The following is a 142,778-nucleotide window of genomic DNA, read 5'->3' on the forward strand; positions in this document are numbered from 1 at the left end:
TTCTTGTGTGTGTGTGTGTGTGTGTGTGTGTGTGTTAATTCTGTGTCCAAATGGAGCCTTTCTCTCCTGGAGTTTGTCCCACAGGCTGTGAGCCAGGTGTCACTTGTGGGCAGGTGGCTCTCACTACAACTTTGCTGGCTTCACTCTGTGGTCCACCTCCCAGCAGCCTGCCAGCCCCAACCCCCATGTCTCTAGACCCTAAATGGCATTGAGCCTCCAAACAGCCTCTTTGATCTTCCCTTTTAGCCTTGAGTAGATCTTTCCTCTGGGGCTCATCTGTAGTTTGTCACAGACATGCATCTTTACCTCCACGTGGTCAGGACTTAGACTGGATTGTCAGTGCCTGGGTGCACGTGTATATAGGAATGACCTCCCAAGTCCACCTGTTCCATAGGATTGTGTGCAGTAGGTGGCCCCTGGCCTGATTACCTGCCTTTGCAGAATGTTCTTCCACAATACTGACAGGTCTGCTGGCCCGCTCTGTAATGTATTCAGAGCCGGGGGTTTTGAGTCACTTGTCCACGTGGACAGAGCCCCCCTTAAGCCGAGCTGACAGCTCCCAGCCTGCGGGAAGCTGGAAACAGAAGAGGAGGCTGAGAGGACCCTCTGTGCCAGGCTCCCCCGTCTTGCGGCGCCTCTATTCCTGGCCTGAGTGTGGAGCCGCGCGGGTTTGGGGTGCTCTGTTTTCGTGCCTGTGGTGCCCTGTGGCCCGCACTCCCCCTCAGCCGGGCTCTGGGATGGGGGTCTATCCGACAGGTCGGGATCGCCCTGAAGCCCTTCCTGCCCCAGCTGCAGACCACCTTCACCAAAGCCCTGCAGGACTCTAACCGCGGTGTGCGCCTGAAGGCCGCCGACGCGCTGGGAAAGCTTATTTCTATCCACATCAAGGTGGATCCTCTCTTCACGGAACTGCTGAATGGCATCCGGGTCATGGAGGACCCGGGCGTCAGGTGAGGCGCCGCGCGGGGAGAGCCGTGGCCGTGGGGCGGCCCGGCCCTGCCTGTGCGGTGGGAGCGCGGGTGGAGGAGAGTCGGGTTTGAGTTGGGTGCGTTGGTTTTGCAGGGACACCATGCTGCAGGCCCTGAGGTTTGTGATTCAGGGAGCGGGGGCCAAAGTGGACGTGGTCATCCGGAAAAACATCGTCTCGCTCCTGCTGAGCATGCTGGGACACGATGAGGTACCACCACAGGTGGACGCGGGGTGCGCAGGCTGGGCTGGTTTCCCTTCCCTTGGGCTGGCGTCTCTGCCTCGAGAAGCAGGACGTGGTCAGGAGTGATCGTCATGCCCGACAGTCGTGTCACTCTGGTTTGCCACACCTCTGATCGTGAGGGAGACGGGCACCTAGTGTTGATACGGATGGCGTGTTGTATAGATAAGGGAAGCTAAGGTTTCCAAAGTCCCAGGCCTCACGTTCATTTGTTCTCTAGTCTTAAACAAGTCGCTTCCCCCGCTCTGCCCCTCATTTCCCCAGTTGTAAAATGAAGTTTCATTTTTTGGTTCGGGAAACATTTGCTGATGTGCAGAGCCACGCCCAGAGGTGAATGAAGTGTGGGCACAGCCCCCAGGAAACAGTGTCTGGTGTCTGTCCGGGAGGGGTTGCTCAGCACTGTTTGTGAGGGGCAGACTGACCTGGGGCCGTGCCCTAGCATGTGGTAGAGAGAGAACCGGGACTGAGCTCGTGACTCCCGGTTCTCTGTCCCAAGGCCCTTCCTGGCCCTGTCTGCAAGCATCTGTGAAGTACCAGTTGGCTGCCTTGCAGTCTGGTGAGCCCCGAAGTGGTTGAGTCTTTGAGAAGGATTTTCTCTTTCCCCTTTGACAGACGGCCCTCTGCCATGTTGCCAGATTGCCACTGTAGGGCTGATCCCTGGAGAGAGGCCTCGGGGTTCACATGTGGCCACACCTTGTTTGCCCATGCCCGGGGCCAGTTATCCCCTGCAGCTGAGGCCCCGGCCTTTTGTGGGGTACACATGGGAGCCTTTGCCTTCTCTTGGTCACGGTCTGTCAGAGCTTTTATAGGGCTACTCACAGTGCAAGCAAAAGTTAGTATGTAAACCAATTTGCATTTCACCACAATGGAGCTTAAAATAGACCCCTTTGAGAGAGTGGGTGTTGTGTCAGAGAGAACCAGCTTTAGCCTCGCGTGACACCTGGGAGCTCAGAGGCCCAGACTGCCGGCCAGCCACCCTCCTCCCACTCAGAACTTCCTCTGGATCGGAGGTGGCAATCCAGGGTGCTGGCCTGGCTCATGCCTCCCCACAGGCCCTTGAGGCCCTGGTTGGTTGGTTGGTTGGTTGTTTTGTTTGGGAGAGGCACGCCAAGTTGGCACTTCGAATACTGTAGCACGTAACCCAAGATCCTCCACACAGCATCCCGTAGTGAGCCAGCAGGGAGAGTGGCCAGGAAGCGCTTATGTACGGGACTTTGGTTTTGACACAGAACCCTCAGCCTTTCCCTATTGCCTTGGGCCGGTTAGAGCTTCAGTTTGACTTCCTAGGACAGACCCACACAACGTTGGTGCAGCAGGGAGCCTCTCTGGACAGAGGTGGACACACGAGAGGATTGGGAGTGGGGTGGGGTGAGGTGGGGTGGAGTTCCCAGTGGTCCTCCAGCCGCCTTCCCTGAGGACTGTGGGCAGAGCTCGCACCCCTCCCTGCCTCACAGGGCTGTTGATAGTAATTGAGATAATAAACGTGAAGCTTTCAGGCTTGTAAGAAGAAAGGTGCTATGTAAATACAATTATTGTTGCTGTTATGATGATGATCACCATATGCACACACGCTGTAGTTTTCTATAATTAAGTTAAGTGCTGGGTGTGTAATTTTTAACTCGGCGTCGAGTGGCAGCCGCAGTGAGTGGCAGCCCTGCTCTGGCGGCGGGAGTGCGCACGCCTGGAGGGAGGACTGGACTTGGTTCTGCCTCCCTCCCGCCCTGGTGCCCGCGGAGCCCATGTGGGCTGGTGCCCTGGTTCACCACCTTCTCTGCCCCATCAGGACAACACGCGCATCTCCTCGGCCGGGTGCCTGGGGGAGCTGTGCGCCTTTTTGACGGAAGAGGAGCTCAGCACCGTTCTTCAGCAGTACTTGCTGGGTAGGCCTCTTGTGTGCACTTTTCGGGGCCTCTCTGTCTCCCCTGCCCCTCAGAGGGTCTTCTGGCAGCTGGACCACCCCCTCCTTGGAAGTGTCAAAACAAAATGGAGTTTCCGGGAGTCTTGCAGCCCGGAGTGTCTCTGCTCTGAGGACGCAGCCATGGTCGGGAGCGGCCTGTGAGGGATGGCCACTTGGTGGCCAGTTGGGGCAGGGAGGTCCGTGTGCAGTGAGGGCTGGGGTTCCCATCAGGCTCTGAGCTGACACACGAGCCTCAGGTGGGGGAGGTGGGCTTCGCGGGTGGTAGACGGTACAGGTCGACCCCGCTGTGTCCTTCCACCCAGCGGACGTGTCTGGCATTGACTGGATGGTTCGGCACGGGCGGAGCCTGGCTCTCTCCGTGGCTGTGAGCGTGGCTCCCGGCAGACTCTGCGTAGGCAAGTACGGCAGCGACGTCCAGGACATGATCCTCAGCAATGCCATGGCGGACAGGGTAAGGCTTTGGGGCGGCCAGACCAGGTGGTCAGAGGCTCGAATTTGACTCTTGCCAGTAATTTCCTGTACCCTGGGACCAGTGCTTGGTCTCCCTGGGCGCCAGTTTCATCATCTAAACAGTGAGGACTTTGGGTTGGAGCATCCAGAGGTCCCTTCTAGGCCAGAAAGTCTGTGATTCTGTTCCTGGGAACTAGTGTTTCAGGCTTTGTTCACCTGCTCCACAGCCAGGCAGAACCTCTCCATGAGAGCCGTCAAAGGGTCTTGGAGGTGATGTAGTCAGGGGTGGGGTGGGGACTGGTGATGGAGAGCTAGGGTCCCCAGAAATGCCTGGGGAAGGGACGGTGCCTGGCCCTGCTGCCCCGAGGAGGGAGCCAGAGGCACCCCGTCTAGCTCTTTGCTCACTTTCCAGATCCCCATCGCTGTGAGCGGGGTCCGGGGCATGGGCTTCCTGATGAAGCACCACATCGAGACTGGAGGAGGACAGTTGCCAGCCAAGCTCTCCAGCCTGTTCATTAAGGTGAGCGGGGCAGCCTGGCTTGTGAGAAGGACCCATGACTAGAAGATCCCAGAAGTGTGTCCGTGTGTTACAGGCACTCCGAGGCTGGCATGCAGGGCAGGGGGTCTCTGAGCTTGTAGGGCTGGGATGCAGAGTGGTCTCTGGAAGACTGCCCAGCTTTTTTTCTTTTTTGCCCAACTTTTTGTCAGAGTCTCCCATAGATCCATGACCCAAAATCAAGTTAAGAACCTCTATTTTAGGTATTGTTTCTAGGCACCCTAAGTTTGTAAACTTTGGGACAGACCTGGGTTCAAATTTATCTTCGCTTTCCTGCCTCCCTTTAGCAGGCATGACAGTAGTTAGCAGGCATGACTGTTGTGGTCGCTGCAGGACCCACTTGGGAAAGCTGGGGAGCCTGGCAGAGGGTCTTCCAGCATCTGTGTGATAAAACACGCTGCTCAAATGTTGGCGTGCACACAAAACCAGAATCTGCATTTTAAGAAATGCGGCCGAGCCCTGCCCCCTGCCTTTGTAACCAGCTCCTGGGCAGTGTCAGTGGCCCTGGGGCACTGAGGGTCTCACTCACTCTGAGCAGTGAGGTTCCCACGGCTGCTGTCTGCACCCTGCAGACACCCAGAGAGGAGGGTGTACAGGGCCCTGACTGGACTGAGCCTGTATCACCCCACATGCAGCCGTCGTCAGTGTTTATTACTGACCGGGCTAAGACCCTAAAGGTACAGAGGTGATCGGGGCAGACAAGATCTCTGGAGGTGGAGGTACACAAAGGGCCTGTGGGAGGGCCCTCATCTAGATGGGGCTGTCGGGGAGATGCATGAAGGCTGACATCTGAGCTGAGGCCTAAAGGATGAGAGGGGACTGACCAGGTGAGGATCTGGGGCAAGCACGTCCCAGGCAGTGGGACCCGCCAGAGCAGGGGCGCAAGGCAGGAAGCAGCGTGGGGCATTTGAGGAAGTTGGAAGCCCATGTGGGCTGAGTGTGCCGAGCCAAGGAGAGGGTGGTGTGAGATGACGTGGAGGAGGTAGGGTCCGAACACACCCGGCCGCCTTCCCACAGTGGGGATGCCGCGGAGGGAGCAGGGGGTCAGGTCCCACGATGAGGGCAGCGTCAGGGCAGAGCCTGGGCTGCAGTGGGGAGCAGGCTGGATGTGCCTGATGGAAAGCCTGCACTCCTCTTCACAGTGTCTGCAGAACCCATCCAGTGACATCAGGTTGGTGGCTGAGAAGATGATCTGGTGGGCAAACAAGGACCCGCTGCCTGCCCTGGACCCCCAGGCCATCAAGCCCATCCTGAAGGCCCTCCTGGACAACACCAAGGATAAAAACACCGTCGTCAGGGCCTATAGCGACCAGGCGATTGTCAACCTCCTCAAGATGAGGCAGGGAGAGGAAGTGTTTCAGGTGGGAGCCTGGGACTGGCGGGCCTCCCCACGGCTTCTGGGCGCTTGTCTTGTGGGCCTTCTGCATGACAGTGTTTAAGGCTCGTACTCTGCCACCCAATAGGCATGAGTGTTGATGGGCAGATGGTCGGTCATCTGGTGACTGGTCTGGTGCCTAAAAACACATCCTTCTATTCCTGAGGTGTTCAGGTTCCTTTCAGCAGCAGGGCTCCTCCTTCAAGTAGAATCTCAGGTGGCTCTCAAACCTGTAACAGACCCCCCAGGGCTGCCTGTTGAGGCCCAGAGTCCTCTCTCTCAGCCCCCTGCCTGCTGAGCCACCTTTAAAGCGCTGAATGCTCCAGGCCCCACTCCGTCGTCACATCAGGCCATGAGACCTGCATGTCTTGGCTGTCCCTGGATCCACCCGATTGCCTTACTTTGCCCGGGTTCCCCTCAGTGGTTCTAGTTCTGGGTTCGCATTCAGTGTTGTCTTTGACTGGAGAAATTGGAAGCCATATTTTCTGATTTTGTCTCCTCGTTTCCCTCCTCCCCCCAGTCGCTCTGCAAGATCCTGGATGTGGCCAGCTTGGAAGTGCTGAATGAATGCAACCGGAGGTCCCTGAAGAAGCTGGCCGGCCAGGCCGACTCCACGGAGCAGGTGGACGACACCATTCTGACCTGACAGACCCAGGCCCGTCCGCTGGGCTCTGCATCAGCATTTCAGCTCCACCTCTTTGTTCACTGTTTTCATTTTTGAAAATACATTTGTTCTGATGGGGAGCTTAGGAGATGGCGTCCCCAGAAAGTATTTTAATATATCAACAGACCACAGCCAAAGCCTTAAACCTACACACAACTGAAAATTGCCTCCTCCATCTCTCACCCTTTTCTTTGGAGAAGAGAAGAAGAAGCACATGCGTGAGCCTTGCCCAGTGGTCACCAGGAGCTGCTTCTCCACTCGGTGTGGCTGGGTCCAGAACGCGAGGTTCAGACGTCTGCCTCCCGGTCTCTTGTGCCAGAGCTCTGGGTCCAGGGCCAGTGCTTCCAACCTCTGCCTAGATCCCGAGGGGGCACAGAACCGTGGAGGCCTGCCCGTGCAGTGTCTTGGCGTGGCTTTTCCGCATTGTGCAGCCCACCTGGATCTGACCCATCAGGTGAAAGGGACAAAACTCGTACAGCCCTAGTAGTTTGCAAGTTGGGGGAGGGGAGTAGGTTTAAACGCGGGTAGTTTGAAGGAGGGATATTGAATAAAGGCTTTGATTTGATCTTGATAAGCAGAGTTTTAAAAATCTCCAAACATCCACTAAACATGAAGCTTCGTGCATCAGGAGCAAGGCAAGGCCTCATGCAGCTGTCCCTGTGAGCACAGGCAACTCTCTGATTTCTGGGCGTCTCTCCTGCTCTCGGAAGTCCGGTAGATTGCTGCAGCCATGTCTGTTCTGAGACTGGATCTCAAGAGGGCTGCAGTCAGGCCTGAGATCTCACTGGTGTGGCGATTCCAGGGGTCATATCAGCCGCCTCCCTATTCTGTCCTGACGCAGAAAGGTAGGCAGCTTCTGAGAGTCGAGTTTTACAGAGAAAGTCTTCCCTTCTGTGGAATAAGAACAAACCACATTCCTGTAATCAGAATTGCGAGAGGAAACCAAAGTCGCAGTGAAGCATCTGCCTCCTTTATGAATGACTTCCTTCCTCCTGGTTCTTAGAAGGCTCGTGATCCAGGCATCCTGTCTGACGGAGCCCGCCCCTCCGGGCCCCAGTGACGCGAGTGTTCCTGGGCTGTTTTCCCTGGTCACAATATGGAACAAAACTTGTACCAAAATTTCTGGTATGAGCTGTAAAAGGAAGAAAAAAATGAAACATGGTGGGAGCGAGCTCACATTATAAAAGGCCTGAAGTACTATACCAAAAACCAACCAAAAGCAAGGCTTTGCTTATTAATGCAGCAGAGCTAGAAAGTAGCCTTGTGACTCAGCGCTTCTGATGAATAAGGCAGGGTGACCTCTGAGGTGCTTGCTGTCTGTGCCTCAGCCTTGTGTGTCACAGGACTTCCTCCGCTGCTCACTGCAACTGCAGAGTCCCAGGGATGCAAGGGACCTCGAGAGGGCAGCTGAGCCGCTCCCACAACCAAAGCAGCCAATGGTTACAGCTTTTTGTAGCCATGGTAACTGTCCTCTGCTCCTGGGATTCAGATGATTGCTGGCAGGCTCCCAGCTGCCTGGGGCATATGTCCAGCAAGGCAGTTGCAGCTGCAGTCACCTCTGCTGGTCGGCCCTGGGGAAGCAGGTGAAGTTCTCATGGGAGGGGTTGTGGGCTGGGAAGCCTCTTTTAAGCTCCCGAGGTAAGTGTTCAGTGCTTCCTCCAGGATCTTAGAGCAGACACTTGAGTCCACCTCTGATGTGCCATCCTCAATCTGAAATCGGTAGGAGAGCCTGATGTACTTATAGCTGGAGGACTCTCAGTAAACAAGGTCCAAAACTGCTTGGTGGCTCGGACAGTGAAGAATCTGCTCGTGATGCGGGAGACCTGGGTTCAGTCCCTGGGTCGGGAAGATCCCCTGGAGAAGAGCATGGCTACCTACTCCAATATTCTTGCCTGGAGAATCCCACGGACAGAGGAGCCTGGCGGGCTACCGTCCATGGGGTTGCAAAGAGTCAGACATGGCTGAGCAACTAACACTTTGACATTTTCAAAGGAGAAACACCAGGTTCCCATTCAGAGACTGGAGGACAATGAGATCTCTCTATTCAAAATGGGTGGACGGAAGAAGGTTGATGTACAGACTGAGATGACTCAGAGTCCTGGAGTGCACTGACTCGCATCCCCTGAGTCTGGAAGTGGGCTGTGAAGGGCTGTCACAGCTATGCCAGTGGAGCAGGTGAAGGGGACCCCGCCAGCCCATAATCACTGCAGTCCTGAAAACAGCTGCCCAGGCTGAACACTCGGGAGGAGAAGGAGCTTGGCAACAGAGAATGAAGCCATCTGCCCTGATGGTTGGTAGGGCTGTTTACCCTCAGAGGAGTCACCCAGCCTTTCTGGGCCAGTTTTCTCGTCTGCAAAATGAGGAATTTGAAATGGAAGCTCCCCATATGTCTTAAAGTTATCCTTTAGGGGTGAACAGTAATTATAACAGGTGACATTTGGCTTTTTTTTTTGTCCCCCACTTAATACACTCACCTTATGGAGTAGGTTCTGTAGTTACGACTGTTTTCCTGAGGAGGAAGTTGAGGCACGGGATAGTCATAAGTGGCGGTCTGTCCCCAGAGCCACTCGTGTCCTTAGCCTGTCTTCCTCCTGTGGGCTGGCTACCTGGGCACAAGTACCTGTCACTCTATAGACTGGTTCCTTCAGGCCTCTCATGTCCTGCAGCGCACGAGGTGGAGTGCCAAGGCGGCTCCAGGTGACTGGCCAGGGGCCTTAGCCACCCGAGGCCTTCCCCCACGGCTCTGTAGGCTGATCCATACTTCACCCTGCGTATAGGACACTTCCTGTTAGAAAAGACATTTCTCTGAGACTTTATGAGAGGGGAGCACCATCTTTCTCTGCCAGGTGTTAGAAGGGCGGTGACAAGATGGTGTGCCTTTAGCTAATCTGGAGAAAACTAAACTGAGCATTCTCAACCCTTTAACTCTGGGAGCTTCTGGAATCTTGGTGTTGAGACTGTTTTAAAACGTGGGGGAGTGTGACATGGTTCACATCCCTTGTCGTTCCCTTCATCCCACTGCTGAGATGCTGGAGGGCTTGGGAGGGGGCAGGGGACCTGCAGAGTCAACGCTATTTTATTGGCAGGGATTTGGGGACATGATTTTACTGAGAGCGGATGTCAAAACAAGACAGGTGGTTGGGGATGTTTTTCTTCTAACTAGGGTTCTGTGTGGACTGGTCTTTTAACTGCTCCAAGCCTTTCTAAATAAGAGCAATAGGTGAAACAGGAACCAGCCTAACTTAAAGATCTAGGTTCTGAAATATTTTTAAGGAAACGCAGCCGTTTCTTTAAAATTCTCATACAGAGCACCCTGGTGGAGCCGCATGGACTTGGAAGTCAGGTTTAAACCTTAACTTGACTACTTCATGTTAAGCCAGAGCATGTCCCCTAACCTCTCTGAGAACGTGTCCTCATCTGGACAGTGACAGTCCAGCCCCCCACTCTCTCTGGAGTGGGTGAGGTAACGCCCTCAGTACGTGGCCGGACCCGCGGGAGGTACCGCATATGTGGATGGTGTGAGTAGAGTGAGGTGTGTGGACAAAAAGAGACCGGGCACCTAGTGCTCTGCTAGTGCTCTGATCTGGGGGGTAACGGTGGACCCAGAATTTGCACGTTAATTTTTTGAGCCCAAGTTTTGAAAAGCCATCAACCTAGAGTCAGATCTTTCCGGCGGATTGATTACTGTGTTTGAATGTAGTCTCTTAAACACTGAAAGAGAGGCACATAAGCACATGGACGAGTCTTCACTCTGCCTGGGCTGGACAGCAGTCCTGTCATTGCTGAAGCAGGAGAGGCTGGGAGCCAGCCCCTGTTTTATGAGGAGAAGTGCTGGACTGAATGAGTTACAAGCTGGAATCAAGACAGGAGGGAGAAACAACCACCTCGGATGTGCGGATGATACCACTGTAACGGCAGAAAGCAAAGAGGAACCAAAGAGCTGCTTGATGAGGGTGAAGGAAGAGAGGGAAAGAGCCAGCTTAAAGCTCAATATTAAAAAATCTAAGATCATGGCATCTGGCCCCATTACTTGATGGCAAATAGAAGGGGAGAAGGTGGAAGTAGTAACAAATTTACTCTCCTTGGGCTCTAAAATCACTGCAGATGGTGACTGCAGCCATGAAGTCAAGGAACAAGTGCTTTTTGGCAGGAAAGTTATGACCTAGACAGTGTGTTGAAAAGCAGAGACTACTCTGCCAACAAAGGTCCATATAGTCAGGGCTGTGGTCTTCCCAGTGGTCACGTATGGTTGTGAGAGCTGGACCATAAATAAGGCAGAGCACCAAAGAATTGATGAACTGTGGTGGTGGAGAAGACTCCTGAAAATCCCTTGGACAGCAAGGAGATCAAACCAGTCAATCTTAAGGGAAATCAACTCTGAATACTCATTGGAAGGACTGATGCTGAAGCTAAAGCTCCAGTATTTTGGTCATCTGATGTGCACAGACAACTCAGTGGAAAACTCCCTGATGCTGGGAAAGATAAAGGGCAGAAGAGGTGTCAGAGAATGAGAAGGTTGGATGGCATCACCGATGCAACGAACATGAACTTGAGCAAACTTCGGGAGATGGTGAGGAACAGGGAGGCTTGGTGTGCTGCAGTCCACGGAGATGCAAAGAGACACGACTGGATGACTGAACAACAACAAAACTGAAGTAGGGAAGGAAGGGAGTGTCACTAAGGTCATGTGGCCAGTTGGCTGCAGAACTGGAAAAGCAAACCCACATTTCTTGATACTGTGGTCACCAAGCCCCAGAGCCATACTATAAAAATACTTTTGGAAGGCGAATTTAACAAATGAGTCAAGTTCTTGGCGTGTGGTTCTGTGGAGTGACTGGGTTTCACTTTTTAGAAGAGGTGGAGCCCAGTTTCACTGGGCGGTTCTGATCTGCTAGGAGGGTTCCCTGCAGGCTGCCCCGGTGGAAGGAAGATGTTGATACTAACAAATCTTAGGAAACTGGAAAAACTAGTCCAAAGATTATCAGCTCAGTGGGATTTCTGGGTGAGATTCCTGAGTGTGTCTGCATGGAAACACCAGTTCACTTTGATGCTTCTCTGAGAGCTGGTTGAGATGGCAGCTGGGTCACAAACTACCATTTAGACTCATCAAGAAATGAAGTGGGACGCTTGGGGTACTGCAGTATTTAACAGAGTGTTTCTCAGATATTTCAGCCCCAAGACTCCTTTACACTGTGAAAAATGATGGTGGACCCCAAAGAACTCTTGCTTATATGTAACTTGCCTACTGATACTTAACCATCTTAGCAAAAACTGGTCAACTTTAGAAGCTCCACTAATTCACCTAAAATCTATTCACCTAATCTATTACACATTAACATAGATAACCATATAACATGTTAAGTTTGAGGAGAGCAGCACTGCTTTGCATTTTTGCATGCCTCTGCATTTCTGGATTCTCACGTCTGCTTCTGCATTCAGTCAACTGTGATGTCCCAGGTTGTGCAGGCCCTGGGAGACTGCACCATGCACTCTTAAGGAATGAGTGGTAAAGGCAAATGACATCTCAGTTTTGTGAAAATGTTTCAGCTTCACAAATCCTTTGAGTCTCACAGGGAGCCTTGGTGTCTCTAGACTGCAGTTAGAAAATTCTGATCGAATCTTGAAGATGGGAGAAAAATCCTACTGATAATGGGAGGGGGCCTGACCCTGAGTTACAGTGAGAGACCCCAAATTTGGCCCACACCTCACAGAAAGCAAACTTGAGAAAGTTCATTCAGGTTATTTCTGAGGCTCCTAACTCTGTAAATTCTAGGTGTGGCTTCACTTTAACTGAATGGAAACCAGGTGCCCACCATGTCCAGGTCCAAGTGGGTATCAGGATGGTCCCTGCAATCTAGGGACTTCCATGTCCACTTGATGGGGAAGAGGGTGGCCAAAGGGCAGGGCCAAGTGTTGATAGGATTCTGCCTGCAGCGTGCAGGTGGGGAGTAAGGGGCCGGTTGCCAGCCCCATCAGAGGAGAGACCATGGTTCCATTTATTCCCTCCCTGCTGGACCAGCGTGTTGGTTGGTGCTGCCCTCTTCTTATCTGCACCCACTTCCTGTTACCTGATTGCAGCAACTGCTTCCTCCCTCAACACAGAATTCAGCAAGTTCAGACTCCACTGCTGACCAGCCTGAACTGTGGATTTCCCAGGTCCCTCCCCAGCTTCCGCTGCACTAGCCCACATCTGTCCTCCCACCTTGGGCACCGCTGGCTCTGAACCCAGGCCTCGGGCTCGGAGGTCCTTCCCCTTTCCCCTCAGCCTCCACCACCACATTCGACTCTCCTCTTTGCCAGTTGAGCTTTTTAAAAGGCTCTTAACCCACCTTCCTCTCATCCTTACTACTGTATCCTCACTGTTCACTGGCTGCCAATCCTCTACCTACGCTATCCTGGAAAATACTTTATTCACCCCACTGTTTTCAGCAGCCCCTTCATTTCTCTTCATTCACAACCAGACTTACTGAATGAACAGTATATAACCACTGCCTTCAGGACATCACTGTCTGTCCTGTAAACCTCTGTATACTCTGTCCCCCTTACTCTCCTTGGTTTTTCCTTTTAACACATATTTGCATTTTCTATCAGAATGTGAGCTCCATGGAAGCAGGGACTTGAAAGCTTTATTTCCTGCCACCTCCCCAGCTCCTGCATCAGTGCCTGGCAGCTGTGAGCCCTCAAATGTTCACTGCCTCATCTTCCCCAGTTGTACCATAAATTCCTGAGGATGGAGTTTTGTTTCGCTCCTGTTATGTCCTCAGTGCTGGCACCCAGTAGGTGCACACTACCTACCTTACTAGTAAAGGGATCCAGTTGTCAGGTAAATTGTTTTCTAAAAATTTGATAGATACTGATTGCATACCGTCTTCTGCACCTGGTCCTTGCTGTTTCTTCACGCCTGGGCTTTGGCAGTAGCCTTCGTTAAAACTCTGCAGCTGAAAATCCCTCCTGCGTGCTTGCACCAGATAACTCCCCCCCACCCCAAACATTCTGATGCTGCTCCTCTGCTCAGGAACTTTCAATGCCTCTCCACTGTAGTCGCTGTAAGGTCTGAACAGGTGGTGTTGCAAAGCTCATCATCCCTAAGCTGGCTCTTCAGAACAGTGGAACAAAGTTTCCCGTTGGCAGCACATACTGCTCCTTACCTCCGAGGGGCACAAAGGTTTATGTTGTTCTAAATATAGACTTTATCTACCATAACATAGCTTCAGTCACTGCATTGTAATTTAGATCATGTACAACAATGTTTCTAGAGGAAAATGTGCTCAGATTTTCACTTTGGGGAGCCAGGCACACACCCTGTCTCATGGGGAATTCTCCCTCAAGGCTAACACAGATCATCCTCAGGGCTGTGACAGCAGCTATTAAAACACACTTGCCATTCCCAGCTCTCGCAATTCCAATTCCACCATGAAACCTCTATGATGAAATCTTTCCCCCCCAATTCTAACCAAAAGTGATAGCTCTCCTCTGAAGTCTAGTCTGCTAATCTGACAGCTATTTCATCTTGTCTTGTATTTTTTTATTCTTCACAAGTGTGTCTTATCTCTGATGAGACTGAAAGCTCCTGGATGGGAAAAACTCTATCGTAGAGTCTGGCACAGATTAACACCCATTGCTTCCAAGAAGGCACAGGGAGGCAAATCAGAGGAGTCTGGGCTTCATAATGGCTGATTCTGCTCCACTTCTTCAAAGTATCCTACAGCCGTGCTCTCAAGAGGCCTCCCTGGGCATGTGCACTCAGGTCTGCAACAGCAAATGGCCCAAAGCAGGGATGAGTCAGTGCAAAATGACCTCAGGTTTACTGTGTATCACATGCCTGTAGGAGCCGGGTGATTTGCAAACATCTTTTTCATCCTCACAACTATTCTGAGGAAACTGGGGGCTCTGAGACAGTGTGATGTGATTTTTCCAGACTCTCAAAAGCTTTAAGGGATGGTGCCGGGATTTCAAAGCTAGCAAGTGAACCAAAGCCTGTCTGATTCCAGAGCAGGTTGAGAAGGTGACCCAGAGCAGCCTTCTGCCTCACTAGGCAGGCAGGGTGGAGTGTGCCTGCCTTGGGGAAAACTCTGAGGCTTCTTTCTTCTCTTGTATTTCCTAAAACTGCTGGATCAAAGGGGATCCCACTAACCTTTCCCACAGCAAGAAGGACTATTTTGTTTCAATGATCATTATGAAGAGCTCCCCTCCCAGCTAGTACCTTCAGATCCTAAGCCCATGTTCTTTGGTCATCACCAGGCCAATTCTCAGCTCCTGGAAAAACAACTTAAAGCTTGAGTCAGACACCCCATGTGCTACTCAAGGATCTTCTCTGCAACACTGTTTATAATAAGAGATTACAAATGTGAATGCCTATCAACAGCAGAGTGGTCAAATTATAGTACACCAATGATAGAGTGCTCCGTGGTTGTGAAATGACAGAAGGTCTAAGTATGCTGTTAAGAGAGAAAAGGCAGTTTACATACACGTGTGTTCCACAGGCAAAGACAATTCATTGAAAGACATTTATTCATTCAACAAGTATTTGTTAACCATTTTAAGGTATCAAGAAACTTAGTAACCTGTGAGGGGTGGGTCTGAGGGGAAAAATGGTAACTTGTACTTTCTGGTAAGCTTCTGTACATTAAAAAAAAAAAAAAAAAACTCCACAGGCATTACTTTGTATAAAGTCAAAATAAGTTTGGGAAAACAAGAACAAATATCTAGCAGGTACTCGACTAGAAAGGGACAGAGCTATACAGAACTCATCAATAACTTACATTTTCCCCCTGCAATTCTACAAACGAGGATGGCAGTAGGCGCAACCTATTTTTAGTGCAGGTAGGAATTTACTCTAAACCCGGAAAACACACACACACACACACACACACACACACAAAAACCCTAGGGCTGATGATAACCTGAATACCGCTTAACGTCGGCGGCCCAGGTCTTCCTACTGCGCAATCTGCAGAAGTTTTATCTGTAGGTGGGGTGCAACTTGAAGCTGAGGGCGCTGCTGCTATCGATCTCAAGGGTGCATCTTACACACCGGGCCATTCATCTCGCAGGCTCAGCCTCAAGTTGCAAAGGGATCCAGAATCTGGAACCTCTCGGCCCGCTTTACCAACGGGGCATCTCAGGCTCCAAGAGGTCGCGGGGCTGGGCTGTGACTCTGCCCCAGCGCTGCCGTCAAAGGCCACACTGCTCACACGGTCCGATAAAACTCCCGCAGCCTTCAGCCGCCCTCGGCGTCCAGTCCACCGGCCCCGGGACACGGTGGGGGGGCCGGAGCCAGCACCTCGGAGGCGGCGTCCAGGGAGATGGGGGCGGAGTGTCCCGAGTCCCCAGTCCCGAGAAGCCGGGAGCTCGGCGTAAGCCCCGCCCCGCCCGGTCACGGCGTGCCAGTCGGTCCCTCTCCGCAGCGCTTGAGGGTCTTGAAGATGAAGCAGCAGCAGCAAGTTCACCCCTGGACACGGCCGGTCTCGCCCGGTACTCCGGGATTCTTGCAGCTAGGGCCTGGCCGCAGCTGCGCTCTCGGAGCCCCCAGCGGACGGCGGACGGGCGGCAGCGGCGGCGGTCGCCGAAGAGCAACGGGCAAGACCAGCTCGCGCCTGCGGGACCACGACAGGGCGCAGGCGCCGTGCGCGAGCGCGGAGAGGGCGCGGCCGGCCGCCACTGAGGCTGCGCGGAGGCGGGGCCAGGCGCTGCGCCTGCGCAGTGGCGGGGCGGGGCGGGAAGGAGCAAGGCGGCGGCAGCGGCGACTGCTGCCGAGGAGGAGGAGGACGAGGAGGAGGGGGAGCGGAGGGAGGTGTTTCTGTCAGTTCCGGCTGTTTGTTCGGGAAGTGGATCCGCCGCTGCCGGAGCAGCCCGGAGGGAACCGCGGATCCCGAGGCCAGCACCGACCCCACCCTCCCGCCTGCCTGCGCGCGCGCGCGCGCGCCTCCCCCGCCCGCCATGGCCCGGGACTACGACCACCTCTTCAAGCTGCTCATCATCGGCGACAGCGGTGAGGGCCGCGGCGGCCGGAGGCGGCGTGGGCCCTGCCGGGCGCGGCCCGCAGGGGCCTCGGGGAGGGCAGGCGGCCGGGCGGGCCGGGAGGTGCCGGCCCGCGCCGGGCGGCCGGGCGGGGCGGCCGGGCCGCCCCAGGGGCGCGCGGAGGGGTTCCGGGGCGCGCCGAGGTGAGGCCGGGGCGCGGGGCCGCGGAGCGGAGGGCCAGGCGCGCGGGGCTTGGATCCGGGCTCCCGGTCCGCTCGCCGCGCCGGCCCCTCTGCCCCACGTGTGACCTTGGTCCAGTCGCGCGATTCTCTGGAGTTGGAGGGAGCCGGGTTCGAGTCTCGGGACTACCAGCTTCCTCACCCTGACCTTGGGCGAGTTGTTTCGCCTTTCCGAACCTCGGTTCTTTCATCTGAGACGTGGGGACTTGCCTCGCTGGGTGGTGCGGGAGTCTTGGGTGAGATGAAGCTGCAAAAGTGCTTCGCACTGAACCTGGCGGAAAGGGAGCTCCTGGTGTGTGGTTGTCAGTAGCGTTTGTAAGCCTGGGTTTCTTCTGGGGAAAGTGGTGGGGCGGGGGCGGTAATCGCAGAACCTGCCTCATGGGATTCCTGTGAAGTTTAAATGAAGTAAGACAGGTAAAGCACTTCGCGCCGGGTCTGGCACATTCCTGCTGAATTATTCTCTCTGTGGGGTTCCCTGTCTTCATCTGTAAAATGGAGCAGTAGTGGGATCCGCCTCGCTGGGCTGATGGAGTGTTCAAGGAGGTAATGCACGCGCAGTGTGCAGAACCGGGCACATAGTGAGCGCTCCCTGTGTGTTTGCTGTTGCACACTGGTCTGCTGGACAGAGCTGGAGGTGGGTCAGCCAATATTTCAAAAAAGTGTGCCCTCCTGGAGGGCTCCTAGGTCCCTCTCCAGTGCCTGGCACCCAGTCGGTGCCTAATATGTATGTACTGAATGAATAGATATCCAACATCTTCAGAAAAGATAGGCTTGTTTCTGAGAAAGGGTGGAGGGTTGTAGAGGTGTTTGGAGTGTGGCAGGTAAGCAGGTTTATGGGGTGACCAAGAGGTCAGGGAGACAGGCCCTAGGAGGTTTATAGGAGTGTAGCTGAGGTGCTGGGGTTTTACGATGGGGAAGGAGGCTTGGGAACGTGCCATATTTACAGACCAGACCTGAGTTCAGTGCTGACAACGGTATCATGTGACTGGAGGCAGAGGCCAGGTCAGTGGTGGAGCCCATGGATTGTTAGGGGAAGCGGGGACCAAATCGAGGGGTTGTTAGGCCCTGAAGTGGGAGCCCTGGCAGAAGCAGGCAAGTGGGTGGGTCGCAGTCTCACCGTGGAGATGGATTGCAGCGTGGCTGGTGATTCGGATCAGGTGAAGGATGGCTGAGGTTTCTGTGGTTGCCCATGGAAGGGAGAAAAGTTAAGGGCTGATGAGGGAGATGAAGAGTAGCTGTGGCTGGCGGAGCATGGATTCGTCCTGGTGTGAATGAGAGAAACCCAGACCAGCTGTGTAGCCTCGAGACCAGCACGGTCTCGGGCGTTTCCCAGGGTTCTGGGACGCTTATGTCTTTCGGGCTTCGTTCTCAGCCCTCACCTCAGTTCTGGAGGGGCTGGCACCAGGATGATTTTGTGTCCTTTTGGAGTTAAGGTCAGCTTACCACGCTTAAGGTCCCTATCCCTTTGCAAGAGGCCTGGGGCCTGCGTGTAGCCACACGAAAATGGAAGGCATAAGTTTAGCTAGAAGATGCACCTTCTCCCCAGTTCTTCTCCCCAGTGAAACCCAGGCCATGGTTTTGGCCTTCTTTTTCACAATACATTCTGGCTGGTGTATTGATTTTTCACTCTGAAGTTAGTTGTGGGAGAAGACTCACTGGGTCAAGATTTATGGATCTGACTCCCTGGTTAGTCTGAGCATGTAGACCATGTTGAGTAGAGGAGACAGGCTTTGCAGTTTAACGTTCCCTGACTGTGGGCTGACACTCAAAGCCCAGTGGTTACGAGGCTGGGAGACGGTAGCCGTGGAAGTTCACACTAAGCTTTGGCAGCTGAGCAAGGTCGACTGGCGTCTCGCCTTCCCCTGAATCTGGCTTCTTATGTGATGCTTCCTTAGGGTTTTCAAATGATTTCATAGACACTCTCTCATTTGGTTCTTAGCCGTTGCCTGTGTGGTTTGTCAGATATGGAAACTAAGGCTCAGAGTAGCTGACTAGTCTACTTGCCCCAAGTTACAGCTCCTCAGAGGTAAAGCCAGGAGTTTTGGGTTTTTTTTCCAACAAAGAGCAAAATAGTTTAATAATAAACTTGTTTGTAGTTTAGTTGCTAAGTTGTGTCTGACTCTGAGACCCCATGGACTGTAGCCCACCAGGCTCCTCTGTCCATGGGGTTCTCCAGGCAAGAACACTGGAGTGGGTTGCCATGCCCTCCTCCGGGGCAAAGCCAGGAGTTAATGCACATGATGCGTTGTGAGCAGCTGGTGTCGGGCCTGGCAAACAGTAGGCCCTCGTGAATGTTAGTCTCTTTCTGTAGAAATCTAGAGCTCTTCTTCCCACTCTGCCTCATTGTACTCGCTTCTGGAATACATCCCCTCAGCTTTTGCATCTCTCTTCTGTGCCTAAGGTTGTACATGGTCTCACAGGGGCTTCTGACATTGGCTCTGTAACAGCATTTCGTCCGGTCCAGGGGGCCGACCAAACTCACTCTTAGAACCTGCAGTCTGTGTTGGAGATCAAGTTAAACCTCTGACTCCACAGCTGGGTGACCTGCGGCTCAGAGAGGGGAGTGACTTGTCTGAGGTTGTACAGTGAGTTAGTTACTGAGCCAGGATTAAAGCTGAGCACACTTTACTCAAAGATCTCGGGGTCTTCAACAGTCGAGAACTGAAGCAAGGAGGGGTGGAGGAGCTGGAGGACGCTGGAGGAGTACAGCCAAGGTGGGGCCTGTGGTGGAGGCTTTTGAGGACAGAGCATCTGTGCCAGGCGAGGGGCAGAAGCGGGAAGGGCTGGGGTTTGGTGGAGATGGAGAGTGGTGGGTCCATTTTTTACAGAATGAGTCTGTGTCTCCTCGCTTCCAGAAGGCATCAGGGGCTGGGCTTATACTCCCTGCGGGGTCGAGGGTGATGGGCCGGGGTGGCCGCGGGGAGGCTGTTGACTTCGGCTGAGGTGAAGCCTGATCGGCACCCTGCACTTTCCCGCTTCAGTGGGTGCTGCATGTGTTCCCAAGGCTGCCTCTTCAGGGACATTTAGGAAACGCATTTCTCAGGGTGGGTTTCCCTTCCTTTCAGAGGGACCAGCCAGGCCAGAGGTGGGTGTCGGCCTGAAGCAGCAGTTGACGGGGCTGACTGAAGTGGTTTTGAGCAGCTCTGCAGATGAGCTTGGAGTGAATGAAGCCCCACCCTTCCTCCTCCCCCCTGCAGGCCAGGCTGGGGGGCGGGACGCTGCTGCTTTCCTGCTTCATGCAAAGAGCATACCCCTATCCCTTAGGCTTCTGCTGCCCCCCCACCAAAGTTTGAACGACCGCACTTGGGCTTCTCTTCCTGCTGCAGCCGTAGTGTCAGGTGGCATGGCCGTCTGTGATAGGCCTTGGTTTAGTCACAAGTTCCCTCAACAGTGTTCTGTTGGCTCCCGGTAAATGCTGGGCCCGGCTTCCAGTCCCAGGGCCTAGCACGGCGAATGAGGCGGGATCCCCTTCTTGGAGGAACTCGTGGCCCAGACACAAGGTTTTTGCTGAGTAAGCGGACCAGGAGGCTCCGGGAGGAAGCAGGGAGCCGGTGGCCCGTGGGGTGGTGGGGTGGTGGCGAGGGACCGGCCCGGGACCTACCCGCCCCCCCTGGCCGGCAGGAAGCCTCGCGGGGGCAGCGATGAGGAAGTGGGCCCGGGGCTGCGGCACCTGTCTGCTCAGAGCAGCGCGCTGGCCTGCCTCCGGGACGGTCCCGAGCATGGTTCGCTCCGTGAGACCGACCGGTTCTTCTGGGCATCACTGGGTGACTCACCCACTGGGAGAGGTCCCCAGAGGAGATGGTCAGAGAGGATGCCTGGGTCAGCTGGGGAAGGGGCAGAGGCCGCGCCTTCTGCAGGTTTGGGGAACACACATGTACTCAAAATTTGCTCTGAGCTGGATGTGTGGGGGCGGCGTCTGAGACCCCAGGTGAGGAACTTTCGTGTCCAGCTCTTAGCAGTGCTGCTAAAACTAACAGAAATGAGACAGAGCAGCCACTTTGGGTCTCTCTATTTATTTAAGATATTATTTACTTGGCTGTGCCGGGTCTTAGTTGGGGCATGTGGGATCCCCGACTAGGGATCGAACCTGGGGCCCCTGTATTAGAATTGCGGAGTCTTAGCCCCTGGGCCATCAGAGAAATCCCAGGTCTTTTTATTATTCTGTTTCCTGAAGCAGATGCAGGAAGACTCCCAGAGCAGCATGTATTGTCGGGACTCAGATCCAGCACCCTCCCCCAGCCGTGCCAAGGTCCTGAGACCAGCGTGTAGCATCTTGGAGCCTCAGGAGCTTCTCTTGAGAGATGCAGGGGGCTCGGGGATGTCCGCGCTGGCCGCACGGAGTGCTGTGTGTGCTCGGGCTTCCTTCTGCGCTTGGCTGACCCCGCGAGGGCGGGGGGCGGGACAGGAGGGCACAGGACAGGTGTACCTGGGGGCTCATGCTGCCGGGTGTGGGTGTTGATGGGATTTCAGCAATCCTTACGAGGATTCTGCTCGTCCTTGGAGCAAGAGAGGCTGTGGTAAGGGAAACAGTCTGAGCATGGTGAGCTGTCGGACTGAGGAGTGTTAGGCGGACGCCCCCTCCCCGCCAGTGGCATCGGCCGGCGGGGAGAGTGGCCAGCAGTGGCTTCGAGTTGTCTGGGCCTCCCTTTCTTCGCCTACAAACCAGCCCTGATGTCTCCAGGGTGCTTTGCAGCCGTGCAGCCCCTTGTCTCACCAAGCTGAAGCGCCGCATGTGATGTGTTTTCTCCTTCGGTGTTCTGGACACACCTGGGGGCCAGGAGCACTGGGTCGGCCTTCCTCAGCCTCATTCCTGTGGTCGGGTCTCCTCGAGGAGTTGCTGGACCCGGGCGTGGGCCCCTTTCTCGTCTCGGGCTTGGGGGCAGCTTGGGGCTCACCCTGATGTGGAGGGCAAGGCAGAGATGGAAAGGGAGAGGTGTTCCGGTGAGGGGCTGGCTGGGGCGGGAGGTGGGGTTGGGCTTGGGGCGGGGACCCGGGCCGCCTCTCACCCCCTGCTCTCTCCCCTGCAGGTGTGGGCAAGAGCAGCTTGCTGTTGCGTTTCGCAGACAACACTTTCTCAGGTGAGTGTGCCCCTGGGGTGCTGCTGGGCATTTCGGTTTTAAATCCTTCCCCCTAGCGCTGGTACACCCTGGCCTCTGCCTCCCCAGACAGAAGGGGGGAGTGACGAGTAGGTTAGAAGTCTCTGTAGTCAGTCTCCGTCTTGCTTCTTAAAAAAAAAAGCAGTTGCAGGCCCATCATTTTTCTACTCAGGGTCTTTTTTTGAGCCCCAACATTGTAAAAAGAAAGAAAAAAAACCTGCCACTTAGGACATACCCATATAAAGAGTCAAACAGGAAGACTCAACAGAGGGAAAAGGGAAAGGTGCTGCCGGTCCCCCGCCCTGCCGTGGGGGCCCACGCTGGCGCTCCGGGTCTCCTCCTCTCCCCCGCTGTGGTGGGCGGCCACTGGCCTCTCCCCCAGCACGTTGGGGATCGTCCTTGCACGTCGACACGCAGCCCTGTGGTTCTTTCGAGTGGCTCTGCAGCTTCCTGGGCTGTGCAGGGGTGCACGTGGTTCATCAACAGTGTTCTTGACGCGCACTTGCATGCTTTCTGGAAGCCTCTCTCAAATGGTGCCGCATTTCTTGGGACACTGCGTTTATGCCTGTATAAGCGGAGTTACGAGGTCAGGGGGTATGTGCTTTTCAGGCTTTCACAGGTCCTGCCAGTTGGCCTTTCACACCTGTGCGAAGCTGAAGGGCTCAGAAGAGCCCCTCGTCAATGCTGATCGCCACCGGGTCTCGGTGGTCTCCATTCTTGCTCAGCTGATGGGCGGAAAGTGCTGCCTGTTTGATCTTGCTTCCCTGATCCCAGTGGGCCACGTTTTCATTGGTGGAGCTCATCGGTTCAGTGTAGAGGCTTCGGGTTGGCCTGGCCTCTCTGACCGAGGACTGAAGGAATGCCCTGCGATGCCAGGGAGGGAAATGGTTACGTGGCAGGCACCTCTCTCTCGGGGGAGAGGTGGGTTTCTCCTGAGAGCGGTGGTGTGACGTTGGAAAGAGTTGTCTTCTTCGCGTCACTGTGAGCGTGATTGAATCTCAGCTCGTCTTTAAAAGAGGAGCTGATGACCATCCCTGCCCTGCAGAGTTATTGCGAGGATGGCCCGGGACCAAGTAATCTTTCAGTAAACACCGCTGGTTTGTCCTTGCTGTTCAGGAACAGTGGCCAGTGGGCACTTGCCATTGTGCTGGGAAACCTCCCCCTCCGCCCTGTCAGCTCAGAGCTCCCGGAGGGCTCTCGGCTGTGGCCCCTCTCCTCCTCTCCATTCCTACTACCAGCTCAGACCGTGGTTGGTTCTCACCTGAGGCATCCCAGCAGCTCCTGCCCACCCCATGCCAGGCTGCTGAATTCGTCTTGTCTCCGTCAGAGTCTCTTCTGTTTAAAAGCCTCAGCGGTCCTCTCTTAAGTGAGCCAAGCTCATAGCAAGGTCTTTCCGCTTTAGGACCACAGACACTTTGGGCCCTGTAGTTCTTTGTTGTGGAGGCTGTTCTGTGCACAGAGGGGTGCCGAACCCCCCCATCCTTCACCCCCCACCCAGCTATGACATGAAAATGTCTCCAGACATCACCAGGCATCCTGGGGGGTGTTGGGGGGGCCTCAACCAACCCCTGCTGAAAACCGCTGCTCTTCATCCTATGTCCTCAGCTCCCCCCACGCCCATCCAGCTTTCTTTCTCCTGCTGTTTCTCACTCTCCTTTGTGTCTTCACCAGCTCGCTTGCTCGCTCAGCGGTCAGCTGTGTTTCGAGGGCCCACAGCACTGGGTGCTGGGCTGCTCTCCTCGGCAGAGCCTGGTCCCCGCAGAGCCAGAGGCTGCCTTGGTCTCTGGTTCTGCCTCCGCCCTTTCCTCTGGCGAGGATGTCCTTCCCCAGCCTGGCCACAGCCTTGGAAATTGTACCTGTTCTTTTAGGCCAGGCCCAAATGTGACTTCTGCCCCAGAACCTTCCTTGAGCTCCACCCGACTTTGAGCTTTGGCCTTTCCCGGCCACTCTCCACTCTTGATGGAGTCGGTGTGTGTGTGTCTTGTCTGGGTCACCCCGTCAGCTCCAAAGGGAGTGAGCATGTGGGCTCCTCCTAGCAGCGGTCCTCAGCGTTTTTGGGCACCAGGGACCAGTCTTATGGAAGACGGTTTTTCCACAGACTGGGTGGGGTAGGGGTTAGGGTTTCAAGATGATTCAAGCACATTACCTATATTGTGCACTTTCGTCCTATTTTTATGACATCGACTCCACCTCAGATCATCAGGCATTAGATCCCAGAGGCTGGGGACCCCTGCTTCCTAGTATTCGGGCCTTTGAAAGCCTGGATGAGACTGTTCTGTTGCCAGAAATTCTCTCCAGCACTATCTTTCACACAGATGCCCCCGGAGAGCTATTTACCATGCTGCTCATGCTTGGGTTAAATCCTTCAATGCCTCCCTGTCACACACAAGAGAAAGTCCAAGCTCTTGAAAACGGCACAAAAGCTGAGAGCTGGTCTGGAACCTCCCACCCCAACCTGCTTCCCTACATGTGCTCAACCTCACATCACCCCCCTACACACACACACACACACACACACACACACACACACATCCATTGCTATTTCTACACACACACACACACACACACCCATTGCTATTTCTGCTGCCTCTTCTGCCTGGAGCAGTTTTTCAAATTGCAGGTTGTAACTTGTTTGTGTGTGTGTTTTTAAAATTGGAGTATAGTTGATTTACATTTCTGTGTTAGTTTCAGGTGTCCAGCAAAGTGAATCAGTCATACGTATACTTACATCCACTCTTCTTTAGACTCTTTTCCCATCTAGGCCGTTACAGAGTACTGAGTAGAATTCCCTGTGCTATATAGTAGGTCCTTATTAGTTATCTATTTTGTATATAACAGTGTGTATAGGACTTGTTTATGGTTTAGAAAGTTAACTTTGTGGGTCATTTAAAATGTTTGGGATGGAGTAGAAAAGAGAAACCCAGAGTGTCTCGTGGTCTCCCACGGCTCCTGGGCCACTCTGGTGGAGTATGTCCCTCCGCAGTCATGGCCCCCTCTCTTATTTCCTTGGTGGCTTCATTGCTCTTGATATCGTTGTCTTTATCACTTTGTTTCATTGTATCCTGCTCTCACCTTGGCGCTCAGACTCTTTTTGTACAGGGCTGTGTGCTCCAGGCTCTTGGAGTGAGCTGGGCGGAGTGGAGCCTGGAGTCACCTGGGCTGTTGAGGACGCAGTCTGACCAGGGCAGCCCTGGGCCGAGCTGATGTCCCTGTGTATGCAGGCAGTTACATCACCACGATCGGAGTGGATTTCAAGATTCGGACTGTGGAGATCAACGGGGAGAAGGTGAAGCTGCAGATCTGGGACACGGCCGGGCAGGAGCGCTTCCGCACCATCACCTCCACGTGAGTCAGGCCGCCCAGCCCGCTGTGAGCCCCTGCCCGCCTCCGCTCAGACCCCCCGACCCCCCGCCCCCTCTCAGACCCCCCACTTGCCCCAGCTCAGAACCCCGCCCACTGCTCAGACTCCCCCCGCCTCAGGCCCCCCTCCCCGCCCCCTCTCAGGCCCCCACCCCTTCTCAGATCCCCCACCCCCTGCTCAGACCCCCCTTCCCCCTCTCAGACCCACCCACCCTCTCTCAGACCCCCCAGCTCCTGCTCTGACTCCCCCCAGACCCCTCCCCACCCCTGCTCAGACCCCCCTGCCCCCTCTCAGACCCTCCTGCCCCCTCCTCAGCACCCCACCCCCGCTCAGATCCCTGGCCCCCTCTCAGACCCCCCTACCCCCGCTTTGACCCCCCCACCCCCTCTCAGACCCCCCACCCACCCTATCTCAGACCCCCTGCCCCCTCTCAGACCCTCCTGCCCCCTCCTCAGCACCCCACCCCCGCTCAGATCCCTGGCCCCCTCTCAGACCCCCCACCCGCCCTAGCTCAGACCCCCTGCCCCCTCTCAGACCCCCTGACCCCCCGCCCCCTCTCAGACCCCCCACTTGCCCCAGCTCAGAACCCCGCCCACCGCTCAGACTCCCCCCGCCTCAGGCCCCCCACCCCTTCTCAGATCCCCCACCCCCTGCTCAGACCCCCCTTCTCCCTCTCAGACCCACCCACCCCCTCTCAGACCCCCCAGCTCCCGCTCTGACTCCCCCCAGACCCCTCCCCACCCCTGCTCAGACCCCCCTGCCCCCTCTCAGACCCTCCTGCCCCCTCCTCAGCACCCCACCCCCGCTCAGATCCCTGGCCCCCTCTCAGACCCCCTACCCCCGCTTTGACCCCCCCACCCCCTCTCAGACCCCCCACCCGCCCTAGCTCAGACCCCCTGCCCCCTCTCAGACCCTCCTGCCCCCCCCACCCCCCGCTCAGAACCCCGCCCCCGCTCAGACCCCCCACCTTGTCTCAGACCCCTGGACCCCCCGACGTTGGGAAATGGCTCTGGGCGCCCCCGAGGCTGTGGGGAGGTGCGCTCCTGGCCGAATGCGGCTCTTCCCCTTGAAGACCCAAGAAGCAGACGGGGTGCATGGGGTCCCGCCTGTGGCGGGCAGTGGCCTCTCACTTTCCTCTGGGGCTGGCAGGGCAGTGTGCGTCAGTCAGCAGAGCCTCTGGTTCCTTTGTCTTTATTTTTATTTTTTAAAGATTTATGTATGTATTTAGTAATTTTGGCTGCGCTGGGTCTTGGTTGCGGTGTGCGGGCTTCCCCTTCTGTGGAGCACTGGCTCAGTGCTTGTGGCTTCGTGGCCCGTGGGATCTTTGTTCTCCAACCAGGGATTGAACCAGTGTCCCCTAGATTGGAAGGCAGAGCCTTAACCACTGGACAACGAGGGAAGTCCCTCCTTTGTCTTTAAAATGGGGTCACGGTGGCGGTGCTGGCCTCGCCAGGCGGTCAGACACTCGGGCAGCAGGGGTACTCTTGTTCAGTGTCAGCTCGCCTGCTGGAGGTGCCAGCTGCATTACCACCCTGATGTGGAGGGGGTGTCTCTCTGTCAGGGGTCTGGAAGGAGCACTGGTAGGTGGGAGGCTGTTGGGTGGCCCCCTCCTCTGCTTCCCAAAGCTGTTGACTGGGGACCCAGTGCACCCTGGAGTCGTCCCTGGTGGGTCAGATGGTAAAGAATCCGCTTGCAATGCAGGAGACCTGGGTTTGTGCGGTCCCTGGGTCGGGAAGATCCGCTGGAGGAGGAAATGGCAACCCACTCCTGTATTCTTGCCTGGGAAATCCCAGGGACAGAGGAGCCTGGTGGGTTACAGTCCATGGGGTCGCAAAGAGTCAGACAGGACTGAGCGACTGGCAGACCCGGCTCACCCTGAGGGCCGCCCTCCTTTGCTGCCGCAGCACCTTTGTGTTCTCCACTGTAAACGGGAGGAAACCTGGCTGAACCAGCAGACTGCAGGGGCCTGTGGAGTGGCTCTTGGTTCCTGGGCTGTTAATAGAACAGGCTCCAGGAAAGAACAGGACTTTGAAGGCAGGAGGTTCAGAATTTCCATTTCTGCTCCCTGTGTGAGCTTGGGCGAGTTGCCTAAAGTCTCTGTTCTTCAGTTTCCCAGGGGGCTTGTCTTTGGGGTTTGCATTAATGCCAGGTCCCGTGTGCTTGGGCTTCATGTGGAAAATTCCGTCAAGCTCCCTGCGGGTGGTGTTCTCGTCACCCCGGTTTTACAGACAGGGGAGCTGCTGAGGGGTGTGTGCAGAGTAGGAGCCGGGGCCTGGCCTGGAGTGGCTGCTGCTTCCCCTGGCCTGTACTCGGCCTCCCCCAGTGGGTCCCGTGGTGGGGGCTCTCGGGGAGGCGCCACCAGGTTCCCTCTCCTCCCTGCAGGGTGGAGGCGGGTGGCCCCCAGGCTGGTCGCCCATCCAGGGCTGCCGAGCATCCCAGGGGTGCGAAGTGTGAGGGGTGAAGAGCCCCCAGGGTGGTGGCTGGAAGTGCAGGGGAACCCAGGGGTGCCAGCTGGGGGTGACAGATCGGTGGGTGGGCGGCCCTTTTGAAGGGGGGTTGGGGGCCGGCGCCTGAGCCGCCCTGGAGCAGGAGGGGGTCTGGTCACTGGGCTGGCCCTGAATGAGCACACGCGCCGTGGTCCATGCCTCCCTGAGAGCCCAGGGGTCCCCAGTCCTGGGGGCTACGCAGGGCAGGTCTCTGCAGCCACCTCCTGATGAGCTGCCCGAGCCCCCTTGTGTCAGCAGCTGCCAGCGAGGCCCGAGCTGAGGGGGCAGCTGGAGTCGAGGCTCCCTGGGGTAGGTTGGACGCCTGAGCTTCTAGGCCTGAATAAGACCAGGACCTCGTCGGTGTCGCGAGGTGTGGCCACTCACCAGGGTCCTCCTCTAGGCCGGGACTGTCACCAAGGACTGTGGCTGCTTCATCTTGTTTAATCCTGGTAAAGAGTCCTGTGGTTCTCTCCAATGTACGGACAAGAAAACTGAGGCCCGCAGAGGCTAGAGGGCCCTGGCTTGGTCAGTTAGGCAGGAGTTGAATTGAGGTCTGCCCGATGCCAAGGCTCTTGCCTGTAACTCAGCCGTCCCCAGCCTTTTTGGCACCAGCAACCAATTTCATGGAAGACGGTTCTTCCTCAGTCTGGGGGTGAGGGGGATGGCCTGGAGATGCTTCAAACGTGTGACATATACTTTTTTAAACTTATTTATTTGGCCGTGTCGGGTCTTCACTGCGACTTTCGAACTCTCAATTGTGGCATGTGAGCTCTAGTTCCCCGACCAGGGATCGAACTCGGGCCTCCTGCATTGGGAGCACAGTCTTAGCCACTGGACCAGCAGGGACGTGCCGCACATGACATTTACTGTGCACTTTATTTCTAATCTAATGCCGCCTCTGATCTGACAGGAGGTGCTGGTCCGCGACCTGGAGGTCAGGGACCCCTGTTTTAACAGGTCCATGGCCCTGCCCTCTGCTGGCCTCACACCCCAGGGACTAGGGCTGAGCCAGCAGCAGATGCTGTGGTGACTCCTGTGGGTTAAAACCAGCCAAGGACGCTGGGCCTGTGGCCACAAGAGATGCTCCAGGCCGGGCAGCGGGCTGGGGTCAGCTGCCTCCAGGGTGGCAGGAAGGGGGTGAACTGCCTCCTTCATCCTTTGGGGGAGACTGGAGTTCCTTGGCCTCCTGAGGGCAAGCTGAGTTTGTCCCAGGAGGCTGGAGGAGGGGTGCGCTGCACTCAGAGGGGCTTGGGGGGTGTTGCTGAGGGAAGGAGCTGGGAAGAGGTCAGGGGTGGGGCAGTCTGGGGGCAATAGCTCGGCCTTTTCTGATTCAGGGCTCTAAAAGAGAAACTAAAGCTGCATCCTGTGCGCCCGCTGAAAACGAATGCCCTGTTGTCCCCTCACTGATTCTTGCCTGGTGGCAGCTGGGGTTCGCTGACCCCGAGTGGTGGGGGCGCGGGTCTGGCGGTGGTGGGAGAGGCCGAGGCAGGGGAGGCCCGGCCCGGGCCGTGGCTTCTGGCAGCTCCTTCACCCAGCCTCATGTCCTCATGGGGACGTGGTGGCCTCCTGTCTGTGGTATCGGGTGAGTGGAGAGCATCGCGGTCGTGTTGGCACAGAGCCAAGCTGTGGCACGTGGACGTGGTGCCTGGTGGTGGAGGAGTGGGAGCCCCGGCGCCCGAGCTCTGAGTCCCAGACTGATCCTCCCTCCACCGTTTCTCGGCATCTTTGGTCGTCTTCAACAAAGGCGGGTTGGGAGCACAGTCCACTGTTCTCATGTCTGTTGCTAGTAGGGGACAGTTGTCTCCCCCGCTCCCCGTTCCCCGGCTTGCTCTCCTGCACCTGCTCGGGTGGGCATCCCCCAGGTGGACCCAGGTGATGATCTGGGGGAAGGGGGGCAGGGTGTGGATGGCTTGATTGTTTGGGCTGCTCAGGGCAGGGCTGTGTCCCCAGGAAGGCAGAGCTGTGGGTGGACGAAGCCCCAGGGGATGTCACCCGGGGTCTCAGGGTGGAGAGCGGGCGGTCTCGCCGCCCTCACTGCCCTTGGTTTTCTTCCACCTGCGTTTGGGACCTGGAGTGCCGCTAAAGGACTGTTAATGGTGAGGATAAAGAGCCGGCCCTTGTGAAAACATGTATATAGCCACCCCCAGAGTTACGTCCTAGTACCCCCGTTTTACAGTTGAGGGAACCAAGGCGCCATGAGGCGCGTACAGTAACCTTCCCAGGTCCACACTGCCTTTCAGAGAGGGCGCGCGGTTGCCTTTGTCGTGTGATGGGGCTGTGAGGAGTCTGCCAGAGTGCTGCTGGGCGGGTGGCCTGGCCGGCTCCGTCCTCGCGGGGCCTGTGTTGCTTCAGGACCGCCACCAGGGAGGGCCCGCTGTCCTGCGGGCCCAGGAGGTGGAGGCGCTTCGGGCTGGCTCGAGGAGGCCGCTGTCCACCCGTGAGCCCGTCTCTTGCGGGCAGTGGGTCTTCCCCTCCTCCTCAGAAGCTCCTGTGAGTGTCTCCGCGCGCCGGGTGAGGTGACGTGTCAGCCGCTGGGTCAGAGCTGGCTCTCTGGAGGAGCATGAGGCCCGCGCTCCCCGTCTGTCCCCCTGAACTTTTGAGGCAGCCCCTCCTGCCTGAAGCCCTTCCCGCTGACCTCGGACCCAGCCTGGACGCGCCTGGAGTGGCAGGAGGGCAGGTGCCCACCCGTCCCCCGGGGTGTGAACAGACCTTGGCAGGGCTCACAAGTGCTGCCTGTCCTTGAAATGGCATTTTACTAAGACAGATTTGAGGACAGAAAAACTTTCTTGGATGTTAAAGAGGACAGTGGTAATATGCTGTCAAATGCAAACCTTGCCTGAGTATTTTCTTTTTGTGTTTATTTACCTGGCTATGCCAGGTCTTGGTTGCAGCGCATGAGACTTTTAGTTGTAGCAGTCAGGGTCGTAGTGGCGGCCCATGGGATCTAGTTCTCTGACCAGGGATCGAACCCTCATCCCCTGCACTGGGAGCTCGGGGTCTCAGGCGCTGAACCATCAGGGAAGGCCCTTGCCTGAACTTGAAAAAGGAAACAAGAACTTAAATTTCATGCCCTCCGCAGCCTCTGAACAAATCTGGCTGACCCCGCAGGGCCAGGCGCTCCCTACGCACCGGGCCCGGGGAGCAGGGTGAGTGGCGGTGCTGACCGGGTCCCTTCGTCCAGCCGAGGCCTCCGGGCCTGGGGGAACGCACCGGCCTCTCGCCCTCCCCACCCACTTGTCCGGGGGTGCCAGCCAGCGGGTCCTGCGAAGGGGCTGCCCTTGTTTACGCCGCAGCTCTGACGCCGACCCTGGTCCCACAGGTATTATCGGGGGACCCACGGGGTCATCGTGGTCTACGACGTCACCAGCGCCGAATCCTTCGTTAACGTGAAGCGGTGGCTTCATGAAATCAACCAGAATTGTGACGACGTGTGCCGGATCCTAGGTGAGGCGGGCCGGCCTGTGGGCGGGGCCGGCCTGTGAGCGGGGCGGGGCGCGGTGGGGCGGGGCGCGGTGGGCGGGGCCGGGCCGGGCTGACTGTCCTGCCTTCCAGTGGGGAATAAGAACGACGACCCCGAGCGCAAGGTGGTGGAGACGGAAGACGCCTACAAGTTCGCTGGGCAGATGGGGATCCAGTTGTTTGAGACCAGCGCCAAGGAGAATGTCAATGTGGAAGAGGTGAGGCCCGCGCCGGAAGGACTAGGAGTGCAGGCACAGCCCCCTGCTTCACCCTGGCCGGCCCGGGGTGCCCGGGTAGCCGACAGCATCGTCGTAGCAGCCACTGATCGAGTGCCTGTTGTGCGCGCCGGGCTCTGCGCCCGGGTGTCCCCCTGCCGGGGCCACCTCGCACCTCAGCAGTCCTGAGGGAGAGGCTGCCTCAGACGTGGGCCTGCCCCCACAGCCAGGCACAGATCCGCTCGGTCCTCCGCCTCCCCATCCCTCCCGCCCCCTACTGTCCCCTCTCCCCGCTCGCTGGCTTTCTTTCCCTGGGCCTTGGCCTGCAGAGCAGCTTGCTTTCCTGTGGTCTCCAGAGCTTGGGTGGGTGTCCAGGCCGGCACCGAGCACACCCTAGGCTGGCTAAGCGCCATGTGTGCTGGGGCTGCTGGAAGTGCTCGGGAGCCTTTGGGAGGTTCCTGCCCATGGGGTTGGAGCCCAGAGGTCCAGGGGGCCATTGCCCCCTGTATCCTGGACACAGGCCGCCCAGCAGTGGGGACCCCGGGCCTCTGCGTCCGCCTGGGGTCACACCGTGGGCTTTTTCCCCAGGGGCCTGCGGCAGGGCCCTGAGCCCTTTCCAGGCTCCCCAGTTCTCGTGTAGGTTGGGTTGGGGTGAGCCCTGCCCCCCAAGTTGTACTTGATCCCTTCCCCAGGAGTGGAGGGAGCTGGGGGTGGTCTTGGTGGTCTGGAGAAGGTTCTCGGCGGGACGTTCAGTGAGGTAGCGTGGCGTGGGCAGACTCTGGCTGCTTCTGGTTCGTCACCAGTGCAGGCGCACCTTTATCTGTGTCCTCCGAGGTGTCAGCCGAAGGAAAGGAGCTGCTTATCCTTTCACAGAAAGGCTGGAAAATCCCTGAGGCTGACTTCCCCGAGACACAGCTCAGAGGACTTTGATGCTGTTCCTTTCTGACCTCTGTCATTCACCACCTCCTTCTAGATGGGGCTTGAAGACAGATGTGCAGAAACCGCCCCCAGTGGACTGGGAGGCTGGGCCCGGGGAGGTGGGAGGGGCCGCGCTGACCAGCAGGGAGAGGCACGGCTGTAACAGGGCCTCCTCCCCGGTCTGAGGCCACCCTGCCTCCTTCACCCTCACAGATGTTCAACTGTATCACAGAGCTGGTTCTCCGGGCAAAGAAGGACAACCTAGCAAAACAGCAGCAGCAACAACAGAATGACGTGGTGAAGCTCACGAAGAACAGTAAACGGAAGAAACGCTGCTGCTAATGCCCCCAGCCCACTGCAGAGACTGCGCTGCGGCCGCGCCCCCCGCCCCGGGCCGGGGGCTCCTCTCCTGGGGGACAGTCTCAGTTCTGTGCCGTTATTTAAAGAATTCTCTCCACATTTTTGTACCGGGAGGCGCCGTCGGGACTTCTTCCCCTCCCCCCGAGTGCCAAGAAGCTGTGGGACGGCCTGCCCTTCCCTTCTGGTGCCCCTGCCCCCCGGCTGAGCGCTGGGGCCGGCGAGGACGCTGCCAGCCGAGCGGACTGATTAACTGGAGTCTGTACATAGTGTATATCGCTTTAACCAGCGCGCCACCCTCGTCCCGCTCCGGCTTTTGCCTCCTTTGTGCCAGCCTGCTGCGACACCCTCTCCCCTCCCCACCCCACCCCACCCCACCCCACCCCGACTTACCGCCAGCAGCTTCTGGAGAGGACAGGATCACGTTCTAGAACACGTACCTTTTGCCAACCTGGGCTGGTGCCGTGGGCTCCATGGGACTCATTCTCTCTCGCAGGTGCCGGCATCTCCCCGGCGTGGAGGGCTCGCCTGTGTGCGGAGCCCGCACCAGCCCACCCCCGCCCCTCCCCATCCCGCCCTGGCGCCGCTCCAGCAGCTGGGGGATCCCAGCCTTGAGGTGGGCCCCAGGGTCCCCGTCAGAGGCCTGGCCCTTCGCTTCCAGAGGAGGGATCACTCCTGCCCTTGCCCCACAGATTTCTTGTCCTGCCTTCCAGATGCCTCAGCTACAACCCAGGGGAGCCATGGCTTCTGACTTATTATATGTACCAACCTGTTTGGGCTCCAGCAGGAAGGTAGGGGTGTGTTTGTGCACCGATGGGCTTGCTGGTTGGGGGCTGCTAAGGAGCGTCGTTTTAACAGATAAAAGTGAAGCCAAATCAAATGAATTAAGTTCCTCATACTTTTTTTCTCTTCTTGAGGTTTGGTTGGCACAGCAGCAAAAGTTGCAGCCTCCCCACTCTGGGTCCAGTGTTTTTAGAAAAAACGAATGGCTTCCTGTCGCCGCGGAGCTGGGCTCCTGGCCGAGCAGCTCTGCCTTCCTGGCCATTTGTTGGTGGGAAAGGAGGGGCCTCCCTTGGAGTCCCGGGTCTCCGGTGAGCACCCGGCACTCCTCAGTGTGGGGCAGCGGGTGTCGGGCCACTGGGCCCTGGGGATGGTGCCTCTGAGCTGGATGCAGGCAGCCTTGGGTCCCTGACGGGACTGTTTTAGTACAAAGGCAGCATGAGAATTTCTTGGTGGATGGGAAGGATTGGCCACCTGGGCTGGGCACCAGCCGTGACTTGCCCTGGTGCCCTGGAGGAACGATCAGGGTCTTCTGCACTTGATTAGGGTCACCCCCCTCCCCCTCGAGACACTTCATTCACCTTTCCCCTAAAAGATCATGTAACCTGGGAATAATTTATTTCAGCACCATGATGTGTTTTACTAGATTTCCTTTCCTAGGCGATTTCCAGGTCAAGCCCTGATTGGACAATCACATCACAGATTCACTGCAGATTTCCCATGTCACCGTTGATGGGTTTTTAATCAAAAACTGGGGGTTTCTTCTGACCTGTCTCTCCACTTCCCCCCCGAATGCCGAAAGCCCACAGTTCTGGGTGACAGGCCCTCACTCTGGAGCCACGGGATGAGGTGGCGGTGCTCTGGGCCTGGGGAGATGGGGCTGGGGGTTGGCAGTAGGCAGCCCTGTCCGGTTGCGTGTGTGGGGCCACAGTGTGGTCTCCATCTTCAGGACTGTCCCAGCCAGCCAGGGTCCCCAGAGGATGTGGAGACTCAGGGCTCGGCCCTGAGCATTCAGGTGACACCGGTGCGGCAGAGCTCCCAGATTTAGGCAATAAGAGGAGGGGGGGGTCCTGCAAGTTTCCAGCACAGGTGAGAAGCCTCCGTGGCTTCCGGCTGCTGGACACCCAGACCCAGGTAGGGGGAGATTCGGTGATGGCAGCGTGCCCGTCCCGTGGAGTGTCTCACGCATGAATGGGGGGTGGGGGGGGGGACTCAGGGCTGGACCGCATCCTGGTGGACATGATGTGAACTTCCTGTCAAATAGCAACACTTTTAAATGGTTCGCTAGGATTATTTCTGTATTGAAAGTTTCTAATTATGCTTTTTAAAAAAAAAAATACTAAAAATAAATGTTCAAGCTGCCAAATTTTCTTGCAGGGTCTGTTTGCTCTCCTCCAGCTGTGCCCCGGGTGGGCCGGGCTGCTCCCCACCCGTTGCGTCCAGCCCTTGTCTGTTCTGAGTCCTGCACAGGTGTCCGTCGAGGCCCAGGGACACTGAGAAGCCAGGGTGGCTCCGTCTGCGAAAGGTGGGTCCAGGTTGAGCTCCCCGCTCTGACTGCAGCACATAAGATGCCAGGGGCAGCGCTGTGTTTCTTCTGGAAGGATGTGCCTGCAGGGGCTTCTTTCTACCTCGGGGTTTCTGTTGGGCCTGCCTGGGGCTTGGTCAGCAGTGCTGGCGGGGCCTGGCTGCCTGGAGCCAGGCAGCTGTAGTGCTGGCCGGGAGCCCGGGGCCGGGGTGGACGCGGCACCTTGGGTCACGGCTCACAAAACAGTTGTCACTGATGCCTGCCTTCACCCTCTGGGTGGGGGCGGGGTGTGCGCCTCTTCCTGGCTGCATCCACTGACTTGGTACCAACGTATGAGGTGCGTGGGGGACTCTGCCTTTGCATACCCAGCCAGTGGATGGAAATTGTACACTGCGTTCTGCCCAGACGCCGCCCCAGGTACCCAGTGACTGAGGCGGGAAGCTCTGTAGAAATTCATTTTATTCTTAAGACTATTTTCAAAAGAAGCAGTGGTGCGCTGTTTTTCTAAAAATATGCTTTTATAGATTCATATATGTATATTATAAAATCCATACATGTATTTACATGGTTGCTACATACAAAATTACAGCACTGTGTGTACAGCACTGTGTCTGTACATATCTGTAGGTACATTCTTTCCACTCATCCCTGCAGTGCTTTCCCTGTGAGGGAGGGAGATGATCCTTGTAAAGCAGCTTGAGGGCGGCCTCAGCCCAGTGCCTCTGAGTCCGAGTCAGGGCCTCAGCAGAGAAGGTGAAGCAGTTGCTGAGGACGAGCAGGAGTGGGAGGTCGCTGGGGTGACCTTCCGTGGGCCTGGTGGGCAGTTTCTGGAGGCGTCCACCCTGTGGAGCCGACGCTGCCTGGCGGTGTGGCTGAGCGCAGACCCCTTTGGAGCCGTCCTGTGGCCTGGACGTGCTCAGCCGAGCCGAGAACTTGGGTATGCGGGGGGCAGGGGGGCCGAAGCGCCCTCCGAGCCCGGCGCCGGGAAGGGGAGAGGGCTGAGCCTGCAGAGGGCCCTGCCGAGGAGGAAGGCCTGCACCAGAGCACGTGGGGGGGCAGGCCCTGCTTCCTCTGAGGCTGGGGGCGGCCTCAGCCATGGCTGGGCCCGCTGTGGCCCGAAGAGCCGGCTGTCAGGCCCACAGGCCGGGGCTCCAGGCCCGGAGGTGCATGCACGCAGGCTGAGGGGCCGCCTCCCGGGCTGGGGCTGTGGGAGGACAGGGTTCAGGCGTGGGCCTGGTGCCCAGCAGGATGAGGCCCCCGCGGCTTGGGCCCGCAGTGGGCAGCCGGGGCCTCAGGGACGCGCAGAAAGGGCCTCTACTTCTCTCCCCGCTCCAGAGCAGGAGGGCAGCAGTGCCTGGAGCCAGGCACGGTAGCCACTCTGGAAGCAGCCTGAGCCCCGCTCCACGGCGGTGGACCCCAGGGCAGGCCCGGCAGTGGGGACACGGCTCGGGCTGCCCTGGTGAGAGCTGCCTTCAGAGGCAGCGGGGCCTCCTGAGGACGCAGCCCCCGTGCGAGTGGGCAGTGCGGCCACTGAGCCCGGCCCAGCGCGGGGGACTGGCGGGCTCACGTGGTGCCCTGGGCCCCGGCCCACGCCCCTGTTTGAGTCGGCGTCAGTGTGCCCGTCCTCGCTGGCCTGACTCCTCCCGGTTTAAATCTTCCTGAAGAACGAGAAGAGCCGTTTGCCTTCGGCGGTGCTGGGCTCGTCCCCACGCCCCAGGCCCGGGGCCCGGGAGAGGGCGGCAGCAGGCCGGCTCCGTTCCTTCAGGTGCGTGTCCATCAGCTGCCGGTCAATGACCCTGTGCATGTCATCCTGCGGGGCAGACGGGGGGGGGGGGTGAGGACTGAGCTGGCGCAGGACGGGCTGGGGAGGTGGCGGATCGGGGCAGCACGAGAGGAGAGGATGGAGGGTGACGTGAGTGAGCGGCTGCAGCCACGGCTGCCCTGACCCATGCCCAAGAAGCACCAAGAGGGACGCAGCAGCCCGCCCTCCTGGTCTCCCGGGGCTTGGCTGGCTGCGCAGTGTTATTCCCGGGCCAACCAGGACGAGGTGTGTCCCTGTGGCCCCGGGAGTGGCCGCCGCCGGTGCCTGGCTGTCGCCCCCTGGCCTGCGGACAGCCCCCTCGACCCTGCTTCCTGTGTGTCTCGGGCTGAGTGCTCCCCTCGCACCTGGTCCCCCTCCCGCAGCCCCAGGGTGGCCTCGGCCTGCCAGCCCTCCAGCCTCACAGCCTGGCCTCGGGGCTTTACTCGCCCCTCTGCCCCCTTCAGGCTCCTACCAGCCCGAGCTGCCAGCACCCATGCGCCCCTGGCAGGCCCGCATGCAAGGTCAAGGCCCTCTGGTGTGTCCTCGCTGACCACCATCCACGCTCAGCCCCCCAGATGGGGCCCCTGTTTGGTGGAGGCTGGGGCGTCACCATGTTTGAGGCTTGTCCTGCTCCAGCTCAGGCGCTTCCTCAGTGAGGCCGCACCTCTCCTAAGGCTGCAGGGGAGATGCTCCCTCCACCCCGACTTCGCCTCACAGAACCAGCTCTTACCCCATGGTGGCTGCTGGACAGAGCGGCTCCATGCTCCTTGCTGGACTGAGTCTGTGCAGGACAGAGGCGTCCTGCTGCTAACAGACCATGAAAAGTCCTGGTTTAGAAACAAGCAGCCCTTTCTAGTAACATCAGCTGGAAACGCAAGCATCAAAGCCAGGGGTTGGGCTCTGGGATGTCCTGGTGAAAAGATGGAGCCGCGGGCTAAACGCTGGAGCGAGTCAGCTGCCGTGTCCACGTGCACAGACGCCGAGGCCTGCGCAGGGCGGGCACTCCCTCGGTGAGCACAGGAAGTGGGCTGGCTGGGCCGCTGGCTGACCAGCGTGTCCATCACCTCCCACACGCTCACCTAAGCTCGCACAGCCACTCAGGTGTCTTTGCAAGTTTCCATGTGAAACTTGGGGACTTTCCCGAGCGTGTCACCAGGTGGTGGCGGGTGGACCCCTCGCTCACATCCTGCTCTCCTGCCTTCCTCCCCCCCCCTCCCTTCTTCACATACAACTTCCTACCTACACCCCCTCCTCGTGAAGTGACACAGTCCTCACTTTGAAGGTCCGTGTCAAATCGTCAACCCAGTGCTCCGTTCTTGGGACGTGCGCTATAAGATCTACATTAAATGCAACTTTAGGAACGTCACAGGGTCCTTCAGAGAGAAACCCTTTCAGAGCTGCCAGTGTTTTTTCTGGTACATTGCAAACTGCATTTTTTTATACTGTAAGATTCAGCAAAGTAATTCCATGAGATCTATCACGTCAAAAGTTCATACACACACAAGCTGCTTGTAACTCCATGCTGGGTCACGTCCATAAACAGCCCATTTGTGAGGAGGTGGAACCAAGAAACCAGCGTCGGCCAGGTCAGCCTGTCAGGACCCGGCCACGTGCTGCCGCGCTCGCGCTCACAGACGTGACGGTGGAGGGAGGGGGAGGCCGGGGCGCGATGGCATGGCACGCTGGATGAGATGACGCTGGCACCGACACACACGACATGGTGACCACGAGGGAGGCAGCGGGGCGGGACCATGATGGCAGGAAGGGAGAGGTGAGGGGACGAGGGCTCGAGCTCACCTCAAAGGCAGGAGGGGTGTACAACTAAAGCTGTTGATACGGGAACTGAGAAAGGCCACTAGATCAGAAACCAAAGGAGCCAGATAGTAAAAAGCCCTGAGGAAGCAAACTGTAGCCGAGAGAAAAGAGAAGAACAGGCGCGGTGAGCCAGGACACGGCCGGCTGGGAGGCGGGGAGCAGCTCTTGGGGTTGGGGACCCCGGCGCTCCTGCAGCCAGCTGGGCAGGGCCCTGGAGGAACAGTCACTTCTAAGCTGCCTCCTCGAGGGGCTTGTCTGGGAAAGCTGCAGGGGCCTTTTCATCTGTCCAGTTAGGATTTCTTGGGGAGAAACACGGATGGTTACACCCATATCCTGAAATTGTACTTCCCTAATCTCATTAACAAAAAGCAAGTCATGGCTCTGGCCCAGTGGGGAGTGCATTGGGCCTGGGACAGGGCAGGCTGACTGGACTCTGACACCCGTGGTGCTAGAGATGCACACACTGACTCCCTTTCCCCAGACCTGTGCCAGGACAGTGCTCTGCAAGAAGGGAGCTGGTCTCTGAGAAAGGGAAGAGCAGCGGCTGCTGACAACCCAAGGGTGCCTGAATGACATGCATCCAGTAATGAATTTCCAGTCAGTCATACAGGGCTTCCTGGGCCCTCCGCATTAACAGCAGTATCTTTAGAGCTAATTTCAACAAAGCCAAGGCAAGCAGCTGAAGGAGGCCGCTGTTCAAACCTGGAGGTTGGCACAGCCGGGCTCCTCACTTTCGAGAGCGGCTTCCTCCAGGCACTCAGGGTCTGGGGCCTGGAGCCCCAACTCTGAAGACGGATCACTGCTCACCTGCACACACGGGACCCTCCAGTAACAAACCCATCCTTACAATCAGCCTGGGTTCACAGACTCCTTTACCTGCCAAGCCTCAAGCTGCTGCGAGAGGTTCAGTTTCTGCTGAATGGCATCCAGCAGCTGGCTGTTGAGAGACATCATGTCCATCTTGCACTTGGCGAGTTCCAGCTCCACAGCATTCTTCCTGGAAACACACAAGCCAGGTGAGTGCCGACACCCTGTACCAGCGCATCAGATCCTCTCCCCGGGGCACCTGGCGTCCACGGATGAGGAAACAGTCTCTGACTCCAAACTCACAACAAACTAACTGTAATTACAGTGTTACTTCTAGAGGCCTGGAAAGTTGTGCAACATGCTTTCATACACATTTTCTCAACTTTCATAAACAAGCTATAGGTGAAAGGATTATCTGACATCGCCATCTTGAAGTGGTTGAGAGAGAAGGATACTTAAATCAGGACTGGAACCCACTCCTGGAACTGGACTGCGCACTGGAACTCAAAGACCTCTCACAGCACTAAGGGGCTGCTGCCTTCATCTTTCCCCCAAAAGACCAGTCCCCATGGAAGTTGGACTTAACCTACTGGTGCCCCCCTTCCACTAGCAACCCCCTCTTTTGAGGGTGTGTGCAGTGGCAGCACACGGTGCTGCACAGCTCAGCTGATCACTGCAGCCAATAGTGAGGGTACCCATGGCAAATCATGATGAACAGTCACCTCCCAGTAACAACCACAGTGTTGAATATTTACTGACAGTGGGGAAACACTCGTGATTTATGCTGAGTGTAAAAAAGAACCAAGAGATGAGGTCACATATGATACTAGCTTTGTACAAGAAAACCCGCCTGTGTATATTTAAAGGTCACACCCAAAAATGTCTACTTGGTTCTCTTGGGATGATGACCATTGATGAGTAATTGCTCCCACACTTCTGCATTTTGTATTTTCACATTTTGATGTGTTTTACATACTATGTTCACCTTCCCCAGTCTTCCTAAACCATGGTGGTTCAATGCAAAAGGTAACTTTGCAGGGACGCCAGGTAATAGGAATAAAGTGGCGGAGCCTTAGCTGGGCAGCTTCTGTAAGGTGGCAGTGGTTGTCCAGCTGCCAAATGAGTATTTAGCCCTTCGGGGACTGATAACTTCCACATTACAAGGGCAAAACTAAGACAGCTATCATCACCCAGGGCCGTAGACCAATGTGCATGGCCTTGTGAGGACCCACCCTCAGAGGCTGCCCAACCCCCGTCAAAGCCGAGCTCGACCAGAAGGCAGGGCAGTTGGGGTGAACCGTTCGGGCCACCGCGCAACCAGCACTTCCTCTGTCGCCTCAAGTCCACCGAGCAGTTGGTCACCTCCCTCGAAACCCCAGGGCTCCAGAACGGCGCCCCGCCTACCCTCCCCCGGATGCTCCAGGCCTACCGCAGCGGGCCCGCCTACCCGCACTGCGGCTGCCGAGGACAGGAGCCGAGCCTGGCCAATGAGCGCCGGTGTCTCAAGTGCCGCAAGCTGCTCCCGTCACGGCCGCTGCTATTGGCTGGTGGCGAGCGGCGGAACTCCTTGCCTGGCGCCGGTTGCCACGGACGCCCGGCTGGCCCACCCCGCGCTCCTGGAACGTCAGCGCAAACCCCTGGCGCCTCGCGGCAGGGAAAACTCCTGAGCTTACGGGCGTCTCCCGGCAGGTGGCGCCACGAACAGCCTGAAGACCCCGGAATGTGCTGACTAATGCCGCTGCCGGAGGGGCACAGGTCCAGGGGCAGTTGCAGCCCGCCGGGCACAGAGAGTAACCCTTTCCTTCCAGAAAGCCCTTGAGCTGGGCCCACCTTGAGGGCCTAGGTGTCACTCACAGCCTGGGATGGCACCCTCGGAACGTTTACTCACTAGGGCATCTTGGAGCTTATCATTCATGAGAAAGCCCAAAACAAGGAAAACAAAGCTGCAGAAGCCCCTGATCAATACATTAGTAAGTTTTAAAAATGAATATTTCAAAGGGTTAGGCGAATTCCTTGTTTAAATGAAACCACTAGTAACTCAGCCCTCTGCTTGTGTAAACGCAGATGCCAGCCCGGGATTTCTTTTCACTGAGGACCTCTCACCTAAAAGGAGATAAAATTGTTAATTTTTCTGATCACCTTAAGGTTTTTGCTGTCCAGTGAAGAGAGGGAAATTATTCTTCTTGGGGGAGAGTCTCACCCTTATTGCATATTAGAATCATGGGGTGGGAGCTGCCCCAAACCCAGAGGTTCAGACTGAAGAACTGTTCTGGAGAGGGCCCTGGGGTTGGGGTGGGGAGGATTCTAAAACACAGCCAAGATCAGAGATGATGTATATAAAACTCTTACGGCCCTACACAAATGTATGGTTGCCCCACACTTCAATGATTCCTTAGGTCTTGTCTGAATTCTGTATACCCAGAATTTCACTTGTGAGGGACAGAAAAAGAACCCTCCTGGAGTGATGTAACACTCCGAGGGCAGGGCCAGGAAGGACAGGGCCTCACTCCCAAATCCTCCCTACTCAGGAAGGAGAACTCACAAATCTGTTCCGTCAGACCCCAGGAGGCTGACTTGCCTCCATGGGCAGCAGGCGAGGGCATGCATTTCAAGGTTTCATGGAGACTTGGTAATTTCCTGTCACCCAGGTGTTTGGGCTAGGTGCACTCATTTTAAGGGAGGGGACTGGACAACTTCTTTCTTCTGCTCTCCTACACCCTGGTACTTTCTCTGGCTGTATCCCCCACCTCCTGTGCAGATGACGGAGGGTGGTCAGAGCCTGATGGCCAGCTCTCTTCTGTTTCTCTAGCTGACAAACCAGACTCTACTTCTAACTTACTGGGCTTCCACAATTAGCACCCTAATTTTACCATTTTATTCCCTAATTGTTTGACACAATTTCACCCTTTGTTATTCAAAACAGTATGGTCTCACTCTAAAATACCACACTGCTATTCAACAACACTGGAGAAGGCAATGGCACCCCACTCCAGTACTGTTGCCTGGAAAATCCCATGGATGGAGGAGCCTGATAGGCTGCAGTCCATGGGGTCGCTAAGAGTCGGACACGACTGAGCGACTTCACTTTCACTTTTCACTTTCATGCATTGAAGAAGGAAATGGCAACCCACTCCAGTGTTCTTGCCCGGAGAATCCCAGCGACGGGGGAGCCTGATGGGCTGTCGTCTATGGAGTCGCACAGAGTCGGACACGACTGAAGCGACTTAGCAGTAGCAGCATTCAACAACACAAGAGACGACTCTACACATGGACATCACCAGATGGTCAATACCGAAATCAGACTGATTATGTTCTTTGCAGTCAAAGATGGAGAAACTCTATATAGTCAGCAAAAACAAGACCAGGGGCTGACTGTGGCTCAGATCATGAACTCCTTATTGCAAAATTCATACTTAAATTGAAAAAAGTAGGGAAAACCACTGGGCCATTAAGGTATGACCTAAATCAAGTCCCTTAGAGTGGAAGTGACAAACAGGTTCCATGGATTAGATCTGACAGAGTGGCTGAAGAACTATGGATGAAGGTTCATAACACTGTACAGGAGGCGGTGATCAAAATCATCCCCAAGAAGAAGAAATGCAAAAAGGCAAAATGGTTGTCTGAGGAGGCCTTACAAATAGCTGAGAAAAGAAGAGAAGTTAAAGGCAAAGGAGAAAAGGAAAGATAAACCCATCCAAATGCAGACTTCCAAAGAATAGCAAGGAGAGAGAAAGAAAGCCTTCCTCAGTGAACAATGCAAAGAAATAGAGGAAAATAATAGAGTGGGAAAGACTAGAGACCTCTTCAAGAATATTAGAGACACCAAGGGAACATTTCATGCAAAGATGGGCACAATAGACAGAAATGGTATGGACTTGACAGAAGCAGAAGATATTAATAACAGGGGGGAAGAATACACAGAAGAACTATGCAAAAAACATCTTAACGACACAGATAATCATGATGGTGTGATTACTCACTTAAAGCCAGATATCTTGGAGTGTGAAGTCAAGTGGGCCTTCGGAAGCATCACTACGAACAAAACTAGTGGAGGTGATAGAATTCCAGTTGAGCTATTTCAAATCCTAAAAGATGATGCTGTGAAAGTGCTGCACTCAATATGCCAGCAAATCTGGAAAACTCAGCAGGGGCCACAGGACTGGAAAATGTCAGTTCTCATTCCAATCCCAAAGAAAGGCAATGCCAAAGAATGCTCAAACTACTGCACAACTGCACTCATCCCTCATGCCAGCGAAGTAATGCTCAAAATTCTCCAAGCCATGCTTCAACAGTACATGAACCGTAAACTTCCAGATATTCAAGCTGGATTTAGAAAAGGCAGAGGAATCAGAGATAAAATTGCCAACATCTGTTGGATCACAGAGAAAGCAAGAGAGTTCCAGAAAGACATCTACTTCTGCTTCACTGACTACACTAAAGCCTTTGACTGTATGGATAGCAGCAACCTGTGGAAAATTCTGAAAGAGATGGGAATACCAGACCACCTGACCTGCCTCCTGTGAAACCTGTATACAGGTCAGGAAGCAACAGTTAGAACCCGACATGGAACAATGGACTGGTGCCAAATTTGGAAAGGAGTACATCAAGGCTGTATATTGTCACCCTGCTTATTTAACTTATATGCAAAGTATATCATGTGAAATGCCAGGCTGGATGAAGCACAAGCTGGAATCAAGATTGCTGGGAGAAATATCAATAAACTCAGATATGCAGATGACACCACCCTTATGGCAGAAAGTGAAGAGGAACTAAAGAGCCTCTTGATGAAGGTGAAAGAGAAGAGTGAAAACGCTGGCTTAAAACTCAACATTCAAAAACCAAAGATCATGTCATCTGGTCCCATCATTTCATGGCAAACAGTTGGGGAAACAATGGAAACAGTGACAGACTTAATTTTCTTGGGCTCCAAAATCACTGCAGATGGTGACTGAAATCATGAAATTAAAAGATGCTTGCTCCTTGGAAGAAAAGCTATGACAAACCTAGACAACGTATTAAAAAGCAGAGACATTCCTTTGCTGACAAAGGTCTGTATAGTCAAAGCTATGGTTTTTCCAGTAGTCATGTATGGATGTGAGAGTTGGACCATAAAGAAAGCTGAGCACTGAAAGATTGATGCTTTTGAACTGTGGTGTTGGAGAAGACTTTTGAGAGTCCCTTGGACTGCAAGGAGATCAAACCAGTCAATCCTAAAGGAAATCAATCCTGAATATTTATTGGAAGGACTGATGCTGAAGCTCCAATGCTTTGGCCATCTGATGAGAAGAGCCGCCTCACTGGAAAAGACTCTGATGCTGGGAAAGACTGAGGGCAGGAGAAGGGGACGACAGAGAATGAGATGGTTGGATGGCATCACTGACTCGATGGACATGAGTTTGAGCAAGCTCCGGGAGTTGGTGATGGACAGGGAAGCCTGGCGTGCTGCAGTCCATGGGTTGCAAAGAGTCAGACACAACTGAGCAACTGAACAACAATTCAAGTATTCAGTAACTACATCCATTGGAGAAGACTCTTGAGAGTCCTTTGGACTGCAAGGAGATCCAACCAGTCCATCCTAAAGGAAATCAGTCCTGAATATTCATTGGAAGGATTGATGCTGAAGCTGAAACTCTAATACTTTGGCCACCTGAGGGGAAGAACTGACTCACTAGAAAAGACCCTGATGCTGGGAAAGATTGAAGGCAGGAGGAGAAGGGGACGACAGAGGATGAGATGGCTGGATGGCATCACCGACTCAATGGACATGAGTTTGGGTGAACTCTGGGAGTTGGTAATAGACAGGGAGGCCTGGTGTGCTGCAGTCCATGGGGTTGCAAAGATTCGGAACGACTGAGTGACTGAACTGAACTACAACCACCAGGAATGGCAAAGATAGTGAAGGTTTGTGATTCTCACTGAGGATAATTCCAAAATGAACTGGAAATTGAAAGACAACCTGCTAGGAGATTCTGACCAGACAGAAAAGGGGACCCAAACGTAAAACCAAAATGGAAATGATGCAAATGACTGAAGAGAACAGAAGGGAGGGGACAATGGTATATGAAAATGAAAAGGGAAGGTCTGGGGAATTTTAAAGTCAGAAATTAAAATGTCATATTACTTCTTAAAAAGGCAAATAGTATCTATTTACAAATTCTTTTAAATAAGCTCCTTTTAGCTTTCTGCCAAGCAGCCCTGAGGTAAGGGGAAAGGAGCCTGAGACTGAGGTGAAGGCCAGTGATCAGCACTGGCTGTGATCCTGGGGAAACACCCTCATCTGTAAAATTGGGATTAAAAAGCTCTACTTCTTACTGTGGCTAGGAGGATTAAAGGATGCTTTGTAAGCAGTAAAGTGATGCACAAATGTTGTTATTAATGTGTTATAAAGCCTGCAAAGCAGACACATTTTTAGTACCCTTTATCTCCTTATACTCAATGAACAGAACAGAGTGAATGTGTGACAAAAATAATTTTCAGGAGGATGGAAAATAAATATGGTCTTTGCCTTTGTACTGCCACATATTTTGAATGTACAAGAACGCATTTATGCATTTCTTCTCTGCCAGAGAAAGCCCCAAACATTATTTAAAAATGACCCAGTTTACTAGAAATTAACAAAGATAAAGAAAAATGTTCAGTGACACTCTGGGGATGCAGTCAAACTCAGAATGTAGGAAAACTATGAATTAAAAGAGCCAGTCGTGCCCGACTCTTTGCGACCCCATGGAGTGCAGCCCACCAGGTTCTTCTGTCCATGAGGTTTTCCAGGCAAGGATACTGGAGTGGGTTGCCATTTCCTTCTCTAGAGAATCTTCCAGACCCAGGGATCGAGCCTGGGTCTCCTGCACTGCAGGCAGATTCTTTACCAACTTAGCTACAAGGCAAGCCTCAATTAAAAGGGCAGGTTTCTTCAATAAATGCAAATCGAAAAAAAAAGAGAGGGGGAAGTTACAACCTTTAGGGACATAACAACTAAACAGTGTGTTGGACTTTGGCGTCTGATTCTTACCGAGCATCAAAAGACATTTATGGGACAACTGGGGAAAACTGAACACTGGATACTAGATGATATTAAGAAACTGAAGTTTTTTTCCCGTGTGATATTTCTGGCGTGTGTTTTACAATAAAGAGTCTTTTTCTGGTAGAGATTTCTGTGAAAATGTTTATGGATGAGATGACATGTCTCGTGATCTACCTTAACATGGCCCAGAAGGGGAGGGGAGGAGATGGATGGCTACAGGTGAAACAGCACCGGCCACGTCGTGCATCAGTGTTGAAACTGAGAGGTAGGTAGGTCGGAATCGTCTTGTTTTCTGCTTTTGTGTGTGTGCTTGAAAATGTCTGTGGTGAATAGCAAAACAACAACAACAACAGAAAAAAAGAGTGTGTGTGTGTATACAGAAAATGAGATTGGCCCACTCTAGTATTCTTGCCTAGAGCGTTCCATGGACAGAGGAGCCTGGTGGGCTACAGTCCGTGGGGTTGAAAAGAGTCGAACATGTCTGAAGCAACTGAGCACGCGTAATGAAATTGGAATGCTAAGATATAAGTGAAAACAAATAACTAAAAAAAACTCATGTAGAGAGCATCATCTCACTGATTTTTTTAAAGTCCACAAAAACTGTATTGCATATACACCTGCATACACATATGTAAAAAATCTACAAAAAATGCATACCTGACTTTTAACAGTAGTGTCTGTCTGGGAAGAAGAACGGGATGGGGAGTGAGAAATTCCCGAATAGCAGGGAAACTCTTTGAGTTTTGTATTCTTCTGTATGATTTAACACCTAAGACTGAGCACATTCTCGTGTTATTAATACCTGAAGTTAAAGTTAAACAAGTCGTGCCCACTCACTTTGCGATGGCCTCATCCCGGTCCCTGATGGCCTTCTGAAGCTGCTCCTTTGGTTCCTTGTCCTCAGATGGCACTCTGAGTCGGTCTCTCTCCTCCTTCAGGGCAGTCATCTCCACGCTCAGCAGTGTCACCTAATGGGAGATGAAGGGGATGAACACAGCACACCACTGCTGCCAGCCTGGGGTGTCTCCCTCCCGAGGGAGGAGAGAACAGGCCCAGGTGGGCTCAGGGCCTGTGTGCGGGGCAGGCTGGTGACTTCCCGCTGCCCCCTGCTCCAGGAGGGAGGGGACCACACGCGAGGCTGGAGCTCGGTGGACGGGGGCGCTCAGCCCCGAGCTGCACCGGGGGCCTGGTCCCCTCGTGCACACCACGGCGCCTCCTTCACCTGCAGGCACTCTTTGGGAGCTGGTGAGTGAAGGCCACATGCGCACCAGGGCCCTGGAACACATTTTGGGGGATACGGACTCGAGTTTTGTTTCCAGTCATCTTCCACTCGACATGGAACACCGCCCTGTGCCCCACACAGGCCCTGGCTGGCCCCAGAGCCTGGGACCTGGTTTCCATTTCTGCGACAGCACTAGACACAGCCTGGCTTTCCCGTCTTCTTCATTCAGCTCCCCAGGTCAAAGCCACAGGGAATTTAGGCTAAAAAACGTCACATTTCACTTCAAGCCTCTTACCTTCTCTATGGTCCATGCCTCTGTGAATGGCACCAGAGCCCACTCACGGGGAGTCAACCTTTGGTGGTGAGGCGCCCCTCCTGGTGGCTCCCTCGGCGACCAGAGATTACCCCACCCTCTCGCACACCTTGTGCTCCGCCGTGGCGAGAAGCGTTTCCTATCCATCTGTGTGTCTCAGAGCCTGACCAGAAACAATGCTTAATCCCCGAGTGCCTGTGCACTGGACGGTTGTCATTTTGGGGCTTGTCAAGCACCCAGAATTCCTTCCTATCTGGGGCACTCCTAGTTGCATTAGCCTCAGCAGGAGACAGGGCATGCCCACCCACTAAGGAAGCCAAAGGAAGAGACCTCCTTTCCTAGGTACCTGGGCCCCTACCTGGGGCTACAGCTCTTGGGGGTACAGCAAAGCCACTGGCCAGTGGGAGATTACTGCATGGATAGCAGATGGCTTGTTACCCCACTGCCCATGGCTCCTTCCTGTTTTGGAGCTCAGTTCTCCAGCCTGCTTATTGATTCTGTGAGTTTTCAGATTTAATTCCAGTATATTATTTTTCTGCTCAAGTTAAGCTGAGTGAGTTTCAGTTGTCTGCAACCAGAAACCCTGCCTGGTAGAGCTTTCAATAAATATTTGTTGAATGAATGGAAGGTGGGGAACCCTCCTTCTCACAGTCGATAGGATCAGACGACTCAGGACGCCTGACCCTGCCCTCTTATTAACTATTACACATACTTTGACATTTTTCCAAGGAAGGATCCATCCATCTGGGTCTGTCCCTCCCACAAGGGGAAAGACATCACCTTTCTGCTCTTCAAGGCCCAGATCTGATCACCTTGACAGTGAAGCTGAGCAAAGGCCCCAGGACTAAGGCTGAAGATCAAGCTTCTCCTGAGATAGCTTGGGCTCTATAAGCCTAGACAACAGAGGTGCCAGCTCCGGGGGTAGCAGCCACTCAGGAGCAAATCAGAGGACACACACCAGTGAAGGATACAGGACAACCTGTCACTGAGTGCAGTGGCCTCTGCACTCTCAGGTGCACAGGAGGGAGTGTCAGGGCCTGGTGCTCTGTGCTTCCATGGTGGGGACGTGCCGGTGATGAGCCTCGGGGTACTGGGCACCCATAGAGGCCAGGGCATGCAGGTGCAGTGAGCTCTGAGGCAGACAAGGCATCAGGTGAGAAGCCCAGCCTCACCCTATTCTTAGCAGGTTCTGCAGCCTGGTAGGCCAGAACCCAAGACCCAGAAAGCACCTGGCAGAGAAAGACAGCCCTCCTCAGACCAAATGAGCCCTGACGTGGCCTCGAGCCAGCCAGGTGTTCTGCCAGCTGAGTCAGCGACAGATAAAACTACGTGCTAGGCAGGAAATGCCAACATGTCATAGTCTCCAGATAAAACTCCACAAGAACTTTTTGCTGTAGCCTGGAAAACCTGACCAAGGCAGAGACTGCCAGCTTAGGAGTGACAAAGGATTTACCTGCTCTGAGTTGCACGTGAATTTGATAAAAAGCAGGAATGAAAGGAACTATTCTCCGCCATCAAGCTGTTGTGAGGATCAAATGAAATAAATAACATCAAGGGCCCAGCTCAGAGCGTAAGCGCCACCCCTTCTCTCCCCCACACGGAGGACCTCCCAGCTAACAGCTGGCTTATCTGCTGACTTAGGTTACAGCCACCCCTAAATCCACTCTTCCCCATTAAGGTGGTTGTCCTTGAAATTGAACAGCATCAAAGGAAACATCCTGAGGTCATACATCCAGGGCTGACCATCATTTGAGTGTCTGCTCTAGGTAAGGCACTGCATGCACTAGACGCTTTAGGAGAAGACAGAGAGGTGTGTCCGACCTGGAGCCTACCCTCGTAGGCGGTCCACTAAGGCTGGACTGGGAAGGTGAGAAGGGAGTGAGGGTAACCATGACAAAGCGGGGCCAGGGACTCCCTGAGCAAGGGAGGCAGGAGAGTTCCGAGGAGGAAGTGACACCTGATCAGGAACTTGAAGGACGGTGAGGGCTGCATGTGCAGGGGAGAGAGAAAGACCGGGAGAAAAGCCCCAGCTGTGGGAATGCAAGGGCAGCCCATGCCACGCCCATCTGGAGCCTACGTTCAACTCTGCTAAAGCAGAGGCGGTTAGAGGGAAACAATAGGAGCAGAGGCTAGATGGCGGGATGCAGCTAGACCGTGGGCCCATTGGGGTTTGATGATGGCAAGTCAATCTAGAATGTTGCAAGGGGTGTCCCACCTTCAAGTCATGTTTCAGGAAGATAGCTCCAGACCACATGAAGGGTGAGTGGCTGGGGAAGTGATGACCAAAGGCAAGGTGTGAAAGAATGAAGGTCTGAAGGGGACAGTGGCTGGGAAGACGGAGGAGACAGAACATGCTGAGATTTCAGAGGAGGGGTCACCCAGATCTCATCAGTGAGAGCCTCCACTGCTTCCAGCTCACGCTCCCCTGAGTGTTCACATCCCTGGAGTAACTGGCGTGTGCTTCAGTCAAGCATAAAGGAGCCAAATGATGGGGTGGGACTGTTTCTCTTACTGTGCCTCCCAGGACCCGGTGTACTGGCCTGGGAGAACTACTTGTCACGTTGCCGGCAGGTCCTCCTGCCTCCGGGCAGCAGCTCCAGACCCCATGGCCAGCCCTCCCTGGAGAGCTGCAAGGATGGGGCAGAGGGGGCCGGGCGGGGCACACGGAGCTCTCCACAGCCAGCACGAGGGCAGGGGCAAGTCTGCAGGTCTGGCTATGGGGCTTTGCCTCAAACAGGTGATGATCAATTAAACCTGGGCTCTCTTTTATTTTGGAATTTGGGTAGGCTTCTGAGGGGTGGGTAACTGTGGGCACTTGACCGTCGAGGTCCCACACACCTTTTACCTCCGGCCTTGTTTCCAGGAGAGAACACTCAGGCAGGAAAACAGCGGGAGTGGAGGTGGGACCATCCGTTGGTGAGGCTGGACCTCAGTCCCACGTCACCTGTCTGAGCCGGGCTCCCCAAAGTGTACAAAGCTGGTCTGACTCCCTTCATCTTACATCCATCTGAGCCTCTCAGGGTCTCGGGGCACAGGCATGTGCAGGCAGGAGGCACCTCTGCCTGCCCTGACAGCTGCCATTTCCACGGCCCTGGTGACTCCCCCTGCATTACCCACTGCCCTGGGAGTTGGTGTTCCTCCTAAGGGACGCTCCTGGATGACACAACTTGGCTGAGAGGTCTGTGGCCCTGACTGAGCCTGTAGGGAGCGATGAGCCTGGCAGAGGCCCAACTCTATATCCTATGTGGGACTGAACATAACCATGTGCTTGATGGGTTTTGTTTTTTTGAAAGGGAATCCATAGGAATTGATCTAAATCAGTTATCAGTTGAACTTTTAAGGAAAATTCTCTGGTAGAGATGGCTTCCTAAACATTAACAGTTCCATAGTAGATTCTCAGCAACCTCTACCTTATGTTTCTGGGTCAAATAATGCCCTCTTGTGCTTCTAGAAGCAACAAAGCAGCTTTTATTAATCCAAATAACTTTAAGGCCCACTTTCTTTTGCATTCTGTTCTTCCTGTTTGGAACCTGCCGCCAACCCCTCTGGCCAAACGACCACCAGAGGGTCTTAGGTTTTAGGCACAAGAGTGTCTCTAGCTGCCCAAACCTACTCCCCAGGGCTTGGTCAGGAATAAGATACAGCTTTCAGTAGCATCCTTCTGCCCTTCTTATCTGGTCACTCACAAAAAGAAGAGAGCAGTAATGGCTTGTCTCCCAGTCTCTTCCAAGAGAATAATACCGGGAAGTCTAACAGGTACAACCCCAAAAGGCAGAAGTTTATTTCTATAAGCTCCTTTACATTTAAGAAATCCTGAATGAAGTGAAAGCCCGGCTTAAATTCCATCTTTCAGGAAAGTCTTCCTGTAGCAGGAAGGGAGGACTAGCTTTGGACAAGGACCGAAGGGAGCAGGGTTTAAAGGGGCACCTGTCTGGTGTCCCCCGCAAATGGGACAGAACCTCCATACAGGACTCCAGTCACAAGGAAGAGCTTTTATTTATCTCCTAGGTAGATTTTAGAAGCTCCTTTTTGGGTGGGGATGCTCCTAAGCCCTTTAAAACTTTTCAGATCAGAATACAGATGTCTTTCTCCAGTGTTCTCAAGAGATGAAGTCATGATCAAACAGGAAGGGAACAGCGAGAGTAGAAGTGCCTCAAAAGCTGAAACACAGGGTGGCAGAGGTGACAGCACTCACAAAAGAGAGCTCAGGCCCTCAAGGATCACCTGTCCCCTGGTTTGCAAACTTCCCTGCTCAGAAGCTGCTGGACAAACATCCAAATGTGTCTTGGGAGCTGTGGCACTCGAACTATCAGAATCCACCCGGTTATTCAGGCTCTGTAGAGGGCCGGGAGTCCTGGAGGAAATGGAGGGCCAGCTATTCTTAGTTGTGGCGGGATGTTTTTAGTTGTGGCATAAGGGATCTAGTTCCCTGACCAGGGAGCAAACCCAGGCCCCTTGCACTAGAGCACAGAGTCTTAGCCACTGGACCACCAGGGAAGTCCCTCGGCTGTTCTCATTCCTCACGATCGCACTGTGGTCTAAATCGGAGGACTGACTTCTCTTGAAGACACCCAGCTCACCTCAGCTTCAGGTCACTACCCCGAGGGTCCGACCGTCAGAGGAGAGCCCTTCTCAGAGAGACATGGAGAGGGGGGCTCACGGGGGTCCCAGGGGGCAGGAGCCCCTGCACACCCTGCACTGGGCTGAGGACAGGGGTGCTCACCTGACTGTGGAGCCGCTGCAGCTCTTCCAGGCTTTGCCTCAGTTTACCCCTCTCTCCCTCCATGAGTTCCCTCAGGGCTCTTGAATCCTCACTGGTCTGCCTTATCTGTTCTTCTAAGGAGTCATCGTCAATTCTCCGGGAGCTCTGACAGCAGAAGAGTCAGCCGGCCAAGCAGAGAGGCGGTGAGAGTGGAGGGGAGTGGGGAGATGGTTAGTGGGAGAGATGAAGAGGGGAGGGGAGCAGGGAGATGGTTCGGTTTGGGGAAGAGCAAGGTAGGGGGGGTGGGAGAAGAAAAGAGAAGCAGAAGAAGGAGGAAACAGACGGTTAGAGAAGAGAGGCTGTCTTGCTCAATTTCAATGTGCAGACAATAACTAGAAGTTTATTTTGTTTCAGGCTTTGGAGAAGGGAAACTGCATGGCCCCAAGAGCACACCTCCCTCTGCCAGCTCGCTTTCCCACGCTGACCCGGCCTCCGCACTGCAGTGAGTCCCACGAACCACCTCGGCAGGACAGCCACCCTCTCACCTAACTTCACCTAAAACGGAGAGAGAGACGCAACCATCCTGCAGGAGGAGGAACCTGAAGAGAAACAGCAGCCCTCGAGCTGTGGGTGTAAATGGAGGCGGAGTCTGACAGGAATCTGACACGAAGCGGGAAGAAAGGCCTGTCTGCTTGGGAAGCCCGAGGGAATGTTCCTCTCCGGCACCAGAGGAGCCACGTCTGGAATTCTAAAAGGCCTGGCTGTTGATTGTCTCAACTTTCCGAGCTCACCCCTATCCTTTGAGCAGAAGCTTCAGATCTTTTAAGTTTGCCTGTTCACGGTTACCTCCACCACCAGGACCAGTGGCAACATAAGAACAACTTGCAGTTTTTATCAGGATCCAACTTTCTACGTTCAAAGCCTCTCAGCAAAGGGCTCACACTCGAGGCCCCAAGGCCTCGTCCGCACCGAGCCTGCAGGGAGGGACTCTAGGGGCCCCTGGCCCCACATCGGACCCTGTGCCTGCTCTCCCGTGGGGAGTGAACTCCAACAAGGGCTCAGAAGGCATTCTTGCAGACTTTATTAGGTTCCAGGTTCCAGGGCTAACCTCACTTTCTGGACTTGGTTTCAGCCTCCAGGCCCTGCAGAGCCCGGAGCTCTCAGCGGGGCCTCTTACCGTGGGCTCCATGCCGTCCACGATGCTCTGGATCAGTCTCTTGAGCTCATTCAGGGCAGTGCGCAAGCTGCCCGCTGGCACGTCCTTGGCCGACGACGTCTCTGAAGACTCGTCCATCGAGGAGTCCGTGGAGACGGCCGAGTCAGCACTGTCGTTTCCCCGCAGGTGGGAGCAGAGATAGCGCACCTGGCAGTAGGCTTCCCAGAGCTGCAGTCTCAGCTGCCCCACAAAGAATTATTCCTGGTTAGGGACTCTGGAGAAGATGGCCAGCAGCCGTCTTTTTCTAGTATACGAATCCAAGAATCTAGTTCTAGGAAGTTTTTTTTTAAATTACTTGTCCCAAGAAACATATACTTATTCTGGGCCCCATACAATTGTGTGTGCATAGTTGCTCAGTTGTGTCTGACTCTTTGCGACCTTATGGATTGTAGCCCGCCAGGCTCTGTCCATGGAATTCTCCAGGCAAGAACACTGGAGTGGGTAGCCATTTCCTTCTCCCGCACAACTGCACAGACTCCCAGTTCTTATATACTCTGCCCTCAAGTCCCTCCCATTTGCACATAAAGCACTTCTTGATATAGTCAGTTACTTTTGGAGGAAGTCCCCCTATAATTAGAGGAATGAGTGATTACGGGTAATATGAAAAGAAGCCAATTAGATGGATCACTAATGTTCCAGAACCCTGTCAATACCAGAGTTCTAAGGCTGATTAGTCAACAAGTATTTCCTAAGAGGCTACTGCAGGACATCTCCACCTAGCAGGCCGAGGGGCTCGCACACATGCAGACCACGGCACCCAGGTGTGGGCTGAGCGGGAGGGCCGGGGGGGCGCCAGCACCTGCTCTCTCTCCTGCTCCAGCTCCTCGGCCTCCATGCTCTGCTCTATCTCGGACAGGAGGGACGTGCTGGTGGCGGCGGAGCTCTGCAGGCTCCTCTCCTCGGTCAGCTCCTCCACCTTCACCTGCAGTTGCCGGTAGGAGAGCCGCACCTCCTGCAGCTCCAGCTGGCTCTGGTGCAGCTTTCGGGGAGACAGCAAAGAGGGGTGAGGGGGCCGAGCCCCAGCAGACAAACCCACCCCGAATCTGACCACGCTTCCAGAACCCGCCACCAATTTACAGGCAAATACGGAGCAGGGAGGAGCAAGCTAGATGGTGTTCAGGGGATGCAGTCGGTAAAATCCAGATTTGGGAAACTCTATAGGACTAGCAGCCCAGTTTCTTCAACAGATAAATTTCAAAAAAGAAAAAGATAAAAGGGGAACCTACAGATTAAAAGAGACTTAAGAAACATATCGCCCGACTGCCATATGACTCAAAAGAAAAATGTGAAAAATAATTATGATATTATTAAGACAACTAAAAACTTGAATGCTGACTAGATATCTGATGATATTAAGGAAATGTGGCTAAATTTTCTAGGTGTACTAGTCCTGTGTTTATGTTTTTTAAAGTTCTTATCTGTAAAGTATTCTTTACTTACAGATGAAATTACAAAAATTCTGGGATTTACTTCAAAATAATATGAGAGGGGAGCAAGTGGATGTCATGAAGATAGGGTGGGGCTGGCCAGGGATGGATGGTGTGTAGATCTGGACAGTGGGGTACGGGGGGTGTCACTGTACTATTCTGAGTTTGTCTGAAATTCTCCAGAATAAAAAGTTGGACACACAAACCTACAGGCATACAAAATAAGGCACCATTAGACTCTCACCGGAATGGCTAAGATAAATAATAATAACAGAATAATAATATCAGGTTTTGATGAGGATGTAAGATAACTAGGATTCTCACTGCTGGTGGGAATGGAAGATGAACCACCCCTCCGGGAAACTGTCTGGCCGTTTCTAGTGAGTGAAACACACACGTATCCTTTGATGAAGGTGTTCCACTCTTAGGTGCAGACCCAGTAATAAATGACTGAAAACGTACATGAAAGACAAACAGGGCGTTCACAGCAGCATTATTCATAAAAGCCACACACAGGAACAGTCTGAACACTGATGAAAATGGAATGGATATGTTCACATCCTCCAATACTGCACAGCACGCCACAAAGAACGCAGGGAGCACACTGCTTCTCTACGCCCCGCGGATGGACTTTTTAGACACTGATGTTCAGCGAAAGCCAGACACAAAACAATTTATAATGTATGATTCTAAAAGGTTCCAAAACTTGAGATAAAAGTTAGAAGAGAGATTTGCTTTTGAGGAAGCAGCAGTGTGTTGACTGGGAGGGTGCAGGAGGAAGACTTGTGGGTGCGAATAATGGGTTGTCTTGACCTGGATGGTGGTTACACAGGTACCGATAAAAGCTTCGATGGGCTATACACCTAAGGTCTGTATGCTTTACTATATGTGCATTGTACTTTACTGAAAACGTGAAGGGGAAAAGGGTTGTTTGGAAAGGAGCTAGAGGCAGGATCTGAAGTAACATCTGGGCAGTAATACCAAGAGTTCCCAAACTCATGGGAGAGGCAGTCTCACCCTACTTACAGGTAAGGAAGGCCCTTGGCTGGGGACAGATTTTAGGAGCACGTGTGTGATAGATTTCCATAGCACGTGCGGCTCAGAGGAGGAGAGCGACACCAGTGTAGAGAGGGGACGGCAACACAGGCATCACGACTCACGGGCCGGGGCTCCTTCCCTGTCTTTCACTGCTTACTACCTCACCCCTCTCTGCATTCTCTGTGGCCCCTTCCCTGTGGAGTCCAAACAGGGCATTTGCCACCTGATGAAATTATTATTGCTGAATGTAAGAGGAGACTCCACTACGGCTGCTAAATGCCACACTCTTACTGGTACACTCCACCACTGCACTTACTTTCACCAAAACAAACCCGAACTGTAGAATCAATCTGTTTGCTAACTGCTATGCACATGTCCACATTCTATGGACAGGAGCAATGTTTCCTACTCCTGTACTTGAGGACTGCTCACCCCCCTGTCCCCCGACTGAAAATATATTTTGGGAGGTGGGGATGGGGAGAAGAACTTCCTGGGATTTAAATTTAGTTATTTTAATCCTTTAATAAAATAGCATCTCCGGTCACCCCTGTTCATTAAAAAGAGGGAACGCTGTACTATCTTTGCCAGACTGTCATCGAGGTAGGCCTGTGGCTCCTGCAGAGATGAAGAGCCCCAGGGGCAGCAGGCAGCAACTTGAAGCTCTGTGGTTCTCATGAATGGAGTAAGTTGCCTTGCAAGAGCCTTCAGCTATCCTTCTGGGTGCCCTGCTGGTCAGTATCAGAGAACATTTGGCTAATGGCACCAGTGGTGTGGGTGTGCCTTAACTAGGAAGGGTTTGGAGCCTGGCTGCTCATAGAATGACACAGGACTTGGCAAGCCTGCCCTGCATGGTTCCAGCGGGTCAGCAATACCTGCTGGTCCAGTGGGAACTCCTCCAGCTCTGGTTTTGAGGAAACTCAGAAAGAAGAAATTAGGTTTTTTGTGTTTTTTTTTAAGATAAGCCCAGGAAGCCTTTGGCACAATTACAAACGGCATATTAAAGTGACAAAATGCTTTGCAATTATTTTCTAGACAACTTCCATATACATCTCAGCAGGGGAAATTCAGCACTGACAAGTACAAGTTCTTAGGCACTGGACAACATTAGTTCAATTACTCAGGCACACTCAAAGGTGCTTAATTAATTGTAACAACAAGAGAACAAACACCACCCTCTCTGGTCAATAACTGATCCATAAATAAATGCAGAAAAACCAAACCAAGGAAGAGTCTATTAAATACAAGAACCTTTTCACATAAGAAATATCACCCTTTATAGAACAAAGATGAAACTAAATGTAATTTATATGTGTGACCGAGGAAGACACCAAATGCCTTGTGTTTGAAGAGTATGTGAAGTTCAAGCTTACAACACTCATGCCCTTAAAGTGGGCAGAGGTGGGGACACTCTCCCCATTTTAGGCTGAGGGAACTGAGATGGCTGATGTTAAGTGATGTGCCTAACGGCACACACCCAGAGTCACCGAGGTCTAGACTCCAGGTCATTTGCTTCCTGGGTCCCTACGGGGAGCAGTGCCTGCGCTCTCTGCTGAAGAAAGCCACCCACTCCTTGGGACGAGGCCCCTGTACACATCTGTAAGATGCTCAAAGGGTATGAAACAGAGCAGTTAAGTGGCCCTCTTGAGGGACAAATCCTTTACTGGGTATTAAGAGTTTAGCAAAATGCCTGCTTTTTAAACTTCCTGGGCCCTCAATAGTCATTTTTATCCCTCTCAGACTGAAAAAAAAAAAAAAATCAGAGCTGGATTTGATCAGTGTTTTAAAAACCTGTTTTTGACAGTAGAACCCCAATTACAGAGTGAGCCAGATCAAAGGGGGCTACTCTGCTTGTGGCAGCCTGTTGCCCCGCCCGCTCAGCCCTTCTCTCACCCTTTGTCGGAGGAAAAGGATTAAAACCAGGGGATTAGAAACATTCCGGGGCGCGAGCTCTACCGTCTCCAAGTCTGGGTCAGGACCATTCACCTACTCCCTGAGCGAGCTGGAATTTCTATTTCTGTATCAGTATAGGCCATTTCAGCAACAGAACTAATTAGCAACACCTTAAAGAGAACTCTTTATATGGCTAGAGGAGGAAAAAAAATTACAAATAGTTGGGAAAGAAGAGATTTCAGTCCATAAATGCAGCTTTTCCCAATGCAGAGTTCCCAAGGTGGGACCTCCCTGACCTGAGGCAGGCGTTGTACTCCCATTCTTAAAGAGGCCCATTCGGGAGGCAGCGCGTATGCAGGGGGTGAGGATGTGAACGAGGTGTGACTGGGGACTCTGGCTGCCGGAGAACATACAGCCCACATGCCAGCCAGGTACTGCACTGTCCACACTGGTCCTGGCTCTTCCTCACCCCCAGGTCTTCCATTCTTGATCTGAAATAAGGACTACTCATTTGTGAATTCATGTTGAACCAGAAGTGTTTTTTTTTTTTTTTAGGCAGGGCCATTTCTTCATTTTTCTGTACTTCTTTTTCCTTCTCCTCTCCATACTCTACCTCAGCAACCCTCAGGAGAACGCCTGATGGGGTAACAAATGCTGGTGAGACACTGACTTGGAGAGGCAAGTGATACACAGAAGTCATCACTGAGAACCAAGTAAAGCAGGCAGAAGGGTCCCCTTCTGGATTCTACCCAGGACTTACTACACTACTTAGGACAGAGAGTTCACCTTTCTCAGCCTCAGTTTTAGAACATCTGCAAAAACACTCTGTTCTGTGCAAAGCAGCTGACAAATGTCCATGGCTGTTATCACCATAAACCTTAAAATATGAGCAAACTCCTTTCCATTTTGAAAACTGATGAGAGGCTTTAGCCAGCATCATTTTCTGTTCAACACTTACTGAGGCTCCGCTTTACACAAAGTTCCCAGCTGAAGGTAAAAAAACACAGAAAAAATGTTAATTTGCCCTTAGAGAGGCTAATCACTCAGAGGGCTGTTTAACTGACGGTATCACGTGACCTTAGCCTAAGACGTCTCCTCATCCCACAACCCAGAGCTTTCCTCAACAGCCGACTGCTGAGCCCAGGGGGCCTTCTGTAGCCTGGTCTTTGGGCAGGGACCCACCTGGCACAGGAATATCCCTGGCTGACCACCTGCACACGAACAGCACTGCTGCAATCTCCTCTGCTCCCTGGCACACTCAGAGGACACCCCAGGGAAGCAGGGCCCGAAGCCCCTGGCCCAGTGCTCCCAGGTCAGCATGGCAAAGCTTTCTTGGTAGCAGATGCTGCACTGTTTCTGGGGAGGCTGAGTGTTTAAGGGGTTGTTTCCCGTCAAGTGTGAGCTTTGGGATTCAGCTGAGGCCTGGTGGCAGTTCCCAAATAAGGACAAATATAGCCATGAAACAATTTCTTTTAGCAAGGAAAAAAAAGAGGCTAATTAGGCTCATAGAGGGGTCGGCCTGTGCCTTTGCTAACAACTGGCAGAATCAGGATATGTCCTGCTGCGTTCAGTGGGCAGCTTCTGGGCTTCTGCTCGGGGCCGGCCTACTAAAGGCAGGGCCCTGGGGAAGCAGCAGCAGAGAGCACTGCGGGCCCAGCACACAGTCATGGGCTTCCTCTGAAGTCTCCCACAGATTCCACAACCCCCAGGAGGCAGAACAGCACTGCGGGTGCTCCAGCCATGTCAACAGCCCAGAAAGAACTCCGTGAAACTGCTCCTGGGGCCAGTGGCTCAGAACAAATTGGAAGGATGACCTGTTGGAGCAATGCACTTGTTCTTGGCAGAGAAAGACCAGCCAGTTAGCCACGCCTGAGGAGACCCATATCCGGCCTGAGGAGGGACCTCAGCGTCACCCACTGCCCGTGCATGGGCCTCCCAGCCTCTCCTCGGGGCAGCCAAATGCGCCTGGCCTGAGCCGGTCCTCCGCCCCCGCACCTGGAGGTCCTTGTCGTGGCCCTGCCTCTCCAGGATCAACACCCGGTCCTGCAGCTCCTCCACTGTCCCCTGGAGCAGGTCGTTCTCCTCCAAGGTGGCGCTGAGACGGTGCTCCAGCTCCCGCTTCCGATCCGACAGCATCTTGATCTGAAAGCAGGGAGAGAGCCACAGGGCGGTGTGGGGTTACACCCGGGCTGACGAGTAGGGCAGGAGGGACCAGCCCTGGAACACGAAGGCAGGTCTCTCTCCAGCGCTCTGCCCTGGCGCCCCCACGTCGGACAGAACAGCTGTGAACTCTCCAGCTGAGGAGAAAACCCCTCCCCTTCGTAAACCAGTCTGGGAAGGGGTGGGAGTTAAGCTTTGGGGAAGCTGGAATGTGGGGTGCCAGGCAGAGGCAAGGAAGGTTAGTGCTCTGGAAATTCCACAGATAACACAGAGAAGGGCTCCACCTTGCTGCCTACAACTTTTTTGGGGGTGGGTGCTGTGCCATGCAGCATGCGGGATCTTAGTTCCCCGACCAGGGATCAAACATATGCCCCCTGCAGTGGAAATGTGGAGTCCTAACCACCAGACCGCCAGGGAAGTCCCCTGCCTACGTCTTTACTCCAACCCAACAGCTGATGGGGTAGTGGAACCTAACCTATGGGACCCTTCTCTCTCAAGTCCTGAGCATAAGACAATGTCCAAGACAGCCCCTGGGGCCACTGCACTCTCATATTCTTATCTCTCTCCTCTGTCCTTCCCCCACTGCTGGCAGGTCTGGCGCTAGAGGTCACGGCTCAGACCCAGGGCCCCAGGTGAATGGGGGAGCCCCAGGATGCAGAAAACACAGCAGTGCCTGCATCAGCCCGTGCCCCGGGAGGGAACAGGACACTGACAAGTAAATAACTGATTTCACTCTAGGTATCTTCTGCTTCAGTGAGAAACTTGTGAATAGAAGCAATCTTCTTTTATTAAACAGGCTGATATGTTTGTACACCAAGTATCTAGCCAGCCACAAGAGAGATACAGACTTTCTTTAGGAAGGTCTGTTCTGTCTCTTCCGTTTCAGTGAGAAAACACAGAAAAAGAGGAAAGAGATGCCAAGTCTTCTGTGGCCTCAAGGTTTGCAGGGTGAGAGCCACCCAGCATGCCCCCCAGGCCAGCGATGCTTCAGCCCAGGAACCCTGCCTGGCTCAGGGTGCTACAGAACCTTTCTGAGTCCCCTCAACTGCCAGTGGCCTAGGGGGACTTCTGGAGTCCTGCAGGTCCCCCGGCTCCTCCCGTTATCAGTTCCCTGCTAGACTGATCTCTCACCCCATTTCTTGCGAGTATTCTCCTGTCGTGGTTAAGACGTGTTCCACGCTCTCTAGTCTAGCATGATGACAGTTCACTAAGGGGAGCAACCACAGATCATTTCCAGGAGAGATCTGGAAATGAATGTCCCAAGTCCTCTGAAACCTGCCTCCCCTCCACGCTTTGGCTGTTCTCACTCTCTGCACTAGAAGTCTTGCTCAGAGGGCACAACTCGTCCCTGGCCACCTCCCCCCATTGGATGGGATGCCATCCTGGGGAAATGAAGTATGAGGCCTTTGTCCAGAGGGATCAGGTATCCGGCCAAACAAAGGAATACTGTCTCTCAGGTGTGTACCTGGGGAAGGACCGACAGGAGCAGCCCTGTGAATGGCCCCCTATTCTCCACACTGAAGCAATGCTGCCCACGTGAAGGGAGCTCTTACTCTAGCTGCGTTTCACTTAAATGCTATCTGACCTTCACATTTGCCTTCCCGTGGATCACCTTTGGTTCCACTCAGTGAAGTCATGAGCTAATCTGGTTCTGATACACAACCCTACCCCTTAACAGAAAAAAAGAAAAAAACAAACTCAGAAGTTCAGAGCTACGTGAAGTGACTTATTTGAAGTAAACAATTTCATAGCTTGGCTTTTAAACGTAAAAGTGTTACTAGATGAAGCAGGGAATTGGCATTAGGTAGCCAACTTCCTCACCCGATCCTACACACCCTGAAACTTGGGACCCAATCTGGCCACAAACATTCCTGGGCATGACCCTGTGTCACGAGGCAGACAGGCAACCTGAGGGAGCTGGACCTTTGCAGAGGTGGCTGAACAGCACGTCATGCACACAGACCGTCATAGGCATGCCAAACCCACCAGCACCAACTACTTACTTCAAGGACCTGCTGCTCAATACCCGTAGGAATTCCAAGGGAAGGGAGGGAGGAAGGGAGTGAGAGCCAGGAGAAAAGAGAAGATATTGACAGACTTTAGGAAAAACATCTTTGCGTCATGTATGAAGCAGGGGAGCAGCCATCTTGGCCCCTTGGGTCTGACCATGCGGGCTGGTGGTGGCGCTGGACTGTCCCTCAAAATGCAACTCAGTCAAAGGGCTGTTGTTCAGCCACTTGGCTGAGGGGCCTCGGGAGCAGAGGAAGTGGAAGCCTCCCCAGCACAGAGGCCCCATTCGGGCTGGTGATGTGACCCTCCCCCGCTCCTGACCTCCCCACAGCCTGCTTTCTCACAGATTCTCAGGGCTACTTTTCCCCCTCTGGCTGCTCGCTCAGGGCCACAGACCCTGCCTAGTCTCTCGTATGCTTTCAATAACACTACTTTCTTCTAAACACCACACACAGTGCTTTCCATGTGTTAACTCATCAAATCCTGTCATCAACGCTATGAAGTAGATTACTTCAACCCGAGGAAGTAGATATTACTCTCGGTTTATAGGTAAGAATAATAGGCCCTATTTAGAGGGACTGAACCGGACCCAAATGGAACGGAGAAAGGGAAGATTCTCTTTCCAATCTTCCATTTAGGATGTTTTTGGAGGGATCAACATATTCCGTAAAAAGTAGGTCATTCCTAATTTCAGCACACTCAGCAGTAACTCTGAGCAACCTTACTTTTCTAGACAACAGGCTACCCAGAGAAACATGGTCAAGTGATCCCCATTCGGTTTCGCACAGACATTTCTCTCCGGAGATGTTAGATAGGGCAGGTTTTTGTTCAGAGGACTCCTTGTCTAAAAGGCCAGGTGCAGCTCCCGCAATGAGAAAAGTCCTTCCGCCCAACATGGCTGCTCGGGGAGGCTGACCTCGGCTTGAAGGCTTTCGAGCCGAATGATGTGCTGGTTGGTTGACGAGTTTTTCTCCCGAAAGTCTTCTCTGAGGGCGTGTACCTGCATGGAGAGTTGTCTCTCAACTTCTGATGCCTGTAAGCAAAAGAGACCATGGGGCTGATTCAGAGGTTGTACAAAGGAAGGCCATTCAGAATTTTGGCTGTCATTTCTCAAGCATCTCTTTGCAGCTCTATTCTACAGGAAGTACACGATGAGAAACAACCAGTTTTCTACCCCGTTCGCTTTGTTCTCTCATGCCCAAACGAGACTAACCCCTCTCCCTACCTAAAGCATGAATGACTCTGTTTAGGTCTAAGACCACTTTGCTGATCAGAGGAAACAGGCCTAGAAAATAGTAAGTTCTCAAATGTTAGTTATTATCATTATGACTCTGCACACAGCAGAAGCTCCACAAACATCTGCTAAATTGAGAGACAGTCTCAGTATTTTACATGAAAGAATAAGACCAATATACCTAAACTTTAGAAATTCCTTTATCTCACCCATCCATTTCCTTAGTGGGGGCCAGGCAAATAATCTGTCTATACCTCTTACTGCCCAAATGTGGGCACTATTTAAAATACCCTGTTATGTCTGTTAAGATTTTTGCTGTTCATTTCTCAAGGACGTTTTCTGCACTTCTCGATTCTCTGAGGAGTGCTGGCTAAGGGGCTCCTTTCCCACCCTAATCTATTTATTCTCTAACGTGGAAACCCAGCAAACACCAAGTACCATTCAGTGTGTTGGCACCTTCTCTCGAATACCCAGGAGAATGTTTTGAAAGAACATGCCCTTGGAAAGATCCGAGCCCTGTCATCCCCCTGAGGGTCCGACCAGCCCAGCCCGCAGAGGAGAGCCCTGAGCGCTGCCCTGGGGAGGACGGCCACAGGACAGGGTAACTCACTGCCTCAGTGCTTCTCGGAGGCCAAATGGGGTCAGTAAGCTTTATGGGTTCTCAGGGGAGATCACAGCATGCAGAAATGGTGAGGGAAGGCTTTCAGAGGAGGCAGGTGGTAATAATCTTGAAATGGTAGGCGAGCTGTTCTATGAGGCTCTCACAGTAATGGTCACACGTTCAATAGTTCCTTTTATCTTCAAGTGCCATGTAATCAATTGTCCATCTTTTTTTGGTTCCATAGATTCAACAAACATGCCCCCCTCCCTGACCCCAGACTACAGAGCCACAAGAATCAACCCACAGTGCTAATTTTTAAACAATTACAAGACACACAGCAAAAGAAAAATCAAACCATCTCTTTTTCCTTCTTATTCTGAGTTTAGTTTTAGACACTACCAGCTTATTTCCAAATCACTTAGAAACACAGTATTAGTCACTCCTGCCTAAAAATAACATAAGCATTATTTACCAAGTGCTTACTATGTGCCAAGAACTGTGCTAAATGCTTTATCTCAATTGTCACACCCAAAGTGGGGCCTACCACCGTCACCCAAGGCAACAAGCTCAGGGAGGGGAGGGACTTGCTCCATGTCTCAGTGAATGACAGCATCAGAATGGTCAGTGTGGGGCTATCTTACTCTGATACTAGGACTGCAACACTACCTTCTTATACAGTACCTTGAAGTAGTTTTTCCTATTTCTATCACTCACTATTGAAACCAACTTTGTGAGTCCAATTTAAGACTTTTTTCTTTCTTCTTTTTTTTTTAATACTAAGCAATTTTATTTATGATTCTTGAAATTTCTTTGAATAGAGTTTAGGGCCCATAAAGAAAATTTCCTCTTATAAATGCTGCAGTTTGGTCACCTACATCAAATTCAGTTGACTATCAGAGTTTCAAATATGCTGGAGATTACAAAGCACTGGGTAATTCAGGCAGCTGGGACCTTATTCCGAGCATCACCATCTTGACATGAATCATGAGACAACCAAGCCTAAGAGATGCACTGGGGACTACAAATACCGCCCAGTTGTTATCAGAAAGGCTCCTGTAGACCGTCTCCTCTTAAAGCAACCTTCCTAGAAATAAAATTTGTCTGTTCCCTCCAGGAATCATGACACCAGAGTCTCAGCTCTTAACCACTATGTTATAATGTCTCTTTAAAAATGTCTGACTCCTCAGATGTGCCCAAGGATATACTGTTGACAAAGGCTGACCTACAGCTCTCATTCGAATCTCCAACTGCCCGAAGAAGCAGGAATTGCTGGCCTCAGTTTGCAGACAAGGAAGTGGAGGCCGAGAGGGAGTGGCACTGCTCTCGCCCCCCTGGTTCTGTGCTCACCCACAACACCCTGGCCACCTCCAGCCAGGCGGCCAGCCACCTGTCTGTGATGGTGATGGAGGGGAACACATTGATCAGACACATAAGCACCATTTGCAAGGAGCTAATGTACCTTCCAAAATACATTATTTCCTTCTTTTTCAGAGATGGAAACTGGCACAGATATTTTAGATCTAACAGAATGAGTATTAGCTGTTTCTGCACATAAATGAAATAATGACGGCTGAAGTTTGTCCATAACTCTAATGTTCTAAATGCTTTCTAAATAAAGTATCAGAAAGATTATAAAGTCAGTTTTACCTCTATAATGAACACAGCACACTGGTGCTTGTCAGTGCTAGAACCGGGATTTATACCCAGATCTGCAGCTCCTACCCTCACATTCTCAGCCCCAACACACAGCACTCCCTTTCTACTCTCCTTTGCTTCCTCTCAAAAAAGCTTACAAAATGAAAGTGACATCAGAGCAACAACCTTGAATTTATTCTAATTTAAGACAAAGAGTGAATTATTAAAAACCATTTGTAATTTACTACAGTTGAAAACTGTTGCATTAGGACATGGATTTAAAAATAATTAAATTTATTTTTCAATTTCCTATTTTTATTTATTTATATTTTTTGGCCACACCGTGTGGGATCTTAGTTTCATGACCAGGGATCAAACCTGTGTTCCCTGCAGTGGAAGCACATAGTCTTAACCACTGGACTGCCAGGGAATCCCTATTTTTCAATTTTCAATTTCTGTAATAGAACCCCATTGAAGAATGGGTTTGTTTTCAAAGTACATTTTGTTGATTTTTTCCCCAATCTTTCTGTGTGTATGTACACGTGTATGTACAATTAAATTACTCATGATCATATTGCTTATATAGATTTTTCTTTTTTCAGTTAGCATCAAAACATCTGATATCAAAAACAAACATCAGGTATCAAAAACATTTCCATGTTATTTATTATTGTGTGTGTGTGTGTGTGTGTGTGTTAAGCTGCTTCAGTTGTGTCCAATTCCTTGGGACCCTATGGACTGTAGCCTTCCAGGCTCCTCATGTCCATGGGTTGCCATGCTCTTCTCCAGGGGATCTTCCTAACCCAGGGATTGAACCTGTGTCTATTGCATCTACTGCATTGGCAGGTGGATTCTTTACCACTAGTGCCACCTGGGAAGCCCAATTATTTATTATTACACTTCTCAGTCATCACTTTAAATGGCTGCATAATATTCCATCAAGAAGATAAATTATGATTTCCTCTAGCACTCCCTTATTGTTAGACATCTGGGATTTTCCCAAATTGTGCAATTATAATGAATACATGTCACTGTGATGGTGGTAGTAGAGCTTTCCTACTAATAGAAGTAGAATGGAAAGCCTGAGTTTTCCAGTGTAATGCAAAAACTGAAAAAAGTAGATGATTATAGTTTAGAACTACACCGATTTGAACCAAAAATGGGTTTATGATTAGCCTATGCTTAACTGGAAAATTCAATTAACCAAAAGTCTCTATTTTTTTATTTTCAAGGTCTTATTGTTCTTGATAAAAACTTTCAAATTTGTAATGGGTGCCATCAGCCTATTGAGAGCATATTATATGATAAGCCTCCTTTTTACTGTCTTGGATATTTATAGTACAAAAAGCAATGGCCATACTAGACAGTAAGTAAATGCAAAAGGGTATGGTAGTCTTTTGTTCTCACTAGGCTTCAGTGTGCCAATTCCTCCCAAAGCCTTCCAAAAATAAAACTCAGAAGCTAAGTTTGTTATGTATTTATATTTTACTTAATGTAATAGATAGTTAGATTTTTACCACTACTTTTCCAAAGGGAAGGTTTCATTTCTGGTAATATGTTGGGTTACGTTACTTGGATTGACCTTCCTACTGAAAACAGCTAAAAATACTGGATAAAATGGAAAAGACTTCTTAAAAGCCTCAAAGAGCTGACAAGATAGTGATGGAATCATAAGAATGTTTCACACAGGCACATTATTACAACCAACCAATGAAACACAACAGTAACAAATAAACCTAACTACACCACAAATGAACAGCAAAACCACAAGTAAAGTGGGTGGAAAAGAAAGTAACTTAGCTAAATGGCTTTGGAAAACAATCCTTGACTATTTACTATAAGGTTCAGGAAGAAAGAACTACACAGAGCTACTGAAGTGTAGGTTATAACTTGCTTCTCATAGATGTATGGGTTAGCAATTCTAACATTTCTGTGTTTAATAGAACTGAACAAATAAGTAAATGTATCATGGATAATGAGAACCAGGTTCTCTTGTGGAAAAAGAAGTTACAAATAAGGTAAGAGAGAAGGCTAACATGAACCCTGTGGTACTGGATTAGAATTGAAGACATCAGAACGAACTCATGGTGTTTAACATATACACACACACATATAGATATGAGTGGAGGGACTGAGAAAATGATTATATGCATCTGTTTATGAATGAGGTAAGTTTTTACACATTCATTCCCTAATTCTGTCTTCCGAGAGGGCCTAAAAGTAATGACATCTTAGTGCACACATTGGTTTCAATACACTAATCTCTAAGAAATGAACCAAACAAAGCTCCTTGGAGAAATGGCTTGTTTCAGGTCGGGGTGGGGGGCGGGTGGAATACAAGATGAGCTTAGACCATCTTAGGATGCCAGAAAGAAAGCAAGTGCTCAAAAAATGAGAGAGGTACACTGAATGGACATAGAACTCAACTTGAAGGAGCTCCCAATGGCTAAGGCTGGGACCATCTGATCAATAGAATAATGACAGTAATGGATCAAAATGCATAGAATAAATATTCATGAGTCCACAAGGATTAAGTAAATAATTGGATAAATTAGTTAATGAGGGAAAAGAGGCAGCTCTTCCTTACAGACAATTCCAACTAATAAATGTAGAAGGAATGCTGGAAACAGAAAATCACCAGCAGGCAAGCATCACAGCAGTAACTGTTGCAGGCAAGAGCTAGAGGATGGATGCTAATAACTGGTGGCAAAAATTCGACAATAGGGTATTTATACAGTCTCAAAGTATCTCCTTGTAAGGCTTACTAATCACAAAGAAGAAAAGAGTAACTTCACAGTGGAGAAGCCTGGCAAATACTACCTTAGAAGTTAATGTCATCAGTTAAAAAAAAATGTCAAACACGACGTGTCCTCAATATGAACACTGAGACGGGCACAACTGCACTTCTGTGCTACCTTGCAAAATGGCATAAGCTAATCATGACAAAACATTAGACAAACCCAAAATTGAGGGACCTTCTATAAAATAATTCATCATTACTCTTCAAAAGTACCAACTTCAGGAAAAACAAACCAAGACTGAAGAACTGTCAGAGATTGAAGGAGACAAAATAAACATGACAATTAAATACAACCTGGGAGGTTGAACTGGATCCTGGGCCAAAAAAGGACAAAGGTGGGAAAGCTGGCAAAATCCCAGCAGGTATGTGGATTAGCTAATACTGCCTCAATGTTGGTTTCAATAACTGTACTATGGTTATATAAGATGTTAGCATTAGGGGAAACTAGATGAAGAGTATATGAGAATCTCTATTTTTTTTCCTAACTTCCCTGTAAGGCTAACATTGTTTAACAACAACAAAAAGTACCTGATTGGCAGTGCCCCTAGACACTTGGCAGGAGAAAACAAGTTATCTCGGAAGGATGGTAACGTCATCCAAGATCAAATAATCTCCATAAATAATGTTCTAATAAAAATAAGCAGGTTATAGTAAAACAAAACAAAAATACACATGGAAACAAAGATTCATGAGCAAGAACCGGCATAAGCAACAACAGAAACAGATTCACAATGACTTCAGATCCTAGAATTATCAGTTACAGATTATAAGACAACTGTGACTGTGTTTAGATAAATTAAAGGCATGATTAAAAATATCTCTATGGAACAGTAAAATATAAAATACAACCAAGCAGTCTGAAAATAGCACAAGATGTCTAGCGATAAAAAACAATCCTTTTAGTTCACATAGCACCCTGGACACACACCTCTAGCAGAACACATACTACATGTTATTACAGTTATCCATTTGCATCCTTCTCCCTCACCACATTTTAAGCTTTTTAAGACGGCGGGTGATGGTGTCTAATTCATTTTTGTATTGCCAGTGGATAGCACAATGCCTGGCATATGACAAGTACTCAAAAAATGTCTGAACTAAGTATCTCTTTCATGGCTGTTAGAAACTGCCCTTAAGTAATTAAAAAAGAATCAAGTTTAAATGTATAGTAATATAGCTACCATGGGATGAAAAAAAAGTAAAAATATCCAAAGAACCAGAGTAGACACACACACCCCCAAATTAAAGTCAAAATGTTAACAAAGTTTATTCAGCTTTTAGAGTGGCTAGATTTATGCTACAAACTAGGGATACAATAGTGAGGAAGACAGAAAGTGTTAGTCGCTCAGTCTCAGTCAGTGTCTTCCTCTTTGCAACCCATGGACTGTAGCTCATCAGGCTCCTCTGTTCATGGAATTCTCCAGGCAAGAATACTGGAGTGGGTAGCTGTTCTCTTCCTCCAGGGGATCTTCCAGACTCAGGGATCGAACCTGGGTCTCCTGCACTGCAGGCAGATTCTTTACTGTCTGAGCCAGATCTGATCTCTAAAAATCTCAGAGCTGGAACCCTACTAGAAACAACAAACCAGTTACTGAACTCCTTCATTGCACACACAAGGAAACTAAGGCCCAGAAGGAATCCATAAGGATCACATAACAAGTAACTGAAAGGTAAAAAAATGAGATACCAATTTAGGGAGAATGACTTTTGAAAGGATGGAAAAACAAATCACAAGAAATAGGAACTTAAATTTTAATAGCAAGGCAGTTGACAGAGAAAGGTTAGAGAATGAGAAAACAAAACCAAACCTAATGCTGGTTAATATTCAAAGAAAAACATTTTCTTTTCCTGGTCTCTCATCTTGGATTTCAACTAGTTTGAAATATAATTTACTATTTTAACCTCTCTTCTGCTAGACTTTGAGCCCTAGTATCCACAACATTATTTAGTACATCACTGGTTCTTAAAACATATTTGCACAATGAATGGCTTATATTTTACCAGAAAATCAGTTTTCCTATCAGGTTCTATTTTTCACTTTAGAATACAGAGTATCTCTCTAGACTACGCAAACCACTACATTTTTTTGGGAGGGGGGCAAAGCAAATACAGAAACAAATATGTAACAATTCTTTCAAGTGAAAAATTCAAGATTTTAACAAAATGAAGATAAATTTCATGTTGATCAACCTTTTCTTTTTATTTTAGCTTAATGGAATCTCAGTTTTCCTGAACAACCCAAGTTCCATACCTGTTACAGGTAGACATTTGCCCGTCTAATCATGCTGGGTTATTGGGTTCTTGCAAATTTATGGTGTTACATGATAATGGTGTGGCTATAGACATCTGCTGTACTATTTTGCTAATGAATACTATCTTAGTGCAGGTATGTGATGCAGACAGATGAGACTCACTTTGTACTCAAGCTTCTGTAGAACAATGTTCACTGCAGCACTGTTTGTAAAAGACTAGAGGCAACCAAAGTGTCCACCATTAGCAGACTGTATGTATCAGTGCCATCAAATGCTATATAATCTACCTGCACTAATACGACAGGGAAGAATTCTACCAGTGAGTCACCCATGCACCGATTACTTGCCTTAATGTGGAAAGATTTCAACAATGTGACATATTTTAAAAAGCATATTTAATCCTATTTACATGAAATTATGTGTGTATGTTTATCTAAGTGCACACATGCATAGAAGAATGCCTGGAAGGCTGTTCATCAAAATACTATCAGAGATTACCTCTAGGGCATGATATTCCTAGCAATGTTTGCCTTGGAAAAGAATTTTTTGTAAAGTTGAAATATTCAACAGTAGTATGTATTATCTTTAATAATGAGGGAAAATAAAGTTATTTAAAAACAGATAAATTTATCAGATATCAACCTAGGGAGAAAGGTGAAAGGAAAAAAGTGTATTAACATCAAATAAAGATCAGAAATTTTAGTAATAACGAGGCTGGGGAGAGTGATACAACAATTATAACAAACCTCAGACAGCATAAGCTTAGAAAGACTGAAGGGGAAGAGAAGTTATTTTATTTTTTAAACTTTTAAAAGTTTGAAAATATGCACAGTTTCATGTCCCTATGAAGTATCCCAAAAATACAAGACACAATCTCCACCCTCAAGCAACTGAAGGAGAATGAGGTGAACGCTCATGAAGAAGCCAATACAAGGCACAGAACATGGCTGATGTCTTCAGGAAGGCAAAGCATACAGCTGAGTGATCTGGAGAAAACTATACAGCCACTGTACCCCCAGTTTCTTCATCTGAAAAATGGTGAGTAAAAGATCTCCCTTAGCATTCAGATGAAATAATGTTCGGGAATCGTGGACTGAAACTTTCTGCCCTGACCAGGGAGGAAAACAACCGCTTGCACAAGCTGTCTCTCACAAGTAGGTTCCAATAAGGAACAAGGAAATGACAAGCTGCCACCAACCCCAAGAATTTGGGAGGGGCCGAAAAGAGGGAGGAGATGCCGGGCCATAATATGTCCTGCCAACCTCCCGGAAACGCTCACGCTGGATCTGTCTCCACCGGGAGACTCGCATGCCGCCGGGAAAAGCCCTGAGTCAGACCATACACAGACACACCAGCAAGGTGATGGGGTAGTGACAACCCAGAAATGAACCCCTCCTCCATAAAACCCCAGACTGCGAACCAAGAGGCAGAGCAGTCCTCCTGGGCTCCCTGACCCTGCTGCTTTCCACTCAAGCGGCCCCTTCTCAATAGTGTCTTGCTTCATCAGCAAGTGTGTCTCTTTGGACAATTCATTTCCAAGTGTTAGACAAAGCCCCTCTTGGAGCCTGGAAGGCATCCCTCTCTAGTCACGGTAATGTAGTTAAAATGTTCAGTGCAGACTAAATATGTAATAAGTTATAGCTATTACTCTTATTTATGATTAAGTGAAAACTCCAAATAGAATACTGACATTTGCTCAAAGGAAAGCATGCAAATTTCAAAGTTGAAACCTCAGAGACCACCTGGTCCTAACCCCTAATTTGGTGGTTGATGAAACCAAGGCCTGGGTCAACAGAGTGAGGCCTTTGATGTGATCTGAGTGAACCAAAGTAAGGTCTTGCCTAAGACCACACATGACTACCATTTTCAGTTTCTTTCCATTTCAATACCATTTTTTTCTTCTTTTAGACAATAACAAAGAGTCACGTATTAGCTGATTTTCAAGGATGCCCAAAACTCATCCTCTAGAACGAAGAAAGTCTGATGCCACTACCAGCGTGTATTCCTCATGAGAGGGAATGCCTGCTTACATGAGACAGGTGGAAAGCTGCTCCTTGACATTTAGAAGGTGCACACCCACTAGATAGGGGCCATGTCTAATTCTGTTTGAATGAACTTTAAAATTAGAGCACAATAACAGTTTTATTGTCATCCTTTTAATCACTGTCAAAACATAATCCCTCAGTATCAAAGGCCAGCAACTCTGGCAGCACAGGCTTTTAACTGAAAAGGAGAAAAGGACAAACGTCAGTCTGCTTTTGTTCCATGTCAGATCCCTACTGCTCGTTAAGTACAAAATATTTCAGAAGTCAGGGAAAAGGATTTTACATTTTTAAATGTCCTACGAGGACCCGTACCATAAAACAAGCCTTGGATATTCCCAATATACTGCACTCACAATCAGAGCTTTTGATTCACGTAGAGCTTTTTTTTTTAATCTTTTTTTACACCAAAATGACACAATCCTCTGTGTTCACTTGATGGCCTGGCGCTTTGCACTAACTCCAACATGGATGAAACACTTGCTTTCTATGCTTTTAATTGAGGATACAGAGATGAATAAGACTCAACTCTTGTGGAAAAACTGTCTTCCAAATTCAGGCTCTGAAAAGAACAGTTTTTCTTCTCTACCAATTACAGAGTTGTGCAACCACAGGCAAAACTTTGCAACTCTTTGTGCCTCAGTTTCCTCACTTGTAAAATTAGGATAAAGTGTAGCTCTCCTAATTGGTGGTCACTTCACACCAACATAAAAACAAAATTATTGGGTTTCCCTGGTGGCTCAGCAGTGAAATGTTTAAATGTAAGAGAGGGCGGCTCTCAACAGCCTAAGAAAATGTGGCAGAGATGGATGTCGAGAAGGACAGCCCGAATTGAGGCTGAGCTGCAGAGAACCTAGGCGCTCTCCTTTACCCATGGATGTGGTGTGGTGATCACAGAGAAACCTCAAAGGTCTCAGGGGCAAAGGCGGCGAGGACATGGACCTGAAGCTAAGCTAAAAGAATTACTACCCAACTAAACTGAGGAACTGCATTATCTGCAAGAACATGTCTATACTGGAACAGGCTTCCCTGTTCCCTCAGGGTTGAAAACACCATAAGCACTGCAGATTTCCCAGAATTTGAAATGTTTACGCTTTCAAAAGATTACATGGAGGTACTTGGAAGAGAAACTGAGAACCTTTTCATAATAAACAGGAAGGCTGAGGGGGAAGACAGATACTTTGAATGACATTCTACTCAACAAATTTTAATTTAGGTCAGTGATGGGAATGGGCTGGGCTAAGTAAACACTAGGAGTCCTTCACAGAAGACCAGTGGTGTCCCAGGGACACATTCAGGATTCCTTCAGAAAATAACAGTCTTGGCTAATCCTAATAAAGAAAGAAAATTCTAGTATTTTTAATGCTTTTTATTTCTTTTGGTCATATGGCCTACCAGGGGATTCATCTAGACCTTAAGAAAGGTTGGAATGTTCCAATGTTACTGTTTGGAGCTGGAGAAGGATTAAGGAAAATCTGCTCTCCTAATTGGTGGTCACTTCCCACCAACATAAAATCAAAATTATCAGTCTTCCCTGGTGGCTCAGTGGTGAAGAATCGCCTGCCAATGCAGGAGACATGAGTTCGATCCCTGCTCTGGAAAGATCCCCATGCCCAGAGCAAGTAAGCCTGTGCGCAACTACTGTGTAGTCCACCTGCCTACAGACCGCAAGAGAAGCCATTGCAATGAGAAGCTCAAGCACCACAGCTCGAGAACAGCCCCCGCTCTCTGCAACTAAAGAAAGCCCGCACAGGAATGAAGATCCAATACAGACAAGAAATAAAATTATTTTTAAAATTATCAATCAAACTATGTCTTTTCCTTTTTTCTCTGCACATGCCTCTATGGTTCTGCTTATGGCATGCTCCCTTTTTGGAATATCTTTCCCTGAAAATTTTCACCTGATAAATTCTTAACCTTAATGACCCAGTTCAAAGGTGGCCCTTATATCACTTTCATAATCTCCTAGGTTAAAATGACTACATTATTTGCAGTCCTGTAATAATGCTCTTTTGAGTATTACATACTCTTTTTTGTTTGCTTACTACATAGTCTGTTTATTTGTTTACATGTGTGTTTTCTTTCTTACACTATGAAGGACTTAAGGACAGGAATTGTATCTCATATTCATCTTTGTTTCCCTAAAAACATACACAGCACATAGTAGGTACTCAAATGTTTACTGTATGAGATAAAATCCAAATACCTTAGGTGTGTACTTTTTGAGATGGTCAAGCTAAGGTTGGAGGAAATAGAAGTGGGATTAAGCTAAACCTCAGAAGTGTCCCTTTAGCAAATTTCCAGCAGGATCACCAGGTAATTAATGAGATAATTCCCTTTGATTTAAATAGTCCATCCTCAGGAAAGGGCACTTTTTCCCCCATAGGTCATCACCATGACTCAGGCGGATTTACTTCCACTTTGATGTAAATTACCCGTGACTGATCTGGGGATTTACTGCTTGATGCTTCTACCTATACCTTCAGTCTGCCTGTGTGTGTGGAATCTAATACTCAGAACCCACAACTTCTTCCCCTGTGCCTTCTATAAACCTCACAAAAGTCCTTTCTTTTATAAAGTTATTATTAATTGATAGGAAATAGGTTCAAATTAAGTCCTTTTCGGAGCTTGTCATTAAGTAGGCACTCCCAAGAGAACATTCGGGGGCTTCCCAGGTGGCACAGTGGTAAAGAACCTGCCTGCCAATGCAGGAGACGCAGGAGACACAAGAGACGCGGGTTCGGACACAACTAAGCACACATACACACTTGGGCTTTATATTAAAATTTATTTATTTATTCTGAAGAGAAGCTCATGTTCTGTTAGTTTGCATTGAGTGCAACAAACTAAACCTGAAGAAAAGGAAGATAATGAGCATTTACTAAGCATTTTCCATGTCCAAGCGCCGCTCCAGGTAATATACATTATTTCATTCTATCTTAACAATGCTATGGGATATGTCCTGTTAACCCATTTTACAGAATGAAGAAAGTGAAGCTAAATGAGATTAAGTTACATAGTTGGTCACTTAATTAGTAAATGACAGAGCTAGTATTCAAATGCAAGTCTGATGTGAAACTTAATAAAATGTCACTCTATAGCCACACCCACAGGAAAAGACCCCTCAGACCGATCTGGGGTTAGGTTTACCAGACCTCCTGTGGGCACTTCTATCTGAATGCTTTCAGACCATGTGTGTAATTTACCTCCAGCCCTGACCTCTTCCCTGACTTCAGGCTCCTCTAGCTAACTGCCTACTCCACATGTCCAGCCAGATCACTGATTGCATCTCAAACTCAATGGGTATGAAAACTGAACCCCCGATCCTAGGGCTTCCACCAAACATGCTTCTCTTGCGTCTCCCCTTTCTCAGCAGATGGGAACTCCATTCTTAGGAGTTTTAGCCCCACACAAAGGAATTAGCCCGCACTCCTTTTTCCCCTTCTACCCACATCCAATCCATGTACAAATCCTGTGGGCTGTACCTTTGAAGTTTACCTCAGAGGGTTGTTATGACCATGAATGAGCTGATGTTTTTTAAAGCACTGTTAGAACAGTGCTCGGCATAAGCATCATGAGTACTTATGGAGCAAAAGAAATATCCAGCATCCTACCGTTACTCTTTGTCCCCACTCCACCACCCCAGGTTTGGCCAGCATCATCGCCCACCTGGACTACTGACTATAGGAAGTCATCACCTAAGCGGTCTCCCTGCTTCCAGCCTTGTCCTCCTAGAGCCTACTCCCAAGCAGCAATCTTTTAAAAACCCAAGTCATATTATGTCACTGCTTAAAAGCATCAGAGTTTTCCATCTTACTCAGAATAAAATGTAACAAAGTCCTTATCATGGCTTATAAGACTCTACCCTCTTCACGGATCACATCCTTGTCATGGCGAAGGGGCTTGTGTAACTCCATGAAGCTACGAGTCATGCTCTGCGGGCCACCCAAGACGGACGGGTCATAGTGAAGAGTTCTGATAAAACGTAGTCTACTGGAGGAGGGAATGGCAACCCACTCAAGTATTCTTGCCACAAGAACCGTATGAACAATATGAAAAAGCAAAAAGATATGACACCGGATATGACCCCCAGGTCAGAAGGTGTCCAATATGCTACTAGGGAAGAGGGGAGGGCAATTAGTAATCGCTCCAGTAAGAATGAAGAGGCTGGGCCAAAGCAGGAACTTCTTTCTTGAGGCTCAGCTGTGGATGTGTCTGGTGGTGAAAGTAAAGGTCGATGCTATAAAAAACAATATTGTATAGGAACCTGGAATGTTAGGTCTACAAATTAAGGTAAATTGGATGTGGTCAAGGAGGAGATGGCAACAGTGAACACTGTTATCTTACAAATTAGTGAACTAAAATGGATGAAAATGGGCAAATTTAATTCCAATGACCATTAAATCTACTACTGTGGGCAAGAACCTTTTAGAAGGAATGGTGTAGTCCTCATAGTCAACAAGAGAGGATGAAATGTAGTACTTGGGTGCAATCTCAAAAACAACAGAATGATCTCAGTTCATTTCCAAGGCAAACCATTCAACATCACAGCAATCCAAGTCTATGCCCCAATCACTAATGCCAAAGAAGCTGAAGTTGAACAGTTCTATGAAGACCTCAACACCTTCTAGAACTAACAACAACAACAAAAATAAAATAAGATGCCCTTTTCACAGAGGGGACTGGTGCAAAATTAGGACATCAACAGATAACTGAAGTAACAGGCAAGTTTGGTCTTAGAGTACAAAATGAAGCAGAGCAAAGGCTAACAGAGTTTTGCTAAGAGAACACACTGGTCTCAGCAAACACCCTCTTCTGACAACACAAGACACAACTTTACACATGGATATCACCTAATGGTCAATACTGAAATCAGGTTGATTATCCTCTTTGCAGCTGAAGATGGAGAAGCTCTAGACAATCAGCAAAACAAGACCGGGAGCTGACTGTGGCTCAGATCATGAACTCCTTATTCCCAAATTCAGGCTTAAACAGAAGAAAGTAGGGGCAACCACAAGGCCATTTAGGTATGACCTAAATCAAATCCCTTACAATTATACAGTGGAAGTGAGAAATGGATTTAAGGGACTAGATCTGATAGACAGAGTGCCTGATGAACTACAGACGGAGGTTTGTGACATTGTACAGGAGACAGAGATCAAGACCATCCCCAAGAAAAAGAAATGCCAAAAAGCAAAATGGTTGTCTGAGGAGGCCTTACAAATAGCTGTGAAAAGAAGAGAAGCGAAAAGCAAAGGAGAAAAGGAAAGATATACCTATTTGAATGCAGATTTCCAAAGTATAGCAAGGAGAGATAAGAAAGCCTTCCTCAGTGATCAGTGAAAAGAAGTAGAGGAAAACAATAGAATGGAGATCTATTCAAGAAAATTAGAGATACCAAGGGAACATTTCACGCAAAGATGGGCTCGATAAAGGACAAAAATGGTATGGACCTAACAGAAGCAGAAGATATTAAGAAGAGGTGGCAAGAATACACGGAAGAACTATACAAAAAAGATCTTCACGACTCGGATAATCACGATGGTGTGATCACTCACCTACAGCCAGACATCCTGGAATGTGAAGTCAAGTGGGCCTTAGGAAGCATCACTACAAACAAAGCTAGTGGAGGTGATGGAATTCCAGTTGAACTATTTCAAATCCTGAAAGATGATGCTGTGAAAGTGCTGCACTTAATATGCCAGCAAATTTGGAAAACTCAGCAGTGGCCAAAGGACTGGAAAAGGTCAGTTTTCATTCCAATCCCTAAGAAAGGCAATGCCAAAGAATGCTCAAACTACCCCACAATCGCACTCATCTCACATGCTAGTAAAGTAATGCTCAAAATTCTCCAAGCCAGGCTTCACCAATATGTGAACCGTGAACTTCCAGATGTTCAAGCTGGTTTTAGAAGAGGCAGAGGAACCAGAGATCAAATTGCCAACATCCGCTGGATCATCGAAAAAGCAAGAGAGTTCCAGAAAAACATCTATTTATGCTTTAGTGACTATGCCAAAGCCTTTGTCTGTGTGGATCACAACAAACTGGAAAATTCTGAAAGAGATGGGAATACCAGACCACCTGACCCGCCTCTTGAGAAATCTGTATGTAGGTCAGGAAGCAACAGTTAGAATCGGACATGGAACAACAGGCTGGTTGCAAATAGGAAAAGGAGTACATCAAGGCTGTATACTGTCACCCTGCTTATTTAACTTATATGCAGAGTACATCATGAGAAACACTGGGCTGGAGGAAGCACAAGCTGGAATCAAGATTGCCGGGAGAAATATCAATAACCTCAGATATGCAGATGACACCACCCTTATGGCAGAAAGTGAAGAAAAACTAAAGAGCCTCTTGATGAAAGTGAAAGAGGAGAGTGAAGAAGTTGGCTTAAAGCTCAACATTCAGAAAACTAATATCATGGCATCCGGCCCCATCACTTCATGGGAAATAGATGGGGAAACAGTGGAAACAGTGTCAGACTTTATTTTTCTGGGCTCCAAAATCAGTGCAGATGGTGACTGCAGCCATGAAATTAAAAGACGCTTACTCCTTGGCAGGAAAGTTATGGCCAACCTAGACAGCATGTTAAAAAGCAGAGACATTACTTTGCAACAAAGGTCCGTCTAGTCAAGGCTATGGCTTTTCCAGTGGTCATGTATGGATGTGAGAATTGGACTATAAAGAAAGCTGAAGGCCAAAGAATTGATGCTTTTGACCTGTGGTGTTGGAGAAGACTCGAGAGTCCCTTGGACTGCAAGGAGATCCAACCAGTCCATCCTAAAGGTGATCAGTCCTGAGTGTTCATTGGAAGGACTGATGTTGAAGCTGAAGCTCCAATACTTTGTCCATCTGATGCGAAGAGCTGACTCATTTGAAAAGACCCTGATGCTGGGAAAGATTGAAGGTGGGAGAAGAAGGGGACGACAGAGGATGAGATGGTTGGATGGCATCACCAACTCAATGGACATGAGTTTGGGTAAACTCCGGGAGTTGGTGATGGAAAGGGAGGCCTGGCGTGCTGCAGTCCATGGGGTCGCAGAGAGTCGGACACGACTGAGCAACTGAACTGAACTAATCTGTGTGGGAGAGCCTCTGTAATAGCGCCCAGGAAAAGTGCTCTTGAGTGACCATGTAGGGTGTTTCCTATCATTTGTCATTACAAACAATGTTGCAAAGTATATCCTTGACTGGCTTGAGAAATGCACAGAAATGGAACTACCCAGCCAAGGGACGTTTACAATTTAAATACAGTTGTCGCTACAATCATCCTCCAGACAGGTTTCATCAATTTATGCCCTACCCCTTGTCCTGTCTGAGTTTCCTCACACCCTAAGAAATACAGTTAATCAGATTAATTTTTTTTTTAGCCTTTCTAATTCTCTAGGTAAAAAATAGTATTAATTTGCATTTCTCCTCTTAGGAATGAGCTTGAGTATATTTGCTTGACTATGTATAAATTCAGGTGTTCTTCCTCTGCTACAAACTAACTGTTCACATCTCTTGCTCATTTTTCTATTGGATTGGTTATTTGTTTCTTTGAAATTGATTTGTAGGGCCTTTACTTACATCAAAGCTGTCAACCTTTGCTCTATCACATGTGGTGCAAATACTGTCAGTCCTCATTTATCTCTTCACTTCATCTATACCTTGTTTTTCAACTTTATATTGTAATTTAGTTGACAGGTAACATTGTGTAAATTTAAGGTAAACAGCATGTTGCTTTGGTATTCTTATATAAAGCAAAATGACTACCACCTTAACATTAACTAACATCTCCATCCACGACTGAAGCGACTTAGCAGCAGCAGCAGCAGCCATCCATGATGCTGAGAAAGACTGAAGGCAAAAGGAGAAGGGAGCAGCAGAGGATGAGTTGGTCAGATAGCATCATCGTCTCAATGGACATGAATTTGAGCAAACTCCGGGAGATACAGTGGAGGTAACAAATAGGTTCCAGGGATTAGACCTGGTAGACAGAGTGCCTGAAGAACTATGGACAGAGGTTCATAACACTCTATAGGAGGCAGTGACCAAAACCATCTCCAAGAAAAAGAAATGCAAGAAGGCAAAATGGTTGTTTGAGGAGGCTTTACAAATAGCTGAGGAAAGAAGAGAAGTGAAAGGCAAGGGAGAAGGGGAAAGATATACCCATCTGAATGCAGAGTTAAAGAAAATAGCAAGGAGAGATAAGAAGGCCTTCCTCAATGAACAATGCAAAGAAATAGAGGAAAACAATAGAATGGGAAAGACTAGAGATCTCTTTAATAAAATTGGAGACCTTCAAGGGAACATTTCACACAAGGATGAACACACTAAAGGACAAACAGTAAGGACTGAATAGAAGCAGAAGAGAATAAGAAGAGGTGCCAAGAATACACAGATGAACTTTACAAAAATGGTCTTAATGACTCAGATAACCACGATGGTGTGGTCACTCTACCTAGAGCCAGACATCCTGGAGAATGAAGCCAAGTGGGCCTTAGGAAGCATCACTATGAACAAAGCTAGTGGAGGTGATGGAATTCCAGATGAGCTATTTAAAATCCTAAAAGATGACACTGTTAAAGTGCTGCATTCAATATGTCAGCAAATTTGGAAAACTCAGCAGTGGCTACAGGACTGGAAAAGGTAAGTTTTCATTCCAATCCCCCCAAAAGGCAATGCCAAAGAATGTTCAAACTACCAGACAATTGCACTCATTTCACACGATAGTAAGGTTATGCTCAAAATCCTTTAAGCTAGGCTTCACCAATACGTGAACCAGAACCTTCAGATGTTCAAGCTGGGTTTAGAAAAAGCAGAGGAACTAGAGATCAAATTGCCAACATCCACTGGATCACTGAAAAAGCAAGAGAGTTCCAGAAAAACATCTATTTCTGCTTTAGTGACTATGCCAAGGCCTTTGAGTGTGTGGATCACAACAAACTGTAGAAAATTCTTAAAGAGATGGGAATATCTGTCTCCTGACAAACCAATATGTGGGTCAAGAAGCAACAGTTAGAACCTAACATGAATCAACCGACTGGTTCAAAATTGGGAAAGGAGTACCTCAAGGCTGTACACCTTGCTTATTTAACTTCTATGCAGAGTACATCATGTGAAACACTGGGCTGGATGAATCACAAGCTGGAATCAAGGCTACGGGGAAAAGTATCAACAACCTTATATATGCAGATAATACCATCCTAATGATAAGAAATGAAGAGAAACTAAAGAGATTCTTGATGAGGGTTAATGAGGAGAGTGAAAAGCTAGCTTAAAACTCAACATTCAAAATACTAAGATCATGGTATCCAGTCCCATCACTTCATGGCAAATAGATGAGGAAAAAGTGAAAACAGTGACAGACTTTATTTTCTTGGGCTCCAAAATCACTGTGGACAGTGACTGCAGCCATGAAACTAAAAGACACTTGATCCTTGGAAGGAGAGCTATGCCAAACCTAGACAGTATATTAAAAAAGCAGAGACATCTCTTTGCTGATAAAGGTCCATATAGTCAAAGCTATAGATTTTCTCGTCATCATGTACAGATGTGAGAGTTGGATCATAAAGAAGGCTGAGTGCCAAAGAATTGATACTTTTGAATTGTGGTGCTGGAGAAGACTCTTGAGAGTCCCTTGGACAATAAGGAGATCAAACCAGTCAACTGTAAAGGAAATCAACCCTGAATATTCAATGGAAGGACTGATGCTGAAGCGCCAATACTTTGGCCACCTGATGCAAAGAGCAGAGTCACTGGAATAGACCCTGATGCTGGGAAAGAGTGAAGGCAAAAGGAGAAGGGGCAGCAGAGGAGATGATTAGATTGCATCACCAACTTCAATGGACACGAATCTAAGCAAACCATGCGGAGACAGTGAAGGATGGGGGAGTCTGTTGTGCTACAGTCCATGAGGTCACAAAGAGTTGGACATGATTGAGCGACTAAACACAGCAACAACATCATAAGACTCTGCAAGATTCCTTTCCCCACCTGCCCTCTGCTCTTTCATCCTTCATATTACAGGATGAGTTGTTTTCAGCAGGAAAATATTAAGAATTTTATTTTAAATCTTTCATTTGAGTAAAATTGATGGAAGATGAGTCAAGTCTATTTTACGCTTCTACCTAATTAGCTAACTAACAGTAGTCACAAACTATCAATAGTCACAAAAATATTTACAAATGAGACATAAAAGGCTTCTCCTCCCTCAGATTCATGTTATCAGTTATGCCCATTTTGCAAAAACTATTCAAATGGAATTCAAGCATAACTACATTCCCTTATGGGAAAAAATCCACAGCAAGATTTAAAAAAAAAAAAAAAAAACTCCTACTAAATGTCAAACAAGGAAACGTGGAAGAGCAGGGTTTAGGTTTTGGAGACGGCAGCTAAGTGGTCAGGTAATCTCCCATTGGACATTCCACCAGTAAATTTGGACATTTGTTGATGAAGATACTTCTCACATCTTGCCTCACTAAGATTATATATCATCTGATGGTTGCCATGGAAACAGCAGTAATGCTAACAAGGATTAGCCCCATAGGGTTTTACCACTGGGCACAGAATTATTTTCTGTGAAGTCACTGGGCAAGCAATACAGATACTACATGGGGATAAAAAAACTGGTGAAACTTAAGTAGTGAAGCCCAAACCCTTCCTCCAAATTAGAGCCAATCCATTCCCTACCCAGATAATACCTACAGCTTCATCACCTAAGCTCTGAGCCTCTTTAGATCCTACATTCTCCACAGAGTCTTTCCTAATAAACCTCAGCTCTCAACTCTCAGTTCTGTCTCTTGCTTCATATTTTTTAATGGCCTACATACCATAATTTACTTATCTAATGATAGTGTTTTGCCTGGTTCCCCAGATGCAAACTAAATCAACAGTTCCTGAGTGCCTGCCCTCCACGAGGCAAGGTACTGTCACGTGAATGATTTCCTTAAGTCCTCATAATGATACCTGTTAGGCATGTATCGTTAACCCACTATTTAGATGAGGAAACCAAATTCTGGAAAGATTAAGTGATCTCCCCAGTCAAGTTTACTTCCTCAAAACAATCATTACAGGCTCCTTAAGGAAAGGGAGGCTTGCCTCTTGCTACTTCTCCAGGATTTAGCAAGGACTTGGCTCACAACAGGCAATCAGTTGGCCAAAAATGACTTAAAGAAAATCAACAGATAGAAAAAAAGAAAATCAACAGAGAAAAAAATAAATAAAAAGGACTACCCTGGATATAAACAAGTGGGGAGGCAGACATGGCTGGGGCTTTTGTTTTTTGTCTTAAGAAATCAAACATACTGAAAGATTTCTAACAATGTCCATTTACTATTTTGAAAAAAATAAAAGATCTTATATAAAGCTATATTCTATGAACACATTGTTTGGTCTTGATCAGTTGTGAGATACAGTGCAAGACATCTGTTATTACTAATAGTGTAATGAAGTTAATATTTCATTTCTTCAAAAAAATTTCAATAGTAGCAAATTCAAAATGCTCACTCACTATATTTTCATGACTAGAAGAAAAAAGGTATTATAGCTAGAGCTTGTCCTCTGGACAAATTAAACATGTGTCTTGATGGAAAAAAGGTTAAGAGTGAAAGAGCACTGGGACAGGGATCGGCTGTCACTGGACTCCTTTCCTAACTGGATGAACATAAGCAATTCAAGTAAGCAATCCGGCCTGTGTCTCCTCAGGCCTTCCAACACATGGGACAAACTAACTCTACCCATGGCCAAACCATCCTTCAGGGACAATCAGATGTTACTTTGTGTTCTGAGTTGGCATCTGGTCTATTTTCTTGTTTCTCCAAGATGGTGAGAGAGCAAGAGGAGCTTACTACTTCTGGAAACTGCCGAGGGTGTTGGCTTCATGAAAATGGAGCCCATAAGCCTTAAAGCTGACTCAGCTGTCTCCTTCTGAGAAAAACAGAAGGTCAGAGGATGAGTCTCTTTCAAAAACTTCAGAATAAGAAAAATAGAAATTTATTATGGAAAGTTGGCTACAAAAAATGTCTGATTTTAAACAAAGTAAGTTGTTCCAAGTGAATGTCCACTTCTCAAGAAGAGTTAAGAGATCAAAAGCATATCTCACTTTCTCAACCACTAAATACAAAATAAAAACCCATTTCCTACTTCTCCAATGTGTTGGAAAATCAATTAGTTAATGTCTGCTAAAGCTTTCAGTTATAAGGTGCTATCTCATGGCTAAGCATTATTCTATTTAAACTTGTTTCTGTTTCTTTCCTGTCACCTCCCATGTCTATCTGGGATGGAATGATGGAGACGATTAACTAACTGCAGTCTAATAAGCCTGATAATTCTTCAGAGCAGGGAAGCTTAAAAACATAGAAATGAAAATTAGGAGAAAAAAAAAATAATAAAATTAGGGCCCATTCAGACAGAGGCTCATTTAAATGTCAGAATAATTATTCCAAAACAAAAAGAATCCAAATAACCTGTCACCTAAGAGCTCATAGATGGAGGAGAAGGTGCTATAAAAATCAAAATAATCATAATCACTAACACACCTAACATACGAAGGAAGAGCAAAAATTCAAAACGGCAGTAATTCCAAGTAACGTCGTAATCCAATACTATTCCAACACAGTTACTAAACATCCTCTACAGGAAAGGCAAGATGTTAGGCACTGATTAGGATGCAGCCCTACATTCAAGGAAGGACATGAAACAGGTAAATGAACAAACACATTTCACATCTGCTAAAGCAAAAACAACATAGAAGCACATATATTAAAACATTCAATTGACAGAACTTAAGCTCTGGAAAGTGAATCCTCAAATAAAGCATACTGAATCAATGTATTTATACATTTGATCATGGATAATCATGATTTCTATACAATGAGATTCAACAGTTCTAAGTTTCCTTCCAATTAGCCATAATTACTACATAAACTCACATGAATGGGGATTAGGAAGCATGACAGAAGTATACTTCTAGATGGACCTAGAGATTATCATACTAAGTGAAGAAAGTCAGAGGAAGACAAATATTATATGATATCACTTCTATGCAGAATCTAAACAATAGTTCAAATGAACTTACTTATTTATAAAACAGAAATGAAAAAAAAAACAAACAGAAATGGACTCAGAGATAGAGAACAAATTTATGGTTACCAAAGGGGAAGCAGAGAATGGGGGAGGGGGACAAAATTAGAAAGAAGAAAATGGAAAAATACATTACCAGATGAACTTGAGGGAAAAAACAAGTCTGATGCTCCCAATACAAGTAACTGATTGTATTCTTGATTCTATAGTTTGCTGCCAACTGAACAAAGTGTAGCTAGTTTACACTGTAAAATTAAACTAGAATAAAGGCTATCCTGATTACGGAGTAAATTCATAGAAGTCCTGAAATCATCTTCCATGGTTACACTTTCTGATCCATTAATTTCACTTCTAGGAATCTATCTTCAAGAATAATCAGAGAAGCCATCAAAGTTTTATGTACCTAGCAATTCCCTATGGTTATATACTATAGAAATACATGTTTCTGTCCACCAGAATGGATAACCAAGATTGTTTATAACAGCATTATTTGTTAACAGCTAAACCCCATAAACAACCATTAACCAGAAAAATAGGTATGTTATATATTCACACAGCGGAATATAATACACCAAAGCAAGTGAATTACCTAAGATACATGTATCAGCACAGATGAACTCTAAAAACAAAATGTTAAGCAAAAGAAGTTAGACACAAAATAATTCATGCTGTATGATTCCACTGGTGCAAAATCCCAAAACAGGCAAAAAAAAAAAAAAAAAAACAGTATTATTTATGGATTCACACTTAGCAAGAAAAACTCACTAGAAAGCAAAGGTAAGGAATGATCACCACAAAAGTCTGGGGAGTGGTTGCTCTGTACGGAGGGTGGGGTGTGCTTGTGCTGGGGCTTGTAAGACCTAGAACATGGGGCTCAGTTAAGCCAGGCTGACTCCTGATCACCAGCAATGATGAGATAATAAATAAAAAGTGTGCTGACCCCTGAATCCTTTCAAAGAAATTGGCATGTGAAGCCAAATTCTAGTTTGGGAGTTTCATGGATGTCCTTACATGCCAACCAGAGTCACATGTCGTGGTCTCTCTAGGGATCAACTGCCCAGGACCAGAAACTTCTGTTCCAGCCCAGCACTCCCACTCCAGGGAAGGAGACCCACCACAAGGCTGCAGCACTCAAACCGCTCTGTGTTTAGTTAACTCTAGCATCATAACTTTATGCCTTGATTGTATTTTGCATGTTCCCACAGCTGTACTCATTAAAGACAATTCCTGGTTTGTCAGGCAATATTATTCATTATGTTTAAAGTCTTCCTAATCTCATTTTTGGAGATAAAATACAATTTATGTTAGTCTAAAAGTAATATTGGTTCATTTTCCAACACTAGGTTATATGAACCAAAACCATATGACGACAGGGAACCACAGGAAACATGTGAAAATTTAGTTGGTGATATGCTATTTTCATCAAAATGCTCAGTGACCACAAAGGATGAGAAACTGTGTTCCAGTATTTGATGGTGTGGAAAGCAGAATCTTTCAAAACTCAATGCCTGCCTGTTTATAATACCCAAGACATGGAAGCAACCTAAATGTCCATCAACAGAGAAATAAAGATGTGGTACATATATACAATGGAATATTACACAGACATTAAAAAGAATGAAATAATGTCATCTGCAGCAACATGAAGGGACCTAGAGATTGTCATACTGAGTGAAGTCAGACAGAGAAGCAGAAACAATGTATGACATCCCTTACACACAGAATCTAAAAAGTCATGATACAAATGAACTTATTTACAAAACAGAAGCAGACTCACAGACTTAAGAGAACAAACTTATGGTTGCCAAGGGTAAGGATGGGGGGAAGGGATAGTTAGGGAGTTTGGGATGGACATGTACACACTGCTATATTCAAAATGGATAACCAACAAGGTCCTACTATATATATATATAGCACAAAGAACTCTGCTCAGTGTCATGAGGCAGCCTGGATGGGAGGGGAATTTGGGGGAGAATGGATACATGTATATGTATGGTTGAGTCTCTCTCGTATCCACCTGACACTTTCACAACATTGTTAATCGGCTATACTCCAATACAAATAAAAAGTTTAATAAAGAAAAGGTCAATGCCTGAAAACTCCACAGATTACATGTCTTGTCAAAAGTGAGAAACACAAGTGAATAACAGGGGATCTCACATTATCATCATAAGTACACATCTTCTAGGAAAAAATGTTTGATTTGAATCCAGCAAGCTGTAATACATAACCTCCAGTCAGTAGGATATACCAGGGAATAGAAGAATGATTTAAATGTTATTATGAGGAAGCAATCAGACACATTCAGAGGCTGAAACTTTCTACAGGACAACTGGCCCAGTTTCTTCAACATGTCAATGAAAAAGAGGGATTGCACTGGAATAAATAACACTTAAGGGACCAGACATATTACAACAAACATAATGCATGATCCTGGATTGGATCCTGATTTGCAAACCAAGAGTAAAAGAACATCTTTGGAGATTAATTGGGAAAATCTGAATATGAGCTTGAAGTTAAGATAATGAAAAGTTACTGCAGTAAAAAGGCATAGGTCAGTAATTTAAAAAGCAGGTTACAAAACAATATATGCAGTATATGATATGATTTTGTTTAAAAAAGTATAGATGAATTTACATATACCTCAGAAAAGGTTCCTAAAGATTTGCACTAAGTTGTTTCAGTGGTGATCTCTGTGGACATGTGATGTTTTTATTTTTTCATCATTCCACTTGTCTCTATTTTCTAATTTTCTTCAGGATACATGCACTGCTTTTGTAATAATTAAAAAATAAGTTAAATAAGAACTGCCAATGGCCAGGGGGATTCCCTGGTCCAGTGGTCAAGAATCTGTCTGCCAAAGCAGGGAACATGGGTTCAATCCCTGGTCCAGGAAGATTCCACACCTACTGAGCCCACATGCCCTAGAGCCCGTCCTCTGCAACAAGAGAAGCCACTACAAGAAGCCTGCACACCGCAACTAAAGAAAGTCTGCACACAGCAGCACAGTCACAGAAACAAATAAACCTGTAGAAAAAAAACTGTCAATGTACAAGAAGAGTTCCCAAGATGACAGAGGAGAAAGACCTGAGCTCACCTCCTTTTATAAGCACACTAAAATTGTAACTATTTAGAGAGAACTTATTGATGAGAAAAAGACCCAAACCTTCCAGAAAAGACCTTTCACAGCTAAAGGTAAGAAGGAACCACAAGAAAGTGAGTAGGAGGGGCAGAGTGGAAATATAGTTAAAACTCAAACCATTGAGTGGGTGACCCACAAACGGGAGAGTAACTGCAGTTTCAGAGGTTCTCCTCAAGAGTGAGGGGTCTGAGCCCCACATCAGGCTCTCCAGCCCAGGGGTCCTGCGCCAGGAAGATGAGTCCCCAGGATGTTTGACTTTGAAGGCCAGTGGGGTTTACTTTTAGGGGACACAGAGGACTGTGGGAAACAAAGGCTCCAGTCTTAAAGGGTGCACACAGAATCCCACCTGCTCCAGGAATCAAGGCAGATGCAGCAATTTGAAAGAAGCCTGAGTCAGACGCACCTGCTGAACTTGTAGAGTCCCCCAAGAAGCAGGGGGCAACTGGAGCTCACACTGGGGACACAGACACTGATGGCAGACATTTTGGGGAGCTTGTTCTACCCCGTGGACACTGTGCTGGCACGTATCATTCTGTCCATCAAAAGACTAACGGATAAAGAAGATGTGATAGATACACACATGCATGCATGCACATAGCACTACTACTCAGTCATACAAAAGAATGAAATTTCCCCATTTGCAACAACATAAATGAACCTGGAGGGTATTGTTTGCAAGTGAAGAGAGTGACAAGGGATTAATCTCCAAAACATACAAACAGCTCATGCAAATCTAAGTTTAAAAACCTAAAAACCCAATAAAAAAAATGGGCAGAAGATCCAAATTGACATTTCTCCAAAGAAGACATACAGACAGCCCAAAAACATGTGAAAAGAAACACAACATCGCTAATTATCAAACAAATGCAAATCAAAACTACAATGAGGTAGTACAACAGGTAACACCTTATACCGGTCAGAAAGGTCATCATCAGAAACTCACAGACAATAAATGCTGGAGAGGATGTATAGGAAAGGGAACCCTCCTCCACTGTTGGTGGGAATGTAAATTGGTGCAGTCACTCTGGAGAACAGTATGGAAATATAAGGAATCCAAATTGGAAAAGAAGTAAAGTTGTCACTGTTTGTAGAGGACATGATACTGTACATAGAAATTCTAAAGATGCCACCAGAGAACTACTAGAGCTAATCAACGAATTTAGTAAAGTCACAGGATACAAAATTAATACACAGAAATTTCTTGCATTGCTATACAGTAAAAACAAAAGATCAAAAAGAGAAATTAAGGAAACATTTACTACTGAAACAACAACAAAAAATAAAATACCTAGGAATAAATCTCAAGTCTCTTTTAATCTTTTTCTTTTTTTTTCTCATGCTGTTTTTTTAAACTTAATTTAATTTTATTTATTTTTTAAGTATTTATTTATTTGGCTGTGCTGGGCATGCGGGTTCTTTAATCTTTAGTTGCAGCATGTGGGATCTAGTTCCCTGACCAGGGATCAAACCCAGCCCCCTGCATTGGGAGTGCAGAGTCTTAGCCACTGGACCACCAGGGAAGTCCCTATTTTTTATTTTATTTTTAATTTTTATTGGGTATAGTTGATTTACAATGTTGTGTTCATTTCAGGTGTACAGCAAAGTTAATCAGTTTGGATTTGTTTAATCGCTTCCTTATAAAATCAATTAACTTGCTCCTCTTGGCAAACCTTCCTTAAAGGTCCAGATAGGAAATAGTTTAGGCTTTGTGGGCCTTCCTACCTCCGTCATATACTCTTTTTTGCTCCCTGGTTTATTTCTGTCTTGTTCTAACAATCCTTTAAAGATGTAATCCCTCTGTTGTAAAGCTGTGTTTTTCCCCTTGAAATAACCAAATAATCTGTGGGGTGATATTTCCAGATCTCCACCTACCTTTCACCTAATAATTTTTATCATATGTAGATGGTTTTTGCCTGAAATCGGATATTTTATTAGGAGTTGAAATGGTGAGTCTCTAATTATACCATTACTTCTCCAAATACTAGCTGGCATTCTTACATAAAAAAAGAGAATACCCTCTTTACCTAGAGTTCTTCGGGTACCTTAAAACAGTTGCTACTAGAAAAATGGTCAGTGATTTCCTTCTATCAGTATTTTAGAGTAAGGAGTTGATATTAGAGTAATTTTTAAGATGGTCAGTTGTGGATGGGGGAAGCTTCTCTTTTCTGAGGACTCATGGATTTTTACATATTCATGTGAATAAATCAACTGCAGCCATTATTCTCCCTAATGCTCCAACTGTCGCAACTTCAGCCAGTGTAGGTCCTTTCAAACTGCCTTTGGTGTCCTTTGACACAACTCCATTAGCTTGTTTGATTTAAACTGAAGTACACATATAATTATTTCATTAGATTTGCAGAGCTTTCTTGCTTCTAGCACGAAATGATTTCTCAGGCTTACCCTGTTGAGTTCCTATTGCAAACTTGGAATTTCTCTTTTTCTCCAAGGAGCCCTGGTTCCTTCTGGCAGGGAATGATATAGGAAGTAAAATCTGTGCATTAGGGGTACTCATTACTACTAGCATTTGATTAATTTAGGTTCTTCTGCAGACAGAGCTAGGAAAAAAAAATACATGATGAACTTCACTTGTCTTATATCTTCTGATTTATGTTTATCTATCTGTCCTAATCTCTGATTTTTCTGATACTAACTTCTTGCCTGATTATTCTTCACAGCTGTCCCTCATACCCATTCTCTTGCTCATATCATGCTTGCTGTAACTATTAAACCCATCTCTTGCTAAATACTGAGGTGCTACTATTTTTGTCCCTGCATTATACAACATTGCATGACACTGACCATGAATCACATTAAGCAAAAGTGAAGGGATATTGCCATTAAAGTAATGTGTAGCAACATTTACTTGCTGATCACTAATTTTAGAATGCCACATCTCTGTTAATTATTTACCTACGAAAACAGATCGATTTATAAAACCAAATTTTGTTTTCTATATCATCATCAAATTTTACAGACTTCTGAGCTTTAGGGCACTGTGACTGGCACCAGAGATACAAATGAGTCAAAGACAGTCTGTAGCATGAGTTGTATCAACACATACAACTGCTATTTAATCAACCAGAAGTATGGTAAGAGCTATAGTCTACAATCCTAACAATCTTGTAAGGTGTATACTGCTACTGCTGCTGCTAAGTCGCTTCAGTCGTGTCCGACTCTGTGCGACCCCATAGACCAAAGCCCACCAGGCTCCGCTGTCCCTGGGATTCTCCAGGCAAGAACACTGGAGTGGGTTGCCATTTCCTTCTCCAGTGCATGAAAGGGAAAAGTGAAAGTGAAGTCGCTCAGTCGTGTCCGACTCTTAGCGACCCCATGGACTGTAGCCTACCAGGCTCCTCCGTCCATGGGATTTTCCAGGCAAGAGTACTGGAGTGGGGTGCCATTGCCTTCTCTGTGTAAGGTGTATAGTATGATCCTGATTGTGTTTTTTAATAATCCCTATTTTTCGTCCACATGAGAAAAATGTGCAGTTGCAAACCCTGAATCTCAGTCAACACAGCTAGTAATCAACAGAAACAAAGTAAATCCAGATTCATCTAGTACCGAAACCTGAATCCATCTCACTATGCCACGTTGTCTCCTAGAAGGAGTGATGATGGATGAAACATGCCCTAACCTCAGCATGGCTTAGTTTTTGCTTTCATTCCACACAACCTCCTTTCAGACACTGACTGTGCCACTGAGGTGGAAGAAAGTGCTTATCTGAGAGGTTCCTCCAGCAACTTTGTGTCATTCTAACAGGGTATCCCAGAGACTCTATTCTGCTTAATGCCTTTACTGATGAAGGAATTAAGAAACTTGTAACACTGGCTGCTGATACTCAAACAGGCAAGAACAGCTGTTACCAATCCTAGTTTTACATCAGAAATAGTAATTCTCATCCTTGGTTACACCTTATAATCACCTGCTTAAAAAAAACTCCTGATGCACAGGTCACATTCCAGAGCAGCTAAATAAGAATCTCTGGGGGGTGGGACCCAAGAATCAGAATTCAGTGCAAAAGCTGCCTGGGTGATCCTTACGTGCAATCAGGGATGAGAATTAGCTTTAGAATACAAGAACAGCATTCACTAAGTGACTGATAAATGGAGGGTAGTGGGGAGGAGAAGGTTTCAATCCAAAAAAGATGAGACCAAACAAAATGGATAGACAACAAACAGCATTTTGACATTAGCAAGGAATAAGTATGAAAAGCAGTGTTTCTAAGAATTTACACTGTCTCCATTCAAAGGCACTTTGACTAAAGGAGAGACTGCTATTCCTCTAGCCTGGTTCAGGAAAGTTAGAATTCTCACCTGCAAGGCTCCAAAGTCTATGCTCTACAAGTCACACTATCCCCAGAAGTAACAGCTGTCACTTATTGAGTACCTATTATGAGCCAAATGTTTTAGTTTCTAAACAACTTTATGAAATAGGTCTCTATTTTACAAAAGATGGATAAAAAAGATAGCTTACATTTATTACTAAACAAGTCATCTGGACCAGTAACACCCAACTGTGATCCTGGGGGCACTGAATTGCTATTCCAGTGCACACAAAGCACTGCCTATAGACAAAATACATCATGTCATTAAATGCCGTTGTGATAAGAGAATATATATATCCTTCTAGAAGTATCACTAATTCGGTGTCATTTTTACTCTTTTTATCGACCTGCAGATGCTAAAATAACCTCTGCTATCATGTGAGAGCACACAATTTTAAAAAATATTAAGAAGGGGCCCTCCTGTGTTGAAACCGAAACTCTCAGGCACTGCTTGTGGGAATATAAAATGATACACACCTCTTTGAAAAGCAGTTTGGCAGCTACTTAAAAAGTTACACAGAGATATATCAGATTGCAATTTCACTCAAGAGAAATGAAACAAATGTTCACACAAAGACTTGTAAATGAATCAAATTCATGATCAAAGCAGCACTATTCATAATAGTTGAAACAATACAAAGATCTATCAACTGATGAGCCAATAAACAAAATATAGTATAATCACACAATTGAATACTATTCAGCAATAAAAAGGAACTAACTACTGATATGTGCTACAATGTTAGTGAACCTCACAGACATTATACCAAAGAAGCTAGACACAAAAACCACCTGCTGTCTGATTCTATTTATACAAAATATCCAGGAAAGGTAATCAATACAGATCAAAAGCAGATTAGTGTTTGCCTGGGGCTGAGGGTGGAAACGGGAGTAGGGGTGGAAACCGACTGCAAAAGGTCAGGAGAGAACTTTTGCGGGGGCAGGGGTATAGACATGTTCTAAAACTAAATCACAGTGATGGTGGCACAATTCTATAAATCTGCTAAAAATAACTGAATTTTACACTGACAATGAGTGGATTTTATACTGTAAATTATCCCTCAATGAAAGTGAAAGTCGCTCAGTCATGTCCAGCTCTTTGCGACCCCATGGACTATACAGTCCAGAAATTCTCCAGGCCAGAATACTGGAGTGGGTAGCCTTTCCCTTCTCCATGGTACCTTCCTAACCCAGGGATCGAACCCAGGTCTCCCACATTGCAGGTGGATTCTTCACCACTGAGCCACTAGGGAAGCCCGGGAACACCGAGGTGGGCAGCCTCTCCCTTCTCCAGCAGATCTTCCCAGGTCTCCTGCACTGCAGGCAAATTCTTTACCAACAGAGCTATCAGGGAAGCCCTATATCTCAAAAGCCTTTTTGAGGTTCAAAAATATTCAAAAATATTGTTGAAGGTCACTGGATTAGAGTTGTAAAAGAGGAGGGTCATCATACTGAAAAACTGGGAACCAGCGATATAGACAATAGTGAAGAAATTCAGCAAGAGTGAGGGTGCATAAACAACGAAGTAAAACAAATTCTCTGGGTAAAAATTTTTAGTAACAGTTATATTTACTATACACTTGAACCACACAACTAAGTAGTATATGCCTATTTGAGTTGTGAATGTCGTCTTATACTCACTCTATTTTATCAAGGTGTGTTGTGATAAGAGACACATCTCCTGCCTCCTGCAGGAGATGCCCTGAGCACACAGCCCTCGACTCAATGGAATCAAGGACATGAATTAACCGGAACAGACAACAAAACATAAGTGACAGAAGAAAAGTACTGAAGTGCTCTTGGCGGTCAGTAGGAGGAGAGATTAAAACAGGTGGGGAACCAACAGCAAAGGCTTCATGAAGGAAGCAGTAACTCAGTCTGGCCTTAAGGCCTGGGGAAATTCCAACAGGTGGCAACAGGAGGAGAGTGTGAGGTGGGAGAGCACAGGGCATTCTCAGGAAACAGGCTAGTCCCATCGAAGCACAGGGCATAGAGAGGGAGTGGGAGATGAGGCTGGGAGATAGGGAGGGAGTGGGAGATGAGGGATATGTAGGTCCAGATGGTACAGGGCCCGAATGCCATGCCAAGGAGCCTCAACTTTATCTAGTTGGCAAAGGGGAGTCCCCAGAAGGCAATGAGTTGTTCAGAACTTCCATGGAAGAAGGTAATCTGACAAAAGGAAAAAGTGAAGGGGCAGAGCATAAATGCAGAAGATAAAGGTGTGATTATTGCCTAAAGTTCAACAAAGGATGTGGCAGTGTAGAAAGGAGGGGGCAGATTCTTTGATCCCAGGAAGGAGGGGAGGTTCATGCTGAATTACAATTCATCTCTTGAGAGCTTCTGCTTTGTCATTTTTTCCAATGCTCTTGGGATCTGTTTGTCTCTCCCACTGGCAGTTAGAGTCCATTACTAACATCTTTGGCAGTCTGTGTTTCAGAAGACACATTTTTCATTCACTTTGTTTTTCCCCCAAAAGATTCTATTTGGCAAATAAATTCCTTTCACTTTAAAGGAAGTGCATGCAAGGAATGACTTTTTAATTCATTTCTGCCAGTTTTTAAATAGGATGTTAATTTTGAAAAACTGGCCTCAATCCTATGCTATGTTCAACTTCAATCTGGTTTGTGAAGAATAAGTCAAATATTTAAATAGACGGCAAGGCTTTGAATTGACTCTAAATAAAAACTGGTATGCTTTTCGTAGAGTTCCTATTAAACACTGAAGTTCCTTTTCAATAATCTGTCTGTATACAGACTGCATAAAAGAAAACACTACTGCTTAAGTAAAGACAATTAATTTTACTGCAAAGAGTTTAAACTCTGTGTTTTACAGACTTTTTATAACACACATTTGCATAAACCACAGCTTTTCTTGCTCTGTGACCTTAGATGAGTCACATCCTCTTAAGGCCCCAATTGTTTCCTCAAGTGTAAGATCAAAGAGTCATATGGTAGAAGCTAAGTAACCGGTTAAGCCTGACCTTCAAAACTGTAGTAAGAAGGAATTCTCACCATCTTAAAACATTATGCTAGAAATCTGAAGTCAAAGTAGTAATTACCTACGCTTTCAGTCTTCAGATCAATAAACCTTTTTAGGATTGTGGCCATGTGTGTGGCACTATACCAAGCATTGTTGGGATAAAAATCAGTGAAAGACACAGTCCTTGCCTTCATATTGTCTAAAGCCTAGCAGGAAAACAAACATCATTGTGAGATTAAATGGTAAGTAAATATACACCTCAGGCTTTATCATTTAGATAAACTGAGTCTGAGAAAGAGCATCACAGGCCAGTGCCCCTAACCTTTGAGGACAAGTTAATGTTTATCCTCCATCGGCAGCCTTCCCTTCAGGAGGGCAGAGGCTGACTGTGTGGAGCTTGAGTTGGATGGACAGAGAATAGAAAGTCTTCTGTGCACAGTTTGTAACTTTGTTAGTTTTATTTCTGTGAAATAATTATGGAATAAAGATCTTATGTGATGAGATATATCCAAAATTCAGTTAATACCTCGCTTCCTTAATTTATATAATATTAGAAAACATGAAATTGACATCTATTACTTAAGTCTTATCATGAATCTAGAGGAAAGGTCATATGCTAAAACACCTCTGACATCATGGTTATGTCATCCCTGCACTCTGAGCCTAACCACTGCAATGTCATAGTGGAAAGAATGACTGGTATCCATAGAAACATCACCAGACTGGGACCATGTAAAAAGCTGTAACCTAGCAACTGATGACGAGAGGTGTGTGTAGGGGGAATTCTTCCAGTTCAGCAAATGATAAACATGCAACACTGAATGCGACTAATAGTACTAGGGCAGTGTGGAAAATCTGACTTATCTGTAGAGAACTGGGAATGTTAGGCTTTAAAAAAGCAGCTTGTACCATGCTGCTTAATTTTAAACAGGAAAAGCAAGTAAACACCTCCTCACTGCCTATAGTATCAGTTGTGTGCATGGAAAGTACCTTACACGTCATGACCAGAATGGAAAATACATTTTGTAGTGGCACCAATCATTTCAACCTCTATCTTTCATTATACAGAGGCAATGAATTTTGTTGAGAGGAGAAACCATCCCTGGTCTCAGAGAAGGATGGATATGTTCTATATGTAAAGAAGGCAACATTACAAAGCTCCCAGATTCCCAATATACCACATAAATGTGAGAATGTTTCCCTTAATCATTTTCTTTTCAATAGAGATCACATAAATATCTAATATATGGGCATTTAGAGAATGGAAGAACCATCTAGTTCAATTCCCTCATTTTACAGTCACAGTCTGAGATCCAGAGTGAAATTTTTTTTTTTAAGCTCAGAAAGTTAGTGACAGAGCATGGGCTAGAACTGAGGTCTTCTGTTTTCCAGGCCAACCCTTTCCATTAAAGGAGAATTCCATTTTTTTTTTTTCCTTCATGTCTAAAGAGGAACACCATTTGGATTTTATGAGAATGAAAAACAAAAGCCACTGGGATCTTAGGGTTAATCTGTTACAACAGTTAATGTTACCCTGCTGCTGCTGCTGCTAAGTCGCTTCAGTCGTGTCCGACTCTGTGTGACCCCATAGACAGCAGCCCACTAGGCTCCGCCGTCCCTGAGACTCTCCTGGCAAGAGTACTGGAGTGGGTTGCCATTTCCTTCTCCAATGCATGAAAGTGAAAAGTGCAAGTGAAGTCGCTCAGTCGTGTCCGACTTTTTGAGAACCCATGGTCTGCAGCCTACCAGGCCTCTCTGTCCATGGGATTTTCCAGGCAAGAGTACTGGAGTGGGGTGCCACTCCCTTCTCCGAATGTTACCCTACTTAATACAAAAATGAACGTGTGGCGTAGCTCAGTCAGTAAAGAATCTGCCTGCAATGCAGAAGACCTGTGTTCGATCCCTGGGTTGGGAAGATCCCCTGGAGAAGGAAATGGCAACCCACTCTAGTATTCTTGCCTGGAGAATTCCGTGGACAGAGGAGCCTGGCGGGCTACAGTCCATGGGGTCCCAAGAGTTGGACACGACTTAGAAACTAAACCACCATACTACCCTAGGGCAATTTGAAAAACATATCCTTTTTCTTTGGAAATTCTATTCCAGGTTATAGCTTCAAAGGAATTTATTCAAATCTGTGATTATCAGAGATAATGCCTGAGTACAAAAAGACCAACAGCTTCTCTATTTGGAACAAAACGGTATACATAGCACTGTTACAACGGTCTGCCATCCCACTCAGCTTCCTTAACTACTTACTAACGGATTAGTGATTTACAAATCATGTTATAATATACAGGTGAAAAAACATTTTTTCCAAATAAAATATTAAGCAGAGCTTTAATACATGAAACATAAAACTGCTCAGGTTGAAATGGAAATGGGAGAGGGGATAGGAGTCCACCAGCGAAATGTCCCTTTCAGCTCTTCCTTCCTTGAAACTATTCTGAGGTACCTCTTGGAAACCTATGGCTCCTCTGACCACAGTTTGAGAACCACTGATCTAAACCAATGGCTTTCCAAGTTATGAGTGTGGTGGTGGGGGTGGGTTTTCCCTCTCCATATGCTTTCCTACATATAATCTTATAAGAAGCCTCAATAAACAGATAAAGATAAGGGTAACCTTTTATTAATATTAAATATTTTATAAACTTAACTAAGATTTATAAGATCACTAAAAATAACTAGGTCTTAAAAAAAATTGAAATTGGCGGATAAGGTTGATAGTACTAGCTTTACTCAGTATCAATGTGTTTGTGCATTTAGCTTTGATTTTAAAGCACTGAAGTAGTTACAAATGCGACCACTTTCTACACAGCTCATCTTACAACAATGTCACACTATTTAGTTAACGGGGAGGGCACAGAGGCAAGGTAAGCTGGCAGCACAACCTGAGATACTAGGATCTTTCACTCACTTAACGTGGCGCTCATCTCAAGAGAGCACATGATGTGTCTTCTGGTAATGACTCTTCAAAGGGTGACAAAATTTTAAAAACAGTCAAATTTGTGGAATCTCTGAAAAGAAGACATTTTACAAACATTTTCTAGTCTAGTCCAGCTAGACTGGAAGTTCTTTTTCAGTTCTAAAAATTATATGAGAACACTGGATCATTGTCCTGGACGCCAATGAAGAGCAATGGAGAAGACACTGTCACGGTTAAAACATTATCAGGTTTTCTGCTGATTATGTTTACTCATCAAATACAGATACACTATTTTTCAAGGCAACAATATTTAGAGACGAGACCTGTGGGTCAGCCAGCACAGGTAACAAAAGAGTGCATAATTTGTGGCCATTTTTTGTTTTCTCTGCCAGTAAAGGCCAACCTTACTATCACCTGCAATCATTTGCCCTGTATAAAACTTAGAGGCCTCACCTCACGCCAGGCAGAGGCAGCCCGTTTAATTCTGTTTCCATCACTCCAACACAATACACTAATCTGTCTACAGAGACCAAGGGTACCCAGATTTCAAGGTAAAAAAAAAAAAAAAGCTGACTACCAATGTACTGAGTCAAATCTAGCAGCATTTAGAAAATCTACTCCCACAGTGATACATCTAAATCTTGGGCCTGGCAACCCCCCAAACTTAGACTTAATGTGCCAGAACCTCTGGCTCTCCTCTTTTGAAAAAGATAATCAAAACATGATATAGTTGTAACTAACAGAACCAGCCTAAGATTCCTGAATCAGGCACAGTTCTCTCTGGGTAAATAATTAAGATCAGTCTCAAATAATCAAGATACGAATCTACCCATAAAAACACCCATATGCTGAACGAACAAGCAATTACCACCTTAATGTGTTTAACCTACTAATTAGCAACAGTACCAATCTGGAAAAAGCTGAAAATGCTGTCTTCACAGAGAGCTCCTATAGGCAAAAACCCCTTTTCTCCTCTAGCTGAAATGAGCCTCTTAACAAATCCTTCTCAATCTTCACAGTACCTCCTTGATAAAACCAATACAAGCTGCTGAAAGTGGACCCTAAACCTCTGGATTCATTTTACTCAGTGACTCCGAAGCTAAGGGGCATCCAAAACAAGACGCAGCAAATATCAACAATAACAACAACAAAAGAAAACAAGCCAGTGAGATGGAAATACACGTGAGAAGGTTTTTGTTTCTGATTGACCACCTCTCCTAGAAAAGGTACAAAAACCAATCTTAACACCACTAGTTAACCCATAACCACTTTAAAGCCTTGAGCAATTCACTGTATTTCTGATGATCAGTTTCCTTATCTGTCAAATAAAGAATAATTGCTACCAGTTTCATCACAGAGTGGTAATGAGATCCGATGAGGTCCCATATGTGTCCTTTTGGAAGTCTGAATTACTGTTATCTGGTTGGGAAACAATCTTGTCTTCAAAACTTGTTTCAAGGATAAGCTGACTAAAACCTGCCATGTCTTTTTTTCTACAAGACAAAACCTGTAAATGAAACAGACTTTAAGGGGAAGACAAGTAAAATACAGACCCCTGTCCCCAAAAGCCCGTTCAGTAATTAAAACTGCTTTTGAAGAGCAGCTGTTGTTCACTGTCAAGTGCTCCAGAAACAAGGATGGCTGTGTGTCACCAGGCAAAGCCACACCGGGCACGATTTTAAAGCCTTTAACCCTGAGCAAGAAACCTGGGAGAAATTTGTCTCAAAAAGTACATGGATGCAGAGCTGCTAATCCCAAATGAGTTGTTTAAAGAACAGGGGTCTGTTTACTCCTCAGGGGAAAATTAGTCTTTTCAGGGAGGATTAGCTCCAGCTAGTGTGCATCCCATCTTCCTGTGTGTGTGGCTCAGACACCAGAGGCAGACCGAGGAATACAGCTTAGAACAGGCAGAAGACAGAGCACCTGTTTGCACCAACTTCCTCCTATTCATGTCATCCCACAGACACCAACTCAGAAGAGGGGTTCTCCTAGCGGCTGAGAGTATGGGGGACAAACGAGAAGAGGGGGATCATAGAGGGCAGAAGTCAGGGTTGGACGGAGTGAGCACTCATCTGAATACAGCTTCAGTCACTCTGAATAAATTCTTGGGGAAGTCAACAGAAGGCACTATAAAACAGAGCCTCAGGCACTGAGAGTGCTCAGATGGCTGTGGGAAATTTAACGCAATATTTCACCTCAATCCAACAGAATTCTCACTGTTCTACTTAAATGAAACCAACATGGATATTTAAAGGGTAGCTCAAACTTCGTCCAACAGTAATTATTTGATTTTATATTCCAACCTTTCCTCTAGCCTTTGGTCTCTCAAGTTAATGATGCCACCATTCCCTAGGGAGCCCAAGATGAAAATCCAGGAGTCACTTTTTATTATTCTTTTCTTAACTCCCTTTCTCACATCCATCCATTCCATTAAAAAGTCTTGGTTGGTTCTATCTTCAGAATATACACCCCATCTAACCCTCCTCATCACCTCTATAACCAAATCAACCATCAACTCTCCACTGGAGAGTGGCTTCTTCCCTGACCTCTAGGCTTCCACTGCTGGCCCCTATAATCCATTCTCCCACGGTAGCTAGAGTAAAATTTTAAAATAGTTATCGATCAGGTCTTAATGCTCCTCTGCCAAAAGCAGATCACTGGCTTCGCAGCACACTGAATAAAACCCCAAATCTGTAGAACGGCAGGAAAAGGCCCGACATCATCTGGCCACTGACTACTCCCCTTTGGCCTCATCTTCCTAAGCCAACGGCACCACGGTCACATCAGCCTGCTTTCCATTCATTCCTAGGCTGGAGAAGGTGTGGAGAAAACGGAACCTTCAACACCACTGGTGGGAATGTAAACTGGTGCAGTCACTATGGAAAACACTGTGGAAGTTCCTTAAAGCTAGAATTACCAACCCCACTCCTGGACATATATCTGGACAAAACTATCTAATTCAAAAAGATAATGCACCTCTATGTTCACAGCAGCCTTATTCACAATAGCCAAGACATGGAAGCAGCTTAAATGTCCATCAACAGATGAATGGATAAAGAAGATGTGGTACAGCCCAGAAATAAACCCATGTACCTACGGTCAATTAATCTTCAACAAACAAGGCAAGAATATACAAGGGAAAAAAACAGTCTCTTCAGCAAGTGGTGCTGGGAAAGCTGGCCACTTGCCTGTCAATCACTGAAGTTACAACATATCCTCTCAACATACACAAAAATAAAAACCTAAACATAAGACATAGCACCATAAAACTCCTTCAAGAGATCATAGGCAAAACATCCTCTCACATAAATTGTACCAATGTTTTCTTAGGTCAGTCTCCCAAGGCAACAGAAATAAAAACAAACAAATTTGCACAGCAATGGAAACAAACCATAAACAAGATGAAAAGACAGCCTACAGAGTGGGGGAAAATATTTGTAAATGATGTGACCAATAGGGGCTTAATTTCCAAAATATACAAATAGCTTATACAACTCAACAAAAAAAAAACAAACAACCCAACTGAAAAATGGGGAGCAGGCCTAAATAGACATTTCTACAAAGAAGAAACAAAGGCTTTCCAGGTGGCTCAGTGGTAAGGAATGCACCTGCAATGCAGGAGACACAGGTTCAATCCCTGGATTGGGAAGATCCCCTGGAGAAGGAATGGCAACCCACTTCAGTATTCTTGCCTGGGAAACCCCATGACAGAGGAGCCTGGTGGGCTACAGTCCATGAAATGGTCACAAACAGTCAGACATGACTTAGTGACTGAACAACAACAAAGGTATCCTCAGGATATATGCAGCAATGTCGATACTAGGTGCTACAGGATAAACCTAACTAAACTCCTAGGAGGGTCAATTTTACACAAATATTTTTGAAAAGAGATTTGACTACCAGACAAAACAGTTTTACATGCTGATAAGTGCTGGGGACACTTCAGATTCTTCCATCCTCTCAAATTAAAGAATCAACATTGGACTAGATGCAGAAATCTCATCTTCATGATGAAGATATGATGGTTACCATTTATTGAGCACTCACTATATGCTACACATCACAGAGTTTACATACATTAACTCATTCAGTCCTCATAACAACATCAGATAATAGTAATAATACTATGGTTTCCATTATACAGACGACAAAACTAAGATTTTAAAAAGTGGAAAAACTGTCCCGTACTCGCCCAGCTAGTAAATAGCATAGTTGGTGTCTGGTCCCAGGGCTGTCTGGGCTCCAAAGCCTGTGACCTTGATTGCTACCTCAGAAATTTGAAACTGAGGGAAAGGAACCCTCATCAGTCTTGAATTGGAAGAGCCTTAATTAAGTCACATATCTTTTGGTCCCTCCAGTTTTTCTCAGCTATAAAATTAGGACAATTCCCATCCCTTCCATCATCATGACGAGGACCCGAAAACTTATGAGATATATATTATAGCATTCTATTTTAGAGCTGAAAAGAATCTTGGTCATAAAAACACCTGAACATGAATGTTTATGGCAGCTTTATTTATAAAAGCCAAAAAGTGGAAACAACCTAAATGTCCATTTATTAATGAATCAATAAACAAAATGTGTTGTATCCATGCAATGGAATATTCTTCAGCCATAAAAATGAGGTTTTGATATATGCTACAATGTGGGTGTACCCTGAAAATATTATAGTAAGGGAAAGAAGTCAGCCTCAGAAGGTCACATATGTATGATTCTATTTACATGAAATGTCTAGAATAGACAAACCCATCGAGATAAAAAGTAGGTTAGTGGTTTCCAGGTGTCAGGGTGTGGGATGGGGGTTAGAAGGAACGAGGAATGACTGCTAATGGGCACAGGCTTCCTTTTTTGAGAGGTGTGAGATGTTCTATAATTAGATAGTGGTGATGGTGAAACTGTACACTGTTAAAAAGCAAATATTATGGTATATGAATCCTATCTCAACAAACAAACATTAAAAAAAAAACATGCAGGCCATGGCAGCAAAGGAAATACATTTAAAAATACTTTGGACAAATAAATCAACTATACTTCAACAAAAAAATACTCTGGACAAAAGCATCACGAAAATATTAACACATTTTAGATATCATACATTTCATGCTTATAAAAACACATTATTCACTCTAAGAAAAGCATGGCCTTCTACTACTTTTGCTGGTTGTTAACTTGTCCTAAGAGAATTTTAATTCACTTCAAAGTACTCCACTCCTCTAGTTCCTGAATACTCAGTTAATAAAATGATAATAAAATGCAATCTAAACTAGCTGCTGATGGAAGCCCAAGGGGCTTGGCCTGCTTAAAGAGAGAAAGGAAAAAAGCCACAAAACTCACCAAGGGCCTACATTTAAGGCCAGAGAAGATAACAAGAATCTAGATCTAGTGGAAATGTTATCCTCCCATATTCTTCTGGGAACCACTTATCAGAATTTTCTACAGAAAAATTAGGCAGAGGAACCTCAACTATAAAAATACTACCTTAGTAAAATAACCATCAACACTGAAACAAATTCTTAACTTCATATTCTGCTTAACATAAACACATTATCTCATTTCGATTTCAACAGTACTTGCGTTAGGTACAACTTTTTACCCGCATTTCAAAGATAAGGAGAGGGAGTCATAAACAAGGTCACCCAGTTAAGGAGAAGCAGAGTCAAGATTCAACATGCAATCGAATTCCAAGTTCAGGCCTCTCCCTATGTCATGTTAAAACTTGCTTTCTCCCACCACCTGTCTTTCACCAGATCAAAAAGCAGAGTTGAGGTGGCTTCTGCTCATGTCACTTTGTAACATGAACTCAGCTCCCAAGAAATAATTGCCTCTTACATTGTTCTGGTTTGTTGTATTCCTTTCATAAGTCTCCATAAGAAACATTAATTCAGAATAAGTATTAAATGTTTTTGAACAAATAAATCAATCTGGCTAGGCCGATCTGGTCAATCTTTAATGAAAGGACTTCCCTGGTTGTCCAGGGGTCCTGGCCAATGCCCGGAACACCGGTTCAATTCCTGGTCCAGGAACTAAGATCACACCTGCTGCAGAGCAACTAAGTCCTCATGCCATAACGACTACAGTCAGCACACCCTAGAGTCCACGCCCCGCAGCAAGAGAAGCCACTACAATGAGAAGCCCAAGCACCGCAACTAGAGAGTAGCCCCCACTCGCTGCAACTAGAGAAAGCCCATGCAGCAACAAAGACCCAGCACAGCCATAAATCAATAATTTAAAAACTTTTTTTCATGAATGATGAAGGCTCAAAAACCTATAAAATCTTAAAAGGATAGAGATTCCCTTCCCAGTTGCTGAAAAAGGTTTTAGAACTGACTCTGAAAGGCTACTGAGCTGGCCCTGTAATGACTTCTTGGAAGAACTGTCCAGCCCTTCCTTTCCAGCCAATCAAATGGTGACCTGATTCCCTAGCGAGAAACCTGCAGGCAGCTCCACTACCACCTGATCTCACCTTCACATACATTCTGAGAGCTCCTGTAACTAGCTCTTTCCCAAGTTTTTGGCATCTCTCTCCTTCGGTCCCTCCTCTGCCCCCTCTGTTCCCCAGCACCCTTGGTTCCACCCTCTCCTGGTAGCATTTACTTTGTACTTCCTGGTGAGGCACGAGGCTTAGACCAGTCTCAGGGTCCCCACGCCCCTGGAGGAGAGCATGGCAACCTTCCAGTATTGCTCCCCTGGAGCAATACTCCAGTATTCTTGCCTGGAGAATCCCCATGGACAGAGGAGCCTGGTGGGCTACAGCCCACGGGGTTTCGAAGAGTTGGACACGACTGAGCGACTAAGCACGGCACAAGGTTCCCATGAGAAGCAACTAAGACACAACCTAGTGAAATAATTTCACGTGCCTTTCCCAGAGACCTAAGCACCAAACACTAACCATGTGGACAAGGGCATGGGCAAGGACATCTGTGCTTAGGGATGCGATCAGAGTAGAAGTTCTTTTTTCCTCTAAAATGAACTTGTTTTATTTTCAATACATAAGAAGGCACGAGGTATAAAAGTAAATCCAGCTGTTAATTTTCAAAAGTAAGTGGCTTTAGAGACCAGGGCATTAACAACATTCCTGCATTTGTTAAAAGGTGTGCTCGTATTTAAGTTAGATTTCCACCTACTCAGCTCTCATACTGCTTCTTTGCATTGATTTTACAATCTTGACTTTGGTTAATTAATACTTCCATGACACCACACTATAAAGGTACAAATAAAGAACTTCTATTTAATGTGGAAATAAAGAACACATTTCATACACAGCTACACATACCTCCTTTCATATTTAAATAAGAAATGTACATTCACAATGAAAATCATTTGCTCTAGAAATTTTCCCTAAGCTTTTCAGTTTAAAGATGGCACCATTTGGATTTCTCTGGTGGTCCAGTGGTTAAGAATCCACCTGCCAATTCAGAGTACACGGGTTCAATTCCTGCTCCAGAAGATCACACATGCCAGGGAGCAACTAAGCCCGAATGTCATGACTACTGAGCCCACCCTCTAGAGACTGCGTGCCCCAACTACTGAGCCCACGGGTCGCAACTACTGAAGCCTGTGCACCGAGAGCCTGTGCCCCATGACGAGAGACCTGCACCCCACAACTAGAGAGCAGCCCCCGCTCGCTGAAACTGGAGAAATCCAAGCACAGTGACCGAGACACAGGGAAGCCAAAAATAAAAAAATTAATTGATTAAAAAAAAAGGCAAATTTATTTTTTAAAAAAAGATGGCACCATTTAATATCTGAACTAAATGCATTAACATAATTTTACCAGTGACAGGCTTTCTCTAGGTAAAAGAATCACAGACTTGTAGAGCTGTAAGGAACATCAAATCATTAAGCAAACTCTTAGATTTTAAAAAAGAGAAGACTCCCAAGTTAAATGACTGTCAAAAGCTCACAGTTGGCTGGTGACAAGAAGGGTCTTAGCTCCTGACACCTGGTTCACCACAGTCGAAATTCTTAGAGGTGAAAAACATTTCATTTGCTGGTATCGATACCAAAGGCAACAAAGACAAGAACTACTCTTACCATACATATGTTGCCATTAAACAGAAACTCTGTTTCAACTTTTAGTATTTTATACCATAAATTCTTTTTTTCTAATACCGTAAGTTCTTAACTTGTGACTCACTCTGCTGAGTTGGTCCAATAACCTTTGGTTCTGTTCTGATAACTCCTGGACGGCCCGTGTTTTCTCTCGATCTGCTTCCCGTAGATGAACCTGCTGCCTCTCCAACTCATCCTGAAGCTGCTTCACATCACTCTCCAGCTCAGACACACGCCCTTCCCACTCGCCTTCTCGGTTCTCAAATCGTCTTCTTAGTTCATGCTTCTCTTGTTCTAAGTGCTGGGTGAAAATGAAGCGGATGTTTCAACTGTTAAAAATTCCAGAGTCATTCATTTTTTTTTTCTCTTTTCACACTCTAACTTTTCTTTTTCCTAGTCAGTCAGCACAACAAAACACTCTGCCACATAGAACAACTTGCCCATTTCACAGCTGCAAAAATATCCCTTTCTGCCAGAGAAGGGAAGGCTAACTTCACAAAGAAGTACTTAATATTATTACGTTTATTCCTGTCCTTGGGCATGGGAGTTCTAGACTTAGGAACTCACCTGATATTTAGTAAGTCATCTATTAATCGGTGAAATATACATTTAAGCAACTTAAAACAAGCCCTTAAGAAAGCTTCTTTTGCTGTCATCTGTTATGCTTGGCATAATACCAGGCACTTAGAATTTTCAGAGACAGAAAGGACTTCAGAGATCCTCCAGATCAACCGCCTCTTCTTAAAATGAAGCGATAGAAGAGATTCTGCAACCAGCTTAAGGTCTGTTGTAGCAAATGGGAGAGCTGGGATTGGGGTCTCCCTCACTTGACTGTTTAATGCTCTAAATTACAACTCAATAAATATTTGCTGCTATATTTAGCACTGCACTTCAAAATCATTAAGGTAAGTTCGGGCCTACTTTTATTAAATCATGGCCTACGATCCTTGCATATTTATTTCTGATTCATTCATTCTTGAGTGCCTGTTATAGGTTAGCCATTAAAATGATGTTGAGCAAAAGAGACTTGGTCTTTCCCTTTATGGAGTTTCCACTCTAGTGAGAGGTTGATAAAAGTATTATGTTGTACAGTGTGACAAATGGTATACAGGAAAAGTACAGATGGTTTGAAGGAGCAACAACAGAAAAGAACTCTTTTTGGATTGAAGGAAATAAGAACATCTTTTTGTTTCTGTAAGATAAATACGAATGCCTCTTTTCAGAGGCAAGTATGTTCTCCTACTTAAAAAGCATAGTATGGGGACTTCACTGGTGGTCCAGTGGTTAAGAATCCACCTGGCAATACAGGCAGATGTGGGTTCGATCCCTGGGCCAGGAACTAAGATGCCACATGCCTCGGAACAGAGCAACTAAGCCTCCGTGACACACTGACTGACCCATCCCACAACTAGAGAGTCCATGCAACACAACACAACAAAAGATCCCACTTGCTGCAACTAAGGCCTGATGCAGCCAAATAAATAAATAGATTTTAAAAATAAACAATAAAAAAAAAGCATAGCAAGTACAAAAAAACCAAGTAAATACCTCAGAGTATATGAGATGCATATGAAAAGTAAAGCAATGGTCCTCAACTTTTGCTGTCAGAAAATCTCTGGTATAATTGTTCAAAATATATCCACCTAAACACTAATTCCAGACTGTGATTCAGTAAAGAATGGGATAAGGCCTAGGAAGGCATCTATCTACCCATTCATCTATTTAGGTTCTATTGGAAATTCTGATGCACTAAAGGCTGACTATCAAGCACTGAGATTGTTTCAACAAGCTAAGATGGGCATTTGCATCTTCTCCTTCAGTGTACTCAGACATCTTTTCACTTTGTGAATCTACACTCTTATTCTATCCAAGTTCTCACCTTTCAAATGTTTTTTGGGATGCTTCTTTTAGAAAGCCTTAAGGGGCAGTGTATAGTTATACAAGAAAATCAGTCTCATTACTTCATACCTGAGATGTGCCGAAAAACAGATTTTTCTCTCAAGAGAGGGACTTGTACTTCTCAGCATGAAAATTTTCTGTTCTATGCTTCCCTCATTTTGCTAAGCTTCCAAAAATGAGGATGTTTTAGTCACTATACAAACTTCAGAAAGATGAGATGCAGAAGTAAATGGTAATTACAATTCTAAAATTGTGATACTTGGTTTTATTGAGTTTTTCCAAAATGGAAAAGACTGAGCAGAAGGCAACTGCAAGAACTCAGTAATCACAGTATTACTGAGAGGCCAGATAAATTAGGCTTGTGTTCTAAAAGAACAGAGAGACTTAAAAATATTCAGCAAACAGCTGTTAGTGAACAGCCCAGCTAAGCAACTAAAACAATCTAATCCACGTGCAGGGAGTGAGGCAGGGTTGAGGACAAGTGCTGATCAATCTATTCTGTCCCTACATTTCTTCCTAATTCAGGTTTCCCAACACTCTGGGAAAAAAATCAAGACTTTCCTATTAATGAACATACAGAACTTAGCCTTCTGTCTATTCTGAGAAAAGAAAGGTTTATCCTAGAATTACATTTTCAATGAAGTGCTAAATTCACCAGTAAACTCTAGGAAGAATATCAGAAAGTGTAGCAGTCAGGCTCCGTCCATGCTATTCCCTGCTTCTCGGGGTTACACTGTATTTTAAAAGGTAATATCTACACCTGAAACTAATATAATGCTGTATGTCAATCATACCTCAATAAGAAAAAGAAAGAAGTTAATATCAAAACTGTCGAAGTCATCAAAAACAAGGGAAGTTTAAGAAACTGACAAAGAAAAAAGAGACTAAGAAGATACAGAAACTAAATGTAAGGGTATCAGGAAACAGAACAAGACATTTGGCAAAGGCTAAAGAAATCTACACTCTCAGTAGTGTCGGATTCTTTGCGACCCCATGACTATACAGTCCATGGAATTCTCTAGGCCAGAATACTGGAGTGGGTAGCCTTTCCCCTCTCCAGGGGATCTTCCCAACCAAGGGATTGAACCCAGGTCTCCCGCATTACAGGCGAATTCTTTACCAGCTGAGCCACAAGAGAAGCTCAAAGAAAAGTTAAAGTGTTAGTCGCTCAGTTGTGTTGGACTCTTTGCAAGTCCAGGGATTGTAGCCTGCCAGGCTCCTGTGTCCATTCCATTCTCCAGGGTATCTTCCTGACCCAGAGGTGGAACCCGGGTTTCCTGCACTGAAGGTAGAGTCTTCACCATCTGAGCCACCAAGGAAGCCTCATAGCTAATAATAATGTATTAGTATTGGTTTACTAATTATGGCAAGTACTGGGGGCAGGGCATATGGAAACTCTGTCCCATCTTTCCAATTTTTCTGTAAACCTAAAACCGTTCTAAAACAGTTTATTTAAAACTCTGAAGAAGTTAGTATCATTAGCTCACCTAAAATTGGTTATTACATAAATGGACTTCTACCACGAACCAAAAAAGCATACTATTCTCCTAAGTCCAGGATATGGTTCTTGAGAAATACAAAGAAAAGAAATACTATTTAAGTGGATCAAGCACTGAATGCAAATAAGGACTCCTGCATTTGCTTACCTAAATCTACTACTCAATTATATAATCATTTTCACCTTACTTTTTTTTTTTCAAACAAAAAAGTTTAACAAGAACATTTATTCTTTTTTTTTCTTGGCCATATTGAACAGTATGTGGAACTTCCCCAACCAGGGATCAAACCCAGACCCCTGCATTGGCAGATGGATTCTTAACCACTGGGCCACCAGGGAAGTCTCACCATACTGTTTTGCCTCTTAAAAAAAAAAAAAAGTAGTGCTAGAATCATTAGAATTGGCCTGGGGAAGAGGGAAGAAAATGCTACCTAGGGAAGAGACTACCTCTGCATTAAGAGAGAATTCACTCTCACCTGGAACTACAGGGGGGTAAAAAGAGAATCCTGGACTTTAAAAACATATTTTTAAAAAACAAAATAAAGATTAAATCTCTGAAGAAAAAAGTGTATAAATGTAAGTTAGTGCCTTAGATCATAGCATACGTAAAATTTATCACCTTATCCATTTTTAAGTGTACTGTTAGTTCAGTAGCCCTAAGTCCATTCATACTGTTGTGCAACCAACTTCCAGAAATTAAATATAAACTTTTAACACTTGAGTTCATATGCTGACCTGAGGAGTGAAAATTTTTAAAAATAGTTTAAAAAGAGTTTTAAACTATTTTAATATTGTCTATCAAGTCAATAGCAAAAAGTCAAATGTAATTTATTCTTCTACAATATAACCTTTCTTGTTACAGAATCTGAAAATCTTTTTCCTTTGGTGAAGACATGTATAAAGGTTCCAAGTGGAACCCAAGATGTGTTTAACTACACATTCAGGATTACCCTTGAAAACTATCACTCATCTAACCAACTGATATGATGTTCCTTTCAAGATAGCTGTCTCTTTAATCAAGTCTCTCACCGAAGGGATTTCAAATCACAAGCATACATCTCTGCAGTAGTACTTGTATTTAGAGTCTGTAATCTAATCTCTTTTTCAAAAAAATACACTCTTTTAGTCTGACACATCTACTTCAAGTGAAAATCAAACAATTCAATTCATTGGGTTCCTTTTTGGCAGTCTACATATAGGTTTCACAAACCACTTTTCAGAGAGGTATCTCAGGAGTTCATCAACTGGCAGACCTAGTTAACAGGCCAACTGAACTACAGGGCACTCACTGGTTTCCTTTTTTTCCTCTCTGATTTATTTTTGATATGTTGTTGGACTACAGACATACTTACTATAGAAAAGTTTCTGAATCTACACTCTGACCATTTGACCGGTAGCAGTGATATGGAACCAGACAATGGTCAATTTCAAACCTTATTCAGGGCTGTACTATTCTCTTGTAACAAGAATAAAAAGAACTCATTGCCACCAAACTGGGAGACAATATTAAATGCATAGACAGAAAAAGATAAGCTCATTGCCACTGCCACAGATGCACCTCCCCATCTTCACTTTAGAATAAAAGACTCTCTCTAAAAATTTTTTAGAAATGGTGGCCACTTGTATCAGTTTCAAGGTCCTTTCCTAGTTAAGGACAAGAAAACAGAAGCAAAAGACTTTGGTCCAAAGAATTAGCAGAAATCTTACAGATATTTTAAGGGGTATTTATAATAATGGTTAAAGTTATATGGTTCTCACAAGTTGCATTTGGCCATCCAAATGCATGTGTGAGACCCAGAACAGAAACAAAAGTACTGTTTAAATTACTGAAGTCCAAATCAAATCACAACCAACTGTCACATGTTGAGCCCAGGCTCACCTGATTTCTGCAGTGGAACCATATTTCTTAATCCGTGAGTATTTGAAGGCTATATAAAGCTCCTTTAGGGGCACTTGTTTCCCACCCTTCTCAGCTGCGGGGAAGATAAGACAAGGGCATGTGGAAGCCCTTAACTCCAAAGCTAAAAAGCTTTAGGCTAACACCCTGATTAGCGATTAACTACCTCTTTGAAAACCTGGAGCATATTTTAAATGCTTCCCAACTCTGTAATTTCTCTGTGTGCAGACATCACCTCGGTGCGGTATAAATTAGTCATACTGTAAGCTCTATTTTAGATGCTGTGTACAGCACATATATAGAACGGCCCACAGCGTTTGGAGCCGTGCATGGACCCATTTGCTGTGAGCAGGGTAGGAAAGCCAGGTGTGTTCAAAAAATGCCCTCGTCTGATAACCCCAAACCCTCCAAGCTACCCACGTTGCAGGTGGTTTTCTGTTAAGACAGGAGAAGCAAGAAAGGGGTGGGGTGAGGTGGGTGAGTGCCTGGCTCCCGAAGCTACCCAGGGCCGGCGGGCGGGTACCTGGGCTCCCCCCGCCCCCGCTTCCCACCTATCCCAGGAGGGCCGTGCTCACCTCCAGCTTATCTGTCAGTTCCTTGTGCATCTGTTCGTACTGCCGGCTCATGTCCTGATTCCTCTCGAGCAGTGCCTTGCCCAGTCGGGCCGCCAAGACCAGATCCTTCTCCTTCTGCCGGATCACTGACAGCAGCTCGGGATCCTGGGCGGGCGGCGGCTGCAGTCCTGCCGCCTCGGCTGGAGGCCCGGGCTCGGCCTGAGGATGCTCTCCGGGCTCGGACGGCCGTTCCCCAGCCGCCAGCAGCGCCAGCTCCTCCTCTAACGCCAGTTCCAACTCCCCGGGGCCCCCGGGGAAGGAGATGAGGGCAGCGGCGGTGGCGGCAGCTGGATTCCCGACTGCGTCCGCGGCCGCGGCGGGCAGCTCCATGCAGCAGGCGCTGTCCGGCTCGGCGGGTGCTGAAGCGCGGCCGGCCAAGCCCAGGCAGAAGGCGGACATGGCCCGCGCGCGCCGAGCCCGCAGCGGTGCGGCCCGGCCGGCGCGCGCCAGGCTGCAGGGGGGAGGGGCCCCGCCGCGCCGCCCCGCGCCCCGCGCCTCGCCTCACGCCGCGGCACGCGCCCCTCGGGTCTCCGCGAGCCCTGGGCGCGGCGCGCGCCGGCCCGCCCCTCCCCCGCGCCGGCGGCACGCGCCCCCTCCCCCCGCCCCCGGGCTCAGCTGCTCGGCGCGCGCCGGGAAGGAGGAGGGGGTGGGGTGGCAAAGGGAAGGCTGAGGAAGGGAAGGCTGCGGGGACGCGAAGCGGGAGGGGAGGTTGCGGGGAAGAAAGCCGCCGCCGCCGGGTTTTCAGCCACCCTGTTGCTGCTGCTCCCGCTGCCGCCGCCGGCCGGGCAGCGCCTCACGGGGCGGGCTGCGCTCCGATGTCGCTGCGACGCACGCTGCTGCTGCTGCCGGCGGCCGCTCTCTGCAGCCGCGCTCCATGTCCCTCGGCTCGGCGGCAGCCCCAGCAGCAGCAGCGGCGGCAACAGCGGCTGCTGCAGGCGCCGGGGCGGCGGCTCCACATCGCGCGCCGCGCGGCCCGCCGAGCTCCTTCCTGCCTTCCTCAGCTCCCTCCCGTTCCACCCGGCCGGCCGCGCCGTGCCGCGCCGTGCCGCGCCGCGCCCCGCCCCGGGCTTCCGGCCGCGCCCCCTCTCCCCGCCCCTTGCCGGCGCCTGACGCGCACGGGCACCTGTTCGCCGCGCCCGCGCGCGATTCGCCGGTTCGTGGGTCTCCTCAGCGGCGCCCAGGTGGCGCCGGCAGCCTTAACCCCTGCGCCGCCTCACGCCCGGGGACGGCTGCGTGCGCAGCCCGCGGAGACGGCCGGCTCATCCCTAACGGTCCGGGCGGCTCCTCGGCGAGGCCACGCCCCCGGCCTCGCGTCCACCTCGCGGTGTGGCTCCGCCCCCAGCACGCTCACCTCGGGGTGTGGCCTCGCGTGCACCTCCCCGTACGGCCCCGCCCCCAGTCTCGTTCTCGATCTCACCTGGCCCCGCCCTCGACCTCTCTCGGGATTCTGGACTGGGGAGTTTCTGTGGGTGCGATGGGTCTCAGTCTTAGGTGGTTGGTCTCCAAAAGGGACTGAGGACGTTTCTCCAAGACGGGTGGCCAAGCCCGACGGAGACTTGCAGCCACGGACTGTGGGTCTGCCCCCGCGAGAGCTAAGCAGTCAGGAGAGGGAGCCCTAGAAAGCAGTAAAAGGGACGACTTCAGAAATCCAGCATCTCAGTGGTGATGACTCAGGGATATAAGGAACTAGAAGCCTCGGAGATCAGCAGCCCTGAAGAAAAGGGGTGCTGTTGAGAAATAATGGGAAAAAATGTTCACAAATGGAAATGCGAAGCAAAGACCCTCCCCAATAGCTTCTGTTTCGGAGAAGGCAATGGCACCCCACTCCAGTACTCTTGCCTAGAAAATCCCATGGACGGAGGAGCCTGGTAGGCTACAGTCCATGGGGTCGCTAAGAGTCGGACACGACTGAGCGACTTCACTTTCACGCATTGGAGAAGGAAATGGCAACCCACTCCAGTGTTCTTGCCTGGAGAACCCCAGGGATGGTGGAGCCTGGTGGGCTGTCATCTATGGGGTCGCACAGAGTCGGACACGACTGAAGCGACTTAGCATAGCATAGCATAGCATAATAGCTTCTGTTTATTAGGCACTTAGTATGTGCCATGTCTTGTGCTTTATACACATTATCTTAGATAATCCTCACAAGAATCTTAAAAGTCAGTTCTGTCTCTCTTCTCATTTTACAGAGAAGGAAACTGAGGCCCTGAGAGATACAGAATCAGATCTAGGCAGGCTGATTCCAGGGTTCACATATATACCATTATTCTTTACTTTCCTCACATACAAGTCTTGAGGAAGATAAGTAGTAATTTGTGACCAAGATGGCCTGGGTCAGTATCCACGGTGCTATCAGGAAAGCTTCCTGCAATGATCAAATCAAGGACTGAAGAGCCTAATGGGTGATTCCAGTCAGTTCTTGTTTTGACCTCATTGGTGATGCTCTGTCTCCTATTTTCAGAAACAACCCCATCTGAGTCTAGAATTTGTCCTTATTCTTTCTGTTTTCTTATGGACAACAATCCACTTTTGAGTTAGATCACAGTTTGATTCTTTTCATCACAGTGAGATGGAATATTTCAGGACACCAAATGGCTGAAATGAGTCAAATGGTTTCTTATGGCTTTTTCTCCTTATTAAAGTCAGAGCCTAAACAAAACTCCAGTACATACATCACTTTCTACCTTCCAACTGAAGGTGTGAATCCTGAAGGTCCTGAGCCTCGGGGATGACTCTGTTCTCCAGTTGACTGAAAAGGAGACAGACAATAGAGGGGTTCACACATCTTAGAACCAAGTGTTGAAAGTTGACAGTGGTATCATTCCAAGAATGCATTGTTCTAGCACTTTTTATTATGCCCCCTCGAGCAGAAATCATAGGTACATGGTGAGACCCAACTGCAAATACCTTTTGTCTTTTTTGATCAGGAAAGAAGTTACTCCTGTAAATAGATTAGGGACATGCATATCAAGAGCAAACAGAATTCGAATCAAAAGGGGTTTCAGCTATTTATTTTTCCTTGAAGCAGACTTGCAGCCTATCTCTCCCCAGAGGTCTTTGTCTTGCCTTCCTTAAGCTCAGTGGTCCTACTCTATTAGATTTGCCTGTTACTGTGGGAATGAATTTTTACAATGCTAACTCTCATTTCTGAAGAAACTTTCTCACAATGTTCCCCTGCCTAACCTGACTAGGAAGCAATCATTTTCTACTACAGCTTTGCCCTAAGTACTATCTTTCTGTGAATAGTCAAAGGAGACCAGCCCAAGTTTGGAGAACTATTTAGAATAGTGGTTCTTACCCTTTTCTGTCTCAGAACCTCTTTACACTCTTAAAACTCATTGAAGATCTCAAAAATCTTTAGTTTATATTGGTTGAGATATTGATATTTACTGTATTAAAATTAAAACTGAAAAAAATTTAATTCTTATTTTAAATACTTATAATAAACCTATTAAATGTTAACATAATGTAGTTAATAAAAGATATATAGTCCCAAGTTTATTTTTTGAAGCTTTTTATTTTGTATTGGGGTATAGCCAATTAACAAACAATGTTGTGATAGTTTCAGGTGAACAGCGAAGGGACTCAGCCATAGATATATGTGTATCCATTCTCCCCCAAACTTCCCTCCCATCAAGGAAATTCCCAATTTAAAAAATGAGCAAGAGGAATGGAATTATTTTTCATTTTTATAAAATCTCTTTAATGTTTGACTTAACAGCAGGAAATGGATTTTTGTATCTGCCTCTCCATTCAATGTAGTAATGTTTGTTTCGGTTGAAATATATGAAGAATTGCTCTTAGTTACTAAGCCTTGCATTTTTATCATTTTTATATTCCTTTATAATACAATTTGCATCACTATTGCTTTTGGTACCTGGATATTCTGGTGAACTTAGGTAAGACCCATCTTAACCTGCCATGGATGGATTTCCACATTAAAGTGCTGCCACATCCCTAAGAGCAAAGCATGAAATAGTCTTTCTTAGGAATCCTGACATTTCCAACTGTGATAACACTCATCAAATTTCCTCAAGTTATTTATTTTTATTAGCCTCCTGATCTGCAAAAACTGGAAAGTGTAGAAGACAAAGTATTCCAGAAAATTTGTTTTTGAAAAGTCAAGTGTGAAAGAAATATGAGGAGCTGGCAAAACATGTGATAAAGCAGTTCTACACTTGGTATTTTCATTCAGCAATTATAAGTGCGTGTGCTTTTTTTTTAAGTTTTATATTTTATTTATGAACTAGTAGTGGGAACATAAAATTCTCAAAAATTCCTAAAATGTTACCCAAAAGCTTTTTATATTTTTTGGAGATGAATTGACTCAACATTTTGCAAAATGTGGTATGTGTACCTCTAGGGATTCTCAACTTGATTTTAAAGGGAAAAACATTAACTTTAGTGGCTGATGCTCAGTAGCATCAGTCTTTAGCAGGTACCATGCCCTGCCTGGTGTAGGAGTGAGATTTCTCTGCTATCCGTCACTGCGCCCCAGCTCACCTTGCTGGGACTTCCTACCCAGCCTCTCTCATTTCTAGGTTCTTATCTTGGCAGCCCCCTCACACATTTTCCTTCACCCTCCTAGGATCCTCTCCGGGACCTCAACCCCACCTCACACTCCCTTTCCCCCTTTTCCTTCAGCTTGTTATTAAAAAGATTTCATAAATGTACAGCACTTAAAATGGCACCTGGCACATGGTAGGCATGGTGTGAGTGGTTGATAAATAAATAAATGCATAAAATAACTGAGCACAGGGAATTCCCTGGTGGTCCAGTGGTTAGTACTCCATGCTTCCACTGCAGGGAGCATTGGTTCAGATCCCTGTTTGGGGAACTAAGATCCTTCATGTTGTGTGGTGAGACCAAAAAAAAAAGTCTGTGTGCTTTTACATATATATATATATTTACTTATGTGGCTGCACCAAGTCTTAGTTGCGGCATGAGGGATCTTTTAGTAATGGCATGTGGGATGCAGTTCACAGACTAGGGATCGAACCCTGGTTCCCTTCTCTGGGAGCGAGGAGTCTTAGCCACTGAACCACCAGGGAAGTCCCTGTATGCTTTCTATTATCACTATGAGATGGTGACTCTAAACACTGTCAGTGGCAACACACTCTCACCTCCCCCCTTGGCATCCCACTGACAGTATTTGACAAAATTGATCAAGGAACACTTCATGACTTTGGCCCTTAAAGGACATAGGGGACTCCACAGGCAAAGATGAAAGGCAAGTAGAGAGAACCGCTTCTCCAAAGACACAGGAGGCAGGAAATTGTGTTGGAGAAGAACCAAGGAGGGAGAATGAAGTTGTAAAGGTAAAGACAGGCTGGCATTGACTTGCAGGAGAAGGAAAGATGCCATTTACTGAGTGCCTACTGTGGGAGGCCAAGGTTAGCTTGCATTATCTTGCTTAAACTTTACAATCACCTTTCCATATGGGTATTATCATCTCCATTTTATAGATGTGGAAACAGGTTCTGAGAGGGTCAGGGTCTTGCCCTGCAACTAGTAAAGGGCAGAGTTGGTATGTGAGCAGAGTTCAGATTGCTTATAAAACCTGTGGTCTTTCCACCTATGTAACCTTGAATGCTAACCCCAAGACAACAGAGGGCTATTGGTGATTTTAAAATTGTGAAGTGACCTGAATAAAGCTGTAGCTCAGGAAGACCCACCTAGCGCTGGTGTTAAGGACGAGCTCGTGGTGGGAGCTGGGAACCAGCGAGAACAGTTATGATGCAGCTGGAAGAGTCTAGATGAAAGGGATGAAAGAAATAGGGAAATACAGAAAAGAAGTCAGAGAGGTTGTAAAGAAAGAACTGCTGGGGGGCTCCACTGGTGGCTCAGTGGTAAAGAATCCACCTGCCAATGCAGGAGACATGGGTTCGATCCCTGGTCAGGAAAGACTCCACATGCTGCAGAGCAACTAAGCTCATGTGCCATTACTATTGAGCCTGGGCCCTAGAGCCCATGCTCCGTAACAAGAGAAGCCACCACAATGAGAAGCCCATGCACTGCAGCTAGAGAGTAACCCATGGTTGCCACAACTAGAGAAAAGCCCACACAGCAGCAGAAACCCAGCACAGCCAATAATAAATAAAGTTTAAAAAATAATAATAAAAAAGAATTGCTAGGATTTGGAGACTGATTGGAGATTAGGGAGTGTGAGTGAGAAAAAGGAGAGTATAGAAATACCTCTGAGGTTACTAACTGGGGCAACAGAATGATGGTGCTATTGCCAGAAATAATAAAGCCAGAAAAAAGAGAATCCCACAATCAGGCCCTTGGATTTGGCTGTGGCCGAGGACATCTGGCCTGTACAGGGAAATAAGCACGTAATCAGCATAAACACAGCAGTTATAAGAGTGAGTTGTGGAGATGTTGGTCAGGAATTGTATCAGTGGGCTTGAAAATGAAAAGTTTCCTCGACTGAAAGAAACCTTCTTAAAGAAAGCTACACTAGTTGGAAGAGAAGGGCTAGAGTACTTGACAGGAGGAGAAGGCTTGTTCCCTGTGCTTGGAAAAGCATTATTCAAGGCCAGATGACAGGAGACAGCTGACCGTGGCTCCATGCCTGTGGGAATGGAAGCGCCTCTCATTTACTGGGCCACTATGGCCACAGGTGGAGAGACCTTTTCCCCCATCTTCCCCAATTCCCATCTGGAAGCAAAGAGCACTGGACTTCTCGACAGCCCACTCCACCCATCCAGCCCCAGTGTAGTAAAGGAAAGGATTAGGGAGAGAAGCAGGCCTCCTGATGGGTTTAGAAAATAATTGCATAGAAGAAAGCCATATGCAGGTTTCATTATATATTTGCATTTAGAAAAACCAAGAATTTGCAAAGGCTTACATTCAAGAAGGCATATAAAATCACCCAATTAAAAGAAAAGAAGATGGCAAGGACTCAAAAACTGGTTACAGAATTTAAGTTAATTGAAGAAAAACCAAGTAATACGTCAAAGGTATAAATCTGCATTTCCCTGGGGTCTCAGTTGAGTGATTCGACTTTTTTTTTAGTAAGTGGGTCAGAAAACTGCTAATCCTATAACGATTTTCCTCAGCAGCGTTCAGCTGGTACATTTGTTTCTTGCAGATCTTAAAAAAAACAAGTATGTGAAAATTGCCAAAGTTGTTAACCCAATATAAAATTTCCTTATTTATCCACCATGAATAATGTATTTATTTTCTTGATTGAAAGTCTGTCCTTTTAATTGGCAAGTAGTGACAGTATTGTTTGTGGTTTTACTTTGAAGTGTGTTTTGTGTTGCTGATACAGCGATATTATATAATAGTCTCAAACAGAATGAAAGTTAACAAGACAGACCACTGCACTACATGAAGACAGATACAGAAGCTGATACACTGGTTTTGTGGGGACAGCTCAGGTTTAAAAACACAAGTCATGAGTCAGCATGAAAGAGCTATTTTTCTTTTTTTTTCCAGTTCTGGTAAAATTCACATAACATAAAAATTACCATTTTGACCATTTTTAAGCGTATAGTTCAAAAGCATTTCATACATCATAGCGCTGTGCAACCATCACTACCATCCAACCATAGAACTCTTTTCATATTGCAAAACTGAAACTCTGTACCCATTAAAAACTAACTCCCCATTCTCTTCTCTCCTCAGCCTCTTGGGAACCGCCACTGCACCTTCTGTCTCTATGAATATGACAGCTCTAGGTAACTCATACAAGCGGAGTCAGACAGTGTATCTCCCTTTAGTGAGTGCCTTCTTTCACGTTAGCATAATGTCCTCAAGGTTCACCCACGTGGTAGCAAAGACCAAATAACATTCCATCGTTTGTATATGCCACATTTTGTTTACCTCTTCCTTCATTAGTTGACAGACAGGTTGCTTCCGCCTTTGGGCTATCGTGAATAATTCTGCTATGGACATGAGTGTACAAACATCTCTTCGAGTTCCTGCTTTGATTTCTTTAGAGTATTATCCAGAAGTGGAATTGCCAGATCATATGGTAACCCTATTTTTAATTTTTTGAGGAACTGTCATACTGTTTTCCACATTGATGGGAGAGCTATTTTTAAGTCATCTGTCATTGAGATGTACTTATTCATTCTTTCACTCTCCTTTCAACAAATATTCCTGAGGACTTGCCTCATATAATGATTGTACTAGGCTCTGTGAAGTTTATAAATAAGACTTATCTTGTGGTATAAAAGAGATCTATGAAATAAATATGGGGCTTTCCAGGTGGCTCAGTGGTAAATAATCCACCTGCTAAGCAGGAAACACAATTTTGATTCCTGGGTCTGGAAGATTCCCTGGTAAAGGAAATAGCAACCCACTCCAGTATTCTTGCCTGGGAAATCCCATGGACAGAGGAGATTGGCGGGCTACAGTCCATGGGGCCACAAAGAGACGGACACTCAACTTCAGAGACTGAACAACAACAACATAAAATAAATATACCAAATGAACCAAAATAGAGAGATACAGCAACTCCTTAGCCAGAGCAAGGCTTGAATTCAGGGTTTCAACACAACTTCAAAAAATGTCTATCAGAAGAGAAGTTGGTCTATTTGAAAGTATAGTAAAAAGAGCATCATAGAAATAAACATGGAGAGTCCTATTCAAATATGGTTCAGCAATTGACTTAGAGCATTATTGAGTCATTGGCAAGACAGGCAGAGTGCATCTCAAAAACCAAACCAAGGGATGCTCTTTTAGCTCATGCATCTAATTCTCTTTGTTTTAATTATATGCTCTTTAAGCTGTGATCTGATTGCAATCTGCTTTTTCTGTTTATATAGGGAGAGTGCTTTTAGGTATGTGAACCTCAGCATCATGGTCTTTGAGAACTTACATTTCTCATTGTAAATCAATAATTTTGCATCCTGGCTTTCAACATTGGACTTAGTAATCTTAATTAGTGTGAGTCCTATTCTAAAATATGAACCTACTCTTGATATGCTGGCAAAAGTCAGATTTCTGAGCCTTTTAGACAATAGACCAGGGACAGGTCATAGATACCTCTGAATTCTGGTTTTCCTACTTGAAAATGAAGTTTTAAAATGGTATTTATCCAATAGGCCAAGACACAGAAACAACTTAAATGTCCATCAACAGATGAATGGATAAAGAAGATGTGGTACATATATACAATGGAGTATTACTCAGCCATAAAAAGGAAACCATGCCATCTGCAACAACATAGATGGATCTAGAGGTTATCATACTAAGTGAAGTCAGTCAGACAGAGAAAGATACCATATGATATCATTTATATGTGGAATCTAAAATATAACACAAATGAACCTATCTATAAAATAGAAACAGACTCTCAGACATAGAGAACTATGGTCGCCAGTGGGGAGAGGCAGTAGGAGAGGGATGGATTGGGAGTTTGGGATTAGCAGGTGCAAGCCACTATATATGAAATGGATAAACTGCATAGCACAGGGAATTATATTCAGTGTCCTGTGGTAAACTGAATCACTTTGCTGTACAGCAGAAATTAACACAATACTGTAAATCAACTATACTTCAATAAAAAAAATAGTGCTTACATTATGGAGTTGTTGATCAAATGTTGATCTTGTTATTGATGGGAAATTCTCCAAGGCGTTACTACTGTATGAGTTTTCTTGGTAGACAAAGTCTGACCTCATGGAGCACATTTGCTTCTTTTCTGTTGGAATCTGCATAACTCTTATTCTCAAAGCACAAGCCAACTTGTGAGGGATTTATTTGAATTGTCTATTCTTACCTCTTCCTTTGGTGCCCCTCCCTCTGTTTCCACGCACCCCACCCTCTCAGGATTTTTTGCTCTGGCAAGACAAAGCCAGCACCCCCACAGGCAGTACCCCAAGCTCTGGCTGTCACATAATCCAACTTGCATGTTCATAAGGACTGGTCACTAGAGCCAATATAAGAACTTGATTGATGCCAGTGAAATCACAACTGATAATGACAACGTTTTAACATCCAAAGGAACGCTCTCAAATTGTAGAATTTAATTGACTGAAATTGACCAATAGGGAAAAAAGAAAACTTCGGGTTGTATGAGGCCTGTTTGGTGCTACCTCTCAAATTTACAATTTTCTCCACTGTCCTTTTAAAGAATTCTGGGCCATTACAGCAAGAAAACTTTTGCTCTTATGTAAATTCAAGGGGTTTTATGAGATTTATAGGACTTCGGGTGAGACTAGAGAAATTCTTGCACTAAATTAGGGGTTTTCAGGTGTGGGTGAGCTGCTAAATAGTAAGTATAAGGTAGTTTGGGGCAGGTATAGAAGAATAACATGAAATGGAGCTGATCTGAGCCTAGGATATTGTTTCTTTTGGAGCAAACTATGCTTGGTCCAGGGGACCTCCAGCAAAGAGATGGACTAGCCACCATTCACTTTGCTACTTTCTAATCACGAGTCAGCATTAGATGCTAAAACTAGTGGATGGTTCAGAGAATCACAAAATATGGTTAAACAATTGGTAAATAGGACTTACAAAGAAAATGTGAGTGAAGAGAAGTATTTAACCGGAGATAAGTAATATTAATAACATACCCTGTGTTAGTTTACTGAAGGTTGGCTGTTATCAGTCAAGGTTCTCCAAGAAAACAGAACCAATAAGGTATATATATATATATATATATATATATATATATAGAGAGAGAGAGAGAGAGAGAGAGAGAGAGAGAGAAACATTATAGCAATTGGCTGACCTGATTACGGTGGTGGAGAAATCCCACAGTCTGTCCATATGCCTTCTGCAGAAGCAGGAAAGCTGGTGGTGCAATTGAGCCCAAGGTCAAAAGCTCAAGAAAGGGGGTGGGGGGTGCGGTGGGGCTGCTGGTGTACATCTCATTCCAAGTCTGAAGACCTGAGAAACAGAAGCAAAAATGCTCAATGGCAGAAGATGAAAGTCCCAGCTTAGGCAGAAACAAAACAAAACAAGCAAATAGAGCCTTGCTCCGCCTTTTTATTCCGTTCAGGCTTTCAATGAACTGGAGAGCGCTAACTTTTGAGGCTGATTGTTCTTTGCAAAGGGCATTCTTGGGAGTGTCCAGCACAATTATCTGGTATTATTTCAAATGATGATTGAAAGTGAGTCTTTTGTGGTAGGGAGTGCTTTCTGTTATTTACCTTATTTATTTATTTTAAGCCTCCTTCCCAACCTTGGTGGTTCAGTTTTGCTTATTTTAGGAAGCCACTAATGCATTCAGTATCAATTACCACTTGCACAGAGCTCTGTGTGGGTGAGTTGCAGAGCTGAGAAATTCGTTAAGAAAGTGAGTTCTGGTTTTTTAAGTTTACTTTTATCACTTTCTCATTTCAGCCGGCTACCTGGGCGGGGAGGGGGGTGAAGCTAAAAGACACCTGATGCCACTTTTAACTTTCGGCTTGAGTCATACAGATTGGATTTAACTTTAATGAAAATAGAGGAAATAAACTCTGAATGTATGTGTTCATCCAACTTTATAGGTCTTAGCCAAGAAGCCTGAGTTGTTTTTAAAAATTCATGAAGAATGCACTTTTCATGCTTGCTGTTTGAAATCTCAGGTATCATTTAGCCTAAAACACCCAGGCAAACAAAATGATGTACTATTAGATTCTTGGCCGAACTTTTTTTAAACTCCACTCGACCTCCCCTCCCAGTGTCTACCTCTCCCTGGTCGGCCCCTGCTTTCCCCTCATCTTTACCAAGACACCCTCACCCGCTTCAGCCTGCTAATGAGCTGGCCCTCTGCCTGCCTCGTAACCTTATCTTCTTTCATCACAGAGGCTGTGTCTCAAAGTCCTGTTTGTGATTAACTAACCTTGGTGGTTAGGATAACAAAAGGTGAAACAGTTCAAGCAGCAAGTGGGAAATTTCCCTTACAGGTTAGGGTTACAGGTGGCTTCTTTCCCTTTGGTGGAGAAACCAGAAATGACTGGGTGGCACACACTGACTCATAATGGGATCGGCAGCCAGTATGGAATTGCATCATGTTTGCTTTGCATCTTTCCTCACTTCTTTTCTTTTTTTTCCAAATCGTCACCTCCTGTAGGCTTTTACCTTCTAAATAAAGCGTCAGCACTTTAATCTTTGTCTCAGTTTCTGTTTTCTAGAGGAACCAGGCTAAGTAAGTAGAACCAAGGAGAGGAATTTTTGATTAAGGGAAGGTCCATAATATCAGGCCTCTAGGTGCTTAGGAGGAAGGTAGTAAGATTGTTGTTATAGTTGAGTCACTAAGTTGCATCTGACTCTCTGGGATCCCACTGGACTGTAGCCCACCGGGCTCCTCTGTTCATGGGATTCTCCAGGCAAGAATACTGGAGTGGGTTGCCATTTCCTTCTCCAGGGGATCTTCCTGACGCAGGGTTCGAACCCACATCTCTTGCGTCTCCTGCATTGGCAGGTGTGTTCTTTACCACGGAGCCCCCTGGGAAGCTCTTGTAATACTGTAGAAAATACCAAAAAGGAAGATCCTAAAGGCATATTTTCCTAACTTAACACTTCCGTTGAAGCATTCCTCCACCACTGGAGAAAAAAAGGGTATGTGGCCTACTCAAATGCCACAGTGACACAGAAGTGGTTAAGGCCGAAGGAATTCAGAACTTAAGGGTAGAAATTTCATAAAGCTTTGCTTCCTATAAGCTACAGTCTAGTTTTTCTTTCACCCATCCTCTGTAGAGCACGGGCTATGTGTTGGGAACCCCATAAGGCACTGAGGAAATAGCAGTGGAGAGAGAGAGAGTGATTCTGGTCCTCACGGAACTCACTTTCAGTAAGGAAGACAGAAAGGACACATACAAGTGAAAAGTACAGAATTAAAGGGGAGAATTTGTTAGGGGCTTTTGGTGTCAAGGAACAGATGGTCTCCTATTACCACAAGCATATGAATGGAAATGAGGAAGGCAGAAATCTCAAAAGGCTGCCTCATGAGAACCCAGATAAAAGCACACAATTCAGCTTCCCTGTGTGTGTGGAAACTGGATCTTGTTGGGTTTCTGAATGCCTAGATTGTAGGCAGGAACTGTAAGGCCCTTCAGATCCAGTGCAGTGATCCCAGCTCTACTATTTCATGAATAAGTTACCGTAACAAACAGACCCTGGGATTTCCCTGGTGGTCCAGTGGCTAAGACTCCATGTTCCCATGGAGTTCCCGTGTTCCCAATCCCTGGTCGGGGAACTAGATCCCACGTGCTGCAACTAAGACCTGGTGCAGCCAAATAAATAAATATAAATAAATAAACATTAAAGAAAACAAACAGACCTCAAAATAGAGAGGGCTAATCAAGTTAGACATTTCCTTCTTTCTCACGCTCTTGTCCACGGGTAGGAGTTGGTCCAAGATTAGGCGGCTCTGCTCCAGGAAGCTGCGAGGGGACCCAGGTTCCTTCTGCGTTGTTGCTCTGCTGTACCGGGTGGGTTCTGTCTTCATCTACACGGTGCAAGCTGGCTCTCCAGCACAGCATCAGCATTTGACCCTGCAGGAAGGAAGGAAGGAAGGGGAGGAACTGACTAGGCAAGCCGCTGAAGTGGCCTACTTCACTGCCAGTTGTTTTGCTGACAAGAACTAGTCACCTGACCACTTCCAGTGCAAGGGAGGCAAAGAAATCATCTCCAGCTGGGCTAAAACCCCTGCATTTGGGGGTGGGTACTATTACTAAAAGGAAGAAAGGGAGAATAGAAACTGGAAAAGATTGCCAGCATCAGAGCATAATAATCCCAGTTAACTTTGAATTTCTGATAAACAACTGTTTTTAGGGTACGCATGTCCCATTTGGACATAGTCATTGTTTATCTGAAAATTATTTGTTGGGTATCTGCAATTCAGAGCTGGCCATGTGTCCTGTATTTTGTCTGTCAACGCTAACAGTGGGGCACAAGGACTGTTGTCACTTTGTCACTGGTGTGGTCTTTTTGCATCGGTTACAAGTGAACCATTAAGGCAACTCAGGTTCAAGGGGAGGGATTAGAACATCTCTTGATGAGGGCATGACAAGGTTACATTGCAAAAGAGTATGTGGCAGATACGGTCGTAGCCATCTTTGGAAAACACAATTCACTTTACATGGTTTATATCATTTGAGTAAATCAAATGTCACCCCTCTTAAACGTTAGTTTCATCTTTCGCTTGCACCAAGCCTCTGAAAAGTCACCTGACCCACCCTGGGCTCTCTCCCAGGAATCTGAGCTCAGAAATAGAAAGGAAGGAAGCAGAAGGAGAAAAAGCTCATGAGCTGCTATCGAATTCTCAAGACTCACCCTTGGATTCTTCCTTTTATAAATTTTAATTGTTCAGCTCTTCCTTTGATGCCACAAAATACCTCCAGCATCCTTTCATTAACTTCCTCTTCTTGCTCATCCAGTTTTTCTTCTTTGGTTTACACTAACCACAGGACACTTCTGTTAATTGCCATCAAAATTTTACAAGCAAGGGACTTCCCAGCTGTCCAGTGGGACATTGGAAGACTCTGTGCTTCCAATGCAGGGGGCGTAGGTTCAATCTCTGGTCAGGGAACTAAGATCCCGCCTGGGGCACAGTGTGGCCAAAAAAAGTCTTTTAAAAGTGAGACATTGCATACAGCCAAGTTTAACCTTAAAAGAGGTAAAAGGACAGCAATTTTTTGGGAGGATGTCATTTCTTTTGAGGCGTCTATAAAATTGTCAGCAACAGGATTGAATACGTCACCATGATTTATATTTTACTGTTGTTGCTGTTTAAAGGAACTACCCACTGTCTGTGTTATAAATAAATAAATAAGAGGCATAGATATATGGTGACAGCTATCACTTCAGTATTAGAAAAGTAGAATTTGAATACATTTCCTCTACAGGACTGGCCAAGGAAAAACTGGCCAGTGGAAACTTTATTCACTTTTCTCTCCAATCTGATAAAGGAGAAGAAAAAAAAGGCAGTGGGGAGCAAGAAAAATGGAAAGAGAATAAACAGTCCAGTCTACAAACTGAATAATCATATTGGGATATAGAAGCATCAAAAATGAGAAGATGCTAAGGAGATATTTCCAGGTAAAGGGTCCTGATGTTCAGGGAATAGCCTCCCAGTCTTAGCTGGGAAGTTTACAAGAGAAAAGAAGAGAAACTAATAGGAGAGTTTGGGATAAGAAAGACCTAGAGGAACACTTCTTGATACCTGAGAGGTATGACATAGTGCAATGAGAAAACAAGAGTGGTTGTGGATCTTCATCTCCAGGCAGTTAAGAGAAAAGAGCAAACTTCTGGTATTCATTCGGGATGGACCGGGCGAGCTGATCAGAGCCTTCAGAGCCCTGTGAATCCTCCTCGGAGTTTCTTAGGGTTTCACGCCCCTCATTTAAACCGCTCTTTTCATGTGTGTCACAGCACAGTACCTCCTCTTTGTGACCTCCCTTCTCTGCTCTCCTCGGCTCCCTGGAGAGGAAAGCTTCTGGAAACCAAGAGAACAACTTATAATGTCCTTTGAAGCACAGGCCACAAGCTTCTGGATGCCTGGCGCCCTTCAGAAAAACTATGAAAGAATCACAACATGCTCAGAAGTGTGACTGACCTCACAATGTCACCCAAAACGTGCTAATCACGTGGAACAGTAGCAATCAGATGCATGGCTGCCTCTCGTGAAACGGAAACGTGACACTTCAGCGGCTGCCAGGTGGTGCTTAAATAAAACTAGGGCACTTCACCTTGAAAACTTTCAGGAAGTGCTGGGAAGCCGTGTCCTGTAAAAAGAGAAATAAGTGATTTAAAAAGCCCCGGCCTCTGTGTGGGAGTGGGTTGGTCCCATGTTGAGTGATGTCATAGTCTAGTGCTTGGTACTTGAGTGCTTGAGTACTTGAATTGGGGCTAGTGAGAAGGTGGAACTGATGTCATAATTTTAATTAAATTGTATTCATTTCAAATTTTTAAATCAAGGTCAAAGTCACACAACAAAAAATTTAACATTTAAAAATGAACAACTCCATGTTGGGCTTCCCAGGTGGCCCTAGTGGTAAAGAACTCGCCTGCTAATGCAGGTTAGACATAAGAACTGCAGGTTCGATCCCTGGGTTGCGAAGAGCCCTTGGAGGAGATTACAGCAACCCACTCCAGTGTTCTTGCCTGGAGAACCCCATGGGCAGAGGAGCCTGGTAGGCTGCAGCCCACGGGGTCGCAGAGTCGGACTTGACTGAAGTGACTTAGCACAGCACATGCTGCTGTGCAGCCACCTCCATCAAGCTTCAAAACATTTCATCGCCCCCACCAAAGACCTCATATCCTTTAAGCAAGTACTCCTCACTCTCCCCTCCCCCCCAGGAGGAGTACCAATCGATGTTCTCTTTCTATGCTTTAGCCTACTCTGGACATTTCACATAAATAGAATCATACAGTATGTGACCTTTTATGTCTGGTTTCTTGTATTTAGCATAATGTTATTAATTTTCATGTTAGATTTTAAAATTGATACTTGATTCCATTACTGGAAAAACTTGTAAATATGTTTGGAATTCCTTGGGTGCATGCATCTACTTTTTCAACTCTACATTTTTGAAATCTAACCACAGAGGAGTAGAGGCTTTACTGACAGTTCAGTGGTTAAGACTTCGCCTTCCAAAGCTGGGGTGCAGGCTTGATCCCTGGTGGGGGAATGGAGACCCCACAGACCTCATAGCCAAAAAACCAGAACATAAACAACAGAAGTAGTATTGTAACAAACTTAGTAAAGACTTAAAAAATGGTCCATATAAAAAAATGTTTTAAAAATAAAATAAATACAGAACAATAATTTCCAATTCAAACTTAACATCTCGGGAATTTCTTGGTGGTTCAGCAGTTAGGACTCTGTGCTTTCATTGCTGGGGCCCAGGTTCAGTCCCGGTCAGGGAATGAAGATCCCAGAAACCATAGAGTATGACCAAAAAAAGACAACAAATGTATCATCTCAACTGAGGTATGCTACAGAATAAGAAAAAATGTAAAAGATCTTATTTATCTTTTTAAAAAATATATTTATTAATAATGAAATAATACTATTTTAGAAATATTAAGTTTAATAAAATGTATTGCTAAAGTTAATTTCAACTTTTTTTTTATTCTTTTCATTGTGGCTACTAGAAAATTTAAAATTATGCACGTGGGGAAAAAATAATTCATGTGATTGACATTTATTTCTACTGGACAATATTGGTCTATCAAAAGATCTAACTCAAACTAGATACTAATTCAGAAAACTTTTTAAGTACCTACTGCGAACATTTTTTTTTTGGCCACTCCTCAAGCAGCATGAGGGATCCTGGCTCCCCAACCAGGGATCGAACCTGTGCCCCCTGTAGTGGAAGCACGGAGTCCCAACCAACCACTGAACCTCCAGGGAAGTCCCCCACCATGAACTTTTATATATAATTTTGCTATCCTGTGAAAAACTAGGTTAGAAACAATGTTTACAATTTTATTGATCTTTCCTTAAACTTTAGCCTGGACCAGAATTGGTTACCGGTTAAGCTGTGGAAATTCTATTAAGGTTTCCTCCTCTCCTGCCAATTACTGATGCTCACACGAAGTCAGAAATGTCTTATGACACAGTCACTAAAATATTTTAAGTGAGGAAAAATAAGGGATGCTTTCTGGTCTCCCTGCTTTTTTAAGACATACACATTGATATACACTCTCAGTTTTGAATGAACTAAAAGTATGCACTTTTCTGCTATTGAGAACAGAAAATAAGCACTTATTTATGTATATTCATTCATCAACATATCGAGTGGACACTGTGTGCACTGTGTTTTCTGCTGCGTATTTAGGAACTAAAAGCCAAACAAGGTGCTTGTCCTTGAATGAAGCTTACATTCCAGTGAAAAGAGACAGAAAACCAATGAATAAGATAAGCACCCATTCTGACATGTTCTGTGGGAATGAATATCAACGTATCAATATAATGACTTGATAAAAAGTAACTTTATCAAATGGCGGGGAGTGTGTGTGTGTGTGTGTGTGTGTGTGTGTGTGTGTGTGTGTGTTGTGCAAAGCAAACGGCTTGAACTGTGCGAGTTTGATGCATCTGAGGAACAGAAAGGAAGTCATATGATGAGGGTGTGGTGAGCAAAAGGGAAAAGAACAGGAGACAGGACTGGCAAACAGGAGCCAGTAGGTCATGTTAAGAAATCTACAGTTTATTTTATGGGTAATGGGGAGCCATTGGTGGTTTTAGAGCACAAGAGTAACAGATGAGTGTTTTTTTTTCATACAGATGATCCAGCAGTAGCATCAATGGACAGCTGACCCTGTTCTATAATCGCCAGAAAGAACTGATCAGTGTGGGTAGATGTCCTCCAGTATTCAGTAGTATTTTAGTTAATACTTCTATATACCAAGACAGCTTGAATGTATACTATTTGCACCAAGGGCCCAAGGACCACCTCCCCTGCCCCCCGCCACTAGGAGATAATTCATCAAAAGTTGTGTCCAACTCTTTTTGATCCCATGGACTGTAGCTCCCAGGCTCCTCTGTCCATGAAGATTCTCCAGGCAAGAATACTGGAGTGGATTGCCATGCCCTCCTCCAGGGGATTTTTCCAACCCGGGGATCAATCCCAGGTCTCCCGCATTGCAGGCAGGTTCTTTACCCACTGAGCCACCTGGGAAGCCCAAAAGGAAAGACAAGATCAGTCAAATAAGTCAAACTCACAACAAGGCATAGGGACTTCCCTGGTGGTCCAGTGGTTAAGAATCCACCTTCCAATGCAGGGGATACAGGTTCAATAAATAGCAGATGAGGGTATGGTGAGCTATCTTGGGTTGGGTTCCCCACGAAGCTCATTCTGAGATAAGGATTCAAGGGCAGGTAGTTTATTTGGGACATGATTCCAGAAAGTACAGTAAGGAGGATGGAAAGGGAGACACAGAAAGGAAGAGGGCCAATAAAGGGCATGTGGCAAGAGAGTTATTGCTACGAGCAACTGGAGTTCAGCTTCCTTTGGGGGGGCGGGCACTGGGAGGCTGCAGAGAACAAGCTTCATGTTATCTCCATGGTAGGAGAGGAAGCTGGGATATTCATCTACCAACTCCATCCATCACTGGGTGGGGCCGTTTCTAGAGATACAAACTCCTTGCGGCTTCCAGGACATCCTGCTTGCTGGCCAGGTGTCCTTCCACAGCCAGAACAAAGCCCTCATTCAGAGAGTCACAGGTGTGGCAATGAGCATCTTTTTGTGTACAGCAATTAGGACTGAGGGACTCTGGGCAGGACCCCAGCAGCATCAAGCATAGAGGAAGTTATCACATAGTCTCATTTCTGGCCCTATTTCCAGTCCTCATTCTTGTTTTTCTTTCCCTCCCTTCTCTCCCACTTACAGTTTATGCAATCTGGCTGTGTTTTATGTATCCTTGTAAGCTGCCTTAAGGCTTTTTTTGGAACACAGCAGTGCATAAATAAATAAACACTAGCAAGGTTTACCATTTTCCCTTTATTTATTGACCATTTTCCCCTTCTGTGAACTTTTTGGACCAGGGCCTCTTTTACCTGCTTCTAGCATTGTGCAGGGCACATTGAAGGCATTTGATTATTGTTCTGTTGAGCAGCACAAATATATGCAGTGGGTTTATAAACTGACTCTGTGACCAGAAACAGAGGCACAGGACTCTCTGGTCCCTTCTTTCTTGAACCCAGAGCTTCAAATATTGCCTGCACATAGCAGATGCTCAGCCAATGTTTGTTAAATGAAAGAATGGGACTTGGAACACCTATAACCATAAGGGTTCCCATGAATCATCATTTAGAAATCCATCAACATACTGGAATTGTGTGTTTTCTAAGGGCAAAATTGCCCTTATCATGTGGATGTACTTATTTTCATGAGTGTAATAAGCTGGGAGGCAGAAACTAAAGATAGATCTAGAGATGGTGTTTTAAAGTATGTATCCAGCAGGCTCTGTGCATCTCAGAACACCCAGTGGTAACTCAAATGCAGCCTGTTTGTGAACTCAATCTTTGCTTGTAGGTGTCCTGGCAAGCTGTTCTCATAACACTCCTATTGAGAAACTGGGTTCCCCAGGAAACTCAGATGCTAGAAACTGAGTGACTGCTTTATATCTCATGAATCAGAAATTGTTGGACTTCCCTGATGGTCCAGTGGCTAAGACTCCACGTTCCCAACGTAGGGGGCCCAGGATCAATTCCTGGTCGGGGAACTAGATCCCACATGCTGCAACTGAAGATCCTGCATGCTGCAACTAAAAAGATCCTGAGTACTGCAGCTAAGACTCAGCACAGAGAAAGGAAGGAAGGGAAGAAAGAAACAGGAAAGAAAGAAAGAAGTTGTTGTTTAAATGGCAGGTTATAGGCATGTAGCTATCTGGATTGGGTTTTTGGGGGGCTATCACATCTCCCCTCCTTTTTTATTTTTGGCTGTGACATTTCCCCAGTAGTTTTAATAAAACATTAGGTAGAAATTAAAGTGTAGCCTCCACTTAACAGATCAGCATTACCCATAAGTTGGTTACTTCTAGGAAGCTCCATTTTCATATAGATCTTAGTAAAGGAGGAGAGAGAAATAGTTTGGCACTTCTTTTATTTATGTATGTTTAAATTAAGATATAATTTGAATTACATCAAGTTCATACTTTTTTTTGATAAGTAAGAAGTGGATTTATTTAGAGAGAAACACACTCCATGGACAAAATATGGGCCATCGCAGAGGGCAAGTCTGGCAGCCAAGTTCTCCCTTTTTAAAGTGAATGAACCAGTGAGTGCGTGCTCAGTCGCTTCAGTCGTGTCTGACTCTTTGTGATCCTGTTTTGGATGATACATCTTATGATCAACCTATGACGCTTTAAAGTAAGTGATCCTTAATAAGATCCATGGAGAGGGAAAAGTGGTTTGTTTTGATCTTGTATGCCATCAACTCATAGTTTATTTTGGGTGAATCATCCAATTTTAGAGCTGGAAGCAACCTCCAGGCCTGGCTTATCCATTAACTCTCAATATATTTTTTTTCCCCCAAACTGTTGGAATGCACATGCATAACACCCCCCTGGGAATTCCAATCATGCCAGCTGCAACCCCACTCCTTTTCTCCTAGCCAGGAAAGCATACCAAATGCTGGTGAGAATTAGGTTGTTACAAGGATAATGTGTTATTTTTAAAAAGATGAATCATTCTCCTGCTCCGGTACTTTAACCACCAGTATCAAATCAGTCATGACACAGTTTGTGACTGACTGAATTTGAGAACTGCCGATCTCGTTCCAAACCCCTGCATTACATAAAAAAGTCATTTAGCCACATGGTGTCTCCACTTTCTCACCTGGAAATGGGGATGCTAAAGTCTCCTTCCCTGTCTGGTTAAGTTTTGGTAGAAGGCAAATGAGATAATGGATGTGAGAGCTTCAGGAGGTATAAATCCTTTGAACCAATGGGAGCCATTGTGGTTTTTATCTGTATATGGCAAGAGGCAGCCATATCTGCTTCGAGTTTTCCAGAGCCACACTAGAATTTACCAAATAGGTGGATTTGTACCCATGTGGTTTGCACAGAACATTTATGAGTGAAAATTTTACCAGTGTTCCTGTTCATTATGTGAATTCTCTTTATGTCTTCGCTAAGGTGTCTTAGTCAAAATTCAATGGTTGGGAGTGGATACAGGTATATGTATGGCTGAATTCCTTTGCTGTCCACCTGAAACTATCACAACACTGTTAATCGGCTATATTCCAATACAAAATAAAAAGTTTAGTTAAAAAAAATTAATAAAAATCCCAAGTTGGGAACTTCCCTGGTGGTCCAGTGGCTAAGCACTTGGTGCTCCCAATGCAGAGGGCCCGGGGTTCCATCCCTGGTCAGGAAACTAGAGTCCACATGCCGCAATGGAGAGTTTGCATACTGCAACTAAGAGTTCGAATGCCACAACTAAAGATCCTACGTGCCACAGTGAAGATCGGAGATCGCACGTGCTGCAACTAAGACCCGGCACAGCCAAAGAAAGAAATATAAATATTAAAAAAAAAATCCAAACACTGTATATAAAAAATCCAATGGTTACAAGAGACAAAAATCTAACACGAATTTGCTTGAATAAATTGGCTCACATAATGAAACCACAGGAACATTCTAGCTGGAGTTGGCCACAGGGACGACCAGAACTTGAGACTGGAACATCGAAAGGATTCTCCGTGTCTCTTACCCATGCTGCTCTCTAGGCTTCATTTTCTCGGGACAGCTTCTTCACGAGGTGGGGGCATGGCTATCAAATGCTGGGCTCACATCTTTACCTCTCTGTGATCATAGAGGAGAGATGCCCTTGTTCCCCAGCAGGCCCCCTCCGATTAGTTAGAAGAACCCTAGTGGGGCACTCTGATTGGCTCACCCTTGGACCAATCACTGTAGTCCAGGAAATAAAGTACAGACTAAGCCAGCTGCCCACGCCTCCCATCAATTACCGGAGGGTTTCTCATGCTCACAGTTGCTTCAGGGATCTGGGGGAGCTGGCAGCCACCAGATCTGTGCCTATCATTCAAGGAAAATAAAATCTTTTAATACACTGTCAAACCTTTATTCCTAACGAAACTTTTTCTATTTTGGGGGGCTATAAACAGTAAATCCTTTCCTTTTCCTTCCAAATGAAAATATTTTGAATATTGTAATGATGACTTTCCAAAGCCTACTTTCAAAATCACACTTGATATGGTTTGTGCCAATGTACACTCCTACTCACAGATGGTGGTGGGCATTCTTGAATCATAAACTGTCATTGATCTATGCTGGTGGCTGTCGATAGAGGTTGATTGTGACTTCCCAGGGATGACGGCAATGTTTGGAGACAGTTTTGACTGTCACAAATGAGGGTGGTGCTACTGGCTTCTCGTGGGCAGGAGGACAGGATACTGCTAGATACCCTGTAGTGCAGAGAAAGCAGCTCCCCACAACAAAGAATCATCTGGTTCAAACTCTCAATAAAGCTGGGGTTGAGAATCTCTCATCTGTACATATGGATATGGTCTTTGTCTTTGTATATAAAGAAGTCTCAACAAGAAGACTTGCCTTGACAGAAAAACTTAGGCAGCAAATTCTAACAGCTGGTCTTGGCACAGGGAGGTACACTTGAAGTCGTGTCTTCCCAATTTGGGAGGAGGGCAGTGAACATGGCAGGTAAAAAAGTTTTGCAAGTGCCCAGATAAACTGCTTGGAAAACTCACCCTCCCAAGGTCTTCTGGACTCCTTTTTGTTTTTTTAATTTATTTATTTTTTAATTGGAGGATAATTGCTTTACAGAATTTTGTTGTTTTCTGTCAAACTTCAACATGAATCAGCCATAGGTATACATATATCCCCTCCCTTTTGAGCCTCCCTTCCTGGACTCTTTGTTTTAAAGACAATATTTAAAGCACTTTAGCAAAAAGAGGGGTAGCTCATTATACAACTGAATGTGAGAATTACCCATGTTTAGTTTATTTCTATTCTGATCCTTGGAAAATAATAGTCATATATTATCATTAAGGAAATTTAATGCATGACAAAATGGAACGTAAGAAACCCCCCCCCCCCTTACAGGGCCTGGTCTCAGCAAATTTTACAACAGGAAAAAACTCATCTTTAATTTTCAGCTTCCTTATTTTTCATCTTTCTCCATGTCACTCACTGCCTCTCTCTACTGACTGACTCCAATGCATGTTACCTTCTGCTTCTTTTCAGAAGTAGTAAAATGAAGCAATTAAGAGTAGGGACTCTTGTCATTGGACTGTCTGGATTCAAAGCATGACTCTGTTAATTATTAATGGTGTAGCTTTGGGCAATTTCTTCAATTCAGTTTAGTCGCTCAGTCGTGTCTGACTCTTTAAGACCCCATGGACTACAGCACACCCGGCTTCCCTGTGCATCACCAACGCCTGGAGCTTGCTCAAACTCATGTCCATTGAGTCAGTGATGATGCCATCCAACTATCTCATTCCTCTGTCGTCCCCTTCTCCTCCTGCCTTCAATCTTTCCCAGCATCAGGGTCTTTTCCAGTGAGTCAGTTCTTCGCATCAGGTGGTCAAAGGATTGGAGCTTCAGCTTCAGCATTAGTCCTCCCAAAGAATATTCAGGACTGCTTTCCTTTAGGATGGACCACTTGGATCTCCTTGCGGTCCAAGGGACTCTCAAGAGTTTTCTCCAACACCACAGTTCAAAAGCATCAATTCTTTGGTGCTCAACTTTCTTTATGGTCCAACTCTCACATCCATACATGACCACTGGAAAAACCATAGCCTTGACTAGATGGACCTTTGTTGGCAAAGTAATGTCTCTGCTTTTTAATATGCTGTCTAGACTGGTCATAGCTTTTCTTCCAAGGAGCAAGCATCTTTTAATTTCATGATAGCAGTCACCATCTGCAGTGATTTTGGAGCCCAAGAAAATAAAGTCTGTCACTATTTCGATCGTTTCCCCATCTATTTGCCATGAAGTAATGGGACTGGATGCCATGATCTAAGTTTTCTGAATGTTGAGCTTTAAGTCAACTTTTTCACTCTCCTCTTTCACTTTCATCAAAAGGCTCTTTAATTCTTCACTTTCTGCCATAAGGGTGGTGTCATCTGCATATCCGAGTTTATTGATATTTCTCCCGGCGATCTTGATTTCAGCTTGTGCTTCATTCAGCTAAGCATTTCACATGATGTACTCTGCATATAAGTTAAATAAGCAGAGTGACAATATACAGCCTTGACATACATACTCCTTTCCCAGTTTGGAACCAGTCCATTTTTCCATGTCTGGTTCTAACTGTTGCTTGTTGACTTGCATACAGTTTTCTCAGGAGGCAGGTAAGGTGGTCTGGTATTCCCATCTCTTGAAGAATTTTACACAGTTTGTTGTGATCGACACAGTCAAAGGCTTTGGCATAGGCAATAAATAGATGTTTTTCTGGAACTTTCTTGCTTTTTCTATGATCTAATGGATGTTAGCAATTTGATCTCTGGTTCCTCTGCCTTTTCTAAATCCAGCTTGAACATCTGGAAGTTCTCAGTTCATGTACTGTTGAAGCTTCGCTTGGAGAATTTTGAGCATTACTTTTCTAGCATGTGAGATGAGTACAGTTGTGTGGTAGTTTGAGCATTCTTTGGCATTGCCTTTCTTTGGGATTGGAATGAAAACTGACCTTTTCCAGTCCTGCGGCCATTGTGAGTTTTCCAAATTTGCTGGCATATTGAGTGCAGCACTTTCACAGCATCATCTTTTAGGATTTGAAATAGTTTGGCTGTAATTCCATCACCTCCACTAGCTTTGTTCGTAGTGATGCTTCCTAAGACCCACTTGACTTCGCACTCCAGGATGTCTGGCTCTAGGTGAGTGATCACACCATCGTGGTTATCTGGGTCGTGAAGATCTTTTTTTGTATAGTTCTTCTGTGTATTCTTGACACCTCTTCTTAATATCTTCTGCTTCTGTTAGGTCCTTGTCGTTTCTGTCCTTTATTGTGCCCATCTTTGCATGAAATGTTCCCTTGGTATCTCTAATTTTCTTGAAGAGATCTCTAGTCTTTCCCATTCTATTGTTTTCCTCTACTTCTTTGCATTGATAACTGAGGAAGGCTTTCTTATCTCTCCTTGCTGTTCTTTAGAACTCTGCATTCAAATGGGTATATCTTTCCTTTTCTCCTTTGCCTTTAACCTCTCTTCTTTTCTCAGCTATTTGCAAGGCCTCTTAAATTTCTTAACTAACCTTAGTTTCCTCATCTGTAGAGATGATAACAGTGCCTCCTCAGGGACTTTCCTGGTGGTCCAGCGGCCAAGACTCCGCGCTCCCAATGCAGGGGGCCCAGGCTCAATTCCTGGTCAGGGAGCTAGATCCCATAAGCTGAAACTAGGAGTTTGCCTGCTGCAACTAGAGATCCTGCATGCTGCAACAAAGATCAAAGATCCCGAATGCTGCAACTAAGACTAGATGCCGCCAAATAAATAAATAAAAGGAAATATTAAAAGAAGAAGCAATATCAGCTTGGTCGTAGTCAGTGAACTAGGAGTCAGATAATGTGGGTTCCAGCCTAACTGGAATGCTGCTCTTGCCCAGTTGCAATGGCCTGGGCACGCTCCGTTTCCCGGGAATTGCTCCAGTAACAGCCACTAGATGGCAGCAAAAAGCAAGCTCCCCCTTAGAGGCTTCCTCTGATCAGTTTCCCGACCCTGGGGTCGGGAAGATCCCCTGGAGAAGGAAATGGCAACCCACCAGTATTCTTGCCTGAAAAATCCTATGGACAGAGGAGCCTGGTGGGCTACAGCCCATGGGGTCGCAAGAGTTGGACATGACTGAGCAACTAAACCACCACAAGCTCAGATGGCAAAGAATCTGCCTGCTAATGCAGGAGACCCTGGTTCAATACCTGGGAAGGGAAGATCCTCTGGAGAAGGGAATGGAATGGCCACCCACTCCAGCATTCTTGCCTGGAGAATTCCATGGACAGAGGCCCCCAGTCTATGGGTTTGCAAAGAGTCAGACACGACGGAGCAACTAACACACTTTCAACCAACAAAGTAACTGCGGGCTTCCCTGGTGGCTCAGTGGTAAAATAATCTGCTGCAGTGTGGGAGACAGTCCATGGGATCGTGAAAGAATCAGACACAACTTAGCGGCTGATGAAAGGACAACAAGGTAGCTGACGTTTCTCCCCAATTTCTGTCTACCCCTTCCCTCACTTTCTGCTCACATTTTTGTGGGCACCAAGCACTGGGCCTCCTGGGGCGGATGGAGAAGTCTGCCCTAACTGAATTCACGCATTTCCATTTCTTTGACTATTGCCTTTGTTCCAGTGACACTCAGACCTCCCTCACCAATCCATCATTTTTCCTGACCGCATAGCTGACCATCTAGTTACTCACCGAATATCCACACTGGCTGTCCCAGAGGCATCTCAAATGCATCAGATTCAAAACTGAACACATTGCTTTTCTCACCAAAGTTGCTTTTGCTCCTATGTCCTTGTTTGCACCACCATCCAACAAGTCAAGAATGGAGAAACCTCAGGGTTGTCTGTGACTCCTCCTTCTCCTTTCTCCTTCACAGCCAATCAGTCACCAAATCCTGCAAACACCACCTCTGGAAAAACACAATTCTAAAGTGGTTTATGTGACACAGACTCATTTATAAAACATTCAAAGAGAAAAAACCCCAAAACTGAAAAACACAGATTGGAATGTTTCACTGTTTGGAAGACTAGTGCTTTCTTTGTGTTTTTTGCTTTTGCTTTCCAAAATTTCTACACTGAGCCTGTGCTTCTTCTGAAATTAGAAAATTTTAAAACCTACAGTAAGTATCATCTTTCTCTTGAAATTATGTGCACATACAACTGTTAGGACATCGCGCGTAGCTATCTCTAGGGTAGTAATGTGCAGAAAAAATTTGCCCGTAGGTACAGTACTTTGCCAGGCATCTGTGGTGAGGCTGCCAAGTGGATCAGCTGGCACAGCAACTCTGTCAGCCCTTTGTTAAAAACGGCACTTCTTCCAAACGTGGCTCCTGAAAGCCACTTCATTTTTGGATCCAATTCACAATAAACTGTGGAAAATTCTGAAAGAGATGGGAATACCAGACCATCTGACCTGTCTCTTGAGAAACCTGTATGCAGGTCAGGAAGCAACAGTTAGAATTGGACATGGAACAACAGACTGGTTCCAAATAGGAAAAGGAGTACATCAAGGCTGTATATTGTCACCCTGTTTATTTAACTTATATGCAGAGTACATCATGAGAAACGCTGGGCTGGAAGAAACACAAGCTGGAATCAAGATTGCTGGGAGAAATATCAATAACCTCAGATATGCGGATGACACCACCCTTATGGCAGAAAGCGAAGAAGAACTAAAGAGCCTCTTGATGAAAGTGAAAGAGGAGAGTGAAAAGGTTGGCTTAAAGCTCAGTGTTCAGAAAACTAAGATCATGGCATCTGGTCCCATCACTTCATGGGAAATAGATGGGGAAACAGTGGAAACAGTGTCAGACTGTATTTTTGGGGGCTCCAAAATCACTGCTGATGGTGATTGCAGCCATGAAATTAAAAGACGCTTACTCCTTGGAAGGAAGGTTATGGCCAACCTAGATAGCATATTTAAAAGCAGAGACATTACTTTGCCAACAAAGGTCCGTCTAGTCAAGGCTATGGTTTTTCCAGTGGTCATGTATGGATGTGAGAGTTGGACGGTGAAGAAAGCTGAGTGCCGAAGAATTGATGCTTTTGAACTGTGGTGTTGGAGAAGACTCTTGAGAGTCCCTTGGACTGCAAGGAGATCCAATCAATCCATCCTAAAAGAGATCAATCCTGGGTGTTCATTGGAAGGTCTGATGTTGAAGCTGAAACTCCAATACTTTGGCCACCTCATGTGAAGAGTTGACTCATTGGAAAAGACCCTAATGCTGGGTAGGATTGGGGGTGGGAGGAGAAGGGGACGACAGAGGATGAGATGGTTGGATGGCATCACCGACTCGATAGACATGGGTTTGGGTAGACTCCCGGAGTTGGTGATGGACAGAGAGGCCTGGCGTGCTGCAATTCACGGGGTCGCAAAGAGTCGGACACAACTGAGCGACTGAACTGAACTGATTTAATGTGAAAAATATTTCTGCTGCAGAAATTCATTGTCATCTCAAGTTTATAGAGAAGATTTTTTTTCTCACAGAGTGGAGTGCTGATATATCCAAAGGGAAGCAAGCCCCGCCCGAGTCCTTCAGTCAACAGACATTTATAGGGTGCTGACTTATACCTTGGGCATTACTTTAGGAGTTTGGGTTCCAGGGGTAAAGGAGATATTCAAGGTCCCTGCTCTTAAGAAGATGTCATCACAGAGATGCTAAGCAGATGAGATGGTTACAGACAGTAGAAATGCCAGGGTGGTGAGAGAGAAAAACTAAATCAGTAGGGGTGGCTAGTTTGGGGTTGTGTGGTCACCCACACAGGAGGGCATATTTGAGCCACGAGGTAAACTAGAAGATGGAGCTAGCTGTCTGCAGAGCTGCTGATGGGGTGCAGCCTGAGGGAATGGCAAGCACAGGGCCCTGGGGCAAGGACAAATTTGGCATATTTAGGAAAGAAAAAGGCCAGTGTGGTTTTCGAGAGGTGAGTCAGTGAGGAGTAGAGGAGCAGATGAGATGGAGAAGGCGAACAGCGCTCGAGCAGGGCCTTGTAGTTGATCAATAAAGAGGTTGGATTTTAATCTCAGTTAAAAACCAACATGAGCACAATCGCTTACACGTACATATTGTGTACCTACTATGTGTAAGTACTGTTCTAGGCATTTTACATGTGTTATTTCATTTAACCATTACAACAACCCTGTGTGTGACACAGAGTCTACCAGTGGTCCTGTGGCTGCTCTGGGTTCTGCTATTTTCAGTGCACCTCCTATCTTTATGCTGCACCATTTAGGGGAGGAAAAAATATACCTTCTGGTCTCTCCTTGATGAGTGCTAGTGTAGGGCTGGCTAACTGGAGGACGAGAGGTCACATGGAGGAGAAATGAGGCTCCGCAGGTGACAATCAGTACCCGCCCAAACACTGAGCGAGACCATCTTGGATCTTCTAGCCCAGCCCAGCCAAACTCGTAGCAACCCAAGAGTATTACTGCTGGTCCCACCAATATGTAGAAAGACAACATCTCTGATCCAACTTAAAGAAGGTTGGCCATTGAGTTTATACGTGGAAAATAACAACTATTAAGGCATATAGAACATTTTTAATGTACCAGGCGCTGTGCTGCCTTTACATAGCATTTCCCCTTACAACAGTCCTGTGACATAAGCACTGAATTTTAGCTCTTTTTTATAGATGATGAAACCAAGGCACTGAGAGATAAACTGGCTTGTTCACAGTCACACAGCTTGTAAGAGCACCCTGCTGCTCATTTCAGTTCAGTTACGTCACTTAGTCATGTCCGACTCTTAGCCA

At 47.1% G+C, this 142,778-nt stretch overlaps 4 protein-coding genes and 1 long non-coding RNA gene across 14 annotated transcripts in view; 4 read left to right on the forward strand and 1 right to left on the reverse strand.

Annotated features, from left to right (window-relative positions):
- The window catches only part of GCN1 (GCN1 activator of EIF2AK4), a 54,202-nt gene extending 47,461 nt beyond the window's left edge, over nucleotides 1-6,741 (forward strand). For all 3 annotated transcript variants that reach the window (XM_081546232.1, XM_081546230.1, XM_081546231.1), the window contains 7 exons: nucleotides 757-950; nucleotides 1,063-1,177; nucleotides 2,991-3,087; nucleotides 3,428-3,576; nucleotides 3,988-4,095; nucleotides 5,274-5,492; nucleotides 6,027-6,741. In XM_081546232.1, the coding sequence (XP_081402358.1) occupies nucleotides 757-950; nucleotides 1,063-1,177; nucleotides 2,991-3,087; nucleotides 3,428-3,576; nucleotides 3,988-4,095; nucleotides 5,274-5,492; nucleotides 6,027-6,152 (1,008 nt within the window). In that variant the 3' untranslated portion in view covers nucleotides 6,153-6,741. The remainder of the gene's footprint in view (nucleotides 1-756; nucleotides 951-1,062; nucleotides 1,178-2,990; nucleotides 3,088-3,427; nucleotides 3,577-3,987; nucleotides 4,096-5,273; nucleotides 5,493-6,026) is intronic.
- Nucleotides 6,742-15,877: 9,136 nt separating this feature from the next.
- RAB35 (RAB35, member RAS oncogene family) lies at nucleotides 15,878-34,407 on the forward strand. Of its 2 annotated transcripts, XM_081546293.1 has the most exons (6): nucleotides 15,878-16,161; nucleotides 21,397-21,447; nucleotides 24,687-24,810; nucleotides 30,632-30,756; nucleotides 30,865-30,989; nucleotides 32,118-34,407. In XM_081546293.1, exons 1-6 carry the CDS (start codon nucleotides 16,110-16,112, stop codon nucleotides 32,244-32,246), a joined length of 606 nt encoding a protein of 201 aa, XP_081402419.1. In that variant the 5' UTR covers nucleotides 15,878-16,109; the 3' UTR covers nucleotides 32,247-34,407. The 2 variants fall into 2 exon arrangements, with proteins under 2 accessions (XP_081402419.1, XP_081402420.1); XM_081546294.1 differs by lacking the exon at nucleotides 30,865-30,989.
- Nucleotides 32,246-33,424, forward strand: LOC145526735 (uncharacterized). The gene is given in 3 exon segments (XM_081543097.1): nucleotides 32,246-32,323; nucleotides 32,521-33,009; nucleotides 33,011-33,424. Coding segments are annotated over 3 exon segments (981 nt in total).
- Nucleotides 34,408-35,008: 601 nt separating the features above from the next.
- Nucleotides 35,009-114,007, reverse strand: LOC145527893 (BICD family-like cargo adapter 1). Of its 7 annotated transcripts, XR_014069972.1 has the most exons (12): nucleotides 112,910-114,007; nucleotides 107,126-107,341; nucleotides 62,905-63,021; nucleotides 59,814-59,960; nucleotides 54,263-54,442; nucleotides 53,425-53,643; nucleotides 52,701-52,802; nucleotides 52,269-52,412; nucleotides 46,848-46,978; nucleotides 39,059-39,179; nucleotides 38,165-38,273; nucleotides 35,009-36,376 (listed from the first exon to the last, which is right to left on the reverse strand). XR_014069972.1 is itself a non-coding variant. In XM_081546241.1 (10 exons), the coding sequence occupies exons 1-10, from the start codon at nucleotides 113,345-113,347 to the stop codon at nucleotides 36,343-36,345; spliced, it is 1,743 nt and encodes a 580-aa protein (XP_081402367.1). In that variant the 5' UTR covers nucleotides 113,348-114,007; the 3' UTR covers nucleotides 35,009-36,342. The 7 variants fall into 7 exon arrangements, 4 of the variants coding, with proteins under 4 accessions (XP_081402367.1, XP_081402366.1, XP_081402369.1 ...); XR_014069974.1 differs by lacking the exons at nucleotides 38,165-38,273; nucleotides 52,701-52,802 and adding an exon at nucleotides 37,098-37,277; XR_014069973.1 differs by lacking the exon at nucleotides 52,701-52,802.
- On the forward strand, nucleotides 50,037-54,678 carry LOC145527904 (uncharacterized). Its single transcript, XR_014069990.1, has 2 exons — nucleotides 50,037-52,450; nucleotides 52,662-54,678. It is a non-coding gene; the product is annotated as an uncharacterized LOC145527904 (long non-coding RNA).
- Nucleotides 114,008-142,778: the final 28,771 nt, after the last annotated feature.

This window comes from Giraffa tippelskirchi, chromosome 11 (assembly GCF_054371585.1).
Source record: "Giraffa tippelskirchi isolate mGirTip1 chromosome 11, T2T-mGirTip1v1.2.pri, whole genome shotgun sequence".
Classification (NCBI taxonomy): domain Eukaryota; kingdom Metazoa; phylum Chordata; class Mammalia; order Artiodactyla; family Giraffidae; genus Giraffa; species Giraffa tippelskirchi.

Bases quoted from the DNA above. Each gene is read 5' to 3' on its own strand.
- RAB35 (XM_081546293.1), top strand. From the start codon at position 16,110: ATGGCCCGGGACTACGACCACCTCTTCAAGCTGCTCATCATCGGCGAC. The intron at 16,162-21,396 runs GTGAGGGCCGCG...TCTCCCCTGCAG, and splicing joins GCTCATCATCGGCGACAGCG to GTGTGGGCAAGAGCAGCTTG. The intron at 21,448-24,686 runs GTGAGTGTGCCC...CTGTGTATGCAG, and splicing joins CGCAGACAACACTTTCTCAG to GCAGTTACATCACCACGATC.
- LOC145527893 (XM_081546240.1), bottom strand. From the start codon at position 113,347: ATGTCCGCCTTCTGCCTGGGCTTGGCCGGCCGCGCTTCAGCACCCGCC. The intron at 52,413-53,424 runs GTAAGAGGCCCC...TTCTGCTGTCAG, and splicing joins TGGACGGCATGGAGCCCACG to AGCTCCCGGAGAATTGACGA. The intron at 36,377-39,058 runs GTAAAGGAGTCT...TCTGCCCCGCAG, and splicing joins AGCAGCTTGAGGCTTGGCAG to GATGACATGCACAGGGTCAT.